General features: G+C 46.9%; 1 protein-coding gene across 1 annotated transcript; it reads right to left on the bottom strand.

The window, feature by feature from the left end:
• Positions 1-46572: 46572 nt before the first annotated feature.
• Positions 46573-136260, bottom strand: LOC142312624 (alpha-2-macroglobulin-like protein 1). The gene is made up of 36 exons (XM_075351619.1): positions 136181-136260; positions 135480-135663; positions 130970-131132; positions 130717-130769; positions 129221-129241; positions 126693-126858; positions 124863-124947; positions 124626-124725; positions 115633-115747; positions 115250-115359; positions 112882-113043; positions 108975-109199; positions 105936-105999; positions 105554-105699; positions 103190-103339; positions 102919-103053; positions 101799-101898; positions 96597-96744; positions 92923-93148; positions 92702-92828; positions 84945-85066; positions 83654-83705; positions 80340-80414; positions 76262-76438; positions 74986-75067; positions 71978-72134; positions 71792-71866; positions 63192-63354; positions 62880-63094; positions 62034-62249; positions 59053-59177; positions 56993-57080; positions 53157-53225; positions 50705-50807; positions 48898-48939; positions 46573-46701 (listed from the first exon to the last, which is right to left on the bottom strand). Exons 1-35 carry the CDS (start codon positions 136258-136260, stop codon positions 48899-48901), a joined length of 4320 nt encoding a protein of 1439 aa, XP_075207734.1. The 3' UTR covers positions 46573-46701; position 48898.
• Between the last annotated feature and the right edge of the window lie 406 nt (positions 136261-136666).

Genomic DNA, 136666 nt, shown 5'->3' with positions numbered 1-136666 from the left:
ATGAAGAGTGAAGAAAAGATGCTGAACTGTACATAGCCCCTGTCTGCCCCTCATCCCTTTGTGAAGATGTCCCTTTTGTTTTGCCCTAATGTTCTTTTTGAAGACGACACCATACCCTGCCGTACTGCCCCTTGTGCTTTTTGAAGAAGTCACCCCCTTGTTTATATGTTACCGGGCCACTGGACTGGAATGTGGTCCCCGGTGAATGTAAATGTATGTGTCATGTGTTACCAGGCCACTGGACTTAGTGGCTGGTATGTTGTTTTTGTAGCTTGAGGAAGCTGAACGAACTGCCAGGCTACTGGACTTGTTGTAGCCAAGATGTATATAGTTGCACCAGTTGTGCCCCCTACCAGAATTATGGGGGATGTGCCCAAACCGTGCAATGGACTGGAAGTGCACACTTAGAGTTTCTTTATAAGAAAGTTTTTGCAACGTTTAAATACATGTGCCTCCCATAAAGGGAAGAAAAGTTTATTGTTTTATGTATGCATACTAAAAATGTTTTGCAGTTTCTCTCCACATTTTTCTGTTGTTTTTCAGCCCGAGGACGTGCTGGGATTCTCTGTGGGGGAGTGTGGCGCCCCTGAGGCTTCCGTCGCCACAGGACATTGCACTCCATCCAGCGGTGTGATGCCCCATTCTGGGTGAGGAAAGGAGTGAACACCGGTCCCCTGGTAAATGTACACAACACCCATTGTTAGGTACATACTGGGACCAGGGACAGTGGCAGTAACCCTCCCATGCTGCATGCTGGGAGGGGCCGTAAGACCCATCCCTGCTCCTATAGGGTACAGCTTAGCAACTGGGGAGGTGGGAGGAGCCAGCAGAGAGCAGTCAGAGAAAGGAAGGTCAAGTTTTGAGCAGAAAGAGAGAGAGTGGGGAGGAGGAGGAGGTCTGCAGGAGGCAGACAAGAAGGAGAGAAGGAAAGAGAGCTCCAAGTCAGTCAGGAGCTGAGAAGAAGAAAGAGACGCTTCCTGGTGAAGATCCTGGGACTTAGAGGGTCCAGGTGACACCAAGCAGAGAAAAGAAGGGATTCCAGGGTCACGGATAGCTGTAGAGCTGTGGTGGCCTGCTCCGCAGGAACATCGGTGGAGGGATCAAGCTGCAACAGGGGACGGTCCCTAGAAACCGGAGGAGTGCAAAATCATCTCCAAACAGTAAAAACCGAGGCCCAGGGAAAGTTGTAAACTCCCCGGGCCACAGCCCACAGCAGAACCTCTAGAAAAGGGAGAATCATCCGACAGGTGACCCCCCAGCCTGGAGGCTGTAGTGGAGGCCGAGCAGGTTCATCCTAAAAGAGCTAGGCTTAGGAAGACAGCTGAAGATAGAGACACCTTAGAGAGAAGGGTACCGGTTTTCACTCCAAGAATCACCCAGAAACGGCGGAGGTCCCTGACAGTGGGTTCCAGTCATCTGAGGGCACCAGTGTGCACATACCAGGACGTGTGAGTAAAGAACTTGAAACTGCACCCTTGGAGTGGTCTCTGTTATTTTATCTGCTTAGCCTTCCATTAAACCATAGACTCTCACGAGCACCAACAGTGTGCCCCGGGGCATTGCTCCACCTGTGGGGAGCAGTACCATCATTGCTGCCATATCATCACCCCGGAGGCCTTACACAGCAGCGGCGGCTTAATAGCCGCATACCACAGGTGGCTTCACGAACACAAACTTTATTCATCGCCAAGTCATCAGCCATATTTTAACTAACACCCACCAGGGCCACGGAGCCGGGCCCCGCCACCACTGACGACCCCAGGACTAGTCCGGCCCGGTACCGGGTGTCCCATAGCCCTGGGGTGGGCGAGTCAGAAGCTTTTATCATGCAGAAATAATGCATTTTTGAATTTGAATCTGGATTCTTTTTCAGTTAAAACATAGACAGGAAAAGTAGTTGCTACAAACATACTGATATATATATATATATATATATATATATATATATATATATATATATCCCGGGTCAATAACTGCTGTTAACAAAATAGAGTGTATTAACATTCCCGGGATAGAATGTATAAATAGAATATATTAACACCCGGGATAGTAACTGTCTCCCTGTTTCTCTCCCATTTTCTGTCTGTCTCCCCCTCTGTATATATCTCTCTGTCTCTCTCTGCCTTTGTCTGTCTCTTTCCCTGTCTCTCTCTCTATCTCTTTGTCTCTGTCTCTGACTGTCTCTGTCTGTCTGTCTCTTTCCCTGTCTGTCTCTGACTGTCTCTGTCTCTTTCTCCGTCTGTCTCAATCTCTTTCCCTGTCTGTCTATCTATCTCTTTCCTTGCCTGTCTATCTATCTCTGTCACTTTCCCTGTCTGTCTCTTTCCCTCTCTTTCCCTGTCTATCTGTTTCCCTGTGTCTGTCTGTCTCTTTGTGTCTGTCTCTTACCCCGTCTATGTCTGTTTCTTACCCGGTCTGTGTCTGCCTCTTTCCCTGTCTGTGTCTGTCTCTTTCCCTAGCTGCATTGTGACACGCCAACATTCCATATAAGGGCGTGGCTGCGCATTCTTCTGAAGTTCTGGCTGCACTGTGGCTCCCAGCTCCATTAGCTTTAATGAAGGCAGGTTTTTTGGTGAATAACTGTAAAGTGCGGGGGTTAAAATTTCCCCTCAAAACATAGCCTATGACGCTTTCGGGGTCCAGAAGTGTGAGTGTGCAAAACTTTGTGGCTGTAGCTGCGACAGTGCAGATGCCAATCCCGGACATACACACATACATACATACATACACACATACACACATACACACATTCAGCTTAATATATTAGATATATATATGCATGTATGTGGCGCCCCTGAGGCTCCAGTCGCCACACAATATTGCACCTCAATTAAGGTGCGGTATTCGCCTCGGGTAAGGAGGGGGTTAATCACCGGTGTTCCTCATTCACACTTTACATACAGCTTTGGAGCCTTCTCACTGGGGAGCTGGACTAGGGTAGGCAGGGGGTTTGGCCATCACGAAGCATGGGACTTCCCGGTCACTAGGACAACTACCTGGGGGGCGGGTTCCACTTAGGGTAGAAGTAGGAGCAACTTCACAGAATCACCAGTCAGTCTTCCTGGGACATCAGTCCTGGCGACGTGACACCACCACCTTCTCTTCATCTTTTTCTTTCATGGGGCCTGTGGCTTGGAGCGGAACGCTCAGCCCAGGTTTCTCACTGCTGGAGGGGCAACTCTTACAAATAACATTTTCCAAACACCGGTGGCTTCTTCTAACTTATCCGAGGTCGACGGGGCTACTGTAGCAGCGACCGGGTTACTTAAAAGAACTGTGAGTAAAGACACCTGGAACCGCAGCAGCCAACTTGGACTCTTATTGCCGGCGCCCCGAACCTCGGCGCCAACGGCCTCCGTCACACCACTACTCCCCTCATCATCCTCCCCGGGGCCGCTTCACCTGTGGGGAGTGAAACCATCTCTGCTGCTATTACCATCCGCCCCAGAGGACAGCGACAGCAGCAGCGGCTAATCCCTGGCCACGTACCACAGGTGGCGTCACGACAACAACCCCCATCATCACCTCCTATCCCCCATTTATTGTGGACATCTTGGGGCACGAAACCAGGCAGGCCACGGCGACATCCCAGACCTCCACACTGGCCCGGTGATGAGTAACAGGTACCGTACCGCACCTGAACCCCGTGCACCCCTGGGTTCCACAATTTAGGGTATATATAGAGGAGACAAACACCAAAAAAATGCAGGTGACCGGCATCAAGGTTAGGGTGAATTCACCTGTCCCGTAATCCTCTGTTAGAACGGATCCAGCAGCAATCTATTGGCAAAAAAGATCTGCAATCACAACTTTTATGACTCTTTTTAAGTAACTGATTTTAGCTGCATCTGTTTTTTTAACATTGGAGTCTATGGGAAATGGATCCATTAACGGATTATTTATCTTCCATTTGAAACTGAACCAATAAGCAAAAAATGGATCCTTTACAAAGGAAAGAAAAACGAATGACTAATTAACGGGTTCATTTTCCATAGACTCCAATGTTAAAAAAAAACAAACAGATCCAGCTGAAATCAGTTATTTAAAAAATGGACCAAAAAGTTTTGTTTGTAGAATTTTGTGCCAATGGATTGCTGTTGGATCCGTGCTAAGCCTGGGTCAGACGGCCATATAACATGGACAACAGTCACATCAAAATGCCTGTCTATGCACCAGTATCCATCCTGTCTGTGCACCAGTATCCATCCTGTCTGTGCACCAGTATCCATCATGTCTGTGCACCAGTATCCATCCTGTCTGTGCACCAGTATCCGTCCTGTCTGTGCACCAGTATCCATCCTGTCTGTGCACAAGTATCTGTCCTGTCTGTGCACCAGTATCCGTCCTGTCTATGCACCAGTATCCATCCTGTCTGTGCACCAGTATCCATCCTGTCTGTGCACCAGTATCCATCCTGTCTGTGCACCAGTATCCATCCTGTCTGTGCACCAGTATCCATCCTGTCTGTGCACCAGTATCCATCCTGTCTGTGCACCAGTATCCATCCTGTCTGTGCACCAGTATCCATCCTGTCTGTGCACCAGTATCCATCCTGTCTGTGCACCAGTATCCATCCTGTCTGTGCACAAGTATCTGTCCTGTCTGTGCACCAGTATCCGTCCTGTCTATGCACCAGTATCCGTCCTGTCTGTGCACCAGTATCCGTCCTGTCTATGCACCAGTATCCGTCCTGTCTGTGCACCAGTATCCATCCTGTCTGTGCATCAGTATTCGTCCTGTCTGTGCACCAGTATCCATCCTGTCTGTGCACCAGTATCCATCCTGTCTGTGCACCAGTATACATCCTGTCTGTGCACCAGTATACATCCTTTCTGTGCACCAGTATCCATCCTGTCTGTGCACCAGTATACATCCTGTCTGTGCACCAGTATACATCCTTTCTGTGCACCAGTATCCATCCTGTCTGTGCACCAGTATGCATCCTGTCTTTGCACCAGTATCCATCCTGTCTGTGCACCAGTATCCATCCTGTCTATGTGTAGGGTGGCAGAGCCCCCTGCAATGTAAAGTGTATGTTTATGCAAGGTAAATGTGTTAACAATGTACTGTATAGGGACGTTTATTAGTCAAATAGCAGACTTGGGAATGTTAAGTAGGATGTAGTGTAGGGTTGAGGTTTAGGATGTAATTGATAGCAAGTAATATAAAGTATAGGAATGTTATATAGATGCACTGTTAGTAATAGAAACAGTGAATGTCAGGTTCAGTTCATTGGGGGTGGGACTAGTGTTCAGTAGAGTGAGAGACTTCCTGGTTACAGTGAGAGCTGAGAGTCAGATCAGTTTAGGTTTTGTATAGCAGGAGAAGGGCCTCAGTGCCATGGTTGGTCCTGAAAACCTGATGTGAATCCCGGAAGGTCTGGAGGATAAGGCTCATCTCAGCAGGTTAGTGAAGCCGCCTGGGCGTAACGAATAGGGGAGTTGGATCGAGGAAGACGGAACAATCCTGGGGTGCCGTAGTTCCATGTGAAACACTCTGAGGGTATTGCCTCTTTGCTTATTTACAGAAAGAATGGTGTTGGGGAATAGCATTGGACAGTCCTTTTTTCATCCATGAAAGTAATTGTCACAAAGTTGTTATTTTCAATAACTAGACACCCTGAAAAATGCCCACATGAAAATTGCCCACAGAAAAAATGCCCACAGGAAAATTGACCACAGGAAAAGTGCCTACAGGAAAATTGCCACCATGGAAAATTGCCCACACGGAAAATTGCCCACACGGAAATTTGCCCACACAGAAAATTGCCCACACGGAAAATTGCCCACACAGAAAATCGCCAATTGCAGCATCACAAAGTTTCAGATCTATATTTGAGGTGCAAGGTGAGGATGTTCACATGATATGTGATGCCCTGACAAAATCAGGGTGTCACAGATGATTGCACCCCTCTTCCTTGGCCTTCCAACACAACCCCACACACAGGTACATACACCAGCCAAAAAAGCCTAGTCACTCCCCCAGGACAATATAGACTCACCAGTGGGCGGGGCCAGGCAGATGGTGACGCCCACTAAGGGGTTCTGAGGTGTCAAGAGGAGGGAACAATAGTCGAGCGGAGGGGTTGAGAGGAGACAGTGAAAGTGAGAGGAATGAAGTGATAGTCGGGGGTTGTAGCTCCCGGACTACTGGACTATATGAGCTGACTAGGTGGCAGACGGCAGAGCAGGGCCACAAGCGACGGAGATCCGGTCGCGGGAGACCTTAAGTGGACTGGGGCAGGGTTGTAGCCCGCCGGTGCCGACAGCGGGAATCTGGTCCGGACGCCGTGCACAGTCGGGGTACCTGAACTCTAGGGAGAGGACAGCTGCAAGCACCTTTCCAATTAACCAGCAGGGGACAACATTCCAAGTCTTGTCCCAGATAGAGCGAGGCCAACGAGGGCGATAGGGCGTTTGCAAGTGACTGCTAAAATCCCAAGGGTCAGTTCTCGCGGGCCACAGCTCCCACGGAAAAGTCACCGGAAGTGAACTTCCCCGTTTCATGCGGACTAGTCAACACACAAGACATAAACCTAAAGTGCAGGAAGAAGTGCCCCTGTTCTGTCCACCGGTGTGCGGGACCCGAGCACACCCGCCCGGAGGCTACCGGTTACCGACAGTTGGTTTACTATCTGGACTCTGTGATTTTATTCAAAACAGTGAATACACCGGTATCATCCGGTCCATCCCCACAGACTGTGCCCGATCACTCTATCTCACCGATACCTGGGCCCCGGGACAACACCTTCCCTACCCATGGCGGGGATACCATCCTGCTGCCCCCCTCCATCAGCCCTGGGCACCCCATACCAAGGCAGCGGCGGTGTCACCAACAATCACCGCAACCCACGGGTGGCATCACTGACAAAACCTCCCTTATAGAAATTCCCCTTTTCACTTGCAGGCGACGGAGGGGTGCTCAGGCCCAGGTCCGGCTTCCCCTTGAGACACCGCCTTGACCCCAGATCGGAGCGTCTCGAACAGTCCCACCTGCCGTGGTCTGTCCCCTGCCCGCAACAGATAGGTGATCAACTTGTGATTTAAGGGCGCTTTACATGCTGCGACATCGCTCGCTAGTGATCGCACCCGCCCCCGTCGGTGCGTCACGGGCAAATTGTTGCCCGTGGTGAACAATATCGCTAGGACGCGTCACACATACTTACCTTCCTAGCGACGTCACTTTGGGCGGCGAACAACCTCTTTTTTTAAGGAGGTTTGTGCGCCATCACAGCGACGTCACATAGCGGCCCGCCAATAGAAGCGGAGGGGCGGAGACCAGCCACATTAATGACACGCCCACCTCGTTGCCGGAGGACGCAGGAACGCTGTTGTTCGTCGTTCCCGGGGTGTCACACATAGCGATGTGTGCTGCCTCAGGAACGACGAACAACCTGCGTCCAGCACCAGCAACGATATTTTGGAAATAAACGACGTGTCAAAGATCAACGAATAGGTGAGTATTTCTGATCATTAGCGGATGCTCGTAGGTGTCACATGCAACGACGTCGCGAACGAGGCCAGATGTGCGTCATGAATTCCGTGACCCCAACGATATCTCGTTAGCGATGTCGTTGCGTGTAAAGCGGCCTTTACAGTTGACCTAGTGCAAAACTGCAAAGATGCTGAGATCTGTGGTTTGTAGCAGTCTGTCATTATCAGCAATAGATAGATACAGTCTGCTCTCGTCTCTCACTGATTGTGCCTTACTCCTCCCACCAGCCCAAAACAGCCGCACATGCACAACCAGCAGCAGTGTGATCCAGAGGAGCAATCACTACTATCTGTACGCACAAAAGTATCACTGTATAATCTGTTGAGTTACTTGTGACTGCAGGTCACATCTAATACATTATCATCTCAATGGGAGCCCACCAAAAGCAGGCACAGCAGAAAGGTGAGCATGTCGCTTGTACCACCTAGTGTTCGTGCTGGGAATGTATGATATGTTTTTGCAGGGCATTACTACTGTGACTGGTGTAGGGGGCCCGGTGAAGAGAAAGGGCCTGGACAGGCCCGGGGTAATTACTTAGCTTTGTTAAGCCCCGGGCAGGCCAGGCCTCCCCTCTTCACCGGGCCCCAGTCACAGCCGCAGCAAAGGGGCCCGGTCGTTTCAGCCACTGCACACACACACTGCTAAGGCTAGGTTCACATTTCCGTTGTTAATGATCAGTCACAATCCGCCGCTCTGATAAACAACGCAATCCGTTTGGCGGATTCCGTTGTTTCCCATAGACTTGTATGAGCGGCGGATTGCGACTGATGCCCTTGCGTTGCATCCTCCGCCCAACTGATCAGTCGTGGAACGACTGACCGTCGGGCGGCAGGAACGCAGCATGTAACGTTTTTTGAGCAGCGGAATCCTTATGTTTTCACTGCGCATGCTCAGATCTTGTGTTTAATTATTCAAATGAATGTCTCTCTCTCGGCGGCCGGAGGATCAGCTGATCGGCCGTGGCCGGCTTCTGTGAGCGATCACCTGATCTCCCAGCCGCCGGCTTTTGAGAGCGATCAGCTGATCGTTCACAATAGCCGGCCGATCAGCTGATCGTTCACAGAAGCTGGCCACTAGGCGATTAGCTGATCGCTCTGAAAACCCGGCAGCCGGGAGATCAGCTGATTGCTCTCAAAAGCCGGCGGCCGGCTATTGTGAACGATCAACTGATCGTTCACTCTGTCGTTTACAACGGAATCCGCTTTATGTTAACAATGAATTACAATTCTTGTCATCCGTTGTACAACGCATCAGTCACAAGCGTCAAGCAACGCATGTGACTGATGCAAAACAACGAAAATGTGAACCTAGCCTAAATTGCAAGTGAAGCCCTTCCAGGGCATCGCATACAAATTAGCAATGTGGCCGGAAACAAGGCACGTGGCGCAGAGCAGGGAGGCGGCGCGTCATACCGCAGCCCAATGTGATGAGGTTATCACTCTGCGCCTCATCACAGTGCTGCGGACAACGCGGAGGTGGCGAGGACACGGCATCCGGCGGGGAAAGGTAGGCGCTCAGTGAGCTGAACACCGTCGGGGGTGGAGGGCGGGGACGCCCCTTCCTTGCTTTAGCTGAGGGGTTGGAACCGCGGGCCTGCAATGACTTTTTCTGCACTCCCCGAGCAGATTCCCGGGGGCCGCAGTGCTCCGGTGCTTACATACAAATGTGGTCGGGACTTACTGTGTGAGCGGGTTTAGCTGTGTGCCTGGAGTGGAGTCCCCCCTCTGTTGTGTGCCCGCTCTCCAGTGAGGTCAGCCCCCCAATGCTGTGTCCAGCCTCCCCAATGCTATGTGCAGTCCCCTGGTGCTGTGTACAACCTCCCAATGCTGTGTGTAGCCCCCCCAGTGCTGTGTGCAGCCCTCCAGTGCTGTGTGCAGGCCTCCCAGTGCTGTGTGCATGCCCCCCAGTGCTGTGTGCAGCCCCCAATGCTGTGTGCAGCCCCTTAGTGCAGTGTGCAGCCCCCCAATGCTGTGTGCAGCCTCCAGTCCTGTGTGCAGCCCCCAATGCTGTGTGCAGCTCCCCAGTGCTGTGTGCCGCCCCCCAGTGCTGTGTGCCGCCCCCCAGTGCTGTGTGCCGCTCCCCAGTGCTGTGTGCCGCCCCCCAAGTGCTCTGTGCCGCCCCCCAAGTGCTCTGTGCCGCCCCCCAAGTGCTCTGTGCCGCCCCCCAAGTGCTCTGTGCCGTCCCCCAAGTGCTCTGTGCCGCCCCCCAGTGCTTTGTGCAGCTCCCCCAATGCTCTGTGCAGCTCCCCCAATGCTATGTGCAGCCCCCCCAGTGCCCTGTGCCGCCCCCTGCAATGCTGTTTATCACCACCAGTGTTATGTTCCCCCAGTGCTGTGTACCACAACCAGTACGGTTTGCCCCCCTAGTAATGTCTGTACTCTGCAATTGCTGACCGTGCCCCCCTAATGATGTCCGTGACCCCCTAGTGATGTCCGTGACCCCTAGTGATGTCCGTGCCCCCTAGTGATGTCTGTGTCCCCCTAGGGATGTTCAAGCCCACCTAGGGATGTCTGTGCCCACCTAAGGATGTATGTGCCTCCCTATGGATGTCTGTGGCCCCCCAATGATGTCTGTGTACCCCCCACAGTGATGTCTGTGTACCCCCCTACTGATGTCTGTGAACCCCCTAGTGATGTCTGTGTGCCCCTCTAGTGATGTCTGTGTGCCCCACCTAGTAATTTCTGTGCGCCCCCCCCCTAGAGATGTCTGTAATGTAATTTTTGAGTGAAATACTTTCTTCTCTGGAACAACTTCAAGGGTGATAACACTTTTGGCCGTTTGTGTGTGTTTGTGTGTGTTTGTGTGTGGTGTGTGTGTATGTATGTATATATGTATATATGTGTGTGTGTATGTATATATATATATATATATATATATATGTCTCTGTCTGTCTGTCTTTGTGTGTCTGTCTCTGTCTGTGTGTCTGTTTCTCTCCCTGTCTGTCTCTCTCCCTGTCTGTCTCTCTCCCTGTCTGCCTCTCTCTGTTTGTCTCTTTCACTGTCTGTCTCTCTCTGTCTCCCTCTGCCTCTATCTTTCTCTCTCTGTCTCTCTCTCCGTCTCCCGTCCGATATCATATTATCTCACACATAAGCTTCTTGTACTAAGAATGTCCTTTGTTCCTATAGCAACAAATCACAGTTCCTATTAATGACTTATAGCTCCCACCTCCGTTGACTTTAATGGAGACAGGATTTTTGGTGAAAAACTAAAGCGTGGGGTTAAATTTTCTCCTCAAAACATAGTCTGATGTTCCCTGAGTCACATGAGGCGTCTGTGGAAAATTTTGTGATTGTAAATGTGACGGTGCGGATTTCTTTAGTGGACATACACACACACACACATACATACATACAGCTTTATATATTAGAGATATATGTGACGCCCTGGCAAAACCAGGTAGTCACAAATCTTGTACATCCTCCTTGTTACAATCACAACCCACACTCAGGCATAACACACAGCCATTAAATCCTAGCCACCCCCTCATGATAATAAGGGCACACCAGTGGGCAGGATCAGGTGGATGAGAACGCCCACCTAGGGGTCCTGAGGTGTCAGAGGCGGGAACACGTCAGTTGGAGTCAAGTTGGAGTCGAGTTGAGAACAGTGTAGACTGTAGACAAGCGAAGTCAAATCTGTGGAGAGTTCAAATTGAAGTGGAAGTCAAGTGCAGACTGTGCAGTGTAGTCAGGGGTAGGGGCCCTTGGACTATCCGGCTAGGTGGCAGACGGTGAACAGAGCCACAGGCGACGGAGATCCGGTCGCGGGAGACCTAAAGTGGACCAGGGCAGGGTTGTAGCCCGCCGGTACCGACAGCGGGAATCCGGTCCGGAGGCTGTGCACAGTCGGGGTGCCTGGACCCTAGGGCGAGGAAGGTTGCAAGCCCCTCTCCAATTAACCAGCCGGGGACAAGGTTCCAGACTTTGTTCCATTAACTGCCCAGTTAGAGCGAAACGGAAGCCCAACGCGGGGGATAGGGTGTCCGCCAAGAACCCACTGAGGGTCAGCTTTCGCGGGCCACAGCTCCCAACACAAACAGACCTGGGAGTGGACTTCTCTGTTCCATGCGAAGTCATTCAAAAGGGAAGAGAACACAAAATGCAGGAGGAAGGGACACCTGTTCATTAACCTGGGTGCGGGACCCGAATGCACCCTCCTAAGGCAGCCGACCACTGGCAACTTGGTTTACTACTGGACTTGTGTGAAATTACTGAACTGTGAGTACACTATTGTCCCCCGGTCCGATCCAGTGCACCACCTCCAGCAGCCATCACTCCCGTGTTCCATCCTCTGGCCCCGGGACTACACCTCCCCTACCCGTGGAGGTGATCCCATCTTGCTGCCCCGCTCCATCAGCCCTGGGCGCCCCATCAACAGGCAGCGGCGGTGCCAACATCCCTCACCGCAACCCACGGGTGGCGTCACAGACACAAACAACCTCCCTTGTAAATATCCCCTTTCCGACGGTTGTGAGAACGGGCGGCCGTGAGAGCCCAGGTCCGATCACCACTCGAGCCGTAGCAGTAACCCGGATCCGAGCAGGCTCCTGGGAGAGAGAAGCAGCGGCGGCCCCCGCCCGCAACATATATATATATATATATATATATATATATATGCACACACATGTTTTTCCAAGCATGGCGCCGAGAGTGTGGAAGGTTTGAGGGGTGGAGGCAGAGTTGAGGTGCTGGGGTGCAGCCTATGCAGAGTGTCAAGGGGCCCAGAAATTTTGCCAGTATGGGGCCCTGAAATTCCTAGTGACGGCCCTGTGTTTTTACAGTGGTGTAACTAGAGTCCAATGGGCCTCAGTGTGAAATTTGGACCTGCCCCCACCACTCACACATGTTTTTCACATGTATGAGCCCTTGTAGCGTTCTAACTTCTATCAAGACCTACGAACTGCCTACCCTCCCCCTTCATTATGTAGTAATGTCCCCCGTCCTGGTATATATCCCTATCATCCTGGTGAATATGTCCTCATCCTGGTATATATGTCCCAATACTAGTATATAAGGTCCTCATCCTGGTATGTATGGTCCACCTCTCCTTCCGGGTATATATGCCCCCTTCCTGGTATATATGTTCCCATCCTGGGTTACATAGTCCCCAATCCTAGTGGGCATTCATGTCTGTTGGCAATTTTCTGTGGACATTTTTCACATATCATGTGAACATCCTCACCTTGCACCTCAAATATCATAGATCTGAAACTTTCTGATGCTGCAATTGGCAATTTTCTGTGTGGGCAATTTTCTGTGTGGGCAATTTTCTGTGTGGGCAATTTTCTGTGTGGGCAATTTTCCGTGTGGGCAATTTTCCTGTGGGCAACTTTCATGTTGGCATTTTTCCTGTGGGCAAGTTTCCTGTGAGCATTTTTCTGGTCACCGAATAAATTACACATACAATAAAATACCAATTACAATTAGTACGTACGGTATGTTCCACAAGTCATTGATGTCATACTAGATATTTGGTCATTTATTTCTGCAGAATAAATTACACATACAATAAAATACCAATTACAATTAATATGTTCTGTATGTTCCAAAAGTCATTGATGTCCTATTCCACCCTTGAGCATTTTTCATTAAGCAGAAGAAATTACATTTGCTGCCGTTTAATTAGGAAGTTTCCTTCAGCATCTTTCAAAATAAACGGGGGAAAAAAATCAAGATTCCTGAATGCTTGTACAAAGCAGGGCCAAACTGGCCATTGGGCAATTCTGGCAAATGCCAGAAGGGCTGATCCTTGTAGTGGCCGCTCAATCTGCAGTCACCGCCGCTCGCCTCAGCAGTGTGCATGCCGGGCAGCATTGATTTGCCCTGCGCACACTTGCACAGCTGAAAGCAGCAGGACCAAGAGGCAGTGCTCTGTGCTGTCCCGCCTCGGCCCTGCTGTGCGATCATGTGTGCAAGGCAAACTATGCCGCCCGGTGTGCACACTGCTGAGGAGAGTGACCGCAGCTCCCGCCTTCCTATTCAAACAGATTTGCGTCTCTCAGAAGTAAATACATTTGAACAGTGTTTGTGTGTGTGTGTGTGTGTGTGTGTGTGTGTGGGGAGGCATATTTTACAAAACGGCAGTGTGTGTTTGTGTGTGTGTGGGGCAATATTTTGGAGAGGGGCAGTGTGTGGGCGATATATTATATAGAGAGGCTGTGTGGGGGGTATATTATATAGAGAGGCTGTGTGGGGGGTATATTATATAGAGAGGCTGTGTGGGGCGTATATTATATAGCGAGGCTGTGTGGGGGTATATTATATAGAGAGGCTGTGTGGGGGGTATATTATATAGATAGGCTGTGTGGGGGGTATATTATATAGAGAGGCTGTGTGGGGGGTATATTAAATAGAGAGGCTGTGTGGGGGTATATTAAATAGAGAGGCTGTGTGGGGGGTATATTATATAGAGAGGCTGTGTGGGGGGTATATTATATAGAGAGGCTGTGTGGGGAATATATTATATAGAGCGGCAGTGTTGGGGTTTATTATGAAGAGGCGTAGTGTGAAGGGATATTTTGCATAAGAGCAGTGTGTATATAAGTGGAGATATTTTGTGAAGGAAGCACAGCAAATATTTATTCAGGAGCGAAGCATGGGAGATATTTGTATTTATAGATCAGAAAAATTATACTTTTATTTTTAAAGGCACCGTGTTGGGAAGTGCTGCTGAATGACAAAGAGGAAGGTCTTCAGAGATGAGCTGTGGGCATGAAATCTCATGATGGCATCAGTAATACATGGAGACAAAAAGGACGGGAACGATTCCGATCAAAGAAGATGTCATCTATAAGGTACCTAGATGTAAATGTTTATTTGTGATACTGCCTGCCTCTTATCAGTATTGTGGCTCCTGTATGGTCCGCAGTCTGATAATTATTGATAACAACATATCCCAGCATCCACATACCATTGTTAAGGACAAGCTGGGCGTTGTCAGTTCATGTGATACAATTGTACATGGGGCTAAGCATGGTGATTTACTAATGTACTGACGATGGTTTTTATGCTGCATTCATGTGCTGACTGCAGTTCTGACATGGCATTCAAGTGCTGATGATGGTTATAACGCTGCTTTCATGTGCTGATCGTGGTTCTGACATTGCATTCATGTGCTGATGATGGTTCAGGCGCTGTAATCATGTGCTGATGGTGATTCTGGTGCTGCATTCATGCGCTGATGGTGGCTCTGGTGCGGCATTCATGTACTGATGGTGGGTCTGGTGCTGCATTCATTGCTGATGATGGTTCTGATGTGGCATTCATGTACTGATGGTGGTCCTGGCAGTGCATTCATGTGCTGATCGTCGTTCTCAACTTGTACACATTTAACAATCCAAAACAAGTTTCATGGCTATGTTAAAGCTTACAAATCCTAAAAACTTTGTTTTGAGATTGTGAAGAGAATTTGGCAAAATTCAGGCTTCAGAAGAAGGAGGACAAAGATGGCTGAAACAGGAGGCTCCAGTACCGGAAAACGGAGACGCCCATAAGGCCCAACTCCACCGCAGCAGCCTTCTAGGTGAGTATTATAAAGAGATTTTTACGTTCTACACAGCGGCCTGGGCTCTTATATACAGCATGTTAAAATGTAGGCCCCAAAACTGGTGACAGGTTCCCTTTAAGAAATGCTAGACTTATTATATACTAGCTGTAGTACCCGGGCGTTGCCCGGGATAGTAACTGTCTCTCTGTCTCTCTCCCAGTCTCTGTCTGTGTGTCGCTGTCTGTCTGTCTCGCTGTCTGTCTCTTTCCTTGTCTGTCTGTTTCTATCTCTCTGTATATGCATCAATCTGTCTGTCTCTCTCTCTCTGTCTCTTTGCCCGTCTGTCTCTTTGCCCGGCTGTCTCTTTGCCTGGCTGTCTCTTTCCCGGTCTGTCTCTTTCCCGGTCAGTCTCTTTCCCGGTCTGTCTCTTTCCCGGTCTGTCTCTTTCCCGGTCTGTCTCTTTCCCGGTCTGTCTCTTTCCCGGGCTGTCTCTTTCCCGGGCTGTCTCTTTGCCAGGTTGTCTCTTTGCCGGGCTGTCTCTTTGCCGGGCTGTCTCTTTTGCCAGGCTGTCTCTTTCTCCGGGCTGTCTCTTTCTCTGGGCTGTCTCTTTCTCCGGCTGTCTCTCTATGTCTGTCTGTCTTTTTCTGTGTCTCTATCCGTCTATCCTAACAGTTTATTTTGTTCCTATAGCAACCACTGACAGTTGCTATTTATAGTCTATAGCTCCCAGCTCCATTCAGTTTATTGCCTGCAGGATTTTTGTAGAGTAACTGGAAAGCACGGGGTTAAATTTTCCCGCCCAAACATAGTCTATGACGTTCCCTGAGTCACATGGAGTGTCCGTGCAAAATTTTGTGACTGTAAATGCGACGGTGCGGATTCCTTTAGCGGACATACACACATACACACACACATAATGTGGCGCCCCTGACCTGGTCAGGCACCACTGAGTACTGCACCCATGCTGGGGACAGTACAATACAGGTAATCCAGAAGGCTGACCGGGGTGTGGAACACAGGCGCATAGTAATCAGCTCTCACACATGTACCCATGAGAGGACCCCTGGGGATCCCAGGAGGGGGAAAAGCCTTGACCTTCACTGGAATAGTGGAGGGGGCCAAAAGCCTCCATCTCCTCTCAAGGGGTGTGGTAAGAGAGTCTGGTTGCTAGGTGGCGTAGGCAAGAACAGGAGAGGAGGGGCAGTGAGTCAGTTAGAGCAGAACTCCATAGGGCTCAGTGAGGAGCAGACCTGTGGGGCTGTTGCTGTCTAACAGCGCCCGCGCAGTGGCTACCGACGGGGGAGAACGGTCAACTAGGAGTGCTACCCGAAATCCATCTTCAGCTAAAGAGAGGGCAACGGAGTGGGAAGTAAGGAGACTGCTAGAGAGTACCAGGCCCAAACGGGCGGCAGATCCCGGAGCGGAGATAGATCCAACTTTCTTTTGCTAAACCTGCCGGTGTGGGGCTCTCAAAGCCCACGCCACAACACCACAAAAGCCGCAGCCACGTAGCCACAGTTAGGGCCCATAGCTCACAGGAGGCAAGAAGCTGGAGTGATCTGGCCCAGGCAACAAGCACACGGCAAACGAAGGGGAGTGAGGCTTCAGCAACTTCCCTGGGTGACCCCCATAGGGACTCAAAGTCGGGGTCACCCCAAACCAAAAAGGGCTAAGGAAGGCGAGTTAGTAGTCACCCTCACAAGTCAGCCTGAAGGACACCTGGTTCCCGCCTGGTTCATCCCAGCTACGCCCGGGTTACTCACCCTGCCACCTGAAGTGAGTAAAAACCCTGAAAGACATTCTGCCTGTGTGGAGTTATTCTGCGCCTTGTGGTACTACGCACCTACATCGGGCCCTGGGGCTTGCCTCACTCTCAGGAGGCTATTCCAACTAACTGCACTCACCATCAGCCCCAGGCGACCCTCAACCTGCAGTGGCGGTCCCTACTGGCCGCAATACTGAGAGTGGCGTCACGACAAGAAGAAGATCTCCTACCTGTGACCAGATCCAGCTGAGTGGAGTCCCTGAAGGTAATGCACCGACACAACACCTGTGGGGCTTCACATCTGGCGTCACGAACAGGATAAGGACTAGACCTGTTCAGACAGGTGACCATGTGCCTGGGCGGTCCGCTTGAAAAATTGGAAGCGCCGCCATATTGCCACCATGAAAAGCGCGCTGAAAAACAACAGCAGCCCGCGCTGGAAGAAGTTACCGCCCACGAAGAGGTGTGGCTACCCAGAGATCCCCTGCAGAGTTCTGACCTTGCCAGCTATGAGAGTGGAAGCGTCCAGAGACGTCGGGACAGAAAGGGAGCCACAAGCCTGCTGCTGGGAGAGGAGCTGCTGAAAGAGGCAGAGCAGAAACTGAACAGCTTGCTATCAGAGGCAACGGCGAGTCCACAGCTGGAGAGTCGTGCAGAAGAGGGCGCAGAAGAAATGGCGTCTGACCGCAGAAATCCAGAACCGGGCTCCGCTGCCTGGTGGTATCGGGAGCTGGCCCAGTTCTGCGACCGACTGGAGACCCGGGTTGTGGAGCAGATCCGGGAAGAACGAATGGAAATGCTGGAGATGACCGCGGCGGTTCGGGCCTATGAAAGGAGAGCCGCGCGCCGAGTGCCAGACAGGACGGCGATGACGCAGACCCCGATGCTGCCACCGGTGGGTGAGTCGAGTGATGCCCCGGCCAGCGCAAGTGCCCCGACCCCTGCTGCCACGCCCGCGGTCCCCGAAGAGGCGTCCGGTGCGGCGACGCTGAAGCAGGCCGCAGCCACACCAGGTGCGGCCTTCCAAGCCCCAGCGGCCGCAGCGATGCCCTGCTCGGCCCACCAAGACCCGGTCCCTGCAGCAACGCCCAGTCCGGCCCGCAAAGAACCGGCTGCCACCGCGACCCTCATCCGCGCCGCAGGCGTAACGCTGACCCAGGCCGCCGCCCTGCTAGGCCCGGCCCGCCGAGACCCCACCGCCGCAGCAACGCTCGTCCGCGCCGCAAGTGAGGTGCTGAACCAGGCCGCAGCCACGCCAGGCGCGGCCCGCCAAGCCCCGGCCGCCGCAGCGATGCCCTGCTCGGCCCACCAAGACCCGGTCCCTGCAGCGACGCCCAGTCCAGCCTGCACAGATTCCATCACAGCTGCGACGCCGATCCAGGCCGCCGCCATGCCGGGCGCGGCCCGCCAAGACCAGGCCGCCGCCATGCCGGGCGCGGCCCGCCAAGACCAGGCCGCCGCCATGCCGGGCGCGGCCCGCCAAGACCAGGCCGCCGCCATGCCGGGCGCGGCCCGCCAAGACCAGGCCGCCGCCAAACAGGGCGCGGCCCGCCAAGACCAGGCCGCCGCCATGCCAGGCGCGGCCCGCCAAGAAGAGATTACCTTATCATTTACCCCGGCCTGCAAGGCCAGAGCAGACACCGCTCCCCAGTCCAAAGAGGTCCCTGCTAGGAAGACCCTGATAGGAGAGGACCCCGAATACTGGAAGCTGAAGGCTGACCTAGAGGCCCAGTTCCCACAAGAGATGGTGGATCGGTATCTGCTCCCTCCGCATACCCCCAAGGAGATTCAGGCAACCCCTGCAGCCGCGCCAGAGAGTCCACCGCCCAGACCAGCTGAGGACCACTCATCTCCAGCGCTACCACAACCAGAGTGCTCAGAAGCACTAAGGGGGAGAGGAGGCCAGGAAGCTGAGGAGCTGACTCCGGAGCCACCGGCAGTGGAGCAATACTCAGAGCCGGAGATGTTACCCTATTCCCGTTGGGATGAGGAGGACTTGACACCGTCTGCTGACGAAGATCAGCCCAGAAACCTCACCTGGGGCCCTGCAGGCATTGAAGTAACAGCCCAGCAGAACCCAGCCCGCAAGACAAGGCGTCGCAACAGAACAACGCTGTCCCCTGCACCACAGTCTCCAGAGCAGAGAGAAGTCACAGCCAGAGACCTACAGGAGAAAAGGTTACTGAGAAGGTCCAAAGCCCAGGTCAGAGGACCCCTTTGCAGAGGAGTAGTAGAGGACTTTAACTTGAAAAGTGGATATGGCTTTATTGTAGCCCCTGGTATCAAAGAAGGGATATTTGTCAACAGAAGAGATGTGAGCGCTCATCTGCCTAGAGGACACCCTGGCAGAAACCTAAAGATGGGGGATTCAGTACAATTCACTATGCATGAAGGCGAAAGAGGATTGTACGCGCTTGACGTAGCACTATGTACCAGCAAACCTTACAGCCACCCCATGCTACAGGAAAGAGAAACAGATACAGGAAAGGAAACAGATGAAGATCAAGAAAGAAAAGACAAGGAACCTACAGATGAAACTACCTCAGACGACGACAAAGAGCAAGAAAGCAGCAGGTGCCGCAGCCCAACAGGCCCAAGCCCTGGTATGGAGGAGTAAAGGAAAGTAAGAAGTTCAGCAGTTAGAAAGTTAAAGTTTTGAAAAGTTTGTTTTGCAACGTTTACGTTTAAGCATGTGCCCACAAAAACTATTGTGAGAAAACCATAAACCTTAAGGCTATGAACTGGCTATAGCCACAAACTCTCGCAGTGTAAATAGTTACACCAAAAGGGCACCACCACCACCAGAGTCAGCCTGTTTAGGGGCTTGGCTCGTCTGCAACCAGGAGGAGCCCGTCCGTATATAGGGCCTTGGCTCACCTGCGACCAGAGAGCATGCCTGTTTATGGGGCCTGGCTCTCCACCACAAAGAGGGTACCTGGTCAGCACCAACTGTGGAGGCCGCCTCTGCATCCTGCCAGAAGAGGCTGAAGGCGCGGATCCACCAGGCCAGGTATACCCTGAAACCACCAGCCCATGTAAGCCGCCTCTACATCCTGCCAGAAGTGGCTGAAGCCGCGGCCAACGTGAAAGGGTTTTGGGTGGGTTAACGGACTTGTGGGTGGAGGGTGGTGATGTATGGTACCTGGTGCTTTTAAAAATGTTTTACATGTTTTAATGTTTTATGCATTTTTAAAAATGTTGTCTTGCAGCCCGAGGACGTGCTGGTGATAACTAAGGGGGAATGTGGCGCCCCTGACCTGGTCAGGCACCACTGAGTACTGCACCCATGCTGGGGACAGTACAATACAGGTAATCCAGAAGGCTGACCGGGGTGTGGAACACAGGCGCATAGTAATCAGCTCTCACACATGTACCCATGAGAGGACCCCTGGGGATCCCAGGAGGGGGAAAAGCCTTGACCTTCACTGGAATAGTGGAGGGGGCCAAAAGCCTCCATCTCCTCTCAAGGGGTGTGGTAAGAGAGTCTGGTTGCTAGGTGGCGTAGGCAAGAACAGGAGAGGAGGGGCAGTGAGTCAGTTAGAGCAGAACTCCATAGGGCTCAGTGAGGAGCAGACCTGTGGGGCTGTTGCTGTCTAACAGCGCCCGCGCAGTGGCTACCGACGGGGGAGAACGGTCAACTAGGAGTGCTACCCGAAATCCATCTTCAGCTAAAGAGAGGGCAACGGAGTGGGAAGTAAGGAGACTGCTAGAGAGTACCAGGCCCAAACGGGCGGCAGATCCCGGAGCGGAGATAGATCCAACTTTCTTTTGCTAAACCTGCCGGTGTGGGGCTCTCAAAGCCCACGCCACAACACCACAAAAGCCGCAGCCACGTAGCCACAGTTAGGGCCCATAGCTCACAGGAGGCAAGAAGCTGGAGTGATCTGGCCCAGGCAACAAGCACACGGCAAACGAAGGGGAGTGAGGCTTCAGCAACTTCCCTGGGTGACCCCCATAGGGACTCAAAGTCGGGGTCACCCCAAACCAAAAAGGGCTAAGGAAGGCGAGTTAGTAGTCACCCTCACAAGTCAGCCTGAAGGACACCTGGTTCCCGCCTGGTTCATCCCAGCTACGCCCGGGTTACTCACCCTGCCACCTGAAGTGAGTAAAAACCCTGAAAGACATTCTGCCTGTGTGGAGTTATTCTGCGCCTTGTGGTACTACGCACCTACATCGGGCCCTGGGGCTTGCCTCACTCTCAGGAGGCTATTCCAACTAACTGCACTCACCATCAGCCCCAGGCGACCCTCAACCTGCAGTGGCGGTCCCTACTGGCCGCAATACTGAGAGTGGCGTCACGACAAGAAGAAGATCTCGTACCTGTGACCAGATCCAGCTGAGTGGAGTCCCTGAAGGTAATGCACCGACACAACACCTGTGGGGCTTCACAATACATACATACACACATACACTGAGCTTTATATATTAGATTTATTATATTAAACAAAAGCATTACATCCCATACATGTTGGTACTTGCCCTAGGGAATGATTGGAAATTGAGATTGAGGAAGATTACAGTTGGTGACAGATTACCTTGTCGTTAGGATGTTGTAATGCACAATATGGCTTTCACGGTAATATTCAGATTACGGTAACAACACAACACTGTCATCACCCGATAGGGAAAATATTTTAAAGCCACAAGTAGCAATCAAAATATCCTCCAGGTAAATACTCTTAATAAGGAGTGTGCAGTTATGTGTAATTAAGCTTTGAAGAACTTAATTAAGTGAAAACTACCTGTTCCCAGATTCCAGAGAACACAATGTACGAGAAAAGAACAAACCCTAATCACCCAGAATTATTGAAGACCGGTGAAAACAATGGACACTGCCCTACCTGCCCTAGTGGTGAAGGTGAGCTAGCAATATATTATGAAATTTAAAGGGACTTCTCATTTTAGGTAAAATAAGTCATAACCCACGTAGTAGATAGAGGCGAAAGTGCTCCATAACCAGTGGAGTTTTGTATTAGGATGGGATGGGGTACAGGGGACCAAAATCTATAGGGGGTAAATAGTTTTCCCTATTGCCACATGATATGTACCTGCTTCTTCTTAGAGCAGCACAGTAAGTGCCCACCTTGCACTACTTATGGAAAGTGCAACAGGTGAGAAGTCTTTCTCTTCGGCTGCTGCACTCTGCATAGGCAGCAAAAAAACTGACAAAGCTCAGTATACTGAAGTGAGCTTTGTCATGTTGGTTACTACCTATGCGGAGTGCAGCAGTGGATGACAAGCTCATCCGATTGCTCTGCTCTTCATAATCAGCTAAGATGATTAGCTAATGACTACACTGCACATAATTCAATGCTGTCCTCATTACGAGCTACTGTTATGTTACACATTTTGTAATCCTAACTAGATTTAAGGTTAAGGCTAGGGGCTGGTTTAAGTTTAGATTTACATCTAAGGCTAGTGTAAGGGATAGGTTTAAGGATAAGATTCTGGCTAGGGAAAAAATTAAAAGGGTATTTCCATCTCCAGGATTTTATCCCAATATGCAGTAGGTGAAATAATAATAATATTATTATTATTATTATTAGAAAATACCTACAATTAGAAATGTTGTATAGTTCTATTGATATAGCCATGTCTCTTACCTCATGTGCAGGATATTGCAGCCAGGTATCCTGGTTACGACCTCAAGCAACTAACTAACTGTCACTATATGAGTGGATGTAACCATGGATACTTAATTTACAATGCCCTGCACATAAGGTAAGAGACATGGCTGTATTTGGAGAACTATACTACATTTCTAAATGGAGATATTTGCTATTATTATTATTATTATTATTACATACTAGCTGTAGTACCCGGCGTTACCCGGGATAGTAACTGTCTCTCTCCCAGTCTCTACCTGTGTGTCGCTGTCTGTCTGTCTCGCTGTCTGTCTCTTTCCTTGTCTGTCTGTTTCTCTTTCTCTGTCTGTATTTGCATCAGTCTATCTGTCTCAATCTCTGTATCTGTCTGTCTCTCTCTCTCTGTCTCTTTACCCGGGCTGTCTCTTTACCCGGGCTGTCTCTTTGCCCGGGCTGTCTCTTTCCCACGCTGTCTCTTTCCCGCTCTGTCTCTTTCCCGCGCTGTCTTTTTCCCCGCTGTCTCTTTCTCGCGCTGTCTCTTTCCCGCACTCTCTTTCCCACGCTGTCTCTTTCCCGCGCTGTCTCTTTCCCGCGCTGTCTCTTTCCCGCGCTGTCTCTTTCCCGCGCTGTCTCTTTCCCGCTCTGTCTCTTTCCCGCGCTGTCTCTTTCCCGCTCTGTCTCTTTCCCGCGCTGTCTCTTTCCCGCGCTGTCCCTTTCCCGCTCTGTCTCTTTCCCGCTCTGTCTCTTTCCCGCTCTGTCTCTTTCCCGCGCTGTCTCTTTCCCGCTCTGTCTCTTTCCCGCTCTGTCTCTTTCCCGCTCTGTCTCTTTCCCGCTCTGTCTCTTTCCCGCGCTGTCTCTTTCCCGCTCTGTCTCTTTCCCGCTCTGTCTCTTTCCCGCTCTGTCTCTTTCCCGCTCTGTCTCTGTCTGTCTCTCTCTATCCGTCGCACCACCGACATCTTTTTACCTCACTCATAAGCTTTGTATACTAACAGTTTATTTTGTTCCTATAGCAACCACTGACAGTTGCTATTTATAGCCAGGAGCTCCCAGCTCCATTCAGATTAATGGAGGCAGGATTTTTGTAGAGTAACTGGAAAGCACGGGGTTAAATTTTCCCGCCCAAACCCTGGGTCACATGGGGTGTCTATGCAAAATTTCGTGATTGTAAATGCAACGGTGCAAATTCCTTTAGCGGACACACACACATACATACACACACACATACACTCAGCTTTATATATTAGATTGGGATAGGTTCTTGAAGATGGCAATATCCCTTTAAGGATGAGGGTATGGCTTGGGTTAGGGAAAGGACAAGGTTATAGCTAGGGTTAGGCATGATATTAGGGATGAGATTATGACTTGGGTTAGGCACAGGATTAAGGATAAGGTTATAGCTAGGGTTAGGGATGAGATTTAAGATAAGGATATGACTGGGGAAAGGCTAGGAAAAAAAATGTTAGAAGAAAAATTAAAAATATATAATAATAAAAAGGAAATATACTGTATAATGCTGTATAACTTTTTATTTTTAAGATTTTAAATCTGATTTCAGCAAATCCCCCCTCCCCCAAAAATAAACAACTAGGAGGTTGAAGAGCAGTCTAGAACTACATCAGCATTTTCCTCAAATTACAATACATACGTTCGGGAAAAGTAATTTAATACAGGGCTGGTAAAGCGACTTGGGAGAGCTAATGGTTTACGGGTTAGGGATGCCAAAATATTTGCCTTACCCTGGGCATTGCAAACCCACACTACGCCATTGTCCATAATGGATGCAGATAGGCCCCAGTGATATAAGGTAGATGTAGCACAAGTCAAAAATACAGAGGAACAACCACTCACACACCTATAATCCATATGGTTGCTTAGTATGTTAAATTCACACAGATAAAGACTGCATAACCAATACACATGGTCTGCCTTTATGATCTTAGTCAAAACTTGCTGATGGATGTGATACAAAGGCCGGGACTTAGGGGAACTTTGCACACTACGACATCGCAAGCCGATGGTAGCGACGCCAAGCACGATAATCCCCGCCCCCGTCGCAGCTGCGATATCTTGTGATAGCTGCCGTAGCGAACATTATCGCTACGGCAGCTTCACGCGCACTTACCTGCCCTGCGACGTCGCTCTGGCCGGTGACCCGCCTCCTTCCTAAGGGGGCGGGTCATGCGGCGTCACAGCGACGTCACACGGCAGGCGGCCAATAGAAGCGGAGGGGCGGAGATGAGCGGGATGTAAACGTCACGCCCACCTCCTTCCTTCCGCAAAGCCGGTGGAGGCAGGTAAGGAGATGTTCCTCGCTCCTGAGGCTTCATACACAGCGATGTGTGCTGCCGCAGGAACGAGGAACAACATTGTACCTGTTGCTGCCGCGAAATTATGGAAATGACCGACCCTACACCGATGATACGATTTCGACGCTTTTGCGCTCGTTAATCGTATCAAAAAGGATTCACATACTCCGATGTCGACAACGACGCCGGATGTTCATCACTTTTGATTTGACCCCACTGACATCGCAGCTGCGATGTCGTAGTGTGCAAAGTACCCCTTATTCTGACCCCATAATGAATAAACTGTGGTCTCTGGTTTTTGGATAGCCTCTCTCTCTAGTGTGCGACCACCAGACAAGACCCATGCTTTATTAGTACTGCAGCCTCTTTGTTTAATATATTTGCAATGGGAAAATATCAGCAAATATACTTTTCCTTTCACTCCCACAAATACTGAGGTAAAAAAACCCTCACCAAATACCCAATGTGCGCATGCGGCCTTAAGGGTGTGTGTCGCCCTGGGCAAGCCAGGGGACACAGGTCACAACACCACCACACCCCACACTCCAGGTAGGCACACCATGCTAACCAGAAATCCTTGTTGCCTTCCTCCAGGAGTCTGTTGATGCACACCAGGGGGTGGGCCAGGCGGTTGGCTCCGCCCACCGAGGAGCTCACAACTCTGGAGGCAGGGAGTAACCAGGCAGATTAGCCCAGGCAGGGCAAGTGTAAGGAGCTGAAGTGAGAAGTAAACAGCAAGTGGAAAGTGAAGGAAGGAAAAGTGGAAAAGGAGGAGAGCAAGAAGTGGTGACAGAGCAGAGAGGGTGCAAAGCCTGAGATCAGCAAGGTCAGCGACGGCGGTGACTGTCTGGAGGGGGACCGTTTGGAAGTTCCTGGAAGGACCCCGTTGGCTGTGTGCCCGGTGGTCTGGAGCAGTGTTCCGAAGGACAGTCAGCACCAGGGCAGGGGCCTCTCGGACCCCGGCAAGGCTAGGAGTCGCCAAATTTGCCGAATCCGTCAGTGAAGGGGACGTAGATCCCCCAACAACCAAGTCCCGATTGACGGCAACAGCCCAACCATTACCGGGGAGACACCGCCACCGCCAGGGCACCAGTTTCCCCAGGGCCAGCGCCTGCGGGCAAAGTGTAGAGCTCCTCCGGCCCAGATTGCAGTCGGGGAGCGGGTAACCGGAGGGAATCCACCGCTACCATCAGTCAACATAGGTGCAAGGAAGAGAGACATCACCGTCACCTACCGGGAGTGCAGGTGCAGCCGTCTGTGGGACCGTCCTACCAGCCGTTGGTTTACCGTACAAACTGTGTCCACGTCTCAGGCTGAGTGAGTACCACAGTGCCGCAAGGCACAGCGCTGCCCCCGCGTCCCTGCGCCCACCAGGCCCTACACTTCACATCTCATCACCGGGCCCCGGGATCACCAACCCCTACCCACGGAGGGGCAACACAACACCTGGCTGCTCCGCATCACCATCCCCGGGACCCCCATACTGAGCAGCGGTGGTGAAATCACCACAACCGTGGGTGGCGTCACGAACTATAACAATCCCCACACCCAACAAACACCCCCTTTCACTCACGGGCGAGGAGTGTCGCTCGAGAAACCCCGGGATCCGGCCCACAGCTCGAGCCACCAGGAGCAGCTGCCGGACCCGAGCAGAAGGGGTGAGCGCGGTGTGCTGACACCCTCCTCCCCGCCCGCGACAGGTGCTTTACACGCTGCGACATCGCTAATGATATATCGTCAAGGTCACGGTGTTTGTGACGCACATCCGGCGTAGTTAGCGACATCGCAGCGTGTGACAGCTAGGAGCGACGATCAACGATCGCAGAAACAGCAAAAATCGTTGATCGTTGACACGTCGCTCCAAATCATAATGTTGTTGGTGGTGCATGCTGCAGGTTGTTCGTTGTTCCTGCGGCATCACACATCACACATCGAACGACTAACATCATCCTACCTGCGTCCACCGGAAAGGAGGAAGGAAGGAGGTGGGCGGCATGTTCTGGCCGCTCATCTCCTCCCCTCCTCTTCTATTGGGCGGTCATTTTCTGACGCCACAGTGACACCGAACGCACCTCCCCTTGAAGGAGGGATTGTTCGGCAGCAACAGCGACGTCGCTGCACAGGTATGTGCGTGTGACGCTGCCGTAGCGATATTGTTTGCTACAGCAGCGATCACCACATGTCCCACGAACGACGTCCACGGGTGCTATCGCTCGTGACATCGCTAGCAATCGCTAGCGATGTCGCAGCATGTAAAGCACCCTTTAGACTTTTATTAATAATATACTGTAGGCTAAGTACAATTAGTGATATACAGTTGAAACCAGAAGTTTACATACACTACCTAAAAAGACACATCTGCAGGTTTTTCTCACTATCTGACATGAAATCAGAATAAACCTTTCCCGTTTTAGGTTAATTAGAAACCAAAATTATTTATATTTGCCAAATGCCAGAATAATAAGAGAGAAAATGTTTTAAGGCATTTTGTTACTTTCTGCAAAGTCAAAAGTTCACACTTTAACGAGATATCGCTGGGGTCACGGAATTCGTGACGCACATCTGGCTCGTTAGCGACGTCGTTGTGTTTGACACTGACGAGCGACCTCTAGCGATCCCAAATACTCACAAAATCGTTGATTGTTGACACGTCGTTCATTTTCCAAATATCGTTGCTTGTTCTGGACGCAGGTTGTTCGTCGTTCCTGAGGCAGCACACATCGCTACGTGTGACACCCTAGGAACGACTAACAGCAGCGTTCCTGCATCCTCCGGAACGAGGTGGGAGTGACGTTCATGCGGCTGCTCTCTGCCCCTCCACTTCTATTGGCCGCCTGCCGTGTGACGTCGTTGTGACGCCGCACGAACCGCCCCCTTAAATAAAAGGTTGTTCGCCGCCCACAGCGACGTCGTTAGGAAGGTAAGTTCGTGTGACGCGTACCTGCGATATTGTTCGCCATGGGCAGCGATTTACCCGTGACGCACGCACTACAAGGGCGGGTGCGATCGCTAGCGATGTCGTAGCGTGTAAAGCGGCCTTTAGAGTACTGTACCTTTAATCAATATGGGACAGCCCATATGATGATGTCATGTCTTTGGAAGCTTCTGATATGTTTATTGGCAACATCTGAGTTAACTCCATCACGACCGGCTGATTGTTTGCTTTCCGGCTTTTTTTTCGCCATTCTTCTTCTGAGAGACGTAACTTTTTTATTTTCTGTCAATATGGTCATGTGAGGGCTCATTTTTTGTGGATCAAGCTGTACTTTTAAATGAAACGATAAGTTTTACCATACAGTGTACTGGAAAATGGCAAAAAAATTCCAAATGCAGACAAATTGCAAAAAAAGTGCGATAGCACTATTGTTTTTGAGATATTTTATTCACTGTGTTCACTATATGGTAAAACTGATGTGTGGGTGTGATGCCTCATGTCAGTGCAAGTTCGTAGACACCAAACATGGGTAGGTTAATGTGACGCCCTGGACAAGCCAGGGGTCACAGGTAATGACATCACCACACCCTACACCCCGGTTAGGCACATCAAAGCTAGACCCAAAAATCCTTGTTGCCTTCCTCCAGGGGCTGATGTTCACACCAGGGGGTGGGGCAGGCGGTTGGTCCCGCCCACCGAGGAGTTCACAGTCCTGGAGGCGGGAAAAGAGAGCAGATTAGTTTTGGACGTGAGAGTGTGAGGAGTAAAGTGGTAGTGGAGCAACTATCTGAGAGCGTCCGGGTGTGTGCCCCGGACAGAGACAGCAAGGTTAGCAGACGGCGGTGACCGTCTGCAGGAGTGGCCTATCGGAGTTGTCGTAAGGACCGTACACGGGCGGTGGCCCGGCGGTACCGGACCGGTACACAAGGAGAAGCCAGCACCATTGGCAGGGGCCTTTCGGATCCCGGCAAGGCTTGGAGTCGCCGTGAATTTGACAAATCCGTCAGTGAAGGGGACCTCCGGGTTTCCAAACAACTAAGTCCCGATTTGAAGGCAACAGTCCAACCGTATGAGAGAGACACCGCCACCGCCAAGGCACCAGTTTCTCAGGGCCAGCGCCTGCGGCCAAAGAGGGGCTCCTCCGGCCCATATCCAAGTTGGGGAGCGGGTTACCGGTGGGAACCCATTGGAACCAACAGAAGTACTAGGTGCAGGGAAAGAGACAGTCACCGTTAACTACCGGGGAAAAGCAACAGCAGCCGTCCGTGGGAACCGTCTTTCCAGCCGTGTGTTTTTCCGAGAACTGTGTCATCGTCTCAGGCTGAGTGAGTACCACCGTGCCGTGCGACACAGCGCTGCCCCCGCGACCCTGCACCTCACCAGGCCTCGCAACCGGCCTGCCAGCACCCATCCTCAACCCCATCACTGGGCCCCGGGACAACCAACCCCTACCCACGGAGGGGAGAACTAACAACTCAGCTGCTCCCTGTCACCGCTCCTGGGATCCCCATACAGAGCAGCGGTGGTGTTACCAAAAATCACCACAACCGTGGGTGGCGTCACGGACAATAACCAAATCCCCACCACCAATCCACCCCCTTTCACTCACGGGCGAGGAGCGCCGCTCGAGTCCCCGGGATCCGGCACACCGCTCGAGCCACCACCGAGCAGCAGCAGCCGCAGCAGCAGCGGCAGCCGGACCCGAGCAGTGGGAGAGCGCGGCGTCCCCTCCTCCGCCGTGACATTTTCTTTTAAATAAGGGGTTAAAAAAAATCTGAAGTTTCTCCGAAAAAAGTGGCGCACATTTTGCGCCATATTCCGTGACCCTTAGCGTTCTCATTTTTCAAGATCTATGGCTCAGTGATGGCTTATCTTTTGCGTCTCGAGCTGACGTTTTTAACTGTACCATTTTTGCGCAGATGCTACGTTTTGATCGCCTGTTATTGCATTTTGCGCAAAAGTTGTGGCGACAAAAAAAGTCATTTTGGCGTTTGGAATTTTTTTGCCACTACGCCATTTACTGATCAGGTTATTGATTTGCTGAACGCGGTGATACCAAATGTGTGTATATTTTTTATTTTTTTAACCCTTTAATTTTCAATGGTGCAAAAGGGGGGTGCTTTGAACTTTTAGGTTTTTTTATTTTTTTTTTAAAAAACTTTTTTTTATACTTTTTTTTTATTTTACAGCAATCTGATCGCTTTGCACTATCTGCTGATCACAGCTATACAGCTGTAAACAGCAGATACTCTCACTTTCTGATTCACGCGGCTGCGGGCCGAGTGAAACTGAAAGTAGTTCATGTCTAGTACAGGAGTCATCACATGACCCTGTGCTACCATGACAACCTCCGGAAGTCATGTGATCACGTCACGTGACTTCCGGTATCGTACGGTAAGTAAAAGTTTACTGCCGATGCCGTTATAATGGCGCTGTCACATATTGACAGCGGTATTTAACGGTTTAAACGGCATGAGCAGATAACGATTCTGCTCGTACGTAGCAGGCACACATCTCAGCTGTGAAAATCAGTTGAGATGTGCGCCGATCGTGTCATGCTGCCGCCGGCAGACCGCGGGCAGTAACATTATGACCGCTAAGATGTAATATTACTGCCCGCAGTCATTAAGGGGTTAATTAGAGACACACCTGTGGATGTATTTTAATGCACACCTGAAACACACTGCTTCTTTGTGTAGCATCATGAAAGTCTGGTTCATCCTTGGGTGCAATTTCCAGTTACTTGAAGGTGCCTCGTTCATCTGTACAAACAATTATGTGCATGTACAAATAGCCATCATACCGCTCAGGAAGGAGACGGGTTCTGTGTACCAGAGATCAATGTGCTTTGGTCAGACATGTGCATATCAACCTGAGAATAAAAGCAAAAGACCGTGTGAAGATGCCGGCGGAAGATGGTAAGATTGTGTCATTATCCACAGTGATACGAGTACTGTATCAACATGAGCTGAAAGACCACTCTGCCAGGAAGAAGCCATTACTCCAAAAGAAACATAATAAAAAAAGCTAGATTAATGTTTGCAAATGCACACAGGAACAAAGACCTTAATTTCTGGAAACATGTTCCGTGGTCTGACAAAACTAAAATCTAACTGTTTGACCATAATGACCATTGTTATGTGTGGAGGAAAAAGGGAGAAGCTTTGAAGCTTAAGAACACCATCCCAACTGTGAAACACGGGGGTGGCAGCATCATCTTGGAGGCTTGTTTTTCTGCAGGAGGGACTGGCAAACTTCACAAAATAGATGGCATCATGAGGAAAGAAGAGTATGTGGCAATAGTGACGCAACATCTCAAGACATCAGCCAGGAACTTAAAGCTTGAGCTGAAATGGGTCTTAAAAATGGACAATGTCCCAAAGCATACTGCCAAACTGGTTATAAAGCGGCTTAAGGATAACAAAGTCAATGTTTTGGAGTGGCCATCATAAAGCTCTGATCTCAATCCTATTGAAAATTTATGGGCAAAGCTGAAAAGGCCGGTGCGGGCAAGGCGACCTACAAACATGGCTCAGTTACACCAGTTCTGTCAGGAAGAATGGGACCAAATTCCTAACAACTATTGTGAGAAGTTTGTGGAAGGAGATCCAAAATATTTCACCCAAGTCATACAGTTTAAGGCCAATGGTACCAAATAGTAATGAAATGTATGTAAACTTTTAACTTTGCAGATAGTAACAATGTCTGAAAACATTCTCTCTCTCCTTATTCTGGCATTTGGCAAATATAAAGCTGATATGAAGGTGGAGGAAGGGATGAGAAATTGGATAACTGACTACTTATCAGATCGGCCACAGTTTGTACCGATGGGAGCAGTTGTGTCTAGCAGATTATTGAGCAGTGTAGGTGCCCCTCAGGGAACGGTGCTAGCGCCCTTTCTAGTCACACTATATACATCAGACTTTCATTATAAATCTGATTTTTGCCACCTTCAAAAATTTTCGGATGACTCCGTGATAGTTGGATGTATTAGGGGGGACCAGGGGGATGAGGAATATAGAAGGGTGGTGTTGAATTTTGTGGATTAGTGCCATGGTAACTATCTACAACTAAATGTTAAGAAAACTAAGGCGTTGGTGGCCAACTATAGCAGGAGAAAGATGGAATGTTTACCGATCACTATTACTGGTCAGGAGGTAGAGCAGGTGGAGAGTTACAAATATTTGGGGGTCCACCTGGATAGCAAACTGGACTGGAGATGCCACTCAGAGAGGGTCTACAAGAAGGGGATGAGCAGACTGTATTTCCTAAGGAAACTGAGGTCTTTTAATGTGTACAGCAAAATGTTAGAAATGTTCTACCAGTCTGTAGTGGCAAGTGCCATCTTTTTGCACTCATATGCTGGGGTGGTAGTGTGCGGGTCTCTGATGCTAACAAGCTGAATAAGCTTATCAAGAAGGCAAGCTCCGCTGTTGGCTGCAATGTGGACTCTTTTGAGGAGGTAGTGGAGAGAAGAACTCTGAAAAAGTGTATGGCGATTATGAATAATAATGCACATCCATTATATGAGCTATTCATGAGACAGAAGAGACCTTCAGTAACCGGCTAATCCTTCTGAGGTGTAAGAAGGAAAAATATAGGAAATCATGACAGTATATGGCCCAATTCCTCCATTCCTTCCATATTCCGTTCCATACCCCTCCTCCCCACTTACTTATCTATATAAATGAACACACCACAACTTCTGTTGGATAAATTTGGCCACAGCGGCCATTTTATTAACATAAATAACAATAACCAATTAAATAACTGACAATTGGGGGGAGGTCCTTGAAGCTACCAGATCTGGCACATACCATCTCTATTTTACCCTAAGCCGTGAACCCCCCAGCTCAAGGGCACCATGCCACAATAAGTGGCCCACAATGTGTAAATACCATAAATACCGGCTCCCAGGGCACACCCCCGTCCAGAGCCCCATTAAGTGCCAAATCCCCCAATACCCCAATTCCATCCGGGAGGGAATTATCCATATAACTCCGCCCCTTTTAACTTTACCAACTCCAAGGACCCCATCCCACCGCCAACGCACACGCGCCCTGACACCTTAGGTGCGTGCGCCCCCAACCAACTCCAGGGCTCGCTCGATCCCATCCTGGATCGCGAGAGCCCATAAGTCAATTCCAATGGCGTTCAGATGCACGCCATCATTCAACCAAAAATTTCCCTCACCTGACTCCAAGTCGTGATGTCGTACTCCAACACCCCCATTACGGGCTACAAAACGGGCTACCACCTTATTCACCTTCACCCTGGCCCTATTGATACCCCTCTCCGATCTTGCGCCCCGCCACTTCTTTCTGGGCACGATGTCTGACCACACAATCACAACCTTCGGGAATGATGACCACAATCTCAATAAGTCAAAACGAATATCCCTAAGTAACTCCCGCACCGATCTAGAACCCAGATCGTTACCCCCCACATGCAAAACTAGGATGTCAGGCATCCTGTCTAACCGAGCTGCCTTATGAACCTCTGGTAACACTCGACTCCACACCATCCCTCTTAAACCCAGCCATCTAATCTTCAGTACCTATCCACGAAAACCTAACTGCCGTCCATCTGGCCGGACATCCGCACGTCTTGCTCCCCAGTGCACATACGAATGCCCCAATATCCACGCCAGGTACGGACCACCATCTAAAATAAAGAGAGAAAAACCAAACACACCTAAGTACCAACTAATTGACAGGAAACAAACCCCCCCCGTCCACCTCACTAAAACCTGAACAAATTAACTCATTGACGAATGTATGATTTATAACGCAACGAGCTCCACCTACCAATTTTTTGTATATCTTCTGCACCTAATCCCCTAGACGCTGCCTCAGTTGCTGCCCCTATGCGGAATGAGTGAGCAGCAAAACACGAAGCTTCCAAACCCATACCTGCTAAACACTTCCGCATGACACCAGTGAACTGGTATCTGGAGAGGAATGAACCGTCCCTATGACAAAGCAGTGGGCCCCCCCCCTGCCCCCAATCCCTGATACTCTCTAAAACAACGTACCGGACGCATCGTGGAACCATCCACTGCTCTCAGCGTCACCCTTTTTCCCCTCCCTTCCTGGTCCGTCTTGGACCTCCTAATCCAGAATTCCAGCACCCGCTCTGAACAAAAGACATCGGTCCACAACAAGCCTCCTCCTTTTACCTTGCTTGGTGAGACCAACTCCCCCACCCTTAACGCCCCAAAAACGGCGAAAGAAAAAGCCAACCGGAACAAAACAGTCTCCCACTCAGAGCTGCAGACCCCCACCAGCCGCTCCCCAAGCTTCTCTAACATATCAAACGACACTGGCCTCCGCCTATCCACCCTAACATTCCCCCTCCTATAACCCTTCATTGCCTGCCCAACAAGAAAACCCTTCGTTACGTCCGTCTGCCCTCTAAGTTTAAAACCAAAAGCCAACCCCCGCCACAAAGCCATTCACCTTTGCTATGGACCAGCCCAATTCTGATGCTCGACCAATAAAAAACAATATCGCTAGCATCCTATCCCTATCTGAAAAAACATCTCCCCAAAACCGCAACCAGCTGCACCATACTTGCCAAGCTGACTCATACGCCTCCCACGTCCTCTCCGTGACCGAGCCCCGTATCAAACGACTCACTCCCCGACAACCAGCCTCCACAGCTCCGATGGGCACTCCACTCCTGAAGACTAAGCCTCCGGGGCTAAGGCATGAAAGCGATCCCACTGAAACCGAGACAGAGCATCAGCAATGCAATTCTCTAACCCGGGCACATGAACAGCCACAATACAAGCATTCAGCCGTAAGCATTGCAAAACCAGTTCCCTCAACACTCTTATCACCGGAGGGGATGAAGCCGTGAGGTTATTAATAACAGCTACCACCCCCATGTTATCACAGTGAAACCTGAGCTTGCGATCTCTAAACTCCTCACCCCAAATAGACACCACCACCAGAATGGGGAATAACTCCAACAACGTCAAATTTCTCAAAAAACCCAGTTGCTTCCAGTCCTTTGGCCAACTGCCAGCACACCATTGGCCCCTACAATAAGCCCCAAAACCAGCCCCCCCCGCCGCATCTGTGTAAATCTCCCTGTCAAAATTAGTCTGTGCCTCACTCTGAATAAGGGACCTACCAATGTACTCCCGCAAAAATTACCCCCAGACCACCAAGTCGTCCTTATGCTCCTTTTTTAATCGCACAAAATGATGCGGCGCCCGAACTCCTGCCGTCGCTGCCGCCAATCTCCTGCAAAATACCCTGCCCATTGGCATGATTCTGCAAGCGAAGTTCAATTTGCCCAGCAACGATTGCAACTCTTTCAAAGTCAACTTCCGAGACTGTCGGGCCCTCTCCACCTCCTGTCGCAAGGACACCAACTTGTCCTCCGGCAACCGACATTCCAATGGAACAGAATCAATTAAAATGCCCAAAAAACTCAACTGTGTACAAGAACCCTCCGTCTTTTCCGGTGCAAAAGGAACCCCAAATCGCCGTGCAACCCAAACCACCGTTGCCAGCAAATTTTGATAGACCGCCGAGTCAGGCGGGCCCATAACAAGAAAATCGTCTAAATAATGAATAACTGACTGAATGGTAGAAACGTCTCGCACCACCCATTCCAAAAATGAACTAAATGCCTCAAAAAACGAACAAGAAATTGCACAACCCATCGGCAAACAACGATCCAAATAAAAACTTCCCTCCCAGTGGCAGCCCAGCAACCGTATGCTATCCGGATGCACCGGTAGCCGCCTAAAGGCCGCCTCAATATCAGTCTTTGCAAGCAATGCCCTCTGACCATACCGTCGTACCCACCGCACCGCCTCATCAAACGACGTGTACACCACCGAGCACAATTCGGGATCTATGCCGTCATTAACTGACAAACCCTTTGGATACGATAAATGATGAATAAGACGGAATTTGTTAGGCTCTTTTTTAGGCACCACACCCAAGGGAGAAACTACCAAACCCTCAACCGGAGGAAACTGAAATGGGCCAGCCATCCTGCCAAGCCCCACCTCCTTTTGAATTTTTTCTCTCACCACCTCTGGGTACAACAATGCTGACCGCAAATTTTTTAAAGAGAAAGGGACCTGATGCACCGGCGGAGGAATCCTGAAACCATCTTGAAAACCCTGAAACAAAAGAACTGCCCTATCCCTGTCCGGAAATCTATTTAGAAAGGGGGCCATCGCGTGCAGCCGAACTGGTGTCTCCCCCTTGGCTATTACCAGCACCGGGCTTACCTTTTCCCTTCTTAAAACATTTTGCTGCCCCATGTGAGGACCCACTGCAGTGCGAGCAGATATGTTTGAACTTACAACTGGTCCCATAGGTACATTGCCCCTCATTAAATTTCCAGCATGCCCCAGACTTGTCGCCCTGGCCACTGCTGCCACCGCTTCCTGCCTGAGACCCTCCGCCTGCACCCTCAAGAAAGGACTGACCATAACGCGATGGGGCCATGACCTTCAACCAAAGCCCAATATCCTTTTCATCCCACCTAATACTGGGACGAACTGCCTTTCTTTGGCGGAATTGCTCATCATACCGAAGCCATGCCTGGCCTCCGTATGTCCTATGTGCCTCTCCTATTGAATCTAAATAACAGAACAATGGTGAACAATTCTCCGGCGCCTTCTCACCCACCACACTTGCCAGTATAGCAAAAGCCTGTAACCAGTTCACAAAAGTCTGCGGTATCAGGCGCCACCTCCTTTTTTCCACTTCTTCCTTTTTACTATCATCCTTTTTTCCTCTATCCAGATTAAATTTTTCCAATGGAAGCAGAGAAAAAATCTCCACATATTCGTCCTTCCAGATTTTTTCCTTCGTCTCCTTTTTCAAATGAGCCCCCAATGGCCCCTCAAAACACACGTAGACCTCACCCTTTGGTCTATTATCTAACTTTATCGCATCCGCCTTATCTTTCTCTGTCTGAACAGACACCGAAACACCACTGGTAACTGTCTCACTGCCCTGACAAACACTCCCTCGGCTACCACCTAACACTGCTGCACTATCCTGGGTACCCACCCAAGCTGCCGTTGGAGACACTGCGCCCCTCCCCCCGTAACCGCGCTCCAGACACAACAAAATCTCCCGGACGCTACCTAATAGCTCCCTGACCCCGCTACCTTCTGCTGCCGGACCCCCCCCAACAGGGGCCGCACCCGGGAACGCCAACTGCTCCCCCAATCCTAAACCTAGCACATTTAAGTTCTGGGACGTACACAACACAGAGCCATACTCACCAGGCTGCACGGTTGCTGTGACACCGCCAACCGCCATTCCTGAATCCTGCCGTATGCTCAGCGCCGATCTCAACCTGGGGGGCTCCCGACCGCTTCTATCTGCCCCACCGCTGTCTCCCCTCACCTCCAAAAGGCTGGGGGTGGCAAAAGTCCAGATACATACAAGCTGTCAGGTTGCACAGGTGATTGCCCACTCTGTCCTCGGATGCTCTGGCACCTGCTCCTTGCTTGCTGTCTCCCCCTGCATTCATCCTCCTCGGTGCAGGGGTTGTCCTCAGCTGACCCAGCTGCAGGCACCTGAACAGGCACCTCAGCCGAAGGACCCACAGAAGGCCCCAGCATGTCACTGTGCAGGCCCCGCCTCCTCTGCTCTGACTCTCGGCCTCTCCAGTTTGCAGGACCCGAACTCCTTGCTTCTTCAGCACGTCGCCCAGCAGACCCTGCGACCGGAGCATCGCCGCCAGGGCCTGCCGCAGGATTCTTCCGTCCACGCTGCCGAGGAGGTGCAGGCCTCGCTCCGACCACGCTTTGCAGCCTGCCACCTCCCGCAGCCCCAGGCTGGCTGGCCGGATTCCTCCCCGACCGCGAGCGCCGACCTGATGGAGCGTTCCGTCGCCAGCTGGTGGGAGGTTCCCCGGAGGGGCTCCGTAGCCGACGCCTGGAGCGAGGGGTTGTCTCTGGGCTTAGTCTCTCTGGAGGCCTGGTCCTCCGTTGCCTCCGTCCAAGCCCCTCCGTGCTGCGCTGCGGCTCCATATCACCCAGCAGGCTGGACACCTGCTCCTGCAGCCAGACCTCACCCCGCACGCCTGCAGCCGCCCTCAGCTGCCCCAGCAAAGCCTCCATATTCGCCATAAGGTTGGTGACTGTGGGAGAGGGTACACTCCAGTTATTGAGGCACCCTAAAATGGCTCCTCTTCCCGCACTTTTTCTATGAATTACCCCCACCCCATGTCACATGCCCCTCCCCCATCTCCTTCCCTTAAAGCTACCCCTCCATTCCCTCATGGACCAACCCCTGTCATGTGGGCCTCTGCTTATTTTCCGCTCCGGCCCTTTCTTTTGTGCCAACTGCTATGGGAATGTACAACAATAACATTAGTGTTAAATCATCAAGGTGAATGTTTCCTTCTTTATTTATTCTACTTTTCAGTTTACCCACGGTGTATGGCCTAATCTAATGTATCTTCTGTTGACTCTACTGTTTTGTCCATTAAGTAATTCATGTTATCATTTAAGTTGTGCTGCTGTGATACCATAATTTGCCACGGGATCAATAAAGTGTATCGTATCGTATCGTATAAATAATTTTGGTTCCTAATTGACCTAAAACAGGAAAGGTTTATTCTGATTTCATGTCAGATAGTGAGGAAAAACCTGCAGATGTGTCTTTATAGAGAGTGGATGGAAACTTCTGGTTTCAACTGTATGTGTAGGGTCCATGCACATGACATTGACATGTGCACAGCTTATATAGGCCACATCATGGCTTCAAATAAAGGATCAGATGGGGCCTCAGTGAGGCCCATATATTATCCTTTAAAATGTCCATATTACCAAAATTATCATATAACATTACCAATAGTTTTAACAAATAGAAAGGGATAAGAAATTATGGCAAAACTTCCCTAAAGGACCCAATGAGCATACAAGTAGTGATGCTGCTGAAGAAACATGCTAGATACATGCCTGCTGTATGTGTATGGAGCAATTAATATAGAAGTACAGATGTGAAAAGGGTTGAACAGTGCTTAGACAGTCATTATAGTTAACACAAAAAGAATAAATGAGATTTGGATATACTAAAAAGGATATTTAAAAATGTGGGCAGGACCGCCATGGGGACAAACATTAGTCCCACAATTTAAAGCATATCCATTAACTTAAGTGTGTTATTATATTTATGTAAAGCAAACACTTAATGTTTATTTTAGTGAACGACAAGCATCAACCTGTCTGAGGGCTGAACTCTATTATTTAGGAACTATATCATCCCTCTATGAATTCAAAATTTCAAAAATTCATGATTAAAAAAATCCAAGAATTCTGAGATTAGGAATCTAGATGTCACTAAGGTTTCAGCTCTGATAAACATGCAGGAATAATGGAAATATGGACTAGATAAAGGATATAGCCATAAGGTAAGCATAGCCAACAATGTATCTAGGGGGAAAGGCAAGGCATTTGTATCTGGTGCAGCCAGCAGAGGGGCATCGTCAGGTCACCTGATTTAGATATACTAAAAAGGATATTTAAAAATGTGGGCAGGACCGCCATGGGGACAAACATTAGTCCCAGAATTTAAAGCATATCCATTAACTTAAGTGTCTTATTATATTTATATAAGTCAAACCCTTAAGGGTGCTTTACATGCTGTGACATCGCTAGCGATTGCTAGCGATGTCGAGTGTGATAGCACCCGCCCCCGTCGTACGTGCGACATTTGGTGATTGCTGCCGTAGCGAACATTATCGCTACGGCAGCGTCACACGGACATACCTTGTCAGCGACGTCGCTGTGACCGCCGAACAATCCCTCCTTCAAGGGGGAGGTGCGTTCAGCATCATAGCGACGTCATTGCGGCGTCACTAAGTGGCCGGCCAATAGAAGCGGAGGGGCGGAGATGAGCGGGACGTAACATCCCGCCCACCTCCTTCCTTCCTCATTGCCGGTGGAGGCAGGTAAGGAGATGTTCGTCGCTCCTGCAGTGTCACACATAGCGATGTGTGATGCCGCAGGAACGAGGAACAACATTGCTACGTACGAGACAACGATTTTTTTTTTTGGATGACCTCTCCAAAACCAATGATTTTTGTCTCTTTTGTGATCGTTTAAGGTCGCTCGTACGTGTTACACGCTGCAATACTGCTAACGACGCTGGATGTGCGTCACAAACACCGTGACCCCGATGATAAATCGTTAGCGATATCGCAGCCTGTAAAGCCCGCTTTAATGTTTATTTTAGTGAAAGACAAGCATCAACCTGTCTGAGGGCTGAACTCTATTATATAGGAACTATAACATCTCTCTATGAATTCTAAATTTAAAAATTTCATAATTAAAAAAATGCAAGAATTCTGAGATTAGGAATTTAGATGTGACTAAGGTTTCAGCTCTGATAAACATGCAGGAATAATGGATATATGGACTAGATAAAGGATTTAGCCATAAGGTAAGCATAGCCAACGGCGTATCTAGGGGGGGCAGGCAGGGCATTTGTAGCTGATGCAGCCAGCAGAGTGGCGCGTCAGGCCACCTGATGCGGTGGTCCAAGGTGTCTCCCCAATGGTTGCATTTTGCCGCCCCCGTAGTAGTAATCGAACGTTTTCTGAGCTGGCTGTCAAGGTGACAGTTGTCTCGGAGAAGGTGAAATGTGTTGGCTCCTATTAATCAATTGTATTTGCATATTTCAGGTGGAAGTGCAGTTGAATCCCTGACGGCTGACACCTTCCAGGTCAGGGCGACATCAGCACTGTGATCAGGTAAGCTGATCATGCTACTAACATTATTCCTTGCTGCCACATAGGCGGCAGAAGTTTGGTATGGTAAGTGCCCCAGTGGAGCTCAAAACACCAAATATTTTTTGTAACTAGGGGAAGGAAGGGGAAAGATATTTGAGTTAGTTGTATGGGAAGAGAGGGTGGGGGCAATGTATACAGACTAACTATGGGGAGCAAGGGGGGAATATATACAGACACAGTATGGGCAGTGAGGGGAAATGGGTGCGGACACAGTATGAAGAGCAAGAGTGGTGAATTCGAATACACAGTAAATCTTTTTTTTTTTATTGTTATATAGCGCTAACATATTCCGCAGTGCTTTACATACATCACAAACACTGTCCCCATTGGGGCTCACAATCTAAATTCCCTATCTGTATGTTTTTGGAGTGTGGGAGGAAACCGGACTACCCGGAGGAAACCCACGCAAACACGGGGAGAACATACAAACTCCTTGCAGATGTTGTCCTTGATGGGAATTGAACGCAGTATGGTCTGAGAGGGTGAGGGAATGTATACAGACACTGCATGGGGAGTGAGGAGGGGGAGTGTATATAATGACAGTATGGGGAGCAATCAGGGGAGAAGAAATTTGAGGACACAGTATGGAGAGCAAGGGGGGAAATTTGAGGGCAGTATGGGGAGCAAGGGGAAAAGAAATTTGAGGACTGTATTGGGAGCAAGGGGGTAAATTTGAGGACAGAGGATGGGGAGCAAGGGGGTGTGATAAGTGCAGAGATACTGAGGAAACAGTATGGAATGAGAAAATGAGAGTGTGAAGAGGGGCCCTAGTATATAAAGGAGAGGCAGTTTGGAGGATATGTACCATAAGAGGGACAGTGTCAGCATCATATTTTGTGCAGAAAATGCAAGGAGGAGCAATTATTAATGTGACGCCCTGGCCTATCAGGTCGTCATAGGGTATTGTGCAATCTACACTTCTGCACAGTATCCACCCTCCTTGGTTACGGGTCCTGGTCCTTTGGTGTTGCTAACAGCTTAGCCAATCAAAATCCTAGGAACACTTTACACTGTACCCACCAGACACACCATTGGGGAACCTGAAGGGAATAGGGCCACCCATATGGGGGGTTGGTAAGGGAAAGTGAGAAAGTGACAGTGGAGCTGAAGAGAGAGTGAAGGGAACCAGGAGAGGAAGGAGGTGCAAGGTGACTCTCTGAGAGAGAGAGGTCACCGGCCTGGAGCAGGGCTCCTGAAGTTACTAGGTGGCAGACGTTGGCCTGGGCCTGGTAGGAGCTGGAACCCCAGTCGCAGGGGATTGTGTCAAGGAGCACGGACTGACGAGGAGGGCAGCCGGCGGCCTTGAGCTATCACCGGGCAGGGGCCAGGTGAACCCTGAGAGCTAGCTCACTCCATTAGCCATACGGGTGTGCAGGACTCGAAGAGTTTTATACCTGAGGGTCCAAATAGAGACAAAGATGCTAAGGAAAAGGCCACAGGCTAACAGCAACACCAAGGGCACGGACCCAAGCGTGCTCCCTACAAGCTGTAGTGGTGCTCAGAACTCTGGTTTACAAGCTGTCGGTGTTAATTCTGGACTGAGTGAGTACACTGGAAACCCCTTTTCCTATCGCCCACGGAACCCCAATCACCAACCATCCAATGGGCCCCGGGACACAAACCCTCTAGCCACGGAGGGGTTAAACATCTGGCTGCTGCACCAGCGTCACCGGGCTCCCCAACAGCAGCGGTGGTCCCTCACATTACCACGCACCATGGGTGGCGTCATGAACTTTCTAACTCCCTTGTACATATTCCCCCTCTTCTTTTGATTCGAGTGTCCGCGCGGACCTCCCGGATCCGGAGACCCCTCGAGCCACCGCGGCTCTGGATCTGAGCGGCTTGGCCGCTGGCACGGGGGCGGTATATTTATTCAGGGACAGCATAGGCCAGAAGAATGGAGAACATGAAACTCTGTACAGACGAGCGGTGAATGTGAAAAGTCATCATAGTGTTGTCAGAGTTTTGCTTAAAACTCGCTGAGTGTAATGGCGGCATCAGACACTGTTCACACTACAGATTCTGACACTCCACACTGTAGTTAGTTTGCTGTTTCTGAGTTACATAGGCAGACTTGGGTGTCGACTAGCTGTGTGCTCACTAATGATCAGGTTAGCAAGAGATAGGATCACATGTTGTTGGAAACTCCCCACCTTTTGAAGATGGTGGAATCTTTCTTCCCATGCCGATTATAGTTTATTGCTGTGTTGGTCTGTGTACTGGTGTGTCCCAGTTCTGCTTGTGATTATATTGCGTGGTGCTTGGAGTTGTTGTGGAATTTTCTCGCTGTCTTGTTATTTCCTTCCTGCTCCTACTTTCCTCCTTACCACTTATTGTCTTTTACTTTTGTGTGCGTGTGCTGTGAGATAGAGTTTTGGTTTCCAATGTTTGTCTATCTCTGTTGATGTTATCACACTACAGTCCCAGCCCTCTCCTGGTTTAGGGTGGAAGGGGGTATAATATCAGGGCTGGTAAGGAGCAGGGTCAGGATGGTGGCTCAGACATCCCCACCTTCAGAGGCTAAAAGTGTGCAGCGCATGTGCTGTGAGTATTCAGAAGCCTGTAGTCACCAAGTCTGTTGGAAAATCTAAATATACCTCTGGCATAGCAAACAAAGGCATTCATTATACACTGGCTTGGCACTGGAGGGTCCTATTTACCAGTATTACAAAGATATGCTGAGTCACAAGATCTATGTAAACTGTTTTTGTTTATTGTCTCAACTTGTCACCTCTCCTACTGCACTAAAAAAGTGTGTATAAAAGAATACATGCCTGGGCTGCTGTCATTACTGAGCCAGAACTGATCTATTTTCCAGTCTAGTAATGTATAATAGAATTTAATTTGTGGTTATTTTTTCGGGTGTTGCATGTGGCACGAGTCCTTAGGGGTACTTTGCACACTACGATATCGCAAGCCGATGCTGCGATGCAGAGCGCGATAGTCCCCGCCCCCGTCGCAGCTGCGATATCATGGTGATAGCTCCGTAGCGAACATTATCGCTACGGCACCTTCACATGCACTCACCTGTCCTGCAACCTCGCTCTGGCCGGCGATCTGCCTCCTTCCTAAGGGGGCGGGTCGAGTGGTGTCACAGCGACGTCACACGGCCGGCGGCCAATAGAAGCGGAGGGGCGGAGATGAGCGGGACGTAAACATCCCGCCCACCTCCTTCCTTCCGCATTGCAGACGGGATGGAGGTAGGAGATGTTCCTTGCTCCTGCGGCTTCATACACAGCGATGTGTGCTGCCGCAGGAACGAGGAACAACATCGTACTGTCGCTGCAGCCAAAATAATGAAAATGACCGACACTACACCGATCATACGATACCGACGCTTTTGCGTTTGGTAATCGTAGTTAAAACGATTTACACACTACGATATCGCCTGCGACGCCGGATGTGCATCACTTTCGATTTGACCCCACCAACATCGCACCTGCGATGTCGTAGTGTGCAAAGTGCCCCTTAGAGTGCTATATTCTGGTCTAGCGGACCCTTTGTACCTTCTGCTTTAGCTTGAGAATTTGTGTACGAAGTCTAATGATGAATGGATTATTATATCCTGCCATCTGCTGGTCACACTGTATGTGTGATTTATCACTTTCTCTACTCTGTGTAGATGAAACATTCATTTTTTTTCATGAGAAAATGAAATATTGTTAACTATTATTTCTGTGAATACTGACGTTTTATAGCAATACCGTCTGTTGGAAAAAAACAGTAAAACAATCATTTTTTTTATAAAGTTTTATTTAATTTAAAATGCAATATTAAATAATTGTAAAAAAAAGTAAAGAATTCCATGACTGAAGATCTAAGCAAGTGCTCTGCAACCTTTATATACACCTTTTAGTCATTTTCATTTTTGCATAATGTATAAAAAGTGGTTTTAATGATTCATTTTGTTCACTTGCTTCATTATCGAGCAAGATCTAAAACCTTTTGTTATGTAATTTATAGGGAAACATATAGGTTGTGGCTCAGTGATAAATTTAGAAATATTAAGCAAAACTACTAATTACAGAATAATCAAAATCTGCATGATTACTTTATGGCAAGTAATGCTGCTAACGGTATAGGGGGACTTTTCACTATTTCACATTTCTGCTCATGACTTTTAGAAATAGAGATAATCTGTCAGCAAGTTTTTCTATGTAATAAGAGAGCAGGAGGGGCAATGAGCCTGATTTAAGCGATGTGTTACTTATTAGGCTGTGTTTTTGTTTCAATAAAATCAGTGTTTTATCAGCAAGAGATTATCACTAGCGGACTAGGTGTCTTGTGCTTCATAGTCCATCCCCGCCCCTACTTCTGGTTAGAAGCTTTCTGTCAGTATACAGTGTACACAGTAAGCTGCCAATCAGTGTGGTGGGTGGGGTTATACACAGCTCATCATTCCAAGATCTGCTAGATCACCATCAGAAAAAAATGGTTCTGCACATATCAAACTAAGTGATATATCACTGAAATCATGTTTTCTGTCCCTACATCATGCTGCTATCAGACTACATAGCAAAAACTTGCTGACAGATTCCGTTTTATATCACTCAAATCAGGTTTTCTGTCCCTACATCATGCTGCTATCAGATTACATAGCAAAAATTTGCTGGCAGATTCCCTTTTATATCGCTGAAATCAGGTTTTCTGTCCCTACATCATGTTGCTATCAGATTACATAGCAAAAACTTGCTGGCAGATTCCGTTTTATATCGCTGAAATCAGGTTTTCTGTCCCTACATCATGCTGCTATCAAATTACATAGCAAAAACTTGCTGGCAGATTCCGCTTTATATCGCTGAAATCAGGTTTTCTGTCCCTACAGCATGCTGCTATCAGATTACATAGCAAAAACTTGCTGGCAATTTCCGTTTTATATCGCTGAAATCAGGTTCAGTCCCTACAGCATGCTGCTATCAAATTGCATAGCAAAAACTTGCTGGCAGATTCCGTTTTACATCACTGAAATCAGGTTTTCTGTCCCTACATCATGCTGCTATCAGATTACATAGCAAAAACTTGCTGGCAGATTACGTTTTACATCACTGAAATCAGGTTTTCTGTCCCTACATCATGCTACTATCAGATTACATAGCAAAAACTTGCTGGCAGATTCCGGTGTATATCGCTGAAATCAGGTTTTCTGCCCCTACATCATGCTGCTATCAGATTACATAGCAAAAACTTGCTGTCAGATTCCGTTTTACATCACTGAAATCAGGTTTTCTGTCCCTACATCATGCTACTATCAGATTACATAACAAAAACTTGCTGGCAGATTCCGGTTTATATCGCTGAAATCAGGTTTTCTGCCCCTACATCATGCTGCTATCAGATTACATAGCAAAAACTTGCTGGCAGATTCCGTTTTACATCACTGAAATCAGGTTTTCTGTCCGTACATCATGCTACTATCAGATTACATAGCAAAAACTTGCTGGCAGATTCCGTTTTATATCGCTGAAATCAGGTTTTCTGTCCCTACATCATGCTGGTATCAGATTACATAGCAAAACCTTGCTGGCAGATTCCGTTTTATATAGCTGAAATCAGGTTTTCTGTCCCTACAGCATGCTGCTATCAGATTACATAGCAAAAATTTGCTGGCAGATTCCGTTTTATATCACTCAAATCAGGTTTTCTGTCCCTACATCATGCTGCTATCAAATTACATAGCAAAAACTTGCTGGCAGATTCCGTTTTATATCACTCAAATCAGGTTTTCTGTCCCTACATCATGCTGCTGTCAGATTACATAGCAAAAACTTGCTGGCAGATTCCGATATATTGTCTGTGTAACATAACATATTTGGAGCTGTAATTTGGCATCCACAGAAGTTTATTAAACACCATGGAACCTCTAGATGTCTCCGATCTCATTCAGAGATACACTGTCCAATTCTTTATGAATCTTACAAAAAAGTAATAATTTACATTCTGTCAAATGTTTAATTGCAAAACTGTTTTCCTCTAGAATCATTGGTCTAGAAGAGAATATCTAAAATATGGCGCTGTATCGAACACCCTATACTAGTTGCCTGTAAAGCATTAGTGGCTAGGTATGATTGACACAGTAACAAATGCTTTATATAAAATACATTAAAGAGAAAACATTTATTTAGTTTCTTTCTGTCTTGAGATTAAGATAGAAGCGAATTCCTGATTTCCTCTTTTAAATAACATTAACTAACAGCTTTACCATTGAGTCAAACGCCCTTGATAATGAGAAATAATCTGCATTATTAAATAAATAAATAATTAAAATAATATTAAATCTTCTAAAATATATTAAATAATTGCATTTTCACATGATTCTGCATGTATGATCCAAATATTCCCCTGCATCAGGACCTGCAAACACAAAAAGAATAAGTGAGATTTGGCTATAGTACAAAGAATATAGGAAAAAGTGGGCAGGTCTGCCATGGGGGCAAACATCAGCCCTGTATTGAGAGTAGCACTAGTGCATTTTATGCAATTCATATAAAGCAAAAACTTAGAGGTTGTACACTACTTTTACATTGATGGCCTATCCTTAGAACAGGTCATCCATGTCTGATCGGCTGGGGTCCGATACCCTGCACCTCCGCCCATCAGCTGTTTTTGGTGCCGGAGGCAGCAGGAAATGCTCAGATCCGAAGCTGCCCCGTCTTCTGATAGCGGCCGGATACTGCACATACACTTCCTATTCAAATCAATGAGAGGTGCATGTGCAGTGCCCGGCCGCGGCTACTATTGGAAGATGAGCAGCTCCGGAACTGAGCATTTCCTTTGGCACTGAGAACTGCTGATCAGAGGGGGTGTCAGGTGTCGGACTCCGGACGATCAGACATTGATGACCCATCCTAAGGATAAAATATTCTAAATGTCGGAATGCTTGCGTTAGCAATTTAGACCTGACTTAGCTCTGTGTAACATGCAGTATTAATGGATTAATGAACTAGAGAATTGTTTAAAGGCCGCTAAAGCGATGCCGTTGGGGTCACGGATTTTGTGACGCACATCCGGCCGCGTTAGCGATGTCGTTGCGTGTGACACTTATTAGCGATTTAGAATCATTGCAAAAACGTTCAAAATCGCTAATCGGTGACATCCCCCCTAATCTCAATTATCGTTGCTGCTGCGTGTACGATGTAGTTCGTCGCTCCTGCGGCAGCACACATCGCTATGTGTAACACTGCAGGCATGAGGAACCTCACCTTACCTGCGCCCGCCGGCAATGAGGAGGGAAGGAGGTGGGCGGGATGTTACGTCCCGCTCATCTACGCCCCTCCGCTTCTTTTGGGCGGCCGCTTAGTGATGCCGCTGTGACGCCGAAAGAACCGCCCCCTTAGAAAGGAGGTGGTTCGCTGGTCACAGCGACGTCGCTAGGCAGGTAAGTATGTGTGATGGGTCCACACGATTTTGTGTGCCACGGGCAGCGATTTGCCCGTATCGCACGTTGGTTATAAATGACTTAGGGTGGCTTTACACGCTGCGACATCGCTAGCCGATGCTAGCGATGGCGAGCGTGATATCGGCATAACGATGGGGGTGGGTGCTATGTGAAGATCGCTGCCGTAGCGAACATTATCGCTATGGCAGCGTCACACGTACTTACCTAAGGGGGGCGGTTCGCTCGGCGTCACAGCGACGTCACTAAGCGGCCGCCCAATCAAAGCGGAGGGGCGGAGATGAGCGGGACGAACATCCCGCCCACCTCCTTCCTTCCTCATTGCTGGCGTGTGGCAGGTAAGGAGAGGTTCCTCGTTCCTGCGACGTCACATGTAGCAATGTGTGCTGCCGCAGGGACGAGGATCAACTTCGCCCAAGCGACAGCAGCGATAATTGGGAGAGGACCCCCATGTCAACGAGGAGCGATTTTGGACGGTTTTTGCAATGATCCAAAATCGCTCCTAGGAGTCACACACAACGAGATCGCTACAGCGGCCAGATGTGCGTCACAAAATCCGTGACCCCAACAAGATCGCTGTAGCGATATCGTAGCGTGTAAAGCCCGCTTAAGTGACCAAATGTAGAACTGGTGCAGGAAGGTTGAACTAGATGGACCTAGGTCTTTTTTCAACCTAAGTAACTATGTAACTATTGCACAAACGATGGGGGCGGGTACGCACTCTAGCGATATCGGTACCGATATCGCAGCGTGTAAAGCGGCCTTTAGAGTTTTGTTTAAAGGGGTTGTTCACTACTACGGTATATCACTCTTTCTTAACTGCTATAGTGCAAAACAATATACTGTATTGAAAATTATAACGCGGAAATGTAAGGAAGTTGACGGCACATCCATCCGAGTAAACACAGTTTTCGTTATTGAGCTATCCGGAAAATAGGTAGATCCACGCAATGAACTATAAAAACCAGACATGTTTCTGGTGAGACAAATGTAAACGCCCTTAATGAAGTGAGTATGTGGTTTGTTTATTATTTTTTGTGGGGTATTATAGCAGGTAAGAAGGGTTGGGCAGTACTGGACAACCCCTTTGATACGTAAAGCATGCAAAATAAGCAAAATATTAGATTACATCCAAATTAAATATTTTTTTGTACCTTAAACACAGGGGTTTTCATAGGTCACCTCAATACGTCTTGCTGTTTATAGTAAAAAAAAAAAAAAAAAAGAGGCGTTAGATAAATGAAGCCAACCAGAAATGTTAGAGGTGTGATTGACACAGAAATTCTCTGTTTAGTGCTCTCTGAAGCTAATAACTACGGATGACTGAATACCAAAATATCTGACTTCGCGAATATCCAACGAATAGGTCACCACTATTCAACTATTTGCGAATATTCAACGCGCAATGTAAGTCTATGGGAAACCAGAATAATTTCACGTTGGACCTAACGGCGAGCTGCGGTCACTAAGGAAAAGGCTGAAATGGATGGAAAAAGGCAGAATCTCTCTCAGCTCCTCTCCTTTTCCTCCGTTGTGCTGGAAGCCGGAGAAGCGGGGACTATATATGTATCATTCCCGGAAGCTGCGGCAACGTGTATGTAGATGACGCTGTGCGGCCAAGTCAATCACAGTAACACCACAACAAAGATGGCTGCGGCGTTACTGTGAGAGCAAGCAACATCAGATGTGTTCATTGGCTGGAAAGCAGGCACCAGGAAGTCAGAAATGAAAATGAAAGTATTGGAGCAGATGTTCTTTTATTCGTCGGATACCGAATGGCGCGAATAGCCTGTTATCCATCGGATACCGAATATTGGCGAATACATTCGCTCTACCCTACTAATAACCAATATTCACCCAACAACATGAAAGTTACATGCATGACATCTCTGTACATGTAATTCTCATGTATGTATGGTTGTGGCATTGAGCATTATAAGCCAAATAAACTCTGTATTTGATAAATAGAATTTTAAAGGCCCTTCCCGTAATAGCACCTTGGTGTCCTACTACCCTTCACCCCTGCTGTCACACGGTGTCTGTTGCAAAACTAACCGAGTTTCAGGGCTACTTCTGACACCGTTCACACAGCAGAGTCAGACACTGCACACAATGCTGCTTTTGAGTTGCACAGACGTCGACCAGCTGTGCTCTGGTTAGTAATCGGGCTTGCAGGAGTTAATTTCTGCTAGTCTGTGGATTACTGCTTGAGTCATATGTTGCAGGAGACCTATCACAGTCATCTCTGACCTTTTTAAGATGGTGGAGCCTGTTCTCCCATGCCGATGATAGCTTTATGCAACCCCAGTCCTTGTGCGTTGTTACCAGTTGTTATTGAACTTCTGTGTGCTGTTTGGTGTGATGTGGAAATACTCTTGTTGTCCGATTATTTCCTCCCTTCCTTTAGTATTCTCCTGATCATGTATTATCTATACCTCTGTGAGTGATTGCTATGAGTCTGAGTTTTTGTTTCCTCCAGTCTATGTGTGTGGGATTTATCACTCCTGTCCCGGCTCTCTCCTGGGTGGAGGGAGGGGGTCACTAGACCAGGTTTGTTCAGGAGCTAGAGTAAGGGAGGTGGCCCAAACATCATCACCTTCAGACATATCTTTGGGACCAGGGTCAGCTAGAGTTGACCTAGCCTGAGGGCCAGTTTAGGCTCCCCTGTTACTAGTGATACCGTCACACCCTGTGACACCTCCCTGGCTCATAATAAAGTGGATAGCCTTTATAAATAAAGAACAATTGTGGTTTCCAGCACTCCTCATGAAGGTACAAACAAATATCCACTGTTACCCATTCAATGGAAAAAAAAATCATTGCACAACAGACACAACCCAGAAATATATATATTTATATTTATATTGTTTTTAAACTTGGTTAAAATTACAAGTTCTACATAGTTTGTCTATGCATCGAGACAAAGGATGTAATTATTGAAATTCATGAATATTCACTTACAGGTCTCATAATAGTCTTTCAGATACACCATAGCTGGCAGCAAGTTTTGCACTTCGCTTTGTTGTTCCATCTCTATATAGAGTTCCACTGGTGTAGTCTTAATCTACATGGAGAGAAGAGAAAACAAAGGGAATGACCTTCCTGTATATATTCACTCAGCGTGTGTAACAGAATTTCCCTGTGTTTATTTCAAATTCCTCTAATTTGACGTGTGAGAGAATGTTTGTCAAATATAAGTGCATCTCAATGAAGTAGAATATCATCAAAAAGTTAATTTATTTCAGTAATTCAGTACAAAAAGGGAAACGCATATATTATATAGAGTCATTACACACAAAGGGATCTTTTCCTATACATTATATAGAGTCATTACACACAGAGTGATCTATTTCATGTGTTTATTTCTGTTAATGCTGATGATTATGGCTTACAGCCAATGAAAACCCAAAAGTCATTATCTCAGAAAATTAGAAAAATTACCACAAAACACCTGCAAAGGCTTCCTAAGTGTTTAAAATGGTCCCTTTGTCTGGTTCAGTAGGCTACATAATCATGGGGATGACTGCTGACTTGACAGATGTCCAGAAGGCAGTCATTGACATACTCCACAAAGAGGGTAAGCCACAAAAGGTCATTGCTAAAGAAGCTGGCTGTTCACAGAGTGCTGTATCCAAGCATATTAATGGAAAGTTGAGTGGAAGGAAAATATGTGGTAGAAAAAGGTGCACAAGGAACCGGGATAACCGCAGCCTTGAAAAGATTGTTAAGAAAAGGCCATTCAAACGTTTGGGGGAGATTCACAAGGAGTGGACTGCTGCTGGAGTCAGTGCTTCAAGATCCACCACACACAGACATATCCAGGACATGGGCTACAACTGTAGCCTCCCTTGTGTGAAGCCGCTCATGTCCAATAGACAACGCCAGAAGCATCTTACCTGGGCCAAGGAGAAAAAGAACTGGACTGTTGCTCAGAGGTCCAAGGTGTTGAATTCAGATGAAAGTAAATTTTGCATTTTATATGGAAATCGTGGTCCCAGAGTCTGGAGGAAGAGTGGAGAGGCCACAATCCAAGCTGCTGAGGTCTAGTGTGAAGTCTCCACAATCAGTGATGGTTTGGGGAGCCATGTCATCTGCTGGTGTAGGTCAACTGTGTTTTATCAAGACCAAACTCAGCACAGCCGTCTACCAGGAAATTTTAGAGCACTTCATGCTTCCCTCTGCTGATAAGATTTTTGGAGATGAAAATTTAGATTTCCAGCAGGACTTGGCACCTGTCCACACTGCCAAAACTACCAATACCTGGTTTAGTAACCACAGTATCACTGTGCTTGATTGGCCAGCAAACTTGCCTGACCTAAACCCCATAGAGAATCTATGTGGTATTGTCAAGAGGAAGATGAAAGACACCAGACCCAACAATGCAGAAGAGCTCAAGGCTGCTATCAAAGCAACCTGAGCTTCCATTACACCTCAGCAATGCCACAGGCTGATCGCCTCCATGCCACGCCACATTGATACAATAATTCATGCAAAAGGAGCCCCAACCAAGTACAGAGTACATTTTCTGTACAGATTTTTCAGTAGGCGCCAACATTTCTGAGTTTAAAATCATTTTTTCAGTTGGTCTTATATAATATTCTAATTTTCTGAGATAATGACTTTTGGGTTTTCATTAGCTGTAAGCCATAATCATCAATATTAACAGAAATAAACACGTCAAATAAATCCCTCTGTGTGTAATGACTCTATATAATATATAGAAATAGATCCCTCTGTGTGTAATGACTCTATATAATATATAGGAATAGATCCCTCTGTGTGTAATGACTCTATAATATATAGGAATAGATCCCTCTGTGTGTAATGACTCTATATATTATATATGAATAGATTCTCTGTGTGTAATGACTCTATACAATATATAGGAATAGATCCCTCTGTGTGTAATGACTCTATATAATATATAGGAATAGATCCCTCTGTGTGTAATGACTCTATATAATATATAGAAATAGATCCCTCTGTGTGTAATGACTCTATATAATATATAGAAATATATCTCTCTATGTATAATGACTCTATATAATATATAGGAATAGATCCCTATCTGTGTAATGACACTATAATATATAGGAATAGATCCCTCTGTGTGTAATGACTCTATATATTATATAAAAATAGATCCCTCTGTGTGTAATGACTCTATAATATACAGGAATAGATCCCTCTGTGTGTAATGACTCTATAATATATAGGAATAGATCCCTCTGTGTGTAATGACTCTATGTAATATATGTGTTTCCCTTTTTGTATTGAATTACTGAAATAAATTAACTTTTTGAGGATATTCTTAAGTTACTGAGAAGAACTTATAGTTTATTATAGTTTTCAATCCGATTTGTATTTTCTATTATTTGGTAAATAAATGAATCGCAGCCAAGTCTGCCTTTACCTCGTCTAGATAGATTGTAAGATCAGTCGGGCTACTGTCCACTCTCTTCACCAGGCTGTTCGCTAAGAGCTGGGAAAATAAAACCGAGAATGTTATGGAAGATAATGTAGTAATGTATGTAGCATATAGGATGAGCAATGGAAGAAAACAATCTGAAGACACATATGGTTCAGATAGACGACACCAGGAAAGGACTTGGTGTACATTGTCATGGCAAAGGTTAGGAGAAATTTGGATCAAAAATATAATTAAAGTAGTTGTCTACTAGTAAGGAATATGGTTATAATTAAAGGAAATTCCATAACTGAGGTTCCATAGTGTGGCGCCCCTGAGGCTTCCGTCGCCACAGGAACATTGCGCCCCAGCCAGAGGCGTAATGTCCCATCCTGGGTAAGGAAGGGAGTGAACGCCGGTCCACAGGCAAATTCACACTACACCCATTGTTAGGTACACACAGGGACCAGGGACAGTGGCAGCAACCCTCCCATGCTGCATGCTGGGAGGGGCCGTAAGACCCATCCCTGCTCCCGTAGGGTAGTAGCTGAGCAACTGGGTGGGTGGGAGGAGCCACCCGAGAGCAGAGTAGAAAGGAAGGTCAAAAGAGAGTTTCAGTTTACCTCAGGGAGGAGTGGAGGGAGGAGGTCTGTGGGAGGCAGAGGAGACAGACAGTCTGCAGGAGGCAGAAGAGAAAGAAGAAGTAGTGCTCTAGTCAGCCAGGAGCAAGAGAAGAAAGTGACGCTTCCTGGTGAAGACCCTGGGACTCAGAGGGTCCAGGTGACACCAAGCCGAGAAAAGAAGGGATTCCAGGGCCACAGAGAGCTTTCAGGCTCGTGGCCTGTTCCACAGGAACATCGGTGGAGGGATCAAGCTGCAAACAGGGGACGGTCCCTAGAAACCGGAGGAGGAAAAATCATCTCCAACAGTAAAAACCGAGGCCCAGGGAAAGCTGCAAGCTCCCCGGGCCACAGCCCACAGCAGAACCTCTAGAAAGGGGGTAAATTACCGACAGGCAAGCCCCTGGCCCGGAGGCTGTAGTGGAGGCCGAGCCAGGTTCAGCCAACAAGGGCAAGGCTTAAGGAGACGGCTGAGAAAGGGAACACATAGAGGGGTGCACCGGCTTTCACTCCAGGATCTACTCAGGAATGGCGGAGGTCCCTGACAGTGGGTTCCAGCAGTCCAAAGGCACCAGTGTGCTGAAGCCCAGGAACTGTGAGTAAAGATCTTGAAATTGCACCCCCTGATGTTGTCTCCGTTATTCCGCCTGCACTATTCCATCACTGCATAGACACTTACAAGCACCAACTGTGCCCCGGGGTCCAGGTCCACCTGTGGGGAGCAGTCCCACCATTGCTGCCATTCCATCACCCCGGAGGCCCCATACAGCAGCGGCGGCTTACTAGCCGCAAACCACAGGTGGCGTCACGACAAATATAAACTTTATTCACCCCCAAGTCATCAGCCATATTAATTGACCCCACCAGGGTACGGAGTTGGGCCCAGCCACCACTTACCTCCCCTGGACTAGTCCGGCCCGGCACCGGGTGTCCCATAGCCCTGGGGTGGGCGAGTCAATAGCATTATGCTGTGCATGTGATAGTCTGAGTTCACATGTCCAGTAATCATCTGTTATAACGGATCTAGCAGCCATCCATTGTCAAAAAGGTTCTACAAACACAACGCTCTAATGTGCGGGCGCTGCCATTGCTCCATTACAAGGGGCATTTTATAACCCCTGTTCTCGGGACTAGTGGAGGTTCCATCAATGGGGTCTTTTGCACATAGCAATTTACTTCATATCCAGTTGATAGGTAAAAACCTGGTGAATTGGGATAACACCTTTTAAGATATGTCACCAGATATTTTTCATTACAAATTTTGCATAATAATAAATAAGTCTCTTGGACTTGATAGGGCTGGTGTATTTACTTTGAAAATCCATTTGATGAATCCAGCTAAAGAGTGAGAGCGCTCAAGAGTTCAAGTGTATTCAATCTCAGCTGACTCAAACTGACAGCTTGTACTAAGCAGAGTGAGACTGCAGCAGCTGCCCGTAGGTGGGACAATGAGCTGTCAATCAGGATAAGTGGGTGAAGAGTGAATCAATAGGGTATTCCCATCTCCAAGATCCTATCCCAATATATAGTAGGTGTAATAACCATAATAATAGCAAATTCCTCTAGATAGAAATGTAGTATAGTTCTGATTAGCTATGTCTCTTACTTCATTGCAGTTTAGGTATCTAGTATTACGAGCACTCATATACAAATTGTCTCTTCAGGGAGGAAGGAGACGAACTCTAGCGCCACCTACTCGAAGTAGGAATCCTAAAAGTTAAAAGTGACCCTTTAACGAGCCTATTCATATGACTTCGGATTTATACCAGATCAGCACCACAATTTGCCGACATGGTGTTTCGGTGTGATTGCCCCTCATCAGTATAAAGTATGAGATCTGATCTGGCTGTATGAGAAGCTATAGTGGGGTCTAAGGGGAAAATTTTTCTCCTTGCGGAGACTGACACACCAATCTGGCTGGAAAGTGAGGGGTTTTATAGCTGCAATGCTCCTCTGGGAACCTTAGACCCCACTATAGCTTCTCACACAGCCAGATCAGATCTCATACTTTGCACTGACAAGGGCCAACACCCCAAAACACCGTGTCTACAAATTTAGGTTCTGATCTGGCATAAATCCTAAGTCATATGAATAGGCTTGTTAAAGAGTCACTTTTGTCTTTTAGGATTTATATTTCTATGGCACTAGAGTTCATCTCCTTCCTCCTGAAAAGATAATTTTAATATTTCCCAGAAGAACATTGCAGCTATAAGTTATTCATTGTTGGAACCATGGATACCTAAGTTACTATAATGCCCTGCACATGAGATAAGTGATATAGCTAATCAGGAGAACTAAACTACATTTCTAATTGGAGGTATTTTCTATTATTAATAATATTGGGATACAATCTTATTGAACAATTAAGTTCTCATAAAGCCATAATGACAGACAAGGCTCATTAAAGAGAACCTGTCACCACTTTTTTGGCGTATAAGCTGCGGCCACCACCGGGGTCTTATATACAGCATTCTAACATGTTGTATATAAGAGCCCAGGCCGCTGTGAGAACATAAAAAACACTTTACAATACTTACCTAACGGTCGTGCGGTAGTCCATATCGGCGTCTCCATTCTCCGGTGCCGCCACTTTCGGCCATCTTCATCCTCCTTCTTCTCTAGCCGCGGTGCACCACGCATCCGACATCATCCACACTCGCCGGCATTCAGGTCCTGAGCAGGGCAGATCAAAGTACTGTAGTGCGCCTGCGCAGGACCGGCGAGTGTGTATGCCGTAGACGTGTCATGCACACTGGCTTCAGAAGACGGACGAAGATGGCCGAAAGAGGCGCCCGCACCAGAGAACAGAGACGCCCATATGGCCCACCGCACGACCAGTAGGTAAGTATTATAAAGTGTTTTTTACGTCCTACACAGCGGCCCGGGCTCTTATATACAGCATGTTAGACTTCTGTATATAAGAGCCCGGTGGTGGTGGCCGCAGGTTATACGCCAAAAAAGTGGTGACAGGTTCCCTTTAAAGGTTCCATATTGACTTTCAGGATTGCTACTTCCCAATAGATGTTATTAGAGTTCAAGTCCTCTTCCTCTCTTAAGAGTCAATTTGCATTTTTAAAGTAAATACACCAATGTTATCAGGTCTAAGAGATGTAATTAGTAATGTACGCATTTTGTATTGATAAATCTGGTGACAGATCCACTTTATATTCCAACTTTCCTGTCTCACATATGGAGATGCATAAAGAATGGAGATGCACTCACCCTATTCTTGTCTTTGGGAACATAGCCAGACAGAAATTGTACAATTATAATGGCCATGTTAGACTCTTCGTGACTTGCATCACTTAAACTGAAATATGGAGAAAAATTAGAAAAACATTCAAATAGTTTTAGCATATATTATATCTAAGCTGTCTTATCAAAGTAATAGCACTAAATTACTCCAGTGTATGTCCGCAGTAACAAACTCTATGCAGATGTTGTCTTTGGTTGGATTTAAAGGGACCCGAAAAATTAAACGAGCTGGGGTCTGTGTTGATTCTTAGTATGACCCAGCACCTCCTATTATATGAGACACCTCCAGGAGGTGTGTGGAGGCCTAAACTGCAGATATATTCTTGCCTTTCTTCTTGGGTTAATAATATTGATGGGCTTTATCTTGGCTGAGTATCACAACTGAGGAGACCGCACGTCGTTTTTTTAATGTTCTTTTGATACAGAGCCAGGATAAAGGATAAGTGCACGGCTGGGGGCTGCAGCCTGTAGCCATGGGCTTTATCTGTGCTGGATATCAAAATACGGTGGTACCCTGAGCCAATAGTTTTACTTATTTATTTTTATACCATGATACTGACGGTAGATGCAAGAGTGTATGGTCTTCTTCCAGGTATGACGTCATTTCAACATGTTCCCTATCACATGATAGGTGCATGTTCAAAATATCGTCTGTCGTTTCCAGCCAGAATAAACATTATTTTTCTAAGTCCACGTGGGTATGGAGTTGTTTATAACTGAAGCGAGGGTGTGGGGGTAAGACCCTCAGATAGAGGGGTTGCAGGAGGTTTGAAGCACCCCCTTGCATGATTATGGTGGATGAGAGGAAATATCACAATGCCCGCCATCCAAGTGAGTCACACCCACTAACCTGGTAGGAGCCCGTACATTCTAGGCTAACGGTAGATGCTAGAGGGTATGGGCTCCTTCAGTTACAAGGCTTTCCCTGCTGTCCTTGCTCCTGTGATTGGATGCAGTCAGCTGACACGCTGACCCTCAGGGTGGGGGCGCATCTAACTGCAACCAATCACAGGCGCCAGTGGGCGGGAAAGCAGTGCATATGTAGGAGCAGTAATTAGCGGCCCAGGAAGTGAATGCGAGGCCTGGGAGCAACGTACAGCGATGCTAGAGCCTTGGTAAGTACAACATGCTTGCTCCCATTCTACTGTAGCAACAAGTGAACAAGTCCTGCACCGCCTGCCCTCAGATTACCTCCAAGTTCAGTGGCTCACGTGCTGATGACTGCCATGTAGCGCTGGTTTGCAGGCGCAGCGTGCTGGTCGGTATTGAGCAGCTAGGAGATCCAACAACAGGAAGATGAAAAATCGACCGCAAACAGCTGCTATGCCAAACAATTTCTTTTTTATTCAAGCGTTCTTTTCATCGGTGCAGATAAAAATGCGGGAGGTGACTAGGATGCGAGTCCCTCCAAAGGACGACGGCCGTTTCGTCTGTAAGCCAGACTTCTACGGGACCCTCAGGGTGGGGGCGCATCTAACTGCAACCAATCACAGGCGCCAGTGGGCGGGAAAGCAGTGCATATGTAGGAGCAGTAATTAGCGGCCCAGGAAGTGAATGCGAGGCCTGGGAGCAACGTACAGCGATGCTAGAGCCTTGGTAAGTACAACATGCTTGCTCCCATTCCCCTATCCTTTTTACCACCATTTTTAATCTTTAGACTTATATGGGGGCCAAATTCTGGACCAGATCCGGATTTAAAAAAAAAAAAAAAAAAAATAACAGGGACCCGCCGATCCCGGTTACCTGCGAGTCCGCCCATCTCTAGTTAATATATTTAGAGACTAGAGGCAGGATGTGACCAATATTGAAATAAAAAAACTTGATTTTGCAGCGCTCTGTAAGGAAATGTTTGTGTTATATGTGTTTATATTGCCACCTAGTGGTTGTATATGTGAACAGCCATTTGAGGACAAAATGTTGTAAAAGCCTTCTAGTCAAGTTTCATCGCTAATGTTATATGTGCCATGTGTGACAATAATTCCACAAAGATTGATATTTCTTATAACTTTATCTCATGGACAACTTACCTGGCACTGATTTCTATGCTGAATGATGGCACAGGGTGAGGTGGGCACTGAATTGGAGACGCAGTTACAATAAGTGTAAATGTTGCTTCTGGTTCTGGATTCAGAACATTGTACCTTTCTGTAATCTAAAATAAAAAAAAAACAAAACAAAACAAAAAAACAAAAAGATTTTGATGATAATTATCCTGCAGAATTTTGTATAAAATTGTATAATTTTGTATAAACAACAAAAACCCTCACTGTAGCCCTTATCCATTCCCACCTTGACTACTGTAACTCTCCATTAATTGGTCTCCCCCTCACTAGACTTTCTCCTTTGCAGTCCATCCTTAATGCAGCAGGTAGGGTCACCTCTCTGGGTAATCGTTACTCGGACGCTATTGCCCTGTGTCAGTCATTGCACTGGTTGCCCATACATCATATAATCCAATTTAATTTGCTCTCCACAATGCAGCACCCCCTACCTCTCCAACCTCATCTCTATCACCCTATCTGTTCTCTACGCTTCGCAAACAACTTTCATCTAACATCCACACTAATCCGAACCTCTCCCTCCCGGCTCCAAGGCTTCGCACGAGTTGCACCAATCCTCTGGAATGCTCTACCCCAAGAAACTAGGTTAAATCACAACTTACACAGCTTGAGACGCTCCCTAAAACACATCTATCGCCCTCCCTAATCAAAGTTCATTCTTATATATCCCTTCTACTATTTCTCAGAAAATAATTTTCCGTCAAATTCCACTGCACCCAAAAGCATTACATAAATTGCCTGGTGACCGGCTCATGCAGCCATTGTCTATCCTCCATTTCTTCGAGATGGCTGGACCATCATTGTAAATAAGCACTTGTACCTTGATTCACCCCCACCTCATCCCATTGTAGATTGCAAGCTCTTACGAGCAGGGTCGTCAGATTTTTTTATTTAATAAAGGTATCCTCTATAACTGTTATGAATGATTTTTGATTGTATATGAACCTCTGAATTGTAAAGTGCTGCGGAATATGCTGCAAATATAGAAATAAAGATTTATTATTGTATATTTTGTATTTAATAAAACATTGAATCATTTCTATATACAGTACATTCACACAGTGCTTGGTAAGAACAGAAGTGGAGACCAAGAAGATCAGCTGCCCACACGTGACCGCAGACCGCACCCTGAAGACTAGCCGCACGCTTCAGAGGAGACATGGGAGTTGATTTTGGGTGCAGTCTCCACTTCTGTTGTGACTGCGCTCACTCCCGCGGTCACAACGAGAGCTGAAGATGCGAGGGCACATGCGCCGCCCTCACATCACAAATCCATCAGTTCAATGAAGGAAGAGTCTTCACAAAAATGGAGATAGCGCTATGAGCAGGCGCTAACTCTGACGCCATCTTAGTGAAGAGTGTGCTGCAATAGTGATAAATCCTAGTGAGCAGGCGCCAGAATTAAAGTCTATGACGGTGACAGGAGGAGGATGGCCAGGCAGCCAGATAGGGGAGGGAATAGATAGTAAGACCTGACCCACATATTCCCTTTCTGTTGCACCTGTCCATCAAATAATTGCTGGAACTTTACTTGTACATATTACTGAAATAAAACCTCCAATCTCAGAACTGAAGCTATGCTTAGATCCAGCATCCTAGAGTCAGTATAGCACTGGCTTTACTTTATATATGAAAATCCTGCTGGTTGGTTCCCTTTAACAAATTAGAGAACTCCAGCTGGCAGCACTAGAGGGCGCTAACTACATGCGGATTTATACAGTGTGAATTGAACTGAACAGAAGCTGTGTGGATCTGTAGAAAGTTCGCCTCGTGGTTCCCGCAGTAGCATCATTGAGAGAATTTTTCCCATCTTCATAGATGGATATTGTCGCATGCAGCTTGTAAAAAAAAACACTTTTTGGAAATGTAATGCTTTTTAATATTTGTAGTCGTCTTTGAGTTATTAACACTATTCTTTAATTTAAAGTGCATTGTCTAGGAGACCGACTACTTCTGTCTAGTGTGAACAATCCTGGCCATCTTCAAAATAGCACTTATTAGCTGAATAGAAAAAATCTTGTGACTTCTGCTCATGCTCTGTAGTCAATCATTAGTGGTCAGTCACCTAGGCAACAAGCTGTAAACAAAAGAAAAGTGTTAAAGGGAACCTGTCAGGTCCAATATGCTCCCGGTACCACGAGCAGTTCTAGGTACATATTGCTAATCCCTGCCTAACCGCCCCTGTATACACTAGCATAGATAAAGAGATTTTTACGAAAAGTATTTCTAAAGATCTTTTATCGTATGCTAATGAGCGAGGGCACTAGTCCCCTGGGCGTTAGTTCCCCAGGCAGTCTCCCCCATTAGCATATTAGTACGTCCCTGTGGGCGTGCTATCATGCTAATGAATCTCAGCGTCACAGGACGATCTCACTCACTCACAGAAATGCTATGATTAGAACGTGTAAAACTCACAAGGCTGCGGGCGTGAAGCGATACCTCATGGAGACCTTCCTACAAGTCATTGGGTATGGTGGCTGTGTGGAGTGGCCTCCACTCTCACCTGACCTGACCCCATTGGACTTCTTTCTGTGAGGTCACATCAAACAGCAGGTGTATGCGACCCCTCCACCAACACTGCAGGACCTACGACGACGTATCACAGATGCATGTGCAAACGTGTGTGTTTTACACATTCTAATCATAGCATTTCTGTATGCAAGGTGTCGATTCGTATTGAATTGATGATGCCTTACAACTTCATATTTCACTTTTTTTCTCTATCTCGTTTCGTTTTTGAGATAAAAATGCTAACTCCGTTGTTTTCCACCAGGTGGCGCTATAGGTGGTTTGATTGCGTAGCGCATGGCTACTTTACTATACCTAGACACCACTTCTATGCCTATAGCTGCCGCCGTTCTCAATTTAATGGCGGTGGACAGGATATGGGTGGACACACTGTGTATAAAACAGATAGCAATGACCATTGTTTCAGTTCTATATTGTACCTGCACATAGGCACAGCCACTTTCGGAAGCTTCCAGCGTGTATACTGCCGGGATGTCAGGCAAGTCTACAACCAGCACTTCTGTGGGATTCTGGGGATTCACCGACACATTTTCTGTAAATCCTTTGTCATTAGTAACAGTGACTGTCGGGATGTTTTCATCCACAAAAGTTAAGGAACTAAAAGTAGAGGTTGCCCACAGAGTAACTACTGTGTCCTATAGGAAAAGAAATGCAAGGTTTAATAAATACCAACAGAAGGTTAACTTTAATTCTAAAAGATGTCACAAAATTGGCAACATCAGACTATAAAACATAGACAAATAACACACAGAACTATCTTGGACATGATCAATATCCACAGATAGCGTTAAAAGCTCAAAATGTATTTATTAATTAAAAAATTCACATACAATAGTAAATTCAAGCAGGTGCTACCAGCAAAAAAAAAAATAAAAAAAATACATGGGGTCTCAGTAACATCTTTAGAAAAACAAAAATTAATATTCACATAATATTAGCACATATTGAACAACCAGCCAGGTATACCAATATACAATAACAACCAAAAATGATATCAGCAAAGGCCCAAAATACTGGTTAGTTAAACTACAGGCTGTCTATCTAAAAATGATTAACCCAACGGAATAAAAGAGTAAAATTTACATGTGACACACTATGTTATGATTACCCAGCTGCCCCAATGCGCGTTTCAAGTACTCCTGAAGAAGGAAAGCACGAAATGCGCGTCGGGGCGGCTGGGTAATATAACATAGCTTCACAGTTTTAATTTTTTTTCTTCTATTTTGCAGTTTACTACAATAATTATAGATGTATAAATGAAGAACCTGTGTGGTGGCGTATCCTCCATTAGCATTTTGTTGAGAATGCAACCAGCGGACTGCTGGCACTGCCTCCCCTAGGTCATTTTTGCTTGGTTCATCACCAGACACCAGTGCCAACATAACGTATGCTGTAGTCTCCACATCTGCAGAGTTTGGATTAGCCCACAATGAATCATCTTGAGGGATCTCGGGATTTGTGGACCAGTGCATCTTGTCATCTAAATTGATCAAGACAATGTAAATGCCATCATAGTGGAAAAAACAGTATTGTTTTATTTCTGTTAGACCCCAAGTAAGTAATTAGTGAGTAATTACCTTTCTTTATGGCTACTTGATCCAGCTGCTCCAAAAGTTGTGCCCTCTTCTCTACATTGCCCATTAAGGTGTAAGTGTACGCACATTGTGCCTTAGTGTAGGTGGAACTTTCCGGCTGAGTGCAGGCTTCCAGACATTGCTTTGCTTTCTCTATTACGTCATCCTGTGGAAATTCATATTAGACATAGGACAACATGTTGCGTGAGAATGATACTGGTTGGAAAAACATGAGACTGTTTATCTAAAAATATACATTTTTGATAGATACATGACAGCTATATTTCAATACAGAAACTATATACATTCCATTCCATTCTACTAACTTTAATATTTATGTGTAGAGAGCTTGCTAGATAATCAAGTCCTGTGATTACAGTAGCCTCAGCAGTAAATCAGTAAAAGAGTAAGATAATAGGAGTATAAAAATAGTGAAGAAGGGAGGAAAGATGGGTAAGAAGACTGAAAATTAGATAGAAAGCTTATAGAAAAAGGGACTGTAACATGGCAGAAAGATAAAAATTCCCTTTAAATGATTTTGTAATAGAGACATTCGCAGATGTTCAGGTTCAACGGGTCCGGACAGATTTAAAAAAAAAAACAACAAAACCTAGATCGGGAACAGACTTGAACCCAAACAGCTGCCCAGGCGGCAAACCCCTTATAAGTCTATGAGGACCCGAAGATTGTACTGTAAAATGGTGGTAGAAAGGGCTAGGGGGATTAGAGCAGGAGCGCTATACTGACCAAGTCTCCTACACGGCTGTCAGATTGCTTCCGGGTCATTAATTCTCTTACATATTCACTGCTTCGCCCGCCCACAGTCTGTTCTGGCATCTGTGATTGGTTGCAAATAGACCGCGCCCCCTATCCTGTGTGACAGCATCTGTGATTAGTTGAAATCACACACACTGTCTATGCCCCTAAAGTGGTGTAAAAATAAATAAATAAAACAAATTGGCATAGGGTCCCAGGCATATTGTGATACTCTGCGCAGATAAAGCAGACAGCTACAGGCTGAAACCCCCAGCCATGTGCTTATCTTGGTCATGTATTAAAATAAGAGGGACCACATGTGGCTTTTTTAAGTTTATTTAAACAAATAAATAAACGGTGTGTGGTCCCCCCAATTTTTATACATAGCCAAGATAAAGCTGACAGCTGGTGGCTGATATTCTCATGTTGGGAGACCCATGGTTATTGGGGCCCCTAGCCTAAAAATATCAGCCTGCAGCCACCCAGAATTGTCACATCCATTAGATGCGATAATCTCTTTACCTGGCTCATATTGATTGCCCTGGTATGGTGTCAATCGAGGTAAAATAAGGGGTTAATGACAGCTCATAGCTGCCACTAAACCATAGATTAGTAATGGGTAAGGTCTAATCTAGTGCTTAGTGGGAGCTTTGAGATATCATTAACCCCTTATATTACCAAGATTACCAACGCACCAGGGTAATCAGGATGAGCCGGATAAAGTTTCAGAATCGTTGCATCTAATGGATGCGATAATTTGGGTGGCTGCAGGCTATTTTTAGGCCCCATAACCACAGGCCTTTCCAGCCTGAGAATACAAGCCCCGAGCTGTCGGCTTTATCTTGGCTGGGTATCAAAATTGGGAAGGGGTTTGGCACACACCATTTTTTATTTGTTTAAATAATTTAAAAAAGGCTGTATATGGTCCCTCTTATTTTGATACACAGCCAAGACAAGAAAAGCTCATGGTTGGGGGCCGCAGCCTGTAGCCATCTGCTCTATCTGCACTGGGTATCACAATATTATTTATTTATTTTTACATCATTATATGGGGCAGACAGCGTGTGTGATTCCAACCAATCAGAGATACCGGAACTGATAGTGGGTGGAGGAAGCAGTGAATATGTATGAGAGTTAATTAGCGGATCCGGAAGTAGTGTTTCAGCCGTGGGGAAGGTCGGTAAGTATAAAGGTCCTGCTTTATTCCTTATTTTCTTTCTTTTTCCTTTTTTTAATTATCTGGCTGGCCAAACCCAAACAATAACATGGACTTCCCTGAGAAGTCCGTGTTTGGGGTCCATGCATGGACACTAGGTATCCGGTACGGACCCTGAACTTTACAGTTCGGGTTCGCCATCACTACTTTGTAAGAAGAGAAGCACAAGCTAAGCTAAACAAATATCCTACAGATTAGTATCTAAGTGGTCTGTGAAGTTTTTAGTTTTCACTCAAGGAACACTTTTAGTTTTTTATTATGTCCCGACTGGCACCTCATACTTGAATTTGACACCTATTTAACGTTAGTGTTGTTTGCTATGATTTTCACTCTTTTTTTTTTTTTACACATTTGTTAAGATTAAGTGGCCAACCCCTTTAATGTATCTTTATACTTTTGCTCCATATAAGATCTTCACAGTTTACAGCTCCTTTCTCTTTTCTTAAAAAAAAAAAAAAAAAAAGTTGCATCATAAAAAAAAATTCTATCCCCAACTAAACAATTTCACTCTGAACATGAAAGTGAATTGGATAATGGAGAAGAGCAATACAAAAATTACTATAGAGGTTGATGGCTATATATATAAATCTAATAACAAATACTGTTGTAACCAAACTAACATCTAAAGTAAAGGGGTTGAATTGTAATTGAAACCCATTTTCAAATACTCCATTGGGGAATTCTGAGTTCTTTGATATCCTCATCTATTAAGCTGTGTGGAGGTCACTACAAAGCGTCTTTAATGTCAAATCATGCACTATAACCCAATGATTTCAAAGGTCATCATGTAATGCTTCATTTCTCCTGTGGTGGCGCTGAAGGTGAACTCATACGCCCTGTTATTTGCTTACCATTGAGAAAGCATCTAACAAAAAATGATTAGTCTAAGGCGGGCTTTGCACGCTGCGACATCGGTAACAATGTGTTACCGATGCTGCAGCGATAGTCCCGCCCCCGTCGCACGTTCGATATATAGTGAAAGCTGCCGTAGCGATTATTATCGCTACGGCAGCTTTACACGCACATACCTGCCGTGCGACGTCCCTCTGGCCGGCGACCCGCCTCCTTCCTTAGGGGGCGGGTCGTGCGGCGTCACAGTGACGTCACACGGCAGGCGGCCAATTGAAGTGGAGGGGCGGAGATGAGCAGGATGTAAACATCCCGCCCACCTCCGTCCTTCTCATTGCAGCCGGGAGGCAGGTAAGGTGAAGTTCCTTGCTCCTGCAGCTTCACACACAGCGATGTGTGCGGCCGCAGGAACGAGGAACTACATCGTACCTGTCGCTCCCCCGGCATTATGGAAATGTCGGAGGCTGCAGCGATGATACGATGACGACGATTTTGCGCTCGTTCATCGTATCATCTAGGATTTACACACTACGACATCGCAAGTGACGCCGGATGTGCGTCACTTTCGATTTGACCCCACCGACATCGCACCTGCGATGTCGTAGTGTGCAAAGCCCGCCTAAGGCAGACCAGAACGTTACAAATACTGGATGAGACATGATGGAGACTTACTCGAGATAGATGTAATGCTGGGTATGGTGGAATACCAGACAGACAAAAGGGTGGTGGTGGGGGGGGAAACCCTGTCTCTAGGGAAGGGGGAAGATGGTGACCCCTGGTAATACCTACAGCTGGTTCGTGGCTCCCCTAACGTCCCTAGATGATTGGTTCTGCACCTCTACGACAATCAGGATACCTAGGCCTTGGCTGCCCCTGAAATAGGCCCTAGGTAGTGACTGGATGAGACGTGTACTAGTCAACGCCATTAAAGGGGTGGTTCACCCATATTTTTTATTGTCTAGATCGATATTATATTGAGAAACAATGTTTCTCTCAAATACCTTGTGTTGGCAATAGTGCCTATGAGAGGCGCTATTGCAGACCGCTGTTCCCCGCTCTGGTGACATTACGTCAAGTGCCGCTCACGTCACACCCGTGCAGCCGGCTGCATTCTTCAAGACTCACTGAGCTGTGAGCGGTGTTTCACCGCTTGTAACAGCACAGCACGTCTCCTTCTCCCTCCTCCCTCACAGCAGAATTCTGCAAGCAAGAGACCCGCTGAGCTGTGAGGGAGGGGGGAGGATTGAGGAGGGAGGGGGGAGCAGGAAGCAGATGGGCTGTCACAAGCAGTGAAAAACACCGCTCACAGCTCAGTGAGTCTGGAAGAATGCAGCCTGCTGCACGGATGTGACGTATGCGGCACTTGACGTGACGTCACCAGAGCGGGGAACAGCAGTCTGCAATAGCGCCTCTCACAGGCACTATTGCCAACACAAGGTATTTGAGAGAAACATTGTTTCTCAATATAATATCGATCTGGACAATAAAAAAAATATGGGTGAACTACCCCTTTAAGACCTAAAGAATACAAAGGGAAAACAAATAGGGGAAAGTGTTGTGACAGGAGATTTCAAGCTGACTGCTTGCAATCTGGACAGCATAAGAGTAAACTCTATAACCGGTGACAAGCCAAGGGGAAATGAAGGTATAAATACACTCAACACTCAGTGGTTGGGAAAAGGATTTACAGTTAAACTGCCAATATATGCGCAGGGTCCAAAAGGGAAAGAGTTAGCCCTACCAGGGAACATACATAGAACTCCATTCACACCGAGGAAGAAAGAATAGAATATCAAGGAGCAGTTTGTGCAATCATGTCGCGGGCGGAGGAGGGGACGCTGCGCTCTCCCTCTGCTCAGGTCTGGCTGCCGCCGCTGCAGCGGCCTCTGCTGCTCGGTGGCTCGAGCGATGTGCCGGATCCCGGGGACTCGAGCGACGCTCCTCGCCCGTGAGTGAAAAGGGGGGGGCTTGGTTTAGGGGATTTATTGTCCGTGACGCCACCCACGGTTGTGGTGATTGTGTGGACACCACCGCTGCTCTGTATGGGGATCCCGGGAGTGATGGTATGGAGCAGCTAGATGTGGGCCCTCCCCTCCGTGGGTAGGGGGGTTGTTGGTCCCGGGGCCCGATGATGGAGAGTTAGGATGGTTGGCAGGCGGGTTATGGGGCCTGTTGAGGTGCAGGGGCGCAGGGGCAGCGCTGTGCCGCACGGCACGGAGGTACTCACTCAGCCCAAGGATGATGACACAGTTCACGGTAAACAAGCGGCTGGTTGGACGGCTCCCTCGGACGGCTGCAGTGTTGATGTTCCCTGCAAGTTAGCGGTGACTGTCTCTTTCCTGCACCTAAATACGGTTGTTGGTAGCGATGGATTCCCACCGGTAACCCGCTCCCCAGCTTGGATATGAGCCGAAGGAGCCCCTCTTTTGCCCGCAGGTGCTGGCCCTGAGAAACTGGTGCCTTGGCGGTGGCGGTGTCTCCAACATGGTTGGACGGTTGCCTTCAATCGGGACTTTGGCTGTTGGGAGACCCAGGAGGTCCCCTTCACTGACGGATTTGGCAAATTCACGGCGACTCCTAGCCTTGCCGGGATCCGAAAGGCCCCTGCCAATGGTGCTGGCTTCTCTTCGTATACCGCTCCGGTACCGCCGGGCCACCACCCGTCCACTGTCCTTTCGGCAACCTCCGATCAGCCTCTCCTGCAAACGGTCACCGCCGTCTGCCAACCTTGCTGTCTCAGTCCGGGGCACACACCCGGACCAACTTCAGGCTTACTCAACTGTCACTTTCTCTTCCACCTTTACTCCTCTCACTTGCTCCTCTACCACTTCCTTCTCACTTCAAACCTAATCTAATCTGCCTGGTTTTCCCGCCTCCAGAACTGTGTACTCCTCGGTGGGCGGAGCCAACCGCCTGGCCCACCCCCTGGTGTGGATATCAGCCCCTGGAGGAAGGCAACAAGGGTTTTGTGTTCTGACCTTGGTGTTCCTGCAGGAAATGTGGGGTGTGTGGTGGTGTCATGACCTGTGACCCCTGGCTTGCCCAGGGCGTCACAATCACATGCAGTGATCTCCTGCAGCCGGACACCACAAGGTTGTTTGTCAATCGTGAGTGACACACCCATGACAATAGGTGAATTTATTCAAGTGAAATAGAATTCAACTCGAAATTTTACAAAAAATCCATATTCTCCAGAACATGGACTTTTTATAATTTGCTGGCTTCCATTCTACAGATACATAATCGGTTGGCAAAAGGTTAAAAACAAAAAAAATTAATACCACGCCACTCACCTCTCTGTCCAACTAACACCCATGGGTCTACGGCACCTCTACCTACTGCGCCGCACACTGAAACTGTGATATTAGAACGTGCATGCGAAAGAATTTCCAAAGCCTATTCATGGTCGATATACCGACATGCGTGTTGTAAGATCGCAACGTTGTGATATTAGTATGTGCACCATGGCCTTCTGACATAAAGTCCTGACCTAGCGTATAGAGGGGATTCAGTGTGCTGTGGGGATAAGAAGAGACACAGAGGACAGTATGGAGGACAGTGAGCAGCAGAGGTGATCGAAAAAGTGAGCGGTGGGGTTAGTATTAGTTGTTTTTCTATCTATATATATAATTGCCTTATTCTGTCTGTCTGTCTGTCTTGCTCCAAAATTGTGTCCTTACCGTGACATGTCCTTACGGTGACAAACAGCGGATTGGCCGCTGGCCTCGCCATGGCCCTGCCCCCCGCACGGATTGGCCGCTCGCCTCGGCTCCTCCCCCCCGCACGGATTGGCCGCTCGCCTCGGCCTGGCCCCGCCCTCCGCATGGATTGGCCGCTCGCCCCGGCCCTCCGCACGCATCGCCAGACATAACCTTGCGCTGCTGGGATCGTGACGGAGCCGGTGAATGCTGGTAACCATTATACATATCGGGTAACTAAGGTCCCTTAGTTACCCGATGTGTATCATAGTTACCAGTGTACACCGGCTCCGTCATGATCCTAGCAGCGCCAGACATAACCTTGCGCTGCTGGGATTGTGACGGAGCCGGTGAACGCTGGTAACCATTATACACATCGGGTAACTAAGGTCCCTTAGTTACCCGATGTGTATCATAGTTATCAGCATACACCGGCTCCGTCACGATCCCAGCAGCTCCAGACACAACCTTGCGCTGCTGGGATCGTGACGGAGCCGGTGAACGCTGGTAACCATTATACACATCGGGCAACTAAGGTCCCTTAGTTACCCGATGGGTATCATAGTTACCAGCGTACACCGGCTCCCGGTACACATGTGCAGGAAGCCGGCATTATACTCCTCTCCCCCCAGGACTACTCCTCCTATTATAGTCCTCCTATTATACTCCTCTCTGAGTATAATAGGAGAACTATTATAGCATGGGGGATGGAGCACGATGGGGAGTGCGCAGCATGGGGGATGGAGCACGATGGGGTGCGCAGCATGGGTGATGTAGCACGATGGGGAGTGTGCAGCATGGGGGATGGAGCACGATGGGGGGTGCGCAGCATGGGGGATGGAGCACGATGGGGGGTGCGCAGCATGGGGGATGGAGCACGATGGGGGGTGCACAGCATGGGGGTTGGAGCACGATGGGGAGTGCACAGCATGGAGGATGGAGCACAATGGGGAGTGCGCAGCATGGGGGATGGAGCACGATGGGGAGTGCGCAGCATGGGGGATGGAGCACGATGGGGAGTGTGCAGCATGGGGGATGGAGCACGATGGGGGTGCGCAGCATGGGGGATGGAGCACGATGGGGGGTGCGCAGCATGGGGGATGGAGCACGATGGGGGGTGCGCAGCATGGGGGATGGAGCACGATGGGGGGTGCGCAGCATGGGGTATGGAGCACGATGGGGAGTGCGCAGCATGGAAGATGGAGCACGATGGGGAGTGCGCAGCATGGGCGATGGAGCATGATGGGGGGTGAGCAGCATAGGGGATGGAGCACAATGGGGGGTGCGCAGCATGGGGGATGGAGCACGATTGGGGTGCGCAGCATGGGGGATGGAGCACGATGGGGGTGCGCAGCATGGGGGATGGAGCACGATGGGGAGTGCGCAGCATGGGGGATGGAGCACGATGGGGAGTGCGCAGCATGGGGGATGGAGCACGATGGGGGTGCACACCTCCCCCCAAAACACACACACACCGCCACACGCACACCGCACAACACACCACACACACTGGGAACCACAAACACCGCCATACACAGACACCCACAAACACAGACAACGCCGCACACACACAACACCCAACACACAAACACCGCAGCATACACAAATATACGCACATACCGCGCAACACACACACATTGCACAAAACATACCTCCCCCAAAACACACACACGCACCCCACACCCACACAAACCGTGCAACACACACACACAACGCTACAGACACACAGTGCTCTACAAACAACGCAACACACAAACATCACCGCTCTCACCCCCTGCCACACCCAGACAACACCCAGAACATGTACAGCGCCCTACACAAACACTTGGTAACTACACACAACAACATCTATATATATATAACAAAAATCATACATTAACTACACAATACGTAATTTCTAGAATACCCGATGCGTAGAATCCGGCCACCTTCTAGTATCTAATATTTATCTCCTGTCCCCAGGGCAGAATAAGGGACATTTAATTTGTGGAAAAATAAATTTGAATCAAATCAAATTTCCTGGTAAAATCTGGGTGATTTGGCTAGATGGCATCCCATCAGATCTGCTCATCTCAAAGACTTACGTATTGTGGATCTTTAGTTACCAGGAAGCTCAAAGTAACAAACGCTGTGAGTGAGATCTGACTGTCCACACCTCCCTGAAGACAAGGGTGAGAAAGTCATATTTAAAAATAAGTAAAATCTCATTGTTTAATTCATACAAAAGGCATAATCTATGGTACCATGGAGCCATTATGGGTCGGTCTTACCTGGAGCTCCTTGTGAAATATGCGGCCTACGTTTTGGAAGCAGCCGTCGTCCTGCTGCAGACCTTTCAGCCAAATAAGGGCTTCTGTAATATGTTGGTCATATATATAGATAAATTCCCGACCCAGAATATAGTTGAGCACTACAAATGCTGTCAGCCTGAAACAAGAAGCATACGAAAGGATGAAGAACATTGGCCAACAGTAAAATCTCATGGGCCACTGTTCATCATTTTCTATGCACCATTTTTCTAGATCAGAAATTATTCTAGCAGTGTTTTTTTATTTTTGTGTCTTATTAGTTAGTAAATTTTTGCCTTTTTTCTTTACTTATCTTTACTTAGTTTTGTGTTTTTTTTCTTTGACAATTTGGCCATGGTTTTTGTTATCCCAATGTCTTAGGCTATGTTCGCACGTTGCGTTTTTTTCCGCGTTTCTGCAGCGTTTTTAGCAGCAGCGTTTTTGCGCTAAAACGCATGCGTTTTTGATTGCCAGCAAAGTCTATGTGAAAAGCAGAATTCCTGTCTGCACTTTGCTTTTTTTTCTGCAGCGTTTAATTTGCATATTTGTGGTCAAAAACCATGCTGAAAAAGAAGCAGCATGTCAGTTGTTTTTGCCATTTCTGCAGCGTTTACTTAACATTGGAGTCAATGAGAAATGGCAAAACGCAACCAAAATCACAATTCCTGCGTTTTTCATGCTTTTTACCTGCTTTTCCACTGCGTTTTTGGCTCCAAAAACGCATGCTTTTCTGGACAAAATTTAATGGGTTCTAATGTTCCTTTGCACACACAATAACCGAAAATTTAAATGTTAAAAAATTAGAAACTTCACCTATTTTTCTGATAAAATGTGCATAACCACTATTTTATCATTAAAAGTGATAATTTCCCATATAGTTTTATTAAAAGTTAATTTTATACTTTTTTTCTCTTTTTTCATTCTTTTTGACTAATTCAACTTTATTTCTCAGTGTCTTGATCTCAAAAACGCATCTGCAGAAACGCAGGTGAAAACGCAGGTAAAAAGCGCTAAAAACGCACTAAAAACGCGGTAAAAACATATGCGTTTTTAACGCTAAAAAATGGTCAAAAGCCATTTGGTCAAAAACCAAGGAAGGAAAACGTGCAGAATAAACTGCAGGTACTCCGATGCAACGTGCGCACATAGCCTTAGCCTAATTTATCATTTACAACTTTTTAAAATAACAAAAAAAATTGTGTGCTAAAAGGCAACAAAGACCATAAGACAAAAAAAGCTAAATCACAAAAAAGAAAACGGGCCTCTTGTACCTATTCATTATTTGTATTTTATTTTAGACTTAGGCTTTAGGCTCACTTGTGTTGATGAATTTTGTATAAATTTAAAGATGCTTTTATATATATATATATATATATATATACATATATATTATATCTATCTATCTATATCTATATATATGTGTGTGTGTGTGTGTATATATATATATATATATATATATATAATCTTGCACCACCTGCACACGTTGATGATTTGGTGAGTTTTTTTTACCTAAGTATTTGTAACCCGAAACCAGGATGGGAAGAATCAGAGGAAAAAGATGATCGAAACACGGGCACCACATCTGTATTTATCACCCACTCCACGTTTTTGGTTGCAAATACTGAGGTAAAAAAAGTCTCCAATACTTAACGTGTGCACGTGCCCTTATAGTAAAAAGTTGCATATGACCCTTTAAAATGTGGTACGTATGTAGTCTTCAACTGTGCCCCAAATTTTAATTACACAGATTTTGTACACCAGTAGAGCACTGGAGTATTACTATGCAAATATGTTGTGACATTTTGAAAAATTACAAATGACGAATTAAGCTTAAACATCAGGAAAAGGGAAAAAAGCCCCACATAGTCAAACAGAAAAAATAAACAGAAGAAACCAAGGAAATGTAAGTTAAAAAAGACACCAAATGAAGTAATGGATATGAGGAGCAAAAAGAAAAAATTGCTATTAGAACCATGTTTGCTTTAGAAAAAAGCACAAAGACAAAGATAAATTGGCACTCGGTAATATATACAATATACTGTATATGTATCGCTTTGGGTTATGGGTACTTGGTCCCAGGCAGTGTATAACTGGGGAATGTCACTTTAGTGGCCGTTGCAAGCAGGGCCGGGCCCTAGAGGGTAGGTGATGTGACGGGTGTTGGAAGAAGGTAGGCCACACAAGGGTTGCAGTGTAACTAGGTTTTTACTCACTTTGGGTGGTCACTGGTCACCTGAGGCTGGCTGGTCTTAACCGCAGGTCCCCCTTCGTCCCAGTGCCAGTTTAGTGACCTGGTGGCTTCTTTTCCCTGCACCTGTCTTTGGTTGGTGGGTCCTCATGGCAAAGAGCGCTTGGGGGTCCCCTCCTGGTTGTCTTCTTCAGCAGTCCATATGAAGGTAGCATGAACCCTGTGGGGTTGGAGTCTGTAGTCCTGTCCCCGGTTCTCCCTTTGCTACTGAGTCCCAAACTTCAAGGTCCTTGATGGTCCCCTCACTGTGCAGATTTTATCAGGTCTGCCTGGAACTTTTACCTGACCTAGGATTCTGTACCCGGTTGTTGCGTAGTTCCAGGAGTACTCCACCGTACTCCACCGGCAACTAACTGCCTGGGCCCTCAGGTCACTGTTCACTCTGATCTGTCCGTCTGCTCACGTTCACTTCCACTGCAAGACTGTCTTCCTCTCCAATGTCTGACTGTCCACTGTCTGCCCATCCCACCTGGTCGTCTAGTGGACTGGAGTGGCTCCATCTCTAGGCGGCCATCTATTGGTCCAACCCTAGCCTTGTACCATTCTATGGGGGATGATTGGGGAAAACTGGGATTACCTGGAGTGTTTGGTGTTACCGGCACTGGTTTTCTGGGTCCCTAGGGGGTAGGCCTTGCATCTCGGTGGGGTTGCAGTACCTTGTAGCTCTCTGATGGCTTCAAGGGCACTGCATATATATATATACTGTATATACTGTATGAATGTGTGAATATATTTATCTTACCAAGTACTTCCAGATGGATCACTGTTCCCAAATGCACTGTAAGATCCATCCTGATGCTTATAATTCAGCTGATTTTGGAAACCTGTAAAGGAGAGGACATATTTTCATAGTGTTTACTTTAGTGTTTCATCAGAAAGAAATCACTCCATCCCCATTTATACAGAACATGTGCACTTCTACTATTAAAAGGATTGTCCCGTCCAAACAACCCATATTCATAAGGCCTATTAGAGCACATAGATGCCATTGAGGAGGGTAACGGCCTACGGAGGGCTCCTTCTATGTGCCACAACGGACACACTGTGGACAATTCAGAAAAGTAACCGATTACCATTATAATCTATGGTGATGCTCGGACGTCCGAGGACAGTCTGATCGTAACCACTGAGCCAAAAACCAGCGGTGGCAGTAGAGGTGAGTACAACCATGCCTCTAAGGCCGGCGTCACACTTGCGTTTGAAAAATCGGTCCGATTCTCATGCCTGAGGGTAGGATGAGCTCTGTCCGAGTGTTGATCCGTTTGCAATGCAATTGCAATGCGAGTCTGTGATTATTCTCATGATAGTAGTCCGTGAGCAATCCATATTCAATCCGTATGTGATCCGTTTTTTTTTCTCAGCAGCTATTAGCCATTACAATCATGTACAAGAGCATTTACAGTGTTCTCTGCTACATGATAGAATTGTATTTAGAAAAACGGATGTCACTAGGATGGTCCGTGTGCCGTCCGTGTGACATCCGTTTTTCTCTCGCACCCATGGACTTGCATTGGAGAGACTTGCGCGAGAAACTCTAGAAATTGCAGCATGCTGCAATTTTTTCCTCAGTCCGATTTGGACTGAGAAAAAAAAAGCAGATCGGAGCTGCCTCTTTGATTAACATTGGTCCGAGTGCAATGCGAGATTTTCTCACATTGCACTTGTGCGAGTCAATTGCAAGTGTGACGCCGGCCTAACACTGCACATTTATTAGCATGTTAGCATGCACCTGTGGGCGTGCTTACATGCTTAAGGGGCCAACTAGCCAAAGGAAGAAATGCCCTTGCGACTAGTCCCTGGCCTCATTAGCATGTCATAAAGGATCTTTAGAAATACTTTTTCTACAGATCTCTTTATCTATGGTACTAGATACAGGGACAGTTAGGCAGGGATTAGCAATATGCACCCAGAACTGCTCGTTGTACTGGGTGCATATTGCACCTGACAAGTTCACTTTAAAAAGTGTCGATATAGTGTAGATGCATCTGTAATAAATGTCCACAAAGGACACTACTCACCCACTTCCATATACCCGGTTGCTTTTTCCACAATCTCATCGGTCAGTTGCCCTGTGATACTCAAGAATTTCATAACAGCTATGACCGGTGCGAGAAATATCATATTCTGTTCTCCACAGCCGTAAGGCAGCAGCACAAGATTATTTAGGTTGCTTAGTGGCTTTCCCATAATATCACCTAGAAGAGAAACAAACCTAATAAATCCACAGGGTATTATATCACAGGAGCAGAAAAGTGGATGAGATTTTAAAATCATGAAAATTCGCAGCATAACCTCACCTGCTGGAGACGTAAAATCCGCAGCATAAACTGACCTGCTGGAGACGTAAAATCCGCAGCATAAACTGACCTGCTGGAGACGTAAAATCCGCAGCATAAACTGAGCTGCTGGAGATGTAAAATCCGCAGCATAAACTGACCTGCTGGAGATGTAAAATCCGCAGCATAAACTGACCTGCTGGAGATGTAAAATCCGCAGCATAACCTGACCTGCTGGAGTTGTAAAATCTGCAGATAAACTGACCTGCTGGAGATGTAAAATCCGCAGCATAAACTGACCTGCTGGAGATGTAAAATCCGCAGCATAAACTGACCTGCTGGAGATGTAAAATCCGCAGCATAAACTGACCTGCTGGAGATGTAAAATCCGCAGCATAACCTGACCTGCTGGAGATGTAAAATCCGCAGCATAAACTGACCTGCTGGAGATGTAAAATCCGCAGCATAAACTGACCTGCTGGAGATGTAAAATCCGCAGCATAAACTGACCTGCTGGAGATGTAAAATCCGCAGATAAACTGACCTGCTGGAGATGTAAAATCCGCAGCATAAACTGACCTGCTGGAGATGTAAAATCTGCAGATAAACTGACCTGCTGGAGATGTAAAATCCGCAGCAGAAACTGACCTGCTGGAGATGTAAAATCCGCAGCATAAACTGACCTGCTGGAGATGTAAAATCCGCAGCAGAAACTGACCTGCTGGAGATGTAAAATCCGCAGCATAAACTGACCAGCTGGAGACTGTAAAATCCGCAGCATAAACTGACCTGCTGGAGATGTAAAATCCGCAGCATAAACTGACCTGCTGGAGATGTAAAATCCGCAGCAGAAACTGACCTGCTGGAGATGTAAAATCTGCAGATAAACTGACCTGCTGGAGATGTAAAATCCGCAGCAGAAACTGACCTGCTGGAGATGTAAAATCCGCAGCATAAACTGACCTGCTGGAGATGTAAAATCCGCAGCAGAAACTGACCTGCTGGAGATGTAAAATCCGCAGCATAAACTGACCAGCTGGAGACTGTAAAATCCGCAGCATAAACTGACCTGCTGGAGATGTAAAATCCGCAGCATAAACTGACCTGCTGGAGATGTAAAATCCGCAGCAGAAACTGACCTGCTGGAGATGTAAAATCTGCAGATAAACTGACCTGCTGGAGATGTAAAATCCGCAGCACAGGAGGTGAATTTCTGCTGCAGTTTTTTTACCAAAGCGCGAGAATGTAATTTCTATATATCTCATTCATGTCGCTGCCACCATGATATGCAGCCGATATTCTCGTGACCGTGTGAAGTCCATAAAGATTTGGTTTGATGAGTTTGGTGTGATTAAATTAGATTCTTAACTACTATGTAATATATGACGCTTGAATTAATAAATGTCACCATGAGGGAGGTTTATGAAGCTGAGGTCAGTTGCACACAAGTGTATTTTATGTTCCGCCTATGGACTGGAATACCCAAACTTACAGCTTCATATTTGGGTTTGAGGCTGCATGTTCAGATCGGGAGACTTCCCGGCCTAGGGTCCACGTACCCCGTCGTGCCCTGGCCCCTGTACGGAGATGGCTCAAGGCCGCCGGCTGCCCTCCTCGGCAGATCTGTGCCCCTTGACACGATCCCCTGCGACCGGGGTTCCAGCTCCTACCAGGCCCAGACCAACGTCTGCCACCTAGTACAACAAGGAGCCCTGCTCCTGACCTCCTCTCTCCTTCACCTCCAACACAACACTCCTCGTGACCTCTCCTCTTGAGAGTCACCACTCAACTCATCTCACTTTTTCACTTTCCCCTACCAACCCCCCAAATGGGCGGCCCTATTCCCTTCAGGCCCCTCAATAGTGTGTCTGGTGGGTATGATGTAAAGTGTTCCTAGGGTTTTGACTGGCTCTGATCTTAGCAACACCAAAGAACAGGGATCCGTAACCAAGGAGGATTGTATAGTATGCAGAAGGGCAGATTGCACAATACCCTGTGATGACCTGATAGGCCAGGGCGTCACATATCCACTTCCTCTGTGCCACCCCGTGCCAGCAGCCGGCGCTGCTCGAGTCCGGACGTTCAGGGGTAGTGGCTCGAGGGTCTCCGGACCCGGGAGCCTCGCGGACACGCCGAGTGAAAAGGGGGAATGGACGTATATGTACGTATTAAGTTTGTGACGCCATCCACGGTGTGTGGTGAGGTAGGACACCACCGCTGCTGTTGCGGGCACCCGGGGGAGATGTTGTGCAGCAAACTGTTAATCCCTCCGTGGGCATGGATGGTGGCCCCGGGACCCAATCAATCCAATGCAGGGGGAAATGACGACCGCAGGGGGTGTTGGTGTACTCACTGTTGGAAACAAACACACGAGTCTCTGGTAAACCAAGGTAATGGTGGCCGGTGCCACGGCTGGCTGTATTCAGGGTCTCCCACCCGGCTGGTCGTCTCTATCCTTTTCCTGCCCTGTTTACTTAGAAAAGACTTCCCAGTATAAAACGTAGGAGTCCGCTCCCGGCTGGATGTGGCCTAAGGAGCCTTGCCCGTAAATGCTGGCCCGGGGCGGTGACCTCTTATCCCGAATCGGTGGGCTGTTGTCTTCTATGAGGGACTTTGGGTGGAACAGAACCTCTAGTGCTGGCCTCAGTCGGTTAATTAACCAGCTCTAGTCGATTCTGGTTTCTGGCTTCAGGGTCCGAGTACCCCCCTTTGTGCTACGGTTTCCGGGTTGGTTCCCCGTGTCGGTACCGGCGGGCTACAACCCTGACCCGGTCCACCTCGGTTCCACCGAGCCGTCTTCCCATCTCTTGCTGAAGGAGACCACTGTCTGCCTACTAGCCAGTGGCACCAGGGCTCCAACCCTGGCGCCGTTCAACTTGAACTCTTTCTCCTGCTGGGACTACACCTAGCCCCAGCTCCTCTCAACTTGAACTTCAACACTTTACTGTCTACTTTCCCGCCCTGAGCTGTCTAAACCCCTGGGTGGGTGTGCACCAATTGCCTGGCCATGCCCACTGCTGTGTCTATCTGTCCCTTAGGGGGTGACTAGCGTTTAATGGTTGGCTGAATGTTTCCTAAGTGTGGGAAGAGGTTTTGCAGGGGCCTATTTGTGACTACCTGGATTCTCCAGGGCGTCACACCTCGGTCTCCATTTATACTACGGACATCCACGTCATTTGGCTCTGCTCACTTCTCAGACCTTAGATCCGTCACCACTGCATGCTGGGCCCTATCTGATCTTCTAACAGGAAACCGTCTCTGTCCCTGCACCTTAGCCCCTACTACTCTGGGCTAGTCCCAAATATTATCTCTGTCTAACCCTACAGTCAGGCAAAATACAATCTAACATTACTAGCGCATGTCATAGTTCACAATACATGTTACAGTAAAACTGGTTTCTTCAAGGGGGAACATAGGCAGCATGTCCATCTTCTTACAAAAACATAGACAAGACAATCTAAAAATACACTAGTTATATCAAAAAGAATGAACCCGAGGATAAATCAGGAGTATTTTAAGACTGTTTAGTCTAACGACCCAATTAATTGAGCAGTTTTTGCCAGTGTTATGGCATAAAAGTGATGGAAATATAGCAAAATGTTTGTGCAACTTGTAGTTTGGCAACATTTTTGGGACATGGTGAGTTTTACACCACTCCTGCTCAGCCCGGGCACACACCTCTTAATGAATCAAGCAAAGGCCTGAAGTATATGGAGTTTCATGCCCTTTGTGGTGCGCTGAAATTTTGAAAGTTTTCAAAGTTTTTTAATGTAGAATTTTGGCATTAAAGCTTTGATGATCGGGGTCATTGCCTTCTTACCTGTTACAGTGACCTCTGCTGACTGTGATCCAAGCACAACGTTCTCGGGAAGGTCCAGTGGGATTGTCTGTGACTCTGGAATAAAACATTACAGGAACCTTAGAGAAGATCATTGGATCTATTGGCAGAGGATGAACTTCTCATATAAGTCAAAAAAGTCACATATTCATTAATCAGAGTGTTCAAATTAATGGAGGTAAGGGATAAGAATCCTGAAACAGCTGCCTACAGATGAGTGTCTTCCTTTTGGGGGAGATTCTGGTCTAGATCAACCCTAAAGCCATATTCAAACGTTGCAGAATATTTCCGCTGGGAATCTGGCCACAAATCTGCAAACAGAGTCCTCATGTGCTGGCCACAATATTTTGATGCAGATTTCACCCTATTCCATTATTAAGGATTAAACGGGGTAAAAACCGTAATGAAAATACCCTCAAGAACGAGCATGCTGCAGATGTGATATCGGTACCATGCTTTCATTTTCTTATGTTTTTTTTTTACTTGCAGCACATGGTAAATTGCTGCACATTTTCAGTGTCGTGTGTGTACATAGATTTTTCAAGGAGTCAGATATGGATTTATAATATATCTACCTACAGGAGGCACGAGAAAAGGTTTTTATTGCCTTTAAAACACCACTCTAGCGGGGGGAGTTTTTCAGTGCTGGAGCGGTTCTTTAAATATTAGTCCCCTGCCCCCTGTCATATGCTTCATCATTTTCGGCATTTTTTGGGAGCACTCTGGTCCTACGGTGCCATCTTGCACCCGTAATTTCTGAATGTCAGACATTACATTACAAACTCCCAATGCAAGTCTATGAGAGCCAAAATAAGGCAGAACGAGGCTTTCATAGACTTGTATGGCGTTGTGACCTCCAGCGCTCTCCATGAAACACTGGAGCTGCTGGCAGGTCACAAATCAGAGGAGAAAATGCTGGCGTGGTACTTCAAGGGAGAGATAATTTGCATATCTTTTTCCCAGGGAATATTGCGTGACCTGTCAGACTTCCTATTTACGCTGGCAATCTGGGGCTGAGAGAATCGGGCCAATTATGCTAATGACATTTGTTTCAAACTCTGCCAGAACGATTTGAGTGCCAATTTAGTGTAATCTGATTCTCTCAGATGAGAGATTTGGAGAACACTGTCAGGAGAAGGAGGAGAACAACATTTCTTCATCTTCTCCATTCTTTGAGTCCGCAGGAATTGGTCTGAAATCAGATGTCATCCAAGTGCAGTCCGATGAATTCCACACAAGCATAGAATTGAATGGGTGTGTGCCGTCTAATTTACACTGCCAATTGCAGCACTTTGTGCTTTTTTCATCATGCCGATTAGGCTAAAGAAAAAAGAACTGGTCAGCACTGCCCCATAGTATAACATTGAAGTGAGTGCTATTCGATAAAACATGAGATAGCCCTCGTCTGTGTTATTTGCTTATGTTAAAAAAAAAATCAGAGTAAATGGACTCAAAGCTCTCTAAGTAGCTACATGGCTACCTGTGCAGGTAGATGCAATCTCTGAAATACTACATCCTCAAGTGTTCCCTCTGAATGACCATTGGAGAATCACAAGATGCCCCCGATTCTTATGTTATGTAGGGAAATATTAATGTTGCAATATGGATACAGTAATCTCTCAATTATTTCATTATTTGTATGCAAGTATTTGTTCCATTTAACCTTAGACTTAAGCCTGCTTTACACACAGTGACATCGCGAGCACCCGCCCCCGTCGTTTGTGCGTCACGGGAAAATCGCTGCCCCTGGCACACAATATCGCGAGGACCCGTCACACATACTTACCTTCCTAACGACGTCGCATGTGGCCGGCCAACAGCCTCTTTTCTAAGAGGGCAGTTCGTGCGGCTTCACAGCGATGTCACACGGCAGGCGTCCAATAGAAGCGGAGGGGCGGAGAGCAGCCACATGGAAGTCACGCCCACCTCGTTGCCGGATGACGCAGGTACGGTGTTGTTTGTTGTTCCTGGGGTGTTACACATAGCGAACAACCTGCGTCCAGAATAAGGAACGACATTTGGGAAATGGACGACGTGTCAACAATCAACGATTTGGTGAGTATTTTGCATCGTCAGTGGTCGCTCGTACGTGTCACACGCAATGACGTCGCTAACGAGGCCGGATGTGCGTCACGAATTCCGTGACCCCAACGACATCTCGTTAGCGATGTCACTGCGTGTAAAGCCCCCTTTACACCTCATCACATTGTAATTGGATTTATACAGTGTAGGAAGAAAGTCAGCATAGACCACCCATCCTAGGAACCATAGCTCTCAAATATCATCTTCAGGGTATGTGCATATGTGCCGCCCCCACGCCAGCAGTCGCTGCTGCTCGGATCCGGATCACACAAGTCCTGTGGTAAACCAAGGTGATGGTGGCCGGCTGCCGCAGACGGGTGTTTCTGGTCCCACACCCGGGTTTGGTAGTCAAAGTATTTCTCCTCTGCACTGTTTTGTAAGTAGGACTGCCTGGTGTGTAACGCAGGAGTCCGCTCCAGGTCCTTTTGTTGGGAGCCGTGCCCGTCTGACGATGACCCTTGGGATCTACGGGCCCTGGCGGTTGCCCTATCCCTCTCGGTAGGTGGTTGTCTACTTTTCGGGACTTAGGTTGGGACAGGACCTATAATCCTGCCCTCAATTGGTTAATTAGTTAGGCCGTAGGTGCCAGTCCTGGCTTCAGGGTCCAAGTACTCCCTCTGTGCGTACGGTTTCCGGTCGGTTCTCCGGTGGCTGCACCGACGGGCTACAACCCTGTCCCGGTGCACTCTGGATCCCCGCAGCCGTCTTCCCGTCTCCTGCAGACTCTGGTTACCGTCTGCCGCCTAGCCAAGGTGTCAGGGCTCCGACCCTGGCACCTGTCAGATGCACCTCCACCCTGCACTTGACCTCTCACTTAACTGATCTCCATCTGTCTGTTTTCCCACCCCGGGCTGTCTAGACCCCTAGGTGGGCGTTTCCTAACCGCCTGGTCCCGCCCACTGGTGTGCCTGTTGCCCTGAGGGGGGGTGACTAGGGTTTCAGGTTAGCTGATGTAACCCTTTGGGGACTGGTGTTATGTGGGGGCTTAAATGTGCCTATACCTGGTTCTCCAGGGCGCTACACATACAGTGACTTTTTGCTGAATTTTCGGAGCAGAAACTGAGCAGGAATTCCCAGTTTTGAGGAGTTTGGAGATCTGCGGGACGATTTAGAGAGTTTCTGCTGCAAAAACTGCTCAAAAAACTATGAGCTCATAGCTTTATACTGTCCAAAAATGTAAAATATCAGATAATATAATATCCAAAATTACTTACCAAAAGCGCATAGCAGTAAACTGTGTGTTTTTTCCACTGGTACTCCATGTGACTGGGGAGACAAAAGATGCAGCATAACGACATGCGAGACCAAAGTGAGATGAACAACAAGCAATGAGGAAAAACTGACTACCGCTATATATGTGTTAAGGTGACATTAAAGATGAGCAAATCTTTGGAAGTTTGGTTCACTGGCAGCAATCCAACCGAACCTCCACTGGTTCGAAATAACTTATTGGCAGTTCGGGTCTCCACCCGCATACAGCCAGCCATAAGCAGATCACTTCTGGGGGAGAGGGGGCGGTGATTTTCCAAAAATTTTTTTTTTGCAGCACACTACATCTGATCACGCTGTAGTTACCCCCAGTGCGAGCCGATCAAACACTGCAAGCGGCTCACACTGGGCTGAGCACCGAGTGTACCCGAGCACAGCGATGCGTGCGTGAGTAGAGTTCGCACGTAACACATTCAAACTTCAAACCCAAACTCTGTTTTTTTAAGCCGGTGTTCGGTTCGAAAACCGAACCTCGGGTTTGCTCATCTCTAGTTGACATCATCAACAAATTGTATAGCACTAATATTTTACGGGTCTGCTTTTTTCAAAAACAGCACCACACTTTTCCATCATGTCTAATACTGCAGCTCAGCTCTACTACCGTAGGACTCACTCACACAAGCATATACATTGGAAGAGGGCTATATAATGTTTTATCGGATAGCCCTCGCTCCAAAGTTATAGTATGGGCCAGTGTCGACCTGCAATTTTTTCTCATACTGATTCAGCATGCTGCGATTGCACTGTATATCGGATGGCGCACACCCATACAAGTCTATGGGTGCGGCAAAGCACTCGGATGTCATTTAAGCATAGTCCGATGCATGCCAAGACGGGCAATGGAGAAGATGGACAAATTCTCCCTCTTTTCATCAGCTGTGCTCCAATTCTTGCATACCAGGGAATCGGTTCACAGTAAATGACGCTCTGATGAGAGTTTGAACCTAGTGTCATTTGCATGATCTATTCGATTCTTTTGCATGAGAACAAACGGCTGTGTGACCCCAGAATCAAAGGGAATGAGGCTCAACGGCAATACACAATATGACCCATGGACAAGTGTGAGGGTTTTTCTGAAAAAACGAATAAACAACAAGCCTAATCCTTATTTCTAATCTTATTAACCTCTCTAAATTTGACTATATAACTATATATTGATAACTGGAAAATTAGTATAAATATAACATTACGGCAAAATTACACTGTGCTAGTGTCATCTAAGCATAATGTGCTTACCTCAACTATAAGGCGCCTCTGGACAATATCAAACTGTCCTTTTGTAGGGACAATAGGCATCTGTCCATCACACAGATCACTAGTGTCCAACGCCTCAGTGCCTATGGTGATGTTAATAGAGCCTGTAATGTAAACATATGATAAATTAGTTGAAAATTCAGGAATTACGCAGGATGTTGTGTGTCATAAATAAAGTTACATAAAATAAAAAGAAATAGTCAGCAGCCACTAGAGGGAGCTCACTGCGTACACAGTTATACAGCTCTAATTATCACCTTACCACATTAGAATGAGAATAAATGTACTGGTCAGTAAATGTGGAAGAGGTTTAGAGGCTCAGCGGGTTCCACCCACGGTAAGTGTCAGATATGCTACATAACCCACATCTGTGTTTCACAGCAGCGGCCAGAGATGAGCTACTGATTGCTGCTGTTAACTATTTAGATGCTCCTGACAAAGGCAGTCAAGTGGAGCTATTGCCAGTTCATGCAGTCACCAGCTCCCATCGGTCCCCTGTGACATGTAATTAGGGTACCGATGGGTAACCAAGGAGGTTGAGGGCCATAGCTGTCATCTTGGTACTCCTGTTAAGCTCAGCCACATGCTAAACTCCAAAGAAGACCATGATTTTTTATCTGTACTGCATTCCTGCACTGTGGTTTTACAGTACAAAGTACAAGAGGTCAAACAAGGTTTAAGTCCCCTAAGGGAACAAAAAATAATGTAAAAGAAAAGTTTTAGAAATATAAAAAACAAAACACAACATATATGTTGTATTGCAGCATCTGTAAAATTCCAATCTATTAAAAGAAAAAATTGACTAATCCGCATGGTAAACACCTAATTGAAACAAATTGCTTTTTTTAAACCTCACCTACCTGAAAAAAGAAGGGAATTTTGTTTACTTACCGTAAATTCCTTTTCTTCTAGCTCCAATTGGGAGACCCAGACAATTGGGTGTATAGCTATGCCTCCGGAGGCCACACAAAGTATTACACTAAAAGTGTAAAGCCCCTCCCCTTCAGCCTATACACCCCCCGTGCTGCCACGGGCTCATCAGTTTTGGTGCAAAAGCCCGAAGGAGGAAAAAAATTATAAACTGGTTTAAAGTAAATTCAATCCGAAGGAATATCGGAGAACTGAAAGCATTTAACATGAACAACATGTGTATACAAAAACAGGGGCGGGTGCTGGGTCTCCCAATTGGAGCTAGAAGAAAAGGAATTTACGGTAAGTAAACAAAATTCCCTTCTTCTTTGTCGCCTCTTATTGGGAGACCCAGACAATTGGGACGTCCAAAAGCAGTCCCTGGGTGGGTAAATAATACCTCATAATAGAGCCGTAATGGCTCCGTCCTACAGGTGGGCAACTGCCGCCTGAAGGACTCGCCTACCTAGGCTGGCATCTGCCGAAGCATAGGTATGCACCTGATAGTGTTTCGTGAAAGTGTGCAGGCTCGACCAGGTAGCTGCCTGACACACCTGCTGAGCCGTAGCCTGGTGTCGCAAGGCCCAGGACGCTCCCACGGCCCTGGTAGAATGGGCCTTCAGTCCTGAGGGAACCGGAAGCCCCGAGGAACGGTAAGCTTCGAGAATTGGTTCCTTGATCCACCGAGCCAGGGTTGACTTGGAAGCTTGTGTCCCTTTACGCTGGCCAGCGACAAGGACAAAGAGTGCATCCGAGCGGCGCAGGGGCGCCGTACGAGAAATGTAGAGTCTGAGTGCTCTCACCAGATCTAACAAGTGCAAATCCTTTTCACATTGGTGAACTGGATGAGGACAAAACGAGGGTAAGGAGATGTCCTGATTGAGATGAAAAGGGGATACCACCTTAGGGAGGAATTCCGGAACCGGACGCAGAACCACCTTGTCCTGGTGAAACACCAGGAAAGGAGCTTTGCATGATAACGCTGCCAACTCAGACACTCTCCGAAGTGAGGTGACTGCTACTAGAAAAACCACTTTCTGCGAAAGGCGTGCGAGCGAAATATCCCTCATTGGCTCGAACGGTGGTTTCTGAAGAACCATCAGCACCCTGTTCAGATCCCAGGGTTCTAACGGACGCTTGTAAGGAGGGACGATGTGACAAACCCCTTGCAGGAACGTGCGTACCTGTGGGAGTCTGGCCAGGCGCTTCTGAAAAAACACAGAGAGCGCAGAGACTTGTCCCTTAAGGGAGCCTAGCGACAAACCCTTTTCCAATCCAGATTGAAGAAAGGACAGAAAAGTGGGCAAGGCAAATGGCCAGGGAGAAAACCCCTGAGCAGAGCACCACGACAGGAATATTTTCCACGTCCTGTGGTAGATCTTGGCGGACGTTGGTTTCCTAGCCTGTCTCATAGTGGCAATGACCTCTTGAGATAATCCTGAAGACGCTAGGATCCAGGACTCAATGGCCACACAGTCAGGTTGAGGGCCGCAGAATTCAGATGGAAAAACGGCCCTTGAGACAGCAAATCTGGTCGGTCTGGCAGTGCCCACGGTTGGCCGACCGTGAGATGCCACAGATCCGGGTACCACGACCTCCTCGGGCAGTCTGGAGCGACGAGGATGACGCGGCGGCAGTCGGCCCTGATCTTGCGTAACACTCTGGGCAACAGTGCCAGAGGAGGAAACACATAAGGAAGCCGAAACTGCGACCAATCCTGAACTAAGGCGTCTGCCGCCAGAGCTCTGTGATCTTGAGATCGAGCCATGAATGTTGGGACCTTGTTGTTGTGCCGTGACGCCATTAGGTCGACGTCCGGCATCCCCCAGCGGCAACAGATCTCCTGAAACACGTCCGGGTGAAGGGACCATTCCCCTGCGTCCATGCCCTGGCGACTGAGAAAGTCTGCTTCCCAGTTTTCTACGCCCGGGATGTGAACTGCGGATATGGTGGATGCTGTGGCTTCCACCCACAGCAGAATCCGCCGGACTTCCTGGAAGGCTTGCCGACTGCGTGTCCCACCTTGGTGGTTGATGTAAGCCACCGCTGTGGAGTTGTCCGACTGAATTCGGATCTGCTTGCCTTCCAGCCACTGCTGGAACGCTTTTAGGGCAAGATACACTGCCCTGATCTCCAGAACATTGATCTGAAGTGAGGACTCTTGCTGAGTCCACGTACCCTGAGCCCTGTGGTGGAGAAAAACTGCTCCCCACCCTGACAGACTCGCGTCCGTCGTGACCACCGCCCAGGATGGGGGTAGGAAGGATTTCCCCTTCGATAATGAGGTGGGAAGAAGCCACCACCGAAGGGAAGCTTTAGTTGCCTGAGAGAGGGAGACGTTCCTGTCTAGGGACGTCGGCATCCTGTCCCACTTGCGTAGGATGTCCCATTGAAGTGGAGGACCGCAACTACTGTAGCCATGACCTTGGTGAAAACCCTTGGGGCTGTCGCCAGGCCGAACGGCAGTGCCGCGAACTGAAGGTGTTCGTCTCCTATGGCGAAGCGCAAGAAGCGCTGATGCTCTGGAGCAATTGGTACGTGGAGATAAGCATCCTTGATATCGATCGATGCTAGGAAATCTCCTTGGGACATTGAGGCGATGACGGAGCGGAGGGATTCCATCCGGAACCGCCTGGTCCTTACGTGTTTGTTAAGCAGTTTTAGGTCCAAAACAGGACGGAAGGACCCGTCCTTCTTTGGAACCACAAACAGGTTGGAGTAGAAACCGTGACCCTGTTGCTGAAGAGGAACCGGGACCACCACTCCTTCTGCCTTCAGAATGCCCACCGCCTGCAGAAGAGCCTCGGCTCGCTCGGGAGGCGGAGATGTTCTGAAGCATCGAGTCGGAGGACGAGAGCTGAACTCTATCCTGTAACCGTGAGATAAAATGTCTCTCACCCAACGGTCTTTTACTTGTGGCAGCCAGGTGTCGCAAAAGCAGGAGAGCCTGCCACCGACCGAGGATGCGGTGTGAGGAGGCCGTAAGTCATGAGGAAGCCGCCTTAGTAGCGGCACCTCCGGCGGTCTTTTTAGGGCGTGATTTAGACCGCCATGCATCGGAGTTCCTCTGATCCTTCTGCGGCCTTTTGGACGAGGAGAATTGGGACCTGCCCGCACTCCGAAAGGACCGAAACCTCGACTGTCCCCTCCTCTGTTGGGGTGTTTTCGGTTTGGCCTGGGGTAAGGATGTTTCCTTTCCCTTGGATTGTTTGATGATTTCATCCAATCTCTCACCAAACAAACGGTCGCCAGAAAATGGCAATCCAGTTAAGCACTTTTTGGAAGCCGAATCTGCCTTCCATTCCCGCAGCCACAAGGCCCTGCGTATTGCCACCGAATTGTCGGCTGCAACCGCCGTACGGCTCGCAGAGTCCAGGACAGCATTAATAGCGTAGGACGCAAATGCCGACGTTTGAGAGGTTATGGACGCCACCTGCGGCGCAGACGTACGTGTGAGTGCGTCAATTTGCGCCTGACCTGCTGAGATAGCTTGGAGTGCCCATACGGCTGCGAATGCTGGAGCAAAAGACGCGCCGATAGCTTCATAGATGGATTTCAACCAGAGCTCCATCTGTCTGTCAGTGGCATCCTTGAGTGAAGCTCCATCTTCCACTGCAACTATGGATCTAGCCGCAAGTCTGGAGATTGGAGGATCCACCTTGGGACACTGAGTCCAGCCCTTGACCACGTCAGGGGGGAAAGGGTAACGTGTATCCTTAAGGCGCTTGGAAAAACGCTTATCTGGACAAGCTCGGTGTTTCTGGACTGCCTCTCTGAAGTCAGAGTGGTCCAGAAACATACTCTTTGTACGCTTGGGAAACCTGAAACGGAATTTCCCCTGCTGAGAGGCTGACTCCTCCACTGGAGGAGCTGAGGGAGAAATATCCAACATTTCATTGATGGACGCAATAAGATCATTCACTATGGCGTCCCCATCAGGAGTATTAAGGTTGAGAGCGGCTTCAGGATCAGAATCCTGATCAGCTACCTCCGCTTCATCATACAGAGAGTCCTCTCGCTGAGACCCTGAACATTGTGATGATGTCGAGGGGATATCATAGCGAGCTCGCTTAATCGGTCTGGGGCTGCGGTCCGTGTCAGAGACCTCACCCTGGGATCCATGAGACACCCCGGGAGGACATTGCTGTTCCAACTGAGGGGGACCAGGGGGCAATGATTCCACAGTGCCCCTGGCTTGAGATGCCGGCCTGGACTGCAAGGCTTGTAATATCTTAGCCATAGTCTCAGAAAGTCTTTCAGTAAAAACTGCAAACTCCGTCCCTGTCACCTGGACAGTGTTAACAGGTGGTTCTCCCTGGGCCACCCTTAGCAGAGGCTCCGGCTGAGAAAGTGCCACAGGGGCCGAGCATTGCACACAATGAGGGTCAGTGGAACCTGCCGGCAGTATAGCCGTACATGCTGCACAGGCAGCATAGTAAGTCTGTGCTTTGGCACCCTTGCTATTTGTGGACGACATGCTGTTGTCTCCTCTGAGCAATACAGGAGGGTATATAGACAAAAATCAACAGTGCACCATACAGTGTAAAGTATAGTCTATAATCATATAATCTATAAGTACACTTCTGCACTAGTGGGGCCAGCACCACAGGTGCTGCTTACCGCCTGCGCAAAGCGGTTGTGTGGGCACCAGAAATCCTGCCTGGGTCTCCCTGAGCTTGTCTCTCCTCTCCAGCGTTAGCAGAGCTGAGAGGAATGGCTGCCGGCGTCCTGAGGAGAGGAGGGAGCCGTGGACGTGACCCAGAAAAGTGCGGGAACTGGTGCCCCACTGTGCAGAGTGAGGGGGGTGGAGTATGCAAAGCATGCTCCAGCCCTCAGTGCTGCCGTCCTGTACAGCGTCCCGCCCTTCCCCTGATTGGCAGGGCTGGGGGCGGGAAGAAAACGAGACTAGGCCGCAAAAGCCGGGGACTCGAGTTATAAGCGCGGCCGCCGTATAAGCGCGGTCGGCGCGGAAGTCCCCGGCGCACTAACAGTCCCAGCCGCGCCGCAGTGATAACCATGGCAGCGGCGGTCAGCGCGGCAGTCCCCCTACACGAACACACTCAGCGACGCTGAAGTGTGTAATGGCACAAACGCAGTCAGCGCTGCTGTCCCCGGTGCACTAGCACACCCAGCAATGCTGGAGTGTTGCTGTGCGCGGTCCCCACGGGGACACAGAGTACCTCAAAGTAGCAGGGCCATGTCCCTGAACGATACTCGGCTCCTATCCAGCATGGTCCTCAGGAGCTGTGGATGGAGCACGGTCTCCTGTGCCTGGAGACCGAAAGGATCCCACTTCACCCAGAGCCCTAACTGAGGGATGGGGAAGGAAAGCAGCATGTGGGCTCCAGCCTCCGTACCCGCAATGGATACCTCAACCTTAACAACACCGCCGACAAGAGTGGGGTGAGAAGGGAGCATGCTGGGGGCCCTATATGGGCCCTCTTTTCTTCCATCCGACATAGTCAGCAGCTGCTGCTGACTAAGCTGTGGAGCTATGCGTGCATGTCTGACCTCCTTCGCACAAAGCATAAAAACTGATGAGCCCGTGGCAGCACGGGGGGTGTATAGGCTGAAGGGGAGGGGCTTTACACTTTTAGTGTAATACTTTGTGTGGCCTCCGGAGGCATAGCTATACACCCAATTGTCTGGGTCTCCCAATAAGGAGCGACAAAGAAAAACGCAATAAACATTATAAAACCATCATATGTACACAAATCTGGATAAAAGACTCAAGCAAAAAAACAAGCCCTCTTAATAAAAACGTTACGGATGTAGGAAATTGGCAACACAAGGAAAACGCATTCTTGTGTTTCAGATTTTTTTTTCATCACTTAAAATAAATAAAAAAACTATGCAAGTGTTTTATTGCCATCATTGCCTTGACATGAACAGTCGTGTTGCCGGGTCATTTTTACTGCACCATGCACTCAAAAACATTGTTGGAATTGCATTTTTTTCACTATTTCATCCCACATGGAATTTTTTCCTCCCCCATTTATCAGTATATTGTATAGCAAAATGAATGGTGTCTACTGCTTGTCCTACAAACAAAACAAACCCTTCTACGTCTAGTTCCATGGAAAAATAAAAACATGTATAACTCTTAAGCGAAAAATTCTCAGGTCATTATAGGTGTAAAATTAAAGGGGTTGGTTGACCGTCCTAATATGAGAAGTCTGCAGTCCCTCTATGTGACTGCAGACTTGTGAATCTTTCCATTGTGCGCACTGTGCACTGTAAGGATTCTCCGGTGTCAGAGCCAGCAACAGCAGTCACGTGACCTCAATTATGCGATACTTGCATTGAGCCAGGCCATATCCATCTTTTCAGATTCTGGCTGGGAGTCTGCATATCACATACTCGCAACCACGTGACCTCCATTCCTGGCTCTGACACCTGAGAATCTTTACAGTGCACAGTGTATGCGATGCGAGGAGCACAAGTCTACAGTCACACAGAGTGACTGCAGACTTGTCATTTTAGACTGATCAACCCATTTAATAGTAATTTTTAAATTAAGCTCCCCCTAGTGGTTACGGCACATAGCCAGTAATATACTGTATATTTAAATGGCGCTCCATCCCTTTAGAGATGTAGTATGAGTTTAATTAATACACAACTTTGGACATATATCTGCAACACCAATCCTAATGAATCGGCCTCTGCAGACTTCCTTGCTGTGGATGTCATACGACGACACACTACTTTGTAACCCCTTTGTTTTACCATAGTTTATTGATACTAGACCCTATCTTTTACATTTATTTCAATGGACATCATGTAATACATCATGTAATAATATATTTCCCATGAAGTGATAGGGTTCTTACCCAGATTTAATGGTTTGATATTCCAGGTAAACGTGTAGGCTGGATCGCTGCACAGACAGGCATCGCGCAAGCAGCCTTCACATGGTTCCTCCTGGAAGTCATCAGACAGGTATAAAGTTGCCTGTACCTATAAAGAAAAAATCAGAAATCATCAGATACCATCAAATCTGGATACATGTGTGCCAGTAGTAACACATGATAGAGCTCTATTACATTCTCACCTTTATACACTGCCTCATAAAGTTAAGGACAATTGCCTTCAACACCAACGTCTCCCCTTGTTTAACTGAATATGGGACGATCATTTCCAGAAAGTAGGGTTTAAATGTTCGGAGAGTAGTTCGGGGTGAGAAACCAAGACCAACGCTTGATGTGCAGAAGGCGTCTACGTTCCATTGGGTGATGGTGTCTGCAGTTGTGAGTGGATAGTCCAGTTCACCAGTGGGTCTGTACAGGAGCGACAATGGAAACCAGATATAATAAGCCAAAAACTAATACCCTAGTCATTCTTATATTTCCGAGAACATCCATGTGGTTCTTGCGCAAAGTAATCATAACAGACTGCTTGTGCAGGAAGAGATAAGAGAAGTCTTTGCGATGCTACTTATCTTTGCAGAATTGTCAGACATCAGGATGTGTTTATACAAATAATATTTAAAAATTTTAATTTAATTGTTTTGGAGACAGGTATAATATTGTTAAGATTATATTATGGTGGATTATGCTAAAAAAAAGAAAATAAAGTTATGATATGTAGTACAGGAATTCTATAGTAAGAAAATAGAGTGATGAGATGTAGTACAGGAATCCTATAGAAAGAAAATATAGTGATGATATGTAGTACAGGAATCCTAAAGAAAGATAATATAGTGATGAGATGTAGTACAGGAATCCTATAGTAAGAAAATATAGTGATGAGACGTAGTATAGGAATGCTATAGTAATAAAATATAGTGATGAGATGTAGTACAGTAATCCTATAGTAATAAAATATAGTGATGAGATGTAGTACAGGAATCCTATAGTAATAAAATATAGTGATGAGATGTAGTACAGGAATCCTATAGTAATAAAATATAGTGATGATATGTAGTACAGGAATCCTCTAGTAATAAAATATAGTGATGATATGTAGTACAGGAATCCTCTAGTAATAAAATATAGTGATGAGATGTAGTACAGGAATCCTATAGAAAGAAAATATAGTGATGAGATGTAGTACAGGAATCCTAAAGAAAGATAATATAGTGATGAGATGTAGTACAGGAATCCTATAGTAAGAAAATATAGTGATGAGACGTAGTATAGGAATGCTATAGTAAGAAAATATAGTGATGAGACGTAGTATAGGAATGCTATAGTAAGAAAATATAGTGATGAGATGTAGTACAGGAATCCTAAAGAAAGAAAATATAGTGATGAGATGTAGTACAGGAATCCTATAGTAAGAAAATATAGTGATGAGACGTAGTATAGGAATGCTATAGTAAGAAAATATAGTGATGAGACGTAGTATAGGAATGCTATAGTAAGAAAATATAGTGATGAGATGTAGTACAGGAATCCTATAGTAATAAAATATAGTGATGAGATGCAGTACAGGAATCCTATAGTAAGAAAATATAGTGATGAGATGTAGTACTGGAATCCTATAGTAATAAAATATAGTGATGAGATGCAGTACAGGAATCCTATAGTAAGAAAATATAGTGATGAGATGTAGTACTGGAATCCTATAGTAAGAAAATATAATGATGAGATGTAGTACAGGAATCCTATAGTAAGAAAATATAGTGATGAGATGTAGTACAGGAATCCTATAGTAAGAAAATATAATGATGAGATGTAGTACAGGAATCCTATAGTAAGAAAATATAATGATGAGATGTAGTACAGGAATCCTATAGTAATAAAATATAGTGATGAGATGTAGTACTGGAATCCTATAGTAATAAATTATAGTGATGAGATGCAGTACAGGAATCCTATAGTAAGAAAATATAGTGATGAGATGTAGTACAGGAATCCTATAGTAATAAAATATAGTGATGATATGTAGTACAGGAATCCTCTAGTAATAAAATATAGTGATGAGATGTAGTACAGGAATCCTATAGTAAGAAAAGAGTGATGAGATATAGTACAGGAATCCTACAGTAAGAAAATTAAGTTTAACGTCTTAACTAAGCCCTTGATCTTCTGCCATTAGTAGCCTTGCTAGGCCTCACTGAGACGTCCCTGATTTTTCACACAAGCAAAAATGTGTCTGAGCATGATCAGTGTTTTTCATCCAGTTTGCATCGGGTTTGGTCAGTGTGCGATGATGGATTTTCACATAGGTACAAGTAAAAAACAAACTTTGAAGAACAAAGGGCCTGATTCATTAAAGGGAATCTATCACTAGATTTGGCGACTATAATCTGCAGCCACCACCAGTGAGGTCTTATATAGAGCATTCTAGAATACCATATATAAGAGCTCAGGCCGCCCTGTATAACATTAAAAACAATTTTATTATACTCACCTAGGGACTGTCTGGTCTGATGGGTGTCGCTGCTCTCCAGTCCGGCACCTACTATCTGCGGCGGTCTGCGTCCTCCTTCTTCTGAGGGCGGTGTGCATAATGCATCCTACGTCATGCACACTAGCCGGCTTTGCAATCGTGTACAGGCGCACTTTGTTCGGCCCTGCTCAGGGCAGATCAAAGTATTGTAGTGCGCATGCGTTGGGCGGTATTTAATTAACCTTTCCTCACAACTGCACATTACAGTATATTGATCTGCCCTCAGCAGACAGATTAAAGTGCACCTGCGTGGGATCACAATGCCGGCTAGTGTGGATGACGTAGGATGCGTCATCCACACTGGGCTGGGTAGAAGGAGGATTGAGATCGCAGCAGAGAGGAGGCGCTGGACTGGAGAGCAGCGACACTTATCGGTTAGCCCCCTAGGAGAATATGTGTTTTTTACGTTATACAGATCGGCCTGGGCACTTATATACAGTAATTTGTTAGGCGGGCTTCGCCATATTCCATCCCACTCGTGTTTCACCCACTTTAGCGGACCTGGCTATGACTGGGAGTGAAACCAACAAACCTTACCATATTTTTGCTCTACCTCAAGTTGCGCAAAAGTTTCCAAGTTTTCAAACAGTTTTACGCAAGAAATCTATCTAAGGCCTCTTTCACACGTCCGTGAGAAACCACGCACGTTTTTCACGGACGTGTCAAAGGTGCGTTTTGCCCTCCGTGAGCCGTGTTTATGGCACACGTGTGTTCTCCGTGTGCTATCCGTGAAAACACACGGAGAATGGGAACTTTCTACTCACCTGTACCTGGCGTCGCTGTCCGTGGTGCTGATCTTCGGTCTCCGATCCTGCCAACTCCCTGCTGCTGCTGCTTCCGGCCGCAGTGAAGTGAATATGCAATGAGCATAATGAGCGGCGGTTGGAAGCAAGTGACAGCAGCGGCAGAGACAGTAGTGCTGGAGAAGGGGAGTAAAGTTTTTTTATTATTTTCTCAGACATGTGTGTTTTCTCTGGCGCGTGTCACGCGGAACACCTCCGTGTGGTCCGTTTGCGTTCCGTTTGACACCCATGATCCCGGAGAAAATGGACATGTTGACACGTGGAGCACACGGGCACACGTATGCTCCACACGTGCACACGGTCCATGGCAGAATACGCACGTGAGCGCAGACCCATTGATTTAATTAATTATTTATTATTTAATTTTATTAATTCTGATCTTCTTAATAGGGTATATGGAAATAGATTTCCTTTAAACAAGGCGTTTAACATATTCTTTGATTTCTTTTTCATATGAAATCTAATGATAGAATAAACAGTCTAGTAAACTGAACAGGATGTTTATATACGGTAAGTATAGTATACTTACCCAATAAGCACAGTATTCATTAACCAGGTACTGAGGAACTTGTGGCGTATAGGTGTTTGAGGAGGAATGTCTGCTGCCAGTTTTATAGCTGGTAGAACCACTATACTCTCGGTGTCCAATTCTGGAATTGCTGGGATGGAAAGAGCTTCTAAAGAGAAACAAAACAGCAGTGACTAAATATTCTCCGTGAAGTTAAAATACCTAACAGATGTTAGTAACACTGGGATAAAATGCCCATAGATTAAAGGGTGCTTTACACACAGCGATATCGCTAGCGATTGCTAGTGATGTCGCGAGCGATAGCACCCGCCCCCGTCGTTCGTGCGACATGTGGTGATCGCTACCGTAGCGAACAATATCGCTACAGCAGCGTCACACGCACATACCTGTTTAGCGACGTCGCTGTGACCGACAAACAATCCCTCCTTCAAGGGGGAGGTGCGTTCGGCGTCACAGCGTCGTCACAAAACGGCCGCCCAATAGAAGAGGAGGGGAGGAGATGAGCGTCCGGAACATGCCGCCCACCTCCTTCCTTCCTCCTTTCCGGTGGATGCAGGTAGGATGATGTTCGTTGTTCCTGCGTTGTCACACACAGCGATGTGTGGTGCCGCAGGAACGACGAACAACCTGTGGCATGAGCAACCAATGATATTATGAAAATGGATGACATGACAACGAGCAACGATTTTTGACACTTTTGTGATCGGCGCTCCTAGGTGTCACACGCAACGATATCGCTAACGACGCCGGATGTGCGTCACTAACGACGTGACCCCAACGATATATCGTTAACGATATCGTTGCGTGTAAAGCCCCCTTTACAGTGGATGTCTGGTTAAAACAAGAAACCACCTATCCACAGATTAGATGATAAATTAATGATTGATGGGTGTCTGACCAAATGGATCCTTCACCAATCGGCAGAATAGGGATCTTATATCCACAATGGAGAACTTCTAGAAAAAGCCAAGAATGAATGGAGCACTGCCACTCCATTTTTAGAATGATATCTTGTTCTCCCGGTCGGTGCAGGTCATAACAGTTGGACCACCACTGGTCAATAAGTTATCACCTCTCCTGTCAATAAATCACCCATGTTGTCCATATTTATGGACTTTTTTTCTGTTATATAAATGAATGCTGTTGGATCTAAAAATCATTTTCGCAGTTCAGTGTCATTAACAAAATTTCACCGTTTTGCTTTTACAGATTATTTTTTCCCTGTACATTTAACTTTGAAGTGGTCAGTGATCTTAAATCAGCTGAGAGCAGGTTAGAAAAGACAGATAAGAGAGTTACACTGCCCACCAGACAGCCTCTCAGTTAAAGGAAATGTGTCATATCAAAAATATAGGTTATTATGCAGGTTATTGGGAGGAAATGAATTTAATTCCTCCTGGCAGCCTCCGGCTTTCAGTCATAGAGGTGCGGCTTTCTCAGCTTCAGTCACCGCTCAGTACACAGCGTATGGCAGCTGTAACCATGTCCCCACAACCACACTGAATGACAGCCAGCTCATCAGTACATTAGAGCAGAGCTGGCTGTCAGTCATTCCTGGGATGTGGTCATAGCCACAGCTCACTGTATAGTGAAGCCACGCCTCTATGACTGAAAGCAAGAAACTGCAGAGAGGAATAGCATGCCGGTGCTCCTCCACGTCCTAACGCCATGTCTCTCCCTTCTTCCCGCCGTCCACATGTAGTGCACTCTCCAGCTCATTTCCCCCTGTGAATGCCCATGTGAGTGTCAGCTTCTGCTGCCTCCTCTTACCTGCATGACCATCCTCTTGTTGCGTGGTCCTCGGCTCATGCCCCCCATTGCCACCCACATGTTTCGTGGTCCTCTGCGCCCTTTATCCACATGTAGTGCAGTCTCCAGCTCGTCTTCCCTGTGGATCCCCACTTGTGCGTGGCCTTCCGCTCTTGCCTAGGCCCTCAGGCCTTGTACATGTTGTGTGGGGTTTACTGCCTACCAGCCTAGGGGGTGTGCTTTTGTGAGGAAGCATGCGCACCTTGCTATGGTGTCCTCAACCTATCATTGGCAGGCACCAGGTACTTAAGGCTCCTCCCCTCATGGGAAGGGCCAGAGCTATGCATTAGGATCATGATCCTAACCTGTGTTGGTCCTGGCTCTCAGCTATGGTCTCCTAGCACCCAGCTCTAGTCCTGCATGCTACCAGTTCTGCTCTGCTGTGCCTGTCTTGTCTGTTCCCTGGACCTGTCCTGTTTATGCCTGTCTGTTCCCTGGTACCAGCCCTGAATCCTGCACTTGTGTCCATACTTGCTTGTATCCTGTACCTGTGTCTGTACCTGCCTGTATCCTGTGTCCATGCCAGACTGTACCCAGCACTTGATTCCATACCTACCTGTATCCTGTACCTGTACCTGTGTCTGTACCTGCCTGCACCTGTTATCCTATCTACCTTAGTCGCTCTGGCTGCACCTGTGGCTGATGTCCTGTGCCTGATGTCCCATGCCTGGTGTCCCATGCCTGGTGATCCGTGTTGATGACCTGGACTCTGATGACCGGAGTTCTGCCTGGTGTCCTGTACTGGGTGCACCCGTGCCTGATGTCCTGTGCCTGATGTCCCTTGCCTGATGATCTGAGCTTGATGACCTGTGATGCAAGTTCTGCACCTGTCTGTACCCGTCCTGCCTGTTCTCATCCAGACTGTGTTGTGCCTGATGTCCCATGCCTGATGACCCGCCGTGTTGGACATTCTGTACCTGCCTGTACCTGCACTGCATGTTCTCCATCCAGATTTCTTTTCTTTTCTGCACCGCCCACCCTGCCTATGCCATTTGTCTTGACTGTCCTGTCCGTTACCTGACCTCAGTCCTGCTGCCACTCTGCTCTGCTCAGCTGCCATAGTCTCGGTTACTGTCCTGGGAGTGGCACCTGGCATTCCGCCTCACAGTGGGCGCTTAGTTAAGCCCCTCTTGCGAAAGGGTAAGCCTGGGTTCCCCCTATGGTCTAGTGGGCCCACTACCCTGCTCACCGCCATTCCCGGCGGTGATCGTTACAGCTGGGCTTTCAATGTTTCAAATTAACCCCATATCTGCAGGTTAATAGTGTTTTTTTACATGACAGGTTTCCTTTAACTCATTCTGCAACCTGCAATAGACAGTGCAATACAGAGGTCATAGGAGGCAAACCATATTGTCTACTCAATAAAACTTGAATGCAAAAACTATTTTTAACCCTAAATGCATGCATTTACATAAAAATAAAAAAAAAAAATATCCATTACACTATTCTAAAGGGGTTGAACAGTCTGAAATATTTTTGGTATTGCGGCTCATCTCACCCATTAAAGAAATTAGGGCTGAAGCGCAATACCAAGCAAATCTCAGGTGCTATTGCTTCTGAATTTAATGTGAGGCTATCTAGTGAGGCCATACTGGGCCCAGACACGGAGAAGAAATCTCCCATTCACCCTCCCTTTTTGTTGCTTTTTTTGGTGGCATTGTTTCAATGTGGGATTTTGGATTTAGGATCACGGAAGGGGGGGAGGTTTGATGGGGCTGGAAATTTGGAGTTTTTCAATCTTTCTGTCATAGCAGTATTGTGCATGGGGGAAGGTCCTCGCAGTTGGTGGATGTGGTTAATGGGCAGTGCCCACAAGGTTCTGACCCCCTCAAATGGACTTCAATTAAGTAGTGGTGGGTAGTGGAACTCCAAAGTTAAGGGCTGGAAAGGGCCCACCGGTAGTGCATTATGGTGATAGAGCCAGGTTGGTTAAAGGGAACCTGTCACCAGGTTTGTCCCTTATAAGCTGCGGCCACCACCAGTGAGCTCTTATACGAGTATATGTGACGCCCTGGGCAAGCCAGGGGTCACAGGTCACAACACCACCACACCCTACACCCCAGTTAGGAACATCTAAGCTAACCCAAAATCCTTGTTGCCTTCCTCCAGGGGCTGATGTTCACACCAGGTGGTGGGCCAGGCGGTGGGCTCCGCCCACCGAGGAGTTCACAGCCCTGGAGGCGGGAAGAACCAGGCAGTTCAAGCTAGAGAGTGGAGGAGTAAACAGACAAGTCGAGTGAGGGAAGTGAAAGTGTGAGGAGGAAAACAGTGAGGTGGTAGAGGAGTGAAGCTGAAGTCAAGTCAAGGGAAAGAAGCAGTAGTAAAGCCTGAAGTTGGTCCGTGGCTGTGTGCCTGGACAGTGTCAGCAAGGTCAGCAGACGGCGGGGAAAGTCTAGAGGGGGACTGCTCGGAGGTTGCTGGAAGGACTGCGGACGGGTAGTGGCCCGGCGGTCTGGAGCAGTATACAAAGGACAGTCAGCACCAGGGCAGGGGCCTCTCGGATCCCGGCAAGGCTAGGAGTCGCCATAATTTGCCAAATCCGTCAGTGAAGGGGACGTCTGTCTCCTAACAATCAAGTCCCGATTGAAGGCAACAGTCCAACCATTGAGGAGAGACACCGCCACCGCCAAGGCACCAGTTTCTCAGGGCCAGCGCCTGCGGGCAAAGTAGGGCTCCTCCGGCCCATATCCAAGCCGGGGAGCGGGTTACTGGTGGGAACCCATCGCAACCAATATCAACAGAGGTGCAGGACAGAGGGACCGTCACCGTCACCTACTGGGGAAAGCAAGTGCAGCCGTCCGTGGAACCGTCTTCCCAGCCGTGTGTTTTACCGAGAACTGTGTCATCGTCTCAGGCTGAGTGAGTACCACAGTGCCGTAAGGCACAGCGCTGCCCCCGCGTCCCTGCGCCCACCAAGACCTGCATCACCCACTTCATCACTGGGCCCCGGGATCACCAACCCCTACCCACGGAGGGGCAACATAACAACTGGCTGCTCCATACCATCCTGCCCGGGATCCCCATACAGAGCAGCGGTGGTGTTAATAGATCACCACAACCGTGGGTGGCGTCACGGACAATAAACTCAACCCAACAATCCCAAAACCAATCCCCTTTTCACTCACGGGCGAGGAGCGCTGCTCGAGTCCCCGGGATCTGGCCCATTGCTCGAGCCACCGAGCAGCGGCAGCAGCAGCCGCGGTGCCAGCCGGACCCGAGCAGCAGTGGGAGAGCGCGGCGTCCCCTCCTCCGCCCGCGACAACTACAGCATGCCAGAATGCTTTCCTCAATTATTTATTTAAGGGTCCATTAAGATTAGATGATCACAGGGTGATCAATATGCTAATTATTAAACAATAAATAGTTTCCACAAAATAAACCAGGTTAACTCACCTGATTGAGGGATCTGAGGTATTGCCATTACAAATGACCGCATTAGACAATCCAGCGGTTTCCGAATCAAGAAGTTGGTTAAGACTTTTATACCAGGTTGCTGTAATGTATCATAAAGGTATAAATCACACAACATTGTGAGCATTAGATATATGCAATAATTTATATTTGCGTTCAGGTGATATAATGATTTAAAGAGCATAGTAAACCCCCAATGTATACCTAAATAGGGGCCAAGTGACTGACCATTAAATTTGGGAGTAAGAGAGCTAAGGATAAGGAATCATAGCTAGTGTATGCAGATGTATACTGTCTGGTGGAAGTTTTAGAAACCACTATACTGAGAGCTCCCCCTAGTGGCAGACTCCTAAAATTATGTTATTTAAAATGAACCTGTCTACAGGTAAAAGTTTCCAGTTTTTTGTCTAATTTTATTTTAGCAGCTCCCCTGAGTATTCAGTTTTTTGTTATGCTAAAATTCATTTTACGATTGTAGAGATATGGGCCTTATTATTTTGTGCAAATTGTTATGTTTTACAAAAGGGGTGTGTCTCACATTCTTTGTGGGCGTATCTTTAGGCTTCTCTGCATAATTACCCTGTGAGCCACGCCCTCTTCACAAAGACCATAGATATTTGCCCTAAATAAAAAGACCCCCATCTTCTGACCTGTATGGCGGATTTTTTTAAAAAAAACAAAAAACAAATTAGTCAGGGGAGCAACAGGAATAAAATAAGAGCACAAAGTCCCCACTTTTGACCTGGTGACGGGTCCTCTTTAAAAAGCTATTTAGGGCAGCATTTAGCACCTATCAGCTGTGACTTTGACCTCAGAGAACCCTGTTCCCTTCAGCCCACTGCAAAATTTCACATGGAAATGAAGCAATGATGAAAACACTCACCACAGCGTCGTAAAGTGAGGATATGACAAGTCAGGGGCATTCAATGGATAATGCTGCCATATGATATCACTATAGACACAGTGTTACTGACTAGTCATAAATATTAGTTTTATGGGTAAATGTCTTAAAAAATTCAAAGTTCTCACCATATAAATAATATACTGAATACTTTTAGATAATACTGATAAACACTAAAAAAATAAGTATTAGATTTAATACCTCGAAAAAACTGAATATATCAGGTCGGTCAGAAGCTTCTACAAACATAGGAAAAGAACCAACTGGACAAGACTGGAGCTCCTCAATCTGTGCGGGGTACCCATATGTATCCCACTCATTTAAGAATTCATTCACCTAAACCAAAAAAAAGATTAAATCAGTCAAAAGTTCAACTGATAAATTAATTTACTTATAATTATAATGAAGAGAACTACGCAGAGCATGAAACCTGATAGTAAAGATCTTTGTATACTGTGTGGTAGAGACTTACGGCGTCCTCTGAACGTTTCTCTTCGGATTTCAGGAGCTCAGCGCTCTTATCCACAGCTCGGACGTTGCACACGGAGTTTGGATAAGCGCTGATGTGAAGATTCACTGAAGACCCCGGAAGACTCTGCTCCACCGAAAACTGAAGTGAAACCTTTAGGGGGAAAAGTTGTCACCTCAGTTATGATTATCAGGTGATGAAAGAGGTATGCCATATATGTTATACAAATGTATACAACCAACACCATCATAATGATTGGAGAAATACCCTGTACATCCTAACGCCTCAGTACCTAAATATTCTGTAATGTTACAAGGAAGGGAAATCTTGAATAACATCACACCGACTACACCGACAATACCGACAAATAAACATCACAAATACAAATAACATCACACCGACTACACCGAATACACCGACAAAAAGCTAAGACTCTGGAAACAATCAAGAAAGTTGTACTGCCGCACCATCGTCCCCGCACTGTCCTGTACCTCTTCCCCGGTGGGGACGCTGGCACTCTCACATTCCCGGCAGCCCAGTTGTGACTGCCCTGTTCCCGGCTCCTGCCACCGACTCCATGCCACACACGTCTCCTGGGAGTGTTCTTAGGGCACGTGCATGGACACGCCTCCATTGTTAAAGGGCCTGTATGCCTTAATCTGGCCCACAGAAATCAGGTATTTAAGGCACCTTCTTTTTAAGGGAGGTGACTGGGTAACATGTTCCTAATAACATTGCTGGTTCTCAGGTGCTTAATGCCCTATGTGCTGTATTATTGATGTTCTTCTGTGTTCCAGTGCATGAATACTCTGCTGCTGCAACTATCCAAACTTGTTACTGCTGCTGCAATTGTCCACACTGGCTTCTCCTATGTTACTGGTCACCGCTGCAGCAACTATGTGTATATGTATATTACATATGTGTATATGTTAAGAGCCATTCATCACGCATATAGGGTCGAGTAGGTTATATAGGGGGAGTCTACGTAGAACGGGGGCACTATTCTAGCGACATCTCTTTTAGGGTGTAAACCTCTGTGTTAGGAAGTGTAGCCTTAGGGCTGGTCTAGGGCTAACTCAGGACCTATTTTACACCTTTTTAGGGTTCTTGTCTCTCTCACGCAACTTTCTTTACTGTTGTATAAAGACATCTATTATGTCTATGGTTGTTGTATTTTAATGGTTTTTGAATAAAATACATTTTAGTTCATTTTTTTGTGACTATTTTGACTGTAGGACTCTTGTACATTCACATTTTTTGATTATGAGACATTACAGAACCAACAGAATTGTTATTCCACCAAACTCTCTATGCGGTGTGTGTGAAAATAGAGGCATATGGTGGTGTCATAGAAGCAATGGCTCCATAAAGGTCTATAGTACACACAATGATTTACAGCTTGGTACAACTTGGATAATGTATGGCGCATTAATACGTATGAGACCTTAAGCTTGACGCTTGTAAAACCTAAATTTCAATGAAGTTAGGCCTTTAAGGGGTTTTGTTATTAAGAACATTCATCATTTATACACAGGAAAGGTGTCAAGGTTTCGCATCCCCGACACATGGCTAGGGGGCGGAGTCTTCCCGGGCCTCGCTTACGGACCCAGGATGTTTCATATAGTGTCATCTCTGGTGACTCACTGCCGGCTATAAGCTTAGCGATGCTCTGCCTGTAATTGCTGGTCCCTGTAAGTGTTGATCCTGATCCGCCTCCCCTGTGTCCTTGCCCTCTGTCTGTGTTCTGTCCCCTAGTTCTCTGTGCGTTCCATGGTCCCACCTCCGTTCCTTACCATCTAGCTCCAGTTGACTCCCCATTCCTACCTTCCCACTCGGTCGTTTCCTCTGGTATTGACCTTGGCCTGACCCTGACCTCATTTCTGCTCGTCCCTCCGGTTTTCTTTCTCCCCGCTCAGTATTTGACCCGGCCTGCCCGACCATCCCACGCACGCTTCGCGGCATTTGCTTTACGGCTGGTGCTGTGAGCTATTGCACCAAGCACACACAGTGTTTCCATCTCCTCGCTTATTCGTCACTGTCTAGTGTCTATCCTTCAGGGCTCCAGCTCCCCCTGCTGGCAGCCTGACAAAAGGTAATAACTGTTGTTCACAAGGAGCTAAAATCTAATGGAACCAACAAACAAAAAAAGTACAAGTTCTCAACTGTTTCGACAAGTTCTCGTTATAGATATGTAGGGAGGAGAAGAAAGAGCCCTGGGACTCCTGCATGTAGTTATTGGTAGGACACCCAGCGATGAGACATTTATTGCCTGTCTAGTAGATTAGTGATGAATATCTTTTGTGAAGCTTACAAAATTTGTATTTTTCAATGCCCTAACATGGCAGAGGAAAAAGCGATAGCACTTACAGTGTTGGGAAAGCATCTGATGACCGGAATTTTTATACTATCTGCAATCAGATCTCCATTGTCAAGGACAGTGTAAATTATGATGGTGGCGGCAGGTGACATGTCAGGCGTGACCATAATAGGAAAGGGGAAGAAGCTCTTCAGTCCTGATTGAAAGAAGAAACACAAACACTTTAGTTTACCCATCAGCTTGATTTTATTTATTACTGAGGGGTGTAACTATAGTGGGTGCAGAACTTCCAGCCAGGCCCAGGAGCCTTTGTAGGCCTGAAATGAAGTCTGCTCCTGTTTCTAGAGTAACAGACCAAGAATAAACTGTTCATTTAAAATTATATTTACATATCATTTTTTTTTTTATTTCAATATATTATTATATGACTACCTCCATTCGGGGAAATTGCGTGTTTTATGCTTGAGGTTGAAATAACGCTCCCAAGTGCAATGATCTATGAGAAACAGAATAAAAACCTGAGATAAGAAAACTACATCTTTAAGATAATCCCTCCTCTCCCTTTACCCACACATACTCAAGCCACTTTTAAACATACCGGTACATTTTTTCTCATATGTTAAAAAAATAGACTGATATTCATGAGTGTTTTGGATCAGGTTCCATGCACACAACATGTACGTCTAAAGCCTGCTTTACACGGTACAATTACGCATACGATATCGTATGCGATCGTACCCGCCCCCATCGTATGTGCAGCACGTTCAATTTGTTGACCGTGTCGCACAAACGATTATTTCCATCACACAAACTCACACTGCGATGTGTGAACATTGAACAACCCGACGTACAATTTTTAGGTTTTGAACGACGTGCATGTGATGAACGTTTTTCCGTTCAATCGCAATCGCACGTAGGTTTTACACGTTACAATATTACTTACGATGCCGGATGTGCGTCACTTACGACGTGACCCCGCCGACACATCGTAAGATTTATTGTAGCGTGTAAAGCCTGCTTAACACAGAGGTCTGCATGTCTTACACACTAACCTATTGCACATTTTTAGCAATGTAGCTTCTGTGTTCTATTTTTTTGCTGTTGGTGCCATAATCCCTGTCTCCAGTTGCTACTTTCATAGGCTTGTCCATGATTGGACAGCCTGTGTATAAATATTTGTGTTTTCATCTGCCTGGTTACCCATGAAACGTGCGTCAGGGGGTTTCTGCAGTGGCACTTATCATTTGGTAACTACTTTCCTGTTTGTTCATTTGTACCCCATATGTTTCTGGTATGGACCAGGCTAACTGTCTGGCTCATATTCATTAGGTACTATACCTTTTATTAACTTTTGTGCAGTGTCCTGATCATTAGTGTTATATCTCTCTCACATTGCCATTTACTATCTTCATTCTTGAACTGTTGCCATAGCCTAGGTATATCCTGCCTTTCAGGTTCTTTTAGCCATGCAATACTTTTTATAATTCTCTACATCCACAACTAAAGTCAGAGTTATCCCCACATAAGGCAAAAGCTCAGTATACTGAACAAGCTGTATGTCTAGGTACCCTGGTCATGGCACAGTGGACTGTTGGTGTTTCCCTGGGAGACCAGTGATGTTTATGTTGGTCTTCATGATAAGGCGTATTAGAGTCAGATGTGGCGCCCTGTGCCTAGTCACCACAGATAATAATTACATGTGTATTTTCATCTGTATAACATGTATTGTTAGGTTTGATGAGATTTGGTTTTCTCTGCTGCTCATCACAAAACACACATTTGCCCACACTCCCTTACTGGGGTTGTCACATGAGAGAAAACCAACTTTTGAGAGAAAGCCCTAGAGGGAGAAGGGGTGGAGCTTAGTTCTGAGGTAAATTACAGTTAGAGTCAGTCGTTTGTGAGGTAAAGTGAGGAGTGTACTAAGGAGAGGTCCTGTGCTGAGGTAACCGCTTAAAGCGCTGGAGGGCCAGCTACACTTGTCAGGGTATCAGTCCATAGGTCACCAGTACTTTCAAGGTCGGTGACAAACTGAGAGACTGCAGCCTTTTTACAAGGGGCAATGAAATTCCTGCGCCTTGTAACTTGTGAGTCTGGAAACTTCTAGAAGGAATAGAGAGTTTTCCTTCAGGATTCCAGTCACCTGTTCGACAGAAGGGATTACAAATCCAGATTGCTCTTGTCTTGGAAATCCCAGGATACCAAGATACCTATTCCCAGGTAGGGAATTAGTAGCAGAGGAAGAGTCCACTATCACCATACAACAGATTATTACTTAAATATTACTTTTACTCCCCATTACAAAAGCCTGTTGCTCACGCCCGTTATGGCCAAATCACCACTCGGAGCCACCACCGTGACATCAGAAGTCTACCGGGGGCGGCACACAGACACCCCTGTCCCACCCCAGCTCCATCCATTTTGGCGGAGATGGGTAAACCGGGCATAAAAATTACAAGGTTTGTAAAATTTTCACCCCAAAAATTTGTGAGTTATCAAAATGTTTTAGCGTGAAAACACTGATGAATCGAAGACTGGGTTCTTGGTATGCTTGCATTATTACTTCTCCTTTATAATTCTATTTTTATGGTTTGACTAACTTAGCATAGTATTCAACAAAAAATGGAAACTTGATTGACGATTTATAGAGGAGTAGGATCTGTCAGGATTCATTACAGCCAATTACGAATTTTAATCAGGATGCATTTATCGTATACATTGCGGCTCCTATAACAGATCCATGATGCCAGCAAGAACATAGTCTAAAGCGGGCTTTACACACTACAACATCGTTCAAGTGATCTCGTTGGGGTCACGGAATTTGTGACGCACATCCGGTCGCTTTAGCGATGTCGTTGCGTGTGACACCTATGAGCGATTTTGCATCGTCGCAAATATGTGCAAAATCGCTTATCGGTGACATGGGGGTCCATTCTCAAATATCGTTACTGCAGCAGTAACGAAGTTGTTACCGCAGGAAAGAGGAAGCTCTCCTTACCTGCCTCCTGGCCACAATGCGGAAGGAAGGAGGTGGGCGGGATGTTCGTCCCGCTCATCTCCGCCCCTCTGCTTCTATTGGGCGGCAGTTCAGTGACGCTGCTGTGACGACGCTGTGACGCTGAACGAACCGCCCCCTTAGAAAGGAGGCGGTTCGCCGGTCACAGCGACGTCGCAAGGAAGGTAAGTCCGTGTGACGGGTCCGGGCGATGTTGTGCAACACGGGCAGTGATTTGCCCGTGTCGCACAACCGATGGGGGCAGGTACGCACGCTGGCGATATCGGTATCGATATCGCAGTGTGTAAAGTAGCCTTTAGACTATAGGGCCTGACAGAATTTGTAAGGGTTAATTTTAGTAGTAATAAAAATAATAGTAGCTGTAAAATATTAACACAAACATAATATTAGTAAAAAATATATTATTAAAAAGTAATATAAAAATAATATCCCTCTAGATGAGTTCTATTACTTACCATTATATGATATTCTATAAGCTCTTTTCCGTACTCGGAAGCATCCAGGACATAGTCTGCCCACAGGTTGACTCTCTGATTACAGGGTAATGCAGAAGCTTCATTTCTGATTTTCACTTGGCTTATTACTCTTGAATAGGAAGGGATTACCGATGCATAACCATCCTCGTACACTGGTTGCTTTTCACCCAAATCTGTCCATGGCTGCCTAGGTATGTAGCGTGCCTAAAGGCATTGGAAAACAAAATATTTTTTCTCAATATGGATGACATTTACAATGAAACTTTTAATATGGCATTGGCTGTCTATTGTTGGATCCCTAACAATAAACTGAAAACAACATAGTACCCCCACAGCGGAAATAATGCATTCTGTAGTTCTGTAGTGTAATATTATTGTACTATCCATGTAATTGTCACAATGTGATTGTAGGATAATGAGGGACCCTAGGCTATCACTAACTTTAGAGTAAAGGTACCGTCACACTAAGCGACGCTCCAGCGATCCCACCAGCAACCTGACCTGGCAGGGATCGCTGGAGCATCGCTACACGGGTTGCTGGTGAGCTGTCACACAGGCACATCTCACCAGCAACCAGTGACCAGCCCCCAGTCAGCAGCGACGCGTAGAAGCGATACTGCGCTTGGTAACCAAGGTAAATATCGGGTAACCAAGGAAAGGGCTTCTTGGTTACCCGATATTTACATTGGTTACCAGCGTCCGCAGAAGCCGGCTTCCTGCTCACTGCACATTCAGTTGTTGCTCTCTCGCCGTCACACACAGCGATGTGTGCTTCACAGCGGGAGAGCAACAACTAAAAAATGGTCCAGGACATTCAGCAACAACCGGCGACCTCACAGCAGGGGCCAGGTTGTTGCTGGATGTCACACACAGCAACATCGTTAGCAACATCGCTGTTGCATCACAAAAGTCGTGCCTCAGCAGCGATGTTGCTAGCGATGTTACTTAGTGAGACGTGGCCTTTACTCCTGATGGTGGAGATGCCTCCTTCGTTCTGTGACTGGCTATGCTCTTGATAAGATCTAATGTGATTCCTCCTACCACAGTGAAGGGGCAGAAGTGAGCATAAACAACAGATAAAGTCAGACAATGGAAAGCCAAAACTCTGACAAGCTGCTCACACAGGAATAGACAATGAGAGACTCAAGGGAAAAGCAAGAGTAGAAAGGTAGCGACAAAAGGCAACAAAGGTTTTCTCCATAACTGCACTCAGCAGCAAGTACCACAATCAACAGATGGTCTGGATCACAACACCTCACAAGACCAGCTAAGATAAACTATAACTGGCATAGAAGGGAGCAGATGTAATTGGCTCCCGCACAACATGAGATCACAAGAGACTAACAAGAAGATAGCAAAGATTAAAGGCCGCTTTACACGCTGCAATCGCACTCACCCCTGTCGTTTGTGCATCACAGGCAAATCTCTGCCCGTGGTGAACAATATCGCAGGTTTCGCGTCACACGAACTTACCTTCATAACGATGTCGCTGTGGCCGGCAAATAACCTCTTTTTTAATTCATGCGGCGTCACAGCGATGTCACACGCAGGCCTCCAATAGAAGCTGAGGGGCGTAGAGCAGCCGCATGAACGTCACTCCCACCTCTTTGCCGGATGTTGTTCATCGTTCCCGGGGTGTCACACGTAGCGATGTGTGCTGCCTCAGGAATGACGAACAACCTGCGTCCCAAACGAGCAACGATATTTTGAAAATGAACGACGTGTCAACAATCAACAATTTGGTGAGTATTTGGGATCGTTAGCGGTCGCTCGAAAGTGTCACATGCAACGACGTCGCTAACGAGGCCGGATGTGCGTCACGATTCCGTGACCCCAGCGACATCTCGTTAGCGATATTGTTGCGTGTAAAGCGGCCTTTACTGTATGGACTACCACTCTGCAGGTCGATGCCCGAGTCTGCCTGCATTGATCAGAGACATCTGAGAAGTTATAAGGCGGAGTGTCAGAAATAGTAGGCTGAACAGATCCTGACACCACCATGACAGTCGACAAAGTTTGTAAAACTCTTTGTGTGACAGTAATTAATGGCCATGTACACAGTAAGGGCATAGACATGGATCTCATCGACAGACTGAACCCTTCTAAATTAGCTTTAAAACAGATATACAGTTAGGTCCAGAAATATTTGGACAGTGACACAATTTTCGCGAGTTGGCCTCTGCATGCCACCACATTGGATTTGAAATGAAACCTCTACAACAGAATTCAAGTGCAGATTGTAACGTTTAATTTGAAGGTTTGAACAAAAATATCTGATAGGAATTGTAGGAATTGTACACATTTCTTTACAAACACTCCACATTTTAGGAGGTCAAAAGTAATTGGACAAATAAACCAAACCCAAACAAAATATTTTTATTTTCAATATTTTGTTGCGAATCCTTTGGAGGCAATCACTGCCTTAAGTCTGGAACCCATGGACATCACCAAACGCTGGGTTTCCTCCTTCTTAATGCTTTGCCAGGCCTTTACAGCCGCAGCCTTCAGGTCTTGCTTGTTTGTGGGTCTTTCCGTCTTAAGTCTGGATTTGAGCAAGTGAAATGCTTGCTCAATTGGGTTAAGATCTGGTGATTGACTTGGCCATTGCAGAATGTTCCACTTTTTTGCACTCATGAACTCCTGGGTAGCTTTGGCTGTATGCTTGGGGTCATTGTCCATCTGTACTATGAAGCGCCGTCCGATCAACTTTGCGGCATTTGGCTGAATCTGGGCTGAAAGTATATCCCGGTACACTTCAGAATTCATCCGGCTACTCTTGTCTGCTGTTATGTCATCAATAAACACAAGTGACCCAGTGCCATTGAAAGCCATGCATGCCCATGCCATCATGTTGCCTCCACCATGTTTTACAGAGGATGTGGTGTGCCTTGGATCATGTGCCGTTCCCTTTCTTCTCCAAACTTTTTTCTTCCCATCATTCTGGTACAGGTTGATCTTTGTCTCATCTGTCCATTGAATACTTTTCCAGAACTGAGCTGGCTTCATGAGGTGTTTTTCAGCAAATTTAACTCTGGCCTGTCTATTTTTGGAATTGATGAATGGTTTGCATCTAGATGTGAACCCTTTGTATTTACTTTCATGGAGTCTTCTCTTTACTGTTGACTTAGAGACAGATACACCTACTTCACTGAGAGTGTTCTGGACTTCAGTTGATGTTGTGAACGGGTTCTTCTTCACCAAAGAAAGTATGCGGCGATCATCCACCACTGTTGTCATCCGTGGACGCCCAGGCCTTTTTGAGTTCCCAAGCTCACCAGTCAATTCCTTTTTTCTCAGAATGTACCCGACTGTTGATTTTGCTACTCCAAGCATGTCTGCTATCTCTCTGATGGATTTTTTCTTTTTTTTCAGCCTCAGGATGTTCTGCTTCACCTCAATTGAGAGTTCCTTAGACCGCATGTTGTCTGGTCACAGCAACAGCTTCCAAATGCAAAACCACACACCTGTAATCAACCCCAGACCTTTTAACTACTTCATTGATTACAGGTTAACGAGGGAGACGCCTTCAGAGTTAATTGCAGCCCTTAGAGTCCCTTGTCCAATTACTTTTGGTCCCTTGAAAAAGAGGAGGCTATGCATTACAGAGCTATGATTCCTAAACCCTTTCTCCGATTTGGATGTGAAAACTCTCATATTGCAGCTGGGAGTGTGCACTTTCAGCCCATATTATACATATAATTGTATTTCTGAACATGTTTTTGTAAACAGCTAAAAAAACAAAACTTGTGTCACTGTCCAAATATTTCTGGACCTAACTGTAATAAAAAGATAAATCTGAAATTAACTACATGTTCTAATTAAAAGTGACTGTCATGTTGACTTTTTGAACTGATTTTGGAGACCATCCCATGTAGTGGTCACTTACCCTGAGATTGATCACGTTATCATTTAATATGGTGGACTCTAATGTGAATTTGGCTATCCCATTTGTATTAGTTGTGTAAATTTCTTCCCTTCTTTCCTCATTTATATACAGCTCAATATCTTCATCTGCTATTGGAAGTCCATCGGACCCTGTAAGTGTTATCTACAAAAAAATAAACAAAAAAGATCAGAAACATCTATTTTACATTTGTGATGAAAAGTACGGTTCACATCTTTATTTTTCTTTTCACTTTCCAGTTTTTTCTTACTTCGGTTCAACAAAATTATAGTTTTGGATATGTTTTAGGCTGCTTTCACACCTCCAGTTTCTGCAATGCGGCACAATCCGGCACTTTGCAGGAAAATCGCAACCGTTTTTTTTTTGCTGCCGGTTGCGTTTTTCCTGCATACACTCTAATTAGTGCCGCATTGTGCCACATGGGCTTGTGTTCCGTCCGGTTTTTGCCGCATGCGGCAGACTTAGCCGATGCGGCGGCCGGATGGAACGTTGCCTGGCACGTCTTTTTTGCGGCAAAAAAAAAACATCCGGCCGATGCGGCGCTTTTCCCAATGCATCCCTATGGATGCCGGATGCGGCGCGATGCGGCAAATACCGCATCCGGACGCCGCATGCGGTTTTTGCCACTGCGCATGCTCAGTAGCATGCCGCAAGCGGCAAAAACCGGACGGGCCGCATGTAAAAAACTTATGCAAAGGATGCGGTGTTTTCACCGCATCCGTTGCATAGGTTTCACAGCCGGATTGAGCCCCCACGGCTCAAACCGGATGTGTGAAAGCAGCCTTAGGCGGGCTTTGCACACTACGACATCGCAGGTGCGATGTCGGTGGGGTCAAATTGAAAGTTACGCACATCCGGCATCGCATGCGACATCGTAGTGTGTAAAGCCTAGATGATACGATTAACGAGCGCAAAATCGTCATAATCGTATCATCGGTGCAGCGTCGGCGTAATCCATAATTACGCTGACGCGACGATCCGATGTTGTTCCTCGCTCCTGCGGCAGCACACATCGCTGTGTGTGAAGCCGCAGGAGCGAGGAACATCTCCTACCTGCGTCACCGCGGCTTCCGTAGGATATGCGGAAGGAAGGAAGTGGGCAGGATGTTTACATCCTGCTCATCTCCGCCCCTCCGCCGCTTTTGGCCGCCTGCCGTGTGACGTCGCTATGACGCCGCACGACCCGCCCCCTTAGGAAGGAGGCGGGTCGCCGGCCAGAGCGACGGTCGCAGGGCAGGTGAGTGCGTGTGAAGCTGGCGTAGCGATAATTTTCGCTACGCCAGCTATCACACGATATCGTACCTGCGATGGGGGCGGGGACTATCGCGTGCGACATCGCAGCATCGGCTTGCGATGTCGCAACGTGCAAAGCCCGCCTTAGCCATTGTCCAGCATTGTTGAAAGCGTGGGTCCTGAAAAGCCACTGATTCCTCAAAACACAAGACATGGCTCTTAGTTTATGTGCAAGCACAGCATAATAATAATAATTTTATTCATTTATATAGTGCTATTAATTCCACAGCGCTTTACATACATTGGCAACACTGTCCCCATTGGGGCTCACAATCTAGAGTCCCTATCTGTATGTCTTTGGAGTGTGGGAGGAAACCGGAGAACCCGGAGGAAACCCACGCAAACACGGGGAGAATATACAAACTCCTTGCAGATGGTGTCCTTGGTGGGATTTGAACCCAAAACGTCAGCGCTGAAAGACTGCAGTGCTAACCACTGAGCCACCGTGCCGCCCATAATTAGGTCTTGTCATAATTAAAGGGGTATTCCAATCTCCAAAAAAATGTCCCAATAGGTAGTATGAATAATAATAATAATAATAATAATAATAAAAAATGCAAACTCCTCCAACTACAAATGTAGTATACCTCTCCTGATTAGCTCTGTCTCTTACATCATGTGCAGGGCATTGCAGCTTAGATATAGCTAACTAACTAACTGTCACTATATGATTAGTCCTAACCATGGATACCTAAGTTACAATGCCCTGCAGATGAGGTAAGATACATGAATATATCATAGATACCTGCAATGCCCTGCACATGAGGTAAGCAACATAGTTAGTCAGGAGAACTATTCTACATTTTTAATTGGAGGTATTTGCTAATATTATTATGCCTTCTACATATTGGGATGCGATCTTAGAGATGGGAATAACCCGTTAAGTCTCATTCACATAATAAAGGCAGTGTGGCGCCCATAGAGCTCCAGATTATGAAGTTGTAGGCACGCTGTGTGCCACATTATGGGGCCTCAGTAGGACATTAAATTTTCTCTCCTGGAGAAGACCTCTACAAGATGCGGAGCCCAGCATTGCTATAAAATGCTCATCACTTACCTGTCCTCTGTAATCCAGCTTTGGTTTATAGACCCCTCTGGACTCTTTAAATTCAACCTTGGCAAGAACTTCACTAATAAAAATGTTTTTTACAGCTTTTCGCTCCACTCCTGCACAAAATAATAAAGGTTCAAAATATGGAAAATACAGCTCAAAGGGGTTTATTGTACTTTATTTGCCATTTTGACTCTATTAAGTTATCATCTGAACGCTAAATAGGACTCATGATGGGGCTATATACCACTCAACTGCGGAGAATTTGTGAGTCAGGAAAAGGATCATCAACTCATTGTAAACCAAGATACCATCTGGCGGTAAAAAGAAGTTTCCAGGCTTTACCTTTTATATGTCTAAGTTACTAATAACAATTAAGACATCATTACCAGTTCCATCCTCCTCAAGAGAAACCTCAAAGTCAAGATAGTTGCTGTATCCATCGGATTGAAACTTGAAATATTCAGTGTTGACTTCTATGGTGTAGCATCCATTCACATCAGTCTAGAGTCAAGAAAAAAAGATTAAAGTCTATTATCTATCTATCTAATAATATAGTATAGTTTGTATAGCTGTATTGCAGTTCAAAATTAATATATTCTATTCTGACTCACGGTTATGTTAAACATAGTAGTGCCTGAACAAACCACTCTTTCTGGGCCCTTCATATGACCTGTACTCACGTTCATACTGGCTCATCAGACAGCTTAACTCAGCCCCCATCTCATGTAAGAAGACTCCAGAAATCGGATTGCTTCTAACTTAAAATCTTGTATTCAATGACGAAAGTGGCAGGTAAAAAGGAATAATTTTTCCAGAGGGCAAATAATGTAGCGCCCCCGAACCCTTCAGGGTACTACAAGGTACTACATCCCGCTAAACATTCAGTGCCTACCCCCAGAGACCTAGAAGACCAGTGACGGTAACAGCAAAACACATTAAAATCCCTGTTTTCCCTCACCCCCACAGACTGTTGACAGACTAGAATTGGACCCAATGGAAAGCCACCCAGGAGTGGAGCTGATCCAGTCCACTAGACAACGACCAGGTGGGAGGTACACACACACAGAGAGTGAGTCGGTTAGAGAGAGGAGACGGACGCAATTGCTCTGACACAGGAGTGTAAAGGTGACCTGAGGGCCCAATCGTGTGGTTGCCGGTGGCGTATGGCAAAGTACTCCCGAAACCATAGCACCCACGGGGTACAGAGCCCTAGGTCAGGCAAACGCTCCAGGCAGATCTGATAAAATCTGCACAGTGAGGGGACCATCCAGGACCTTACTGACCCTAGAAGTCCGGGGGCACCAGCAGTAATGGGAGAATCAGGTATCGGAACGGAACACCGACCGTACAGGGTTCACACTGCCCGCCGTACCGACCAGAGACTGAGAGACAAACAGGAGTGGACCCCCAGATGCTCCAAGCTGCGGGGACTCACCAACTTGAGAAACGGTGCACGGGCAAGAAGCCACCAGGTCATCAACCGGCACTGGGACTAAGGGAACCAGAGGTGAATGCCAGCCTTCCTCCGGGTACCAGTTACCATCTACTGTGAGTAAAGAGAACCAATTACACTGCAACCCCTTGTGTGGCCTCCCTTACTTTCCACGCCTAACTCCATCACTTAACCCCCTGGGGCCGCAGCCCTACTTGCGGAAGGCCCAACATCCAGGCTGCTGTCAACACCAGCGCCAACGGAGAGACTGTGCAGCAACTGTTCCATCACCATAACCGCAACCCGCAAGTGGCATCATGACATAAACTTTATTGAACATTCCCTTGAATATAACCCCCTTTTAAAGCGACCCCCAGGGTCACGGAACCGGGCAACAGCCACTTAGTGACATATCCATGTAGAGCACTGCCCGGGACAGAGTACCCCATAGCCCTGGGCGGCACAATAACAGCAAACCTAAATGTTCACATATACCTTAGACCCTGGACTCACCAAGACTACCATGATAGTGTGACGCACTGCCAAAACCAGGTAGTCACAGAAAGAGTTAATTCTCCTTGGCAGCTACACAATCCCCACACAGATGTACACCAGCCAATCAGGCCCTACTCACCCCCTCACCAGGAAAAATGAAGGGGGCGAGAGTAGCTAAGGAAGTGGAGAGAGGAGTTAAGTTCAGTTTGTGCTGTAGTCAGTGGAGCGCTGACAGGAGAAGCTTGGAGCTCCCTGGAGAAGCTGGTAGTCAGCGTTGGGGCCCTGGAATACCGGACTAGGTGGCAGTGAGGGCCACAGGCGACGGAGATCTGGCCGCGGGGATCCTGAGGCGACCGGGACAGAGTTGTAGCCCGCCGGTGCCGAGAGTGGGGACTCTTTTCGGAGGCTGTTCTAGTGGACTAGTCCAGTCACGGGGGAGACAGACAGAGAGAGTGGAAGGAAGGGCCCTGGCTGTACATCTGGGTGTGGGACCCGAAGACACCCGCCAAAGGTGACCAGCCATTTGGCAAGTTGGTTGACAAAACAGACTGTGTGTTTACTGACCCTCCACATCAATACAGCCTCATCCAGCACCACGACAACCGAACTGTGAGTTTCCTGCTCCCTGTAATCCCTCTCACAATAACCTGGGCCCTGGGACTACACCTCCCCTATCCGTGGAGGGGATACCACCTTGCTGCCCAGATTCATCAGCCCCGGGTACCAAATATACCAGCAGCGGCGGTGCCATCTATCATCACCGTGTCCCACGGGTGGCGTCACTGACAAAGACTCTATCCCTTGTAAATAACCCCTTTTCACTTGTGGGCAGAGGACCGCTGCTCGAGCCCGGGTCCGGTTCCCACTCGAGCCACAATAAAGCCCTGGATCCGACCATCTCCGAGCAGCCCCTTAGCTGCGGTCTGGCCCTCGCCCACAACAATAGTCTTTGTCATGTGAAATATTTTTTCAAATCTAGGCTGTGCATCCACAATGAATTTTTTTGAGTTTCCTTGTACTTTTGCTGCAACAAAAATGCAGCAATTTACAGTTCCAGCAATGCAGATGGGATTTGTAGACATCTTCTGCCTACTGCGTTTCTTTTTTTCAGCATAAACTGACCTGCGGTGCGGGTTTCGATTCCACAACATGTCAATTTCTTCTGAGTTTCTTGCTGAGTTTTCTGTGCAGATTTTCCCCATAGACTTACATTACATGTAGAAAATCCATCAGGTAAAAAATGCACATTCGTTTTTAATGCGTTTCCACTTTGGAAAGGCATTGAAAGTGCATGTAATCTGCTTATAAGTATATCAACAAAGTTTTATCAAAGCCAAATACTAGGAATTTTCAAAATCAAAGTAGTTTTATTTAAAGTAGGGGTCCCCAACCTGTAGATCGGGAGCCAAATGTGGCTCGTGGGCCTGTAGGGTGTCCCAGGCTCTGTCACCCCTACAGAAGTGTCCTAGTGCACTTCCTCCTGTATTGGTGTTAATAAAGTTAATTATTGTGTGTGGTGTGGCCACTAGGTGGCAGTGTGACCCAAGAGACTTCTCCCCTGGACTCCTGGTTAGGAAGGGGTTAAGATCAGGGAGGGCTACAGATTATAAAAGGGCCAGGAAAGAGAAAGAGAACAGGAGAGTCCAACAGAAGGAGCAAGGAGTAATAGACCCAAAAAGAGTAAATCGTGCAGACCCTCAGGGTCTCCCCATTACAATTTGAGGTACAAGTGTGGTCCCCGCTGGGGAAGAATCCGGAGAACGGGATTGGCGGCTGTTCCTTGGAGAAGCTAACCCACGATTCCTCTTGCTGAAAGAGATGGTTAGTGTGGGTGGGAGCAGACTGTGGGCTCACCACGGGTGGTGTGTACAGCACAGGGGATGAGGGACCTAGTGATGCCTATGGAGTCACAGGAGCCAGGGAGCAGCCAGCCAAACAAGAATATGAAGTAGTTAAGTCCCAAAAGAACCCATCTGGGGTCAGAAGTGCCGCCCTTAGGGAGCAGAAACAGAGTGTAATGGTTGTACTGAAGCTGTACAGTAAAAGTTGGAAGTTTGCTAAGAAAACACCTCTGTCTGTTTTTTGGTGTCAGAGTGAGAATGTCATGGATGGACTGTTTCAGAAAGGAGTGGCGACCAGGCGTGAGGAGTTAAGGACCAGCTGCGCTGCGGCCTAGTAGCCCCTGCACAGGTGAAGACAGTAGCCTCTATTAGCCACCCCAACAGGCCCATGATATGTGGCTCACGGCTGTCTTCTAACTGGATGCATGAGCACCAGTCAACAAACAGCTATGAAGAGCAGGTCTCCAGATGGTGAATTTTGTGATAATCCCACCACAGAAGAGCAGATCTAAATGGGCGTAAGGGGGGAACCCCTGGATCTTGGCATACTGCCCCGGTGTGTCTTATGTGGAGAAGCTTTGACTGTCATTATACCCGGTAATGGGGGCTCTAAAGCGGGCTTTACATGCTACGATATTTCTAGCAATTGCTAGCAATATCGTATGCAAAAGCACCCGTCCCCTTCGTGCATGTGTGGCGCCCTGGACAAGCCAGGTCGTCACAGGTACTACACACAACACCCAACACCCCGGGTTAGGCACATCAGCCGCACACAAATCCTTGTTGCCTCCCTCCAGGGGCTGATGTCCATACCAGGTGGGGCGGGGCCAGGCGGTTGGCTCCGCCCATCGAGGAGTTCACAGTACTGGAGGCGGGAAAGGAAGGTGAGATCAATTAGGGCAGTGGTAGTGGAGGAACAGATTGACCGTGTCCGGGTACGTGGCCCGGGCACATACAAGAAGGTTGGCAGACCGTGGTGGCCGTCTGTAGGAGAGGCCTATTGACGCGGAACCATAGGACCGGGGACGGGTGGTGGCCCGCCGGTACCGAACCGGGGAGCGAAGAGAAGCCAGCACAAACCGGCAGGGCCTGCGGCCCCCGACCAGGCTGGGAGTCGCCGTTAAACCGGTCAAATCCGTTAGCGATGGGAACCTCCGGGGTTTCCTAGCAGCAAAGAACCGATTGAAGGCAACCGTCCAAACCGAACAGGGAGATACAGCTACCGTCAGAGCTAGAGCTCCCAGGGCCAGAGCCTGCGGGCAAAAGGGGCTCCTCCGGCACATATCCAAGCTGGGGAGCGTGTTACCGGTGGGAAGCCATCGGGACCGAAGATACACAACAGGTGCAGGGAAAGGCAGCAACCACCAACCGTCCGGGAGTAACCACAGCAGCCGGCTGCGGGACCCGTCCAGCCAGCCGTTTGTTTTACCGGAGACTCTGTGTCCATTCTTGGCTGAGTGAGTACCACCGTGAAATCTGGCACCGCGCTGCCCCCACGACCCTGCACTTCACCTGCCCGGCCATCCCCTTCACCTCATCGGGCCCCGGGACGAAATCCCCCTACCCACGGAGGGGAGAGAAACATCTCGGCTGCTCCCTGTCATCGCTCCCGGGATCCCCGTCCAGAGCAGCGGTGGTGTCCCAACCTCACCACAAACTGTGGGTGGCATCACGGACCAACTCCCCCAAACCCCAAAAACCACCCCTTTCACTCACGGGCGAGGAGCGCCGCTCGAGTCCTTGGATCCGGCCCACCGCTCGAGCAGCCGGCAGCAAGCCGCAGCAACGCCGGACCCGAGCATGGTGAGCGCAGCGCCCCCCTCCCCGCCCGTGACAATTTGGCGTCACGAACAGGATCTTACCGTTCTACTGGCTGGTAGAAGTGCGCCTTGTGTCCCGCCGGCGGTGTGCGGCCGAAAAATTTCAGAATCCGCCATCTTGGGTGCGAAGATTTTCTCGCTCGAGCGTCTTCTCGAGCAGTGGAGGCGCGAAAGCTGAAGCCCCGCCCTTGAAGAGGAGGTGCTGAGAAAAGACCAAGGGGGGCGGATGGCGTCTGGCCGCATGTGAACCGCAGCTATAAAAGCAGGGACGCCAGGACTCTGCGGCCATCTTTGGTTCCTGGAAGGTACCGCTACCAAAATGTTCGCCCCGTCCAGCCACGCAGAGATGATGGAGCCGATGCCTGGAACAGCGGCATGGCTCAGGGCCCGAACTACGGGGATCTGCCGGCGCTACCGGAATCAGATATGCCTTCTGATGGAGCAGTAGACCGCGGAGGTGGAGGGGCTGGCTGCGGTCGCCCGGGTGTACGGGAGGGAGGCTATGATGGAGGAGCTGGTGAGTGACCCACGCCCCTGTGTCCCTGAGGGACCGGCCGCTGCGGCTGAGGGGCCTGGTCTGCCCCTGGCCCCCACACCGCCTCCGTCTTCCCTGCCCGCGCGCCCCGCCGCTGCTGGTCCGTCTGGCTTGCGCCACCTCTTAGCGGTAGCCGAAAGAGTGGTGAGCCCAGAGACTGCGGCAGCTGGCGGCAACCCGCCTGGCGCAGAGACGGATGATAGTGACTCCGGGCCGGACACGGAACCTGTCTCAGAGGAAGAGGGAGTCGCTGGCTTGCACGACATGGAGGCCACCTACATCCCACGGAGTGGCAACAATGGATATCGGGCAGCCCTTCTCCGTCGTGCCTGTTATGCGCTGGAGGGGCTGGTGCCCGTGTTTTTCCACCCGGGGGCGGATGAGGAGCAAGAAAGCGAGCAGTGAGTCAGCGGTCCCTCCGCTGCACCGTTGTCCCCGTTGGGACCACCAGTACCGTTAACCTGATGAATGAACGAATCAACAGAAATGTTACCAGATTGTCAACCGTGATTGAACCGGCCGTTGCCGGCAAGTTGTTCCCGAAGGGACCCTTTGCACCGTGCGTAAGGAACTACTTACGGACACGCCCGAGAACTTGCAGGGCAACCACAAACTTGTGGAATGTAAATAATTTTTGGCTTAATTCCGTGACCGCCTCCGGAGAGGCTGATTTGGAGGATGGGCCTGGAGGAAAGGGATGGCCCAGGCCCACCACTACCGTAACCGGTGGCGATCCTCCGTAGGGTCAGGGGTTCCCCATGGACGTGGGTCCCCTGAAGTGACCGTAGGGTATGAAATACCGTACCCGCACCCGCTCGGGCAGCCTGGATATGGACTGGGGTCAAGGGGTGCTGCCCACTTCTTAGGGGCAGCATCAGGGCCAGGTTGTTTGGGTGGGGGAGAGCGGAAGCCGACTGTTTAATAAAAATTGACTACCGTTAGTAACGTTTAAGTACCGTGCCTCCCGTTAAGGGAAGTTTCATAAAAAAATACTTATGTTTAATGTTTTAGATGTTTTTCTACCTCTTTTTCAGTTTGAAACAAAAATAAAACCGGTGATGGACGGGCAGCCCGCGGACGGTCTGCATTTAACCAAGGGGGAATGTGGCGCCCTGGACAAGCCAGGTCGTCACAGGTACTACACACAACACCCCACACCCTGGGTTAGGCACATCAGCCGCACACAAATCCTTGTTGCCTCCCTCCAGGGGCTGATGTCCACACCAGGTGGGGCGGGGCCAGGCGATTGGCTCCGCCCATCGAGGAGTTCACAGTCCTGGAGGCAGGAAAGGAAGGTGAGATCAATTAGGGCAGTGGTAGTGGAGGAACAGACTGACCGTGTCCGGGTACGTGGCCCGGGCACATACAAGAAGGTTGGCAGACCGTGGTGGCCGTCTGCAGGAGAGGCCTATCAACGCGGAACCGTAGGACCGGGGACGGGCAGTGGCCCGCCGGTACCGAACCGGGGAGCGAAGAAAAGCCAGCACAAACCGGCAGGGCCTGCGGACCCCGACCAGGCTGGGAGTCGCCGTTAAGCCGGTCAAATCAGTTAGCGACGGGAACCTCCGGGGTTTCCTAGTACCAAAGACCCGATTGAAGGCAACCGTCCAAACCGAACAGGGAGATACAGCTACCGCCAGAGCTAGAGCTCCCAGGGCCAGAGCCTGTGGGCAAAAGGGGCTCCTCCGGCACATATCCAAGCTGGGGAGCGGGTTACCGGTGGGAAGCCATCGGGACCGAAGATACACAACAGGTGCAGGGAAAGGCAGCAACCACCAACCGTCTGGGAGTAACCACAGCAGCCGGCTGCGGGACCCGTCCAGCCATCCGTTTGTTTTACCGGAGACTCTGTGTCCATTCTTGGCTGAGTGAGTACCACCGTGCCATCTGGCACCGCGCTGCCCCCGCGACCCTGCACCTCACCTGCCCAGCCATCCCCTTCACCTCATCGGGCCCCGGGACCAAATCCCCCTACCCACTGAGGGGAGAGAAACATCCCCTGTCATCGCTCCCGGGATCCCCGTCCAGAGCAGCGGTGGTGTCCCAACCTCACCACAAACCGTGGGTGGCGTCACGGACCAACTCCCCCAAACCCCAAAAACCACCCCTTTCACTCACGGGCGAGGAGCGCCGCTCCAGTCCCCGGATCCGGCCCACCGCTCGAGCCACCGAGCAGCCGGCAGCAAGCCGCAGCAACGCCGGACCCGAGCATGGTGAGCGCAGCGCCCCCCTCCCCGCCCGTGACAATTTGGCGTCACGAACAGGATCTTACCGTTCTACCGGCTGGTAGAAGTGCGCCTTGTGTCCCGCCGGCGGCGTCCGGCCGACAAATTTCAGAATCCGCCATCTTGGGCGCGAAGATTTTCCCGTTCGAGCGTCTTCTCGAGCAGTGGAGGCGCGAAAGCCGAAGCCCTCCCTCAAGGGGGAGTTGCGTTTGGCGTCACCGCAACGTCACTAAGCGGCCGGCCAATCAAAGCGGAGGGGCGGAGATGAGCAGGACGAACATCCTGCCCACCTCCTTCCTTCCTCATTGCGGGCGGGACGCAGGTAAGGAGACGTTCCTCGCTCCTGTGGTGTCACACACAGCGATGTGTGCTGCCGCAGGAACGACGAACAACATATATAAACAACCATTAACAATTTTTGGTTTTAGGACGACCTCTGCATGGTGAACGATTTTCACCACTTTGGAGGACATTTAAGGTCGCTGGTAAGTGTTACACACTGCGATACTGTTAATGACACCAGATGTGCGTCACTAACGACGTGACCCCCAACGATAAAACATTAACGATATTGTAGCGTGTAAAGCCCCCTTTAGTGTCACTATTATGAGGAGGGCAGGAGCCGAATGTGGATCGTGACCCTCTCTCAGACCTGAATGTGGCTCTTAAGGTCAGAAAGATTGGGGACCTCTGCTTTAAAACATGATGTTCCATAAAGAGACAAAAAATGCAGCGTCAAAAATATGATTAAAACGCATGTAGCTTAATTTACATAATACAATAAGGAAAGCAGAGCAGTATCCAGTGGCCATTTTTTTATACCATTTCCCCCCCCCCAAATTAATTTAGATAATTTTTATAACCTTTTTCAATTTTAATCTATAAATTCATTAAAATTCCATTGTTTATGCAAAAAATTGGCAGAGTGGAATACTAAAATAGTATATAAGGTATACGACTACGCGTTTCGGCGTTAAATGCACGCCTTCATCATGGTCTCCATGATGACATGGAGACAGACATGATCTTACCTCTCCATCAATTGGCTGACAGATGTCATCTGAACTCCATGTGGCAATGTGACAAATTTTTCCAGTCGCGCGACCTCTCACTGGTTTACCATATGTATATCTAGAAAGATATAACATGTCTGAAGCGTTTTCTATGATATTAATGTTATACATTAAAATTCTTTGGAATATAGTTTGAAGGGTTCATCTAATCCCTCCAGTCAGGAGAATATACTGCTACAATCAGACTGCACTTACTTGCCGCATATGTTACCACGAAAGTTGCTCTGAAGAATGGTTACAGTATCTGGTGCCTCTATTGTGGTCTCAAACTTTGGTAGAACTGTATAAGAAACAGAAAAAAAATATAAATATAACTATGTATATATTTACAGAATAGCTCAAAAATACTACCTTGTGAATTGTGGTTCTGTATAGACTTTTTAAAAAAATGGAATTTAATTATGTCGGCAATATGTTGTTTTATGTTGTCTCTACGCATGTATGTAGCCACAAGATGGCCGTCAGAAGAGTCAAATAAAGGATGAGCAATTATTAATAAATAAATAATAATAATAATAATAATAATAATAATAATAATAATAATAATAAATAAAGGATGAGCAATTATACTTCCAGGAAGATGGTGCACTGCCGCATTACTGCCAAGACATCAGAGCTAATGATGAGAGAACGTGCTCGACACTTGAGGTGCTCGGGTACGCTTGGTGTTTGGTTGAGTATCGCGGGTGCTCAGATGTGTCATTCGTGCACGATCCGACACAAAGAACCGTCTCCCTTCAGTGAATGATGGGAGTGGGCACTTAAGTGATAGCAGTCTATGCATGGCTCTCACTGGAGGTAAAAACAACGACTTCGGATGATAAGTGTAAAAAAAAAAACAGCCCACCCTCCCCTAGTGAGAGCGTCCAACCTGTTTGACTCGTGTAAGGAGCATTCGACTACTTTAGTGCTTGCTCATTAACGAAAATGCTAGTGATGAGTGAGCACTACCATGCTCAGTACTCGTAACAATTAGTTGGATGTTCGAATTGAGGTGACTCGAGTACCTGGAGTATAATTGAAGTCAATGGTGAACTCAAGCATTTCTCTGGGAAATCTTCCCCCATTGACTTCCATTATACTTGGGTACTTGAGCTGAGCCCATCCAAGTGTCTGACTGCTCATTATGAGTACCAAGCACCCGAGCATGGTAGTGCTCGCTCATCATTAGTTATGAGTACTGAGCACAAGAGTATGGTAGTGATCGCTCATCATTAGTTATGAGTACTGAGCACCCGAGCATGGTAGTGATCACTCATCACTAGTTACGAGTACTAAGCATCTGAACATGGTAGATGCTCGGTACTCGTAACTAGTGATGAGTGAGCACTGAGCATGGTTGTGCTCGCTCATGACTAGTTATCAGTACTGAACACCCAAGCATGGTAGTGCTCGCTCATCACTAGTTATCAGTACTGAGCACCTGAGCATGGTAGTGCCCGCTCATCACTACTTACGAGTACCGAGCACCCGAGCATGGTAGTGCCCGCTCATCAATACTTACGAGTTCCGAGCACCCGAGCATGGTAGTGCTCGCTCATCACTAGTTACAAGTACCAAGCACCAGAGCATGGTAGTGCCCGCTCATCACTAGTTACGAGTACCAAGTACCCGGGCATGGTAGTGCCCGCTCATCACTAGTTACAAGTACCAAGTACCCGGGCATGATAGTGCTCGATCATCACTAGTTACGTGTGCCGAGAACCCGAGCATGGTAGTGCCCGCTCATCACTAGTTACGTGTGTTGAGCACCCGAGCATGGTAGTGTCCGCTCATCACTAGTTACGTGTGCCGAGCACCCGAGCATGGTAGTGCTCGCTCTTCACTAATCAGAGCTTATCTCGATTATATTCTGCCAGGACGTTGGATAGGACGAAGAAGCTCCAGGAGTCAGATGTCATTAGTAAGGTTATGTTTGTAGACCTTTCTAACAAAACTGGAAATGTCTAAAATGAACAACCCTTTTCATTGCTCATTTTTAAAATTGTACATTTTGAGGGTCATTACTTGATATCATGAACTCACCACGTTTGTCTACAGTGATGGTCACTTCCGCCACAGAGTCATCTTTATTAGCTGTGATTATATAATCGCCAGTATGTATATTAGGAGATAGATAGTGGGATAACTCCAATATGCCGCTGTTCGTTTGAACATTAACCCATTGTTTTATGTTGTTACCCAGGTCATCCTAGAGGCAAGCATCAAATAATGAATGTTAATGGCCGTCATGTCTTTTCATATCACAATTTCCTTTTCAGAGGAACCAATAATAACATTTATTTAATAATAATATTTATTCACTTTCATAGCGCCATTAATTCCACAGCACTATACATACTGTACATCAGCAGCACTGTCCCCATAGGGGTGCACAATCTATAGTCCCTATCACTATGTCTTTGGAGGGTGGCAGGAAAACCACACAGACACATGGAGAACATACAAACTCCTTACAGATGTTGTCCTTGGTGGGATTAAAACAAAGGATTCCAGCGCTGCAAGGCTGCAGTGCTAACCACTGAGCCACCGTGCCGCCCGTTATGTCTATTGTACGATACAAATCTTATTAAGTGCATCCCTCTGTCTAAGCCAGGTAATTAACCACTGCTATTTATAGTACTGGTATCTCCTTGTTGTATATGGCAAAGTGTCCTTTGGGCCCTTTGGACACCAGGTCCCAGACACGGCTTTGTATATCCTTTGTAGCAGTGCCCTTGCCTTAACCATTTAGATTGGTTATAATCGGTGGATTTCCTGATGAAGAAGTGGGGTGACACTTCGAAATGCGTTGACTAAAACCACCTTAATTCAGTTTTCCTAGATTCATGTCATATCTTCAACAGCACAGTAACAGTTCCACACCAACTTTGTTCCTGATCTGCTTCAACCATACTCACAATCTGAATTCCAAATTAATTTCTTAGTTCATATTTCAAATTTAGCAGAAGCCAGAAGAACTCATGTAGATATCAAAGGTGCATATAAACGCCAGGCAGATGTTGCCCTTGGTCATATTCAACCACATAACCGCAGTGCTTCAGGGCAAGACTGCTAATACACTAAGCCCCATATGTTCCCTCTTCTCCTCCCTCCTATCCTGTGTCTGGCTGTTAGATAACTGGCTGTAGCAGAAGCCTCCCTCCTTTTTACTTTTTCTAAAGTAGTATATCTAAATAAAAAAGTGTGAAAAGGCCTATATGTAATAATAAAAAAACCTCTCAATTTGTTTTCCAACAAACATCAAAATTTCATACCTGATTAAAAATATATGGGTGCACTAGAAAAACAAGTGGGTGAACCAAGAACAATTAAATATTGTACAGAGCGACATGTGGTGATCGCTGCCATAGTGAACATTATCGCTACAGCAGCGTCACACGCACATACCTGTTCAGCGACGTCGCTGTGATCGCCGAACAATCCCTCCTTCAAGTGGGAGGTGCGTTCGGCGTCACAGCGACATCACAAAACGGCCCCCCAATAGAAGAGGAGGGGAGGAGATGAGCGGCCGGAACATGCCGCCCACCTCTTTCCTTCCTCCTTTCCTGTGGACGCAGGTAGGATGATGTTCGTCGGTCCTGTGGTGTCACACACAGCGATGTGTGGTGCCGCAGGAACAGCGAACAACCTGTGGAATGAAACACCAACGACATTATGATTTAGAGCGACGTGTCAACGATCAACGATTTTTGCCGTTTTTGCGATCGTTGATCGTCGCTCCTAGCTGTCACACGCTGCGATGTCGCTAATGACGCCGGATGTGTGTCACAAACACCGTGACCCCGACGATATATCGTTAGCGATGTCACAGCGTGTAAAGCCCCCTTTAGTCAAAATACTGTCTATACCCTCGAGCAAGTAAATACCATTAATGATGAGAAAATCACGGTTCACTAGTAGTGTTGAGCGAGTAGTTAACTATTCATACTCGCTATGCTGTTAGTAAGTACTGTCTGCTACTCGCATATTTATTAGGAGTAGCGGGCACAATGTAATGTCAATGGGAAACACTTGCTAAGTAGCGAGTAACCCGAAAGCCATACTTTTCGTGGGAGTAGCGAATTGTACGGCTTTCAGGTTACTCGCTACTTAGCGAGTATTTCCCATTGACTTATAGTATAATGCGCCCGCTACTCGTAACGAATATGCGAGTAGCAGACAGTACTCACTAACACTACTATTCACTAGCAATAGATATTATACCCCTAGGTATTATTGTCCACAATCACTCCAATACCAATAGGTAAAAGGCAGCGCATCATTATACAATATACTGTTTATGTAATTGAATACCGTATATACAGACATACTAGGACTCATATCAAATGCAATCAATCCATGGAAGTATTGTGTTTCAGAGAAGCTTCCTCAGGGGACAAAAATAGGATACAAATATTTTAAAGGGAACATATCATCTGATTCCTGCTACCCTTGACTATGCTATACCTCTCAGAGGGGCCCAACACGGAAAATTATATTAACATGTAGCTAACCCATATCTATGAGTGTATGAATTAAAAAATGGTCTGTATTAGTATATAATCACTTACCGCAAAGTTAACCAATGTAAACTGTAAAATAGAAAGCAATCCATAGTTACTAATCATTAGGAGTGTAAATATCAGCCATGTACAATAAAAACATCACATTTTGGATATAATCTTGATTAAAAATCATCTGCTGGTTTGTGTATGCAGCTCCTGTGCAGATCTATGTTTCTCCATGGCTAAGATTAAATTCTGCAGTTGTGCTATTTTATTTAGCATCCAATGGCTATCATTAGCATTTATGGAGTTGTCTTTCTTTTAATCCCTTCACCCCCGGGCGATTTTCCGTTTTTCATTTTCGTTTCCCCCCCCCCTTCTTCCGAGAGCCATACATTTTTTATTTTTCCATCAATATTGCCATATGAGGGCTTATTTTTTTGTGGGACAAGTTATACTTTTGAATGAACCCCATTATTTTACCATATAGTGTTCAGGAAAACGGGACAAAAATTCCAAATGTGGAGAAATTGTGAAAAAAGTAAAATTCCACAATGTTTTTTTTATCCACCGTGTTCACTATATGGTAAAAGTGACACCTCAGTATGATGCCTCAGGTCGGTATGAGTTAGTAAATACCAACATGTATACTTTTATTTTTATCTATGTGGTGAAAAAAATTCAGAAGTTTGTAAATAAAAAGAATAGAGCTTTTTGTCGCCATTTTCCGAAACCCGTAACGTTCTCATCTTTGGGATCTGGTTCTCAGTGATGGATTATTTTAAGAGTATTGAGCTGGCATTTTTATGAAAAAAAACATAATTTTGCTGTTTGGAATTTATTTCTCGCAACTCCGTGTACCGATAAGTAATTTTATATTTTGACAGATCGGGCATTTCTGAACTCGGCGATACCAAATATATGTATTTTTTTAAATTGTCTTATTTTCTATCTGGCAAAAAAGAGGGGTGATTTGAACTTTTAGTTTTATTTTTTCATATTTTTTAAAACTTTTTTCATTTTTTTTTTTATTTTACTAGTTCCCATTAGAGGGCTTTATCACTGCACAGTCTGATCGCTTCTCCTGAACCGAGCGATGCTCCAGCATTGCAGTGATCAGCAGAAATGCTGATCTCCTGTGAATGCCAGCACTCTGCCGTCATTCACAGTAAGTGACTCATGATAGCATCAGGGGTCATCATCTGACCCCATGCTGTCATGATAAGACATTGGAGCCTCATGATCCCATGGCAACACCACAACCCCCTCCGATGCGCAATAGATTGCACTGTCAGAGTTTGACAGCGCAATCTAAGTGGTTAACAGGTGCAGGTGGATCTGTGATCCACCCCTGCCTGTTAGCTGCACATGTCTGCTGATCAGATCAGTAGACATGTGCGGGAATTACTGCGGGCTCACCGCCAGAGCCCGCAGTAACCAGGGGAACACAACCAATGGCATAATAGTACGTCATTGCTTGTGAAGGGGTGAACAGATGTAGAATCAACATTTTTGAACATTTCATTTTTCCTTTAGTTAGTCAATAAGAGATCAATGCTTACGGCTTCATTTTTGGCAATAAGGTTCTCAGTAAAATCCACCGCTTTTATAATCACTGTAGACGAAAACAAAAGTTATAAAGAATTAAAGGGGTTTTGTGAGATAAGATAAACAGATATTTTCCAACAAGAACAGCGCCCCTCTTCTTTATGGGCTGTAGGTGTTTTTAATGCGCTGCAATACCAGACACAACCTTTGATTAAGAGTGGCGCTGTTTCTTTAGATCTTGTTTTTCTTTTTATGAATGGCTCTTACCTGTCTCTCCAGGTTGGTAAATTGCTCTGTCTGTCTCAATAAACATTCCATTTCTCATGGGTCTGATTATAACAGACTTTTCCTCCCCCTCATTTAGGACATCGCTTGTGATGCTGACAGCAATAGTGGCCACCTCCTCTGCACCATTCAAGGGTGGTGGGACCTAAGAAGAAAAAGACTCTTCATTTTATATCTATAAGATATAAATATATCACTTTTTACAGTATATAGTCAAAGACTATCCCTCTCACCTGATCCTAGGAGACCATGTATCCGACTGTGCACGGACCAGAGAAAAAAAAGGTCAGCCACCTTTGTAAATCAAAATATTAAGGGTAAGGTCCAGCAACGAAGTCCAAGAGTTGATTAATAAAAAATAAGAAACTTTATTCCATATACCGTAGTTAAAATTCCATCATGCACAGGGATGAAAGTAGGACGCGTTTCGGACTTAAGTCCTTACTCTGTCTCTTAGAGACAACGCGTCCTCCTTTCATCCCTGTGCATGATGGAATTTGAACTATATGGAATAAAGTTTATTATGTTTTATTAATCAACTCTTGGACTTTGTTGCTGGACCTTACCCTTAATATTTTTATATATAATATTGTAGTCTCCGATATGGAGGAAATCTGGCACTAATATATCCTTGTGGAACATTATCACCATTCATATTTATAAACACTCAAATGTTAATAACTTCTAAGAAAATCTGTTTTGCTAAACCAAGAAATAAAAAAGGAAAAACTTTTTTTTCAAATGGAATTTTTTTTCTCTGATAGTGTCTATGCACAATTTTCTGTACATGATGATGAAGACAGACATAGCTTCAATTGCTGCCAATGTCCGCATTACACAATCAGGAACCAAGACACTCAAATGTAAGCAAGAAAAAAAATAGGTTTATTGAAGTATCAGATTAAGAAAAGATATAACATGGACTTAAATAACATGGACATCTCCAAGATCCTCTTCCAATATGTAGTAGATATTATTATTATTATTATAATAATAATAATAATAATAATAGCAAATGCCTCCAATTAGAAATGTAGTATAGTTCTTCTGATTCACTGTCTCTTACCTCATGTGCAGGGCATTGCAGGACCTTAGATATCCAAAATTATGACCACTAGCAAATAACTGTCACTGTATGCGTGGTCATAACTCTGGAAAGCTAAGATCCTGCAGTGCCCTGAACATGAGGTAAATGGCATACCTAATCAGGAGAACTATACTACATTTCTAATTGGAGGTATTTTCTATTAGTAGTAGTAGTAGTGGTAGGAGTAGTGGTAGTAGTAGTAGTAGTAGTAGTAGTAGTAGTAGTAGTAGTAGTAGTAGTAGTACACCTAATACATATTAGGATAGGATCTTGGAGATGGGAATCGCTCTTTAAGTCTACCTTTAACCTTAAAAACTCTGAAACTATGAACATAATCTATCCTAGTAGTTATCGTACAGTAGTAGGACTGAAGGGAGTAGTGCAAAAGGCATAAACATCAAGAGTAATGTTTAACATAAAAAAGTTTATACAATATGTTTGTTAATAAGTATTTTATTATCTATAAAAAAAAATTGAAATTTTTTTTCTATGACAAGCCAGACATGCAAATTGCTAAATTGTGTAAAATGCTTATTAGGCGACACAAGAGTTTGTGTGTCTTATGCTTTGGCTAAAAAGTTAAAGGGGATGTCATTAACTTTAGGGTAGGTCATCAATGTCTGATCGGCTTGGGTGCGACACCCGGCACCCCAACGGTGCAGCTCCACAACTAAGATGTTCCGGCCTCCAACAACACCGGAAATAGCTGATTGGTGGGGATGATGGGTGTCGCCCCCCCCCAAACAATAAGACATTGATGACCTATCCTAAGGATAAGACATCAATATTAAAGTCCCAGATAATCCCTTTAATTTGATATTAGCGAGAAAAGTAGGGTGCCGGCAAGTGCTTACAAATTGGCTACCAATTTATGCAAATTTCTGTAAAGGAAGGCATTATAGGTCCAATTCATTAAGATTGATGCTATGCCTGCCAGTTTTAATCAAGAGCTCAATGGAGTATGATGAGCCAGATTCACTACGAGGCGCATGCAACGTATTGAATTGGTCTCATCTTCTCAATGATGTTCTCTTCATCAGAAATGCTGGACTCGAATAGCATTTATGACATAAAAATTGACATTTTTGTTGAATTTGATGGGGGTGGATGGTCACGCCCAGTTGCGCCTCTACACAGCTCTGCCCATTTTGGCGGAGCTGCTTTAAATTGGTGTGAGAGCGTCAAAAGGCGCCACATTTTTGTTGGCAGCGTATTATCAACGATACTCTCCTAGCGTGCAACAATAATGGTTGGTTTATTCAGGAACAATCAGGAACAAACATAGTAAGCTTAATAGATTGCATTTCTGTGTGTCTCTGTCTGCTGTGTCTGCACACAGCTTCATTTCTCACGGACGCAAGGAACAGAATACAGTTAGATCCTCTTTCTGTGAGACTTTCTGGAGTATTTTTTTTAACAATAATAGCTTTATTAACAGCATACAAACCTAGCAACTAAACACTCATAGACAGGAATGCAGTTGATGCACTAAACATATTCCAACAATTTTTTTTTCAACATTTTTTAGACTTTTCAAACTGTTTTACAACCGTTTTGTGGCCAAAACCCCCCTTTGAGTCTTTTCTGTGGTTGCTCCTATTCAGACAGAATTTGGGATATCAATTGTACTATAATTTGGAAATTAACTATTGAGATGTGTTGAGTTGACTATAGTTTTTTATATATATATATATATATATATATATATATATATATATATTATAAAATTTTCTCTATATTCCTACATAGCCATGGTTTCTGCTATATAGATATTGATATAGAAGGGTTAATAGTTTCTCTATTTCTTCATTAAAGATTTATTGTTATTTTCATACACCCTTTCTTAATGCAAATGTGGGACAAGCTAGTAGAGTCCACTGACTACCTGGATGATCAAATTTTTCGGGTTCTTGAGATTCTAAATGCTACCAATGCTATACAAAAACAATTAATTGTAGTCACTAACCAGCATACTATAGTGCTAGACTTTGTGACAGCAAAAGACGGCGGAATGTGTCAAATAATTGGTCCTGCCTGTTGCCATTACATTGACCCTGCAGGCAACCTCCAGGTTAGAGCAGATATACAGAAAACAAGTGAACTTAGGGATAAATGGTTAAAAGAGCACGATGCCAACAAGGACTCCTGGTGGGGAAATACATTTTCTTTTATGAATCCAGCCAATTGGTTTAAGGGCATAGCAGGTTGGGTTTCTGGCATTATAGAAACCTGTATGCAAATATTGTTGTTCTGTCTACTGCTTTATATAGCTGTAAAAGCATTGATATATGCATTACCTAAACTAATGAATAATGTATGTTCTAAGAGTCTCAGCATTGAACCCTCTGTAGTTTACTACGGACCCCAAATGGCCTCTGCTGACCGGGAGTAGGTGTCCACACTGAGGGTGGATGGGTGAAGTGGTAGGAAGACCCCTCATGGGTAGCCAGCAGCTCCTGTTTGGACGTCTACTGACCCTGTAGTGAAGGTTATACCATTTACAAAAGGGGCAAATTGATATAGAAGGGTTAATAGTTTCTCTATTTCTTCATTAAAGATTTATTGTTATTAGTAAGTATATCTGATGGTAGTTCATAGTCATGGAGCCTACGGAATAAGAGACAGTCTCAAGGATTATTATTGTCTCTAAATGTTCTTCTTGTCTTCTTCTTATCTCATATGCATGACTCTACATTTTTGTTTTGCTAAAACTTAAAGGTCATATGAGCAACTTGTAAAGTCCAGCTAGAAGCTTTATTTTGCAATATCACATTGATCTGTAAATGGTATAAATAAACTGTACTTTGGTTAAATAAACAGAAGAAATTGATCATGCCCACATGGATGCTGGTCTTTTCTCTCCGAGCGCTCGATCTTGATTAGGTCTGAAGAGGCCTAATTCAGAGGACCTCACTGGTGATCCCATAAGCTGACTTGTGACAAAACAGAACAGCTACAACAATATCATAGATATTAGAGATGAGTGAATCAAACTGGTGTCATATTTTAGGAATTTGCCATACCTGGAAAATTTGGAACAATGTGTGAAATGCTTCAAGGGCATAGGCTAAGATGATTATTGACATTTTACACATTGCAAAAGATTACATCAGTCAGGGAGAGCTCATATAATCTGATGTGGCCAAAGGGGCTTTCCTATAGTAACTTAGTATTGCACAGCCTATCAGGAGAGACTCTAGAAAAGCTAAGGCAGGGAATGCAGCAGCCACTTTGTGGTGAAGCTAGATAGTGACAGAACGTCACACCTATAAAGATAGAGAGAAAACTCTGAACACTGAATAAATATTACAAATAGTGTGTGACAGCAAAGCAGTGAAGAATACTTATCATCTGTTTACCCATGAGGTCAGTTAGACATTAATACAGCCCAATATTATGTATTACCTGGAAGGTGTCACAATGCAGCTTACTGTCTCCTTTACTGATTAGGGTATTGAAAACAGAAGAAGATGATGTTGCCCTTAAGGAAATGTCGAGTGCGGCATCAGCATCTGGTGACATGACGTAAACACATACAGTCTGATTGGATGGATAGTGCATAACGGCTGGTGCTGCCACCAAATATTTCCTGGAAGAAGAGAAGAATATAGAATCTAGTATTACCCCAAACTCTTAATATTTGTAACAGTTTGTCAATTTTTTTTCACACTTTCAGATTTTTCAGATATAACTATAAAATAATATAATAGTATAATAATGTTTAATAAAATTAATACAGTAATGTAAGGGAAATAGAAAATAAAGATAATAGCAAAATCAGAAATGATAATGTAATGGGAGAAAAAAATCTGCAAAAATCTTTTGACAAATTCCATTTAAATCAGTACAACATTACTGAATGTTCTAAAATATCTATATATATATATATATATATATATATATATATATATATATATATATATATATATATATATATACTGTATATAACATTTTTGTAATATAATAGAATCTCGATGCATCTAATAATACAAAACATCATACTGAACAAATTAATATAATACAGCACGAGATCGAGACTACAATATTACACTATAAAAATGTCATAAGCCAATAATGTATTATATATATATACATGAATGTCTTACAGATTACTGCTCTGTCCTGATACGAGAGGGAAAGCCAAGATAATCATCATTAGTCTTCTCATGATGATGGGATCCTCCATTTCTATCCCAGTAGATCCTCCGCTCTGACCACTATGTGCTCAGCTTCTTCTTGTGCCGTGGGATAGTAGTAGTAGTGTTGGTCTGCTCTTTACCTCCAGGGTCTACTCGCTGTCTGTACACCCTGCTTTTTATATTCTGTTAAGAGGAAAGTAAAATTATTTGCAAACATACTTCCTTCTTTCCTTAAGCCATTCCAAAATCCCCTGAGGATACTTTTCCATGGCAGCCAGGACAGGGACACATTGTATGACAGAAAATCACAATGGAGCTATAGCCAATTTACCCACATTAACAATGGTGGACCAGAATCAACATCTGGCTCTTGACCATTAATAGATACAAAGACAATAACAAAGGAATTATAGATTATTTAGTTTAGATACACTTTGTTTTCTTCTAAAGGGA

This window comes from Anomaloglossus baeobatrachus, chromosome 5, assembly GCF_048569485.1.
Source record: "Anomaloglossus baeobatrachus isolate aAnoBae1 chromosome 5, aAnoBae1.hap1, whole genome shotgun sequence".
Classification (NCBI taxonomy): Eukaryota; Metazoa; Chordata; class Amphibia; order Anura; family Aromobatidae; genus Anomaloglossus; species Anomaloglossus baeobatrachus.
The sequence above is the reverse complement of the archived record's forward strand: the minus strand, read 5'-3'. Positions and strand labels throughout refer to the sequence as shown.

Bases quoted from the DNA above. Each gene is read 5' to 3' on its own strand.
- LOC142312624 (XM_075351619.1), bottom strand. From the start codon at position 136,260: ATGGAGGATCCCATCATCATGAGAAGACTAATGATGATTATCTTGGCT. The intron at 130,770-130,969 runs GTAAGAGCCATT...TTTCGTCTACAG, and splicing joins TTACCAACCTGGAGAGACAG to TGATTATAAAAGCGGTGGAT. The intron at 124,948-126,692 runs GTGAGTTCATGA...TTTCTTATACAG, and splicing joins CATCACTGTAGACAAACGTG to TTCTACCAAAGTTTGAGACC.